The sequence below is a fragment of the Peromyscus maniculatus genome, chromosome 11, assembly GCF_049852395.1.
Source record: "Peromyscus maniculatus bairdii isolate BWxNUB_F1_BW_parent chromosome 11, HU_Pman_BW_mat_3.1, whole genome shotgun sequence".
NCBI lineage: Eukaryota > Metazoa > Chordata > Mammalia > Rodentia > Cricetidae > Peromyscus > Peromyscus maniculatus.
The window spans coordinates 86,925,190-87,069,368 of NC_134862.1; the positions used below are offsets into that span (position 1 = coordinate 86,925,190).

Sequence of the window (144,179 nt, forward strand, 5' to 3'; positions counted from 1 at the left end):
CTGTGGAGCCTTTCTTGTTTACACCACCAGGGAGCTGCAGTCAACAGAACAATCCCCAGGCAATCAGCAGTGTGATTTTACTTTCTTTCCACTTTCACGTTAGAGGGGAAATCTATTGTGTAGGCAGCCAGCCATAGACATTTCTTCAATCTTTGGGTCCACCACCACCCTTCATTTTTAAGGTCTGCTAACTACAGAAGCCGAAAGTGGGCCTCTGATTACTTGGCGCTGGAGTTCTAGGTGGATGTAAGCTGCCTGATATGGCTATCGGGGATCAAACTTAGGTCCTCTGGAAGAGCCCTAAGGGCTCTTAACTGCTGAGCCATCTCTCCAGCCCAGAGGTGTTCTTATTCCGCCCCTTCTGCCTCTCTTACCTTTTCTTTCTTCTTTCCCTCTTCTTCTTCCTCCTCCTCTTCCTTTCATCCTTTGTTTTCTTCTCCCCATGCTGAGGATCAAACCCAAAGCGTCATAAAATGCTAGGCAAGTCCTCTACCACTGAGTCACACCCCCAGACTTATTGTTACTATTTAAAATAACTGTACTTTTTATTGTATGTGGGGGATGGCGTGTGTGCATGTGCCCCACAGTGTCCTCCTGTGAAGGTCAGAGAGCTATTTGCAGCAATTTTTCCTTCCACTACCTAAATTATAAATATCGAACTCAGGCCATCAGGCGCGGGAGGGAACTCCTCTACCTCCTGACCCATCTCGCCAGCCCCATTGTTACTATTTTAGAGTGTCCTGGTGTTTGTATGGAAGGAAGTGGGAAGCCATGGGGAGTTTGGGAAAGGATCAGCAGAGTCCCATGGATGTTGAACTCCTTGGGCGCATCCACCTCCGCCCGCTTCTGTCTGAGCTTCGCCTGCTTGAGCCGGGCCAGCAGAGCAGCGGGCTCTCAGGTCAGACGGTCTCATTGTCAGCGCATAAAGGGCAGAGACTTAGCTAAGAGTCCTCGAAAGTTGTTGCTTAGTGACTGGAGCCGTGGGAGCCGTGACTTAAACAGCCATTTTCTGCGGCGTCAACATGTGTTTTAAAGAAGCAGAAGGAGCCTTGCTTTGGGAGAAAGGCTAGGGGTGTGGCTGCTCCTGTAGACTGCGCTTCCTACAAGGCTGGCTTTCAAGCTGCCCACAGCCTGGCTTCCTGTGTCCACCGTCTCCAAACACTGAAGCTACTTCTGGCTCTGAAAATATTCTTGTCCAGGGCTACAACTTTCAGTCCTCCTTCGTGACAGAGGCCTGAAATCTCAGTCAGCAGCAAGGTGGGGCGTGGCGGGGAGCCAGCGTCTGGCCAGGCCTTTCGTTTAAATCGTCATCTGTCCAGGCAGGACAAGGAGCACACCCCTGTCTGCTTCCTTTAATGTCTCTAAGAGATTCTGCCAGATGCTTTGCTTCATGTTTTGAAGCACATTTAAAAAAAGAAGAAAAAAAAAAAAAAACCCACAAGGAGAGGTGACTAATTCTGTGGAGAATCTTTGCCTTTAACATTTTTCTCTAAGTATTCTGGCTACTAAGTAGGACCTCCCAATGGCACAGTTATAAAAGAGAAATAGAGCCCAGATGAGCTGTAATCTAGACTAGACACCTAACTACCTACAATATCACAAGCATACCATTTATATAAAGATATCTTTCACCTGTAAAACAGGAGTGTGAACAACCTCATAAAGATGAAAAGACATAGCGTATGCAAAGTATTTCACACAGCTTCATAACGAATCGTGACAGGGTCTCTTATAGCCCTTTCTGGCCTTCAATTTCAAGGCTGACTTTGGACTCCTGATCCCCCTGCCTCTACTTTCCTAGTGCCCATACACTACCATACCTGCTTTATAGGATGTTAGGGAATGAATTCAGAGCTTTGTCCATGCTAGGTAGGCATTCTGCCAGCTCTGGGACATCTCCAGCCGGAAAAGAACTATTTTTAACTTCTAGCTCTGTCACGGATCCAGCCCTTGGTGTGTTGATTTGAGTCTATGGTTCTGGGTGTACACCAGTGTTCCTACATGTTTAGCATTTGATATACTCCTGAGTGATGCACATAGCCTTTTCTGCTGTCGTCTGGTAAGACTTTTCTTCTGAGATCCCAGGGTCAGACTACTGACCTATTGGTAGGGGTGACATGGACATTCTTGATGTTAATCATCGAGGGAAGGGACGTGCCCACACTTTGGAAGCTGGAATTAGACCAGAGTAGTAGTAGGTGCCTCTTTCTCACTGTCCTGTGTTTGGAGCTCCAGCGATCTGTGAAGGTCGCATCTGCTTAGCAAGGCTTAATAATGGCAAGGTGGGAAGCCAAGAAGGGCGAGCTGAAAGATGGTCAGCTGCATCAAGTGAAACAGGCTGCTAAACCGCGCACGCAGCAGGTTGTAGCAGTGATGAGCCCTGTGGCGTTAGCACTGTGTGCACACGAAACACTGGAAAAGCAGACTCTCTGAGTAGAAGATGAATCTCAGGACAGAGATGGGGTTTATCTTGCTGTGTTTCTTCGTATATGAAATCCACTTACAACAGTGGATTTCCTGTACCCGGGCAGTGGTGGTACATGCCCTTAATCCCAGCACTCGGGAGGCAGAGGCAGGCCGATCTGTGTGAGTTTAAGGCCAGCCAGGTCTACAGAGTGAGTTCCAGGACAGCTAGGGCTACACAGAGAAACCCTGTCTTGAAAAAACAAGAAACAGCAAACAAACAAACAAACAAACAACAACAACAACAAAAGCAGTGGACCTCCTTGCAAGCTCTTTAAAACTTTTCAAAGGTTCCTGCTTTTGTCAATGTTCTACTCCAGTGAAGAGACAGTATGACAACTCTTATAAAGGGAAATATTTAATTGGGGCTGGTTTAGAGGTTTAGTCCATTATCATTATGGCAGGAAGCATGGTGGCATGCAGGCAGACATGGTGCTGGAGAGGTAGCTGAGAGTGGTACATCTGGATTGGCAGGCAGCAAGAGAGAGACACTGAGCCTGGCTTGAGCATTTGAAACCCCCAAGGCCACCCCCAGTGACACACTTCCTCCAAAAGGCCACAGCTACTCCAAAAAGGCCACAGGGCCTGTTTTTGTTTGTTTGTTTGTTTGTTTTCGAGACAGGGTTTCTCTGTGTAGTTTTGGTGCCTGTTCTAGATCTCGCTCTGTAGACCAGGCTGGCCTCAAACTCACAGAGATCCACCTGGCTCTGCCTCCTGAGTGCTGGGATTAAGGGTGTGTGCCACCGCCGCCCGGCTCACAGCTCCTGTCTTAGTTAGGGGTTTCTATTACTGGGGAGAGACACCATGCCCAGGGCAACTCTCATAAAAGAAAGCATTTAACTGGGGGCTTGCTTACAGTGCATTATCACCACGGCAGGAAGCAAGGCAACACACAGGCAGACACGGTACTGGAGAGGGAACCGAGAGTTCTACATCTTGATCCCCAGGCAACAGAAACTGAACTGTCACACTGGGCATGGCTTGAGCATCTATGAGACCTCAAAGCCTGCCTCCACAGTGACACATTTCCTCCAACAAGGCCACACCCCCTAATAGTGGCATTCCCTATGGGCCAAGCATCCAAACACAGGAGTCGATGAGGGCCAGTACCTATAGAAAACACCACACCTCCTAATCCTGTCTAGCAGCGCTGTTCCCTAATGACTAAGCATCTGAATATACGAGCCTGCGGGGCCATTCCTATTCAAACCACCCCAGTTCTCCAGGACCATGACTTCACTAGCTCTGGGTGGTTGGCTCGGATTCCAGGACCAAGCATGATTTCCTTCTTGTTCAGTGGGTCCTTACTTAAGTCTAACTAGAGAGCAGTTGATTGCCACCACGGTGTGCATGCCACCCTTTACTCTTAGGGTTACTATGCCATGCTGGGTGTTATGGCTCATAGACATCATAGCTGGAGTAGGACTGTCGGCTGCCCCCCTCCTTTGGAAGCTTGTACTGCCCCTTCTGGTACCAAGAAAGCTAGTCCTCAGGGAACAAACCTGTATTTTTATGGAAAATAATCACTGTGGGACGTTTTCCAGAATAATTTGACATTATGTCAAGTCTTTAATTAGTCAGTTGAAAAATTATACTAAGTATCTAAAATATGCTCCAACGAGGCTAGGTACTGTGGATATGGATAAGATCTGTCTTTTGTCTTTAAACTCCGAGGCTATCATACTTTTTTTTTTTTTTTTTGGTTTTTCGAGACAGGGTTTCTCTGTGTAGTTTTGCGCCTTTCCTGGAACTCCCTCTGTAGTCCAGGCTGGTCTCGAACTCACAGAGATCCGCCTGCCTCGGCCTCCCGAGTGCTGGGATTAAAGGTGTGTGCCACCACTGCCTAGCCACTTTTTTTTTTTTAATTTGGCTTTTTGATATAGGGTCTTAGTATATAGCTCACGCTGACCTTAAACTGGCAGGAGTCTTCTTGTCTCAGCTTCCCACGTGCTGTGGCTATAGGTGTGAACTGCCAAACCTACCTCACCAGTTTTTTAGTTCATCATTTAAGGGTTTTTGACAGGGTCTCATGTAGCTCATTCAAGCATTTTTTCATTGTGGTCTCTTTTTACTGGTGTTGGGGATTGAACCCAGGGCCTTATGAATGGTAAGTATGTGCCTTTTACTGCTGAGTAAACTTTCCAAGCATATTTTGGCCTTGAACTCACTGCTAGATGAGGATGACCTTGAACTCTTGCTTCTGTCTCCCGAGACTACAAATGTGATCTTCCACAGCTGATTTGATGGTATTACTTTAAATAGTTGAGAGGAATTCAAAGAAGTACAGATTGATATTATTTCAAATAACTGAAATGAAATACTTTATTGAGTAGTTTAGTAGACTGTACAAAATATTGGGAGGGGGTTTGTAGAGAAGTCTGCTCAATTTTTGCTTGTGAGCCTAGCCTTTAAGGGATGAGCGGTAGCCCACTGTTCAACTTTTAAAATGTTAACTGGGTATATGTACAAATGCTTATATAAGGGTTCCTTTTTTTTTTTTTTTTTTTTTTTTTTTTTTTTTTTTTACCATGTGCTGCTAATACTTTTACTGTTATAAAAATATGTAAAAGGAAAACCCGTCTTACAGTGATTTTACTGAATTTGAGCCTCTTGGAAAAGTCATTGAGAACAATAACTTGTCTTCATTTTTTTTTTTTTTTTTTTTTGGTTTTTCGAGACAGGGTTTCTCTGTGTAGCTTTGCGCCTTTCCTGGAACTCACTTGGTAGCCCAGGCTGGCCTCGAACTCACAAAGATCTGCCTGGCTCTGCCTCCCGAGTGCTGGGATTAAAGGTGTGCGCCACCACCGCCGCACTTGTCTTCATTTTTAAGACCTGTATTATTTCAAATTAGATGTGGGCATGTGTGCATCTGGAGTTCTAAGTATTCATCAAACCTGAAACAGGAGTATCACTGGAGTCCAGGAATTTAAGACCAGCCTGGGCACCTAGAATCTTTCTATTACAAAACACTAAATCAAAGACACAAACTTCTCTCTCTCTCTCTCTCTCTCTCTCTCTCTCTCTCTCTCTCTCTCTCTCTCTCACACACACACACACACATACACACACACACACACACATTTCCAGACAGAATGTCCAGTGTAGTACAACTTTACTAGCTGGAAACGTATGTGGTAGAAACAAGTAAGTCGAAGCACTATAGACCATTTTGAGAACCTCTGGGACTATGGGACCACCGAGGAAGAGGTAGAGACAGACTAGGGAACAGGTGACATTTAGGATCCTCTGCAATCAGGAATGGTCAGTTCTCTTCCTCCTCACACTTGCTTATCTCCAGGGAGAGAAAGGGGAACACATGAAATGTAAATATTAATATAAGTACTAATTACTCTTCTATATTTTGGGGTGTTAAATTTATTGTAGTTCCTAAAAACCATTTCGTGATTATTCAAGTTTGTAATTATTTTAGGTGTAATGCCAGACACTGCATCAAATAGCTATCTTGTATAGAAAAAATATTTTAATGAAGAATACAGTCGGCCTGCTTTGAAGGTTCATTCACTGTGATTGCAGAAATTCAGTTAAGAAAAACCAGTATTAAAAATTTAAATATTAATACCTTGCATTTTAAAGGCCTCAACATTTGTTTTGTTTTGAGACAGGGTTTCTGTGTAGTTTTGGTGCTTGTCCTGGAACTCACTCTGTAGCCCAGGCTGGCCTCGAACTCACAGAGAGCCGCCTGCCTCTGCCTTCTGAGAGCTGGGACTAAAGGCGTGCGCCATCACCGCCCGGCAAAGGCCTCAGCATTTAGTTGTTACTTTTATAATAAACTTTTAAATGAATATACACATGCCCTGATATATCATTAAGGATTAAAACTAGATATTCAGTCGGGCCACATTGTTAGGCGTTTTAAAAGTGTTTGTAGCCGGGCGGTGGTGGCGCACGCCTTTAATCCCAGCACTTGGGAGGCAGAGGCAGGCAGATCTCTGTGAGTTCGAGGCCAGCCTGGGCTACCAAGTGAGCTCCAGGAAAGGCGCAAAGCTACACAGAGAAACCCTGTCTCGAAAAACCAAAAAAAAAAAAAAGTGTTTGTAGAAAAGAAAACATCCAAGTTTGTGGACCTTATCCATGTAACAACAAAACATTATAGCCAAGTTTCTCAGGAACCTAGGATTCAAAATTCTCATCGGGAGGTCACGCCAAATTGCTCTATCAAGCTATCAACGTGTGTCATACCGGGACCAGACCGGCAATGTATTAGTTGCTAGGAGAACACTATTTTGTATCAGAAATTGCAGCCTTGACGACGCCGTGTTTGGTGCCTATTTTGCACATGTTTTTCTACAGCGAGTCCTCTCCGGCGATCGCGGGGAGAGGCTTCCTTCTGCCCTCGTCCGTTTTCGCTCCAGTTCCCGGGGCTGCGCAGTGGCTCCGCTTAGAGGGCGACCCAGGGGACCCCCAGGACCTGCCGGGCGGGCGAGCGGGCGGACGGGCGCTCGGCCTTTCGGTTGCGAATGGGACGTGGGGGGAAGCTGCGCGCTCTGCACCCGAGCTCTGCGCAACAACAACAGAATCTTAAAAGCAAACAAACAAACAAACAAACAAACAAAAACGAGGCAGGTCGGCCTCCGAGGGAGAGCGCGGTGTCACCGCTTTAGCTCTCGGGACAGTCACACTCAGGCCAGGGCGGGCTCCGGAACCTTAGTTCATCCATGACTCCCCTAGGCCTTTAAAAGCACTCCGGCCTCGGTTCCGGGGGGAACGCGGAGCGGGCCGCGGGCGGAAGAGGGAGCCCCGCCGCGCGTCGAGGGGCTTCCTCCTCCTGCGGCGCCCGCTCGCGCGGCCCGCGGGGTTTGGCGTGGGCATCTCCCGGGCGACGGGCTCCGCACCAAGATGGCGGAGGAGAAGGACCGGGAAGGCACAGGTAGGGACGCGGAGGGGGCGGCCGCCACGACTGGGGGGCAGCGCGGCGACGCCTCCATCCCGAGCCCCTCGGCGGGCGGGCGGGCGGGCGGACGGTGGGTCGTGGCGCGGCGCCAGCCCGCGTCCCCGCCGCCGGCTCCGCCCCGCCGCCGGCTCCGCCCTCGGCCGCCCCGCCCGCCGCCTCCTCCTCCTCCCTCCTTTTCCCCGCCGAGCTCCGCGTGGGCCGCGGCTGTGGCCCCCGGGGGCAGGGGAGGATCGTAATGGCGTCCTTGTTCCCGGTCCCTCCAGGCCCTCCGGGGCGCCGGCCGCGGTCCAGGCTCCTCCGGGCTCCGGGCTCCGGGCTCCGGGAGGGCGGCCTGCCGGTGGACGCGAGCTGGCGCTGGAGCCGGGCGGGATCCACCTGCGGTCGGTCGCGCCGTAGCCCCGCCCGGCCCCAGGCGCTGGCCGCCTCCATCTTGCCTCCTCCTCCCGGCGGCGGCGGCGGAGCCTGGCCTCGAGGTCACGCTGGGCCGTGCTCGCCCGCCCGGCTCCCGCTAGAAATGCCCAGATAACCGCTTTCATCAGGGCGGCAAGAAAACCCAGCCCGGGACCCGTCGGGGCCGCCCAGATCGGCCCGGTTCCCCCGCGGGTGCCGGGGAACCGAGGCTGCAGTGACCCGCGAGAGGCCTCAGGGGACCCTCAAAACCGATGATCCGCGTTGAACCGCAAGTCCTTTGGAGCTGTTTCTAACCCAGCAGAAGGACTTAAAATCGGATCCCTGGTTAGCATCGAGTGACCCGACAGCAGTTACAAGATAATTGACAAATCCACCGCTAAACAAACAAACAAACAAATAAATAAATAAAGCAAGCCCTAAAATAGTAAAGGGCAAACACAAAAGTGAAAGCAATACTCCATCTTTGTTGGAGTTGTTGAGTTTTCACAACACACCCTGTCGACCCCTAGCCCCTCCTCTCTCAGTTTGGAACAAAGTAGTTCACTAATATTTACAGGCGATGTTTAACCCATCGTCATGGTGATCACAGAAAATCAGCAGGGAAACATAAGACTGTGCCAGAGATGTGTTGATTGATAACTGGAAATTGAGATTTATACATGGCAAAATTAATCTCAGAAGCCGGGATTGTAGTATAGATTTTACCTCTACTAAGGTATTGAGGTTTTGTGGTGCTGCTTTAGGAGTGAAAGGTACGTTCTAAGGAAAGTATCCACCTTTGTTTTTTTTTTAAGAAAAAAAGAATATGAAGTTGGTGAGTAGGAAGGTGGGGGAGGATCTGGGATGCTTGTGGGGAGGGGAAAGAATATGATCAAAATAATACCGTAAGAAAAAAAATGTTTCAGATAAAAAGCTCCACCAGAAAGCTTATTTTGGTTTAATTAGATTCTCATTACTCTTACACCCCCGAAAAGAAAGAAAAATAATAGGAAAAAACTATTAGGAGATAAATTTACAGGTTAGTTGTTTTTTTTTTTTTTTTCAAGACTTGTTTAGGGTAGCACTGCACTATACTGCTGGTTTTTACAATTAAAAAGAAAAATTCATTTATTTTGAGACAGGGCCTCACTTTGTAGGTCTGATTGGTCCTGGAATTCACAGAGATCCATGTGACTCTGCATCTGAGACAGTGTTGTGATTAAAGGAGTATGCCACCATGACAAGCAAGCATGACTTTTACAATTTTTATCCCTACACAGAGAGAGATTGAGAGAGAGAAAGAGGAAGGGAGGGAGGGAGGGAGGGAAGAGAGAATTCCTGGTTCTTAACAAAACATTTTTCTGTTTAAAAGAAGTTTAGAGGAAGAAACAATTCTGTCTGTAACTGTACAAGTAATGGCTGTTGAAAGCTGGATTTCATATTTCATATGTTCAAGTTGTTGTTTATTTAAAGCTTGTTTGATGGAAAGTGGTCTGGTGAGTGTGGAACCTGAGAAAGGTGAGAAGAAAGACCTAATCCACGATGGTCCAACTGAAGCAAGCTTTATTAACTACTGACCAGGAAGGTGAACAGTAGCCAGATCCATATCCAGGATTCCCAGAGAAATGGTGCTGAATTAGGTCAGTCAGGTGCTTATAAAGGCCAAACCCACAAGGCTACTGTACTTTCCACCTTTGTCCAATGGGGGCAAGCATACATCCTGGTATACTTCCTACCTACGTATCTCCAGCCTACGTCTGCTCAAGCACGTCCTGTGCAGTTGGGGCAACTAACCTTGTTTATCGAAGTGAAAACATGGGACTTGTTGTCTTGCAAGAACAACAGCCCCCAGCATTCCAGGAAGTTTTCTGTTTTGGGGCAAGTGGGGCTTTCGCCCTTACATGAAGTCAGAATGTTAGTGAATAGGAAGATGAGGCAGGCATAGGCTTTGCCCTCCCAAAAGGTGACATTGGTAAGGGGGGAAAGAAACCCACATGGAAAACAAGAAGCAAAGAGGGGCAATAGGAAGAGCCAGGGCCAACACAAGGCCCCGAGGCACACATGACACCCCCTAGCATCCTACTTCATCCGTGAGCCCTCACCCTTTACAGTTCTGTTCACAGTTTTGAACCTATCCCTGGATTAAAATGGATTAGGTCAGTGCCCTTAAGATCCAGTTGTCCCTGGAAAAGCTGACACATCCAGAGGTGTGCAGTATCTGCCCAGTCGAGTGGGTAATTAAGAATTGCCTTAAGTCATTAGTCTTTTTTTTTTTTTTTTTTGTACTGAAAGAATGAAATGTGATGTGGAAAAATTCTCTTTGAAGTTTTATCATTTTTTGAAGTTTCCTGATCGGTTTTATTTGAAAATCTCTTCCTTCTGGTTTGTTCTGTTTGTTTGAATGGGTAATTGATGCAGTTGTTAATTCGCTGGGCCCTTTAATCCCATTGCTCCTGTCTCCTGGAGAATTGTACACAGCACCAGCAGGATCTTCTGTCTGTAATTAGAACCACGTCCAGGAAACCAACTGCTTAGGTGTAGGAGTCTGACTTTTGGCAGACCTGTGAGCTTTGGAAGGAGTATCAGTTTTTCTAACACATTCCCTTTAAAATAAATTGTTTTTGTCTGTACTAAATTATTATTTTGGGGAGGGGGGGGGTTTCAAAACAGGGTTTCTCTGTGTAGCCCTGGCTGTCCTGGGACTCTGTAGACCAGGCTGGGCTCCAACTCAGAGATCCTCCTGCTTCTGCCTCCCAAGTGCTGGGATTAAAGGTGTGTGCCACCACCTCCTGGCTGTACTAAATTATTACTTGATATTTTGTACCCTTTGATAACATTACTCGGAAAAATGACTCTAATTTAATTATGGAGGAGGTTTTACGGTTTTTTTTTTTAATTGTTTGTATGGTACCACTCTGAAACCAAAACATTCATAAATCTAGGTGGAGATGCTGGAGAGGTGACTGCATGGGTAAGAGTTCTTGCTGAACAAGCGAGAGGCCCTGGGTTTGCACCCCAGGGCCCATGTGAACAGCAGGCCACTGCTGCATCTGCTTGTGCAACTGGGGGACAGAAACAGGCAGGGGGACCTGGGTTTGCACCCCAGGGCCCATGTGAACAGCAGGTCACTGCTGCATGTATGTGTACAACTGGGAGGCAGAGACGGGAGGATCCGGGGGCCTTACTACCTGCCAGCCTAGTTCCAGGTTCAATGAGAGACCCTGAGTTGTCTAAAGAGATTAAGGCAGGATGTGATACAGGACACCAGTGTCCTCTTCTGGTCTCCACACATGCACATACTTGCATAGATATAATACACACACACACACACACTGAAAAAGAAAAAGAAATTGAAATAGAGGAAATGGAGAAATTAAAAGTGAACTTATGTGTGCATATTTTTTCCTTAGGAACTGTTGATTATATGCTAAAGGCTGTGGGCTAGTACAGTTAACAAAGGTGAGACGTGGAGGGAGACCTGGATTTGTATGTTATCTTTCTCAAGCTATAACCATCTCATCTTAGTCTAGGTGTGAAACCTAAGGAGCCTCGGATTCCTCAAATATAAAGCAGAGAGAATTACACCTGTTTATGTGGTGATGAGGATGGTGAATCCTCCTCCTCCTCCTGTCTTCTTGTGGAGACTGGGTCTCTCTGTGTAGTCCCGCCTGTGCTAGAGCTCACTGTGTAGACCAAGCTAGCCTTGAGAACTTTACAGAACAGTGCCTGCCCCCCCCACCCCCCCCAGCGAGGGAATAAAGGTATGCACCATCACTCCTAGTGGATAGGGGTGTCGTCTTTGTGGTGATATTGTGTTCCCTAATATATTGTGAACACTAATAAACTTATCTGGGGTCAGATAACAGAACAGTTACTAGACAGACATAGAGGCCAGAAAATGGTGGCACTCACACCTTTATCCTTTACTTTATCACACCTTAATCCTAGCCTTTTGGAGGCAGAGATCCGGATCTCTGTGAGTTCAAAGCCACACTGGAAACAGTCTGGCATGGTGACTCACGCCTTTAATCCTAGGAAGAGATGGCAGAAAGCAGAAAGGTATATAAGGCATGAAAACCAGGAACTAGGGCTGGTTAAGCTTTTAGGCTTCTAGCAACAGTTCAGCTGAGATTCATTCTGGATAAGGATTCAGAGGCTTCCGGTCAGAGGAAACAGGATCAGCTAAGGAATTGGCAAGGTGAGGTGGCTGTGGCTTGTTCTGCTTCTCTGATCTTCCAGTGTTCACCCCAATACCTGGCTCCAGGTTTGTTTTTATTAATAAGACCTTCTAAGATTTGTGCTACTCTTCTTAGTCCTCAAGTCTCCAGCACCCACAATGCCTAGCATGGGAATGCTGAGAAAGTGGCTTGAAGTACCTTGCATTTTATAGGGCCTGGTGATTACTAGTATGTGCTTGACATGAAATCTGAGGGTAGGAAAAACAAACCTAAGTCCTGTTGTTGATCAAAGCAGTTGTTGATCATACATAAAGCATTTGTACATACTTCTGAGGCCATTCAATACCTGCTCTTCCTGTTTTAGGTCACTAAACAAAGAGAAAATTTACCCTTCAAATCTATTTAGAGACAGAACTAGGAGATTGCTGCTGGCATAGCTGATGGAGGGGATGGTGTGTCGGAGGATGATTATCATCTTTCATACAGCAGATGGCACATTTCTGTCTTCAGTTTTGTCAGTTGTCCATAATGCCTGTTACTTCGTTTCTCCCAGTAGAGGTGTCAGCCTGGAATCCCACATCTCATATAGTTGACTGACCTCTGGTTTCGTTTGAGCTGAGTAATACCTTTGGGTTTCTTTGTTATATTGTCAACATCGATTGGTTCAGACAGGGTTCCCATCACTAGAAATTTATGGCTTCCTTATATCTCTGTGGTTCTCACCTCTCCTTGGAGCCAGCTTTTTTTTAGACAGATCCGCCTACCTTTGCCTCCCGAGTGCTGGGACACCTGGCTGGAGCCAGTTTCTTACATGGCCGAGGAATGATAAGACATAAAGTGCAGCATGCAGACTTTCTTGGTTAGTCAGTCAGTCTGTCTGTCTCTCTTTCTCTTCAACAGGGTCTTACATAGCCTGGGCTGGCCTTGAATTCGATATATAGCCAGGGATGACCTTGACATTCTCATCCTCCTGCCTCTATCCTCCAAGGGCTGATATTTCAGGCACATTCCACTTCCCATAGTTTTCGTTTATGCAGTGCTGGGGAAGTCAACCAGGACTCCGTGGGCTCAAGGCAAGTACTCTCCCGAGTCACATCCTTAGCCCTCCAGGGTCTCTTGACACATGTTCCTCTTCATCTGTATCTTTAACTAATGTACTTGTTTCATTTATCATGCCTTACCTAAAACCCTTACTTGATTGTTTTAAAATAGTCAGAACTCTCTAGCAAAGCAAACTAGGCACTCTTTTTTCTTCCAGGGTTTGTTTGTTTTTTCCTCTTGGGTACATGTTTACGTATGCTTTGTTTTGGGGAGTGAATTATTTGTTAGGTTATTATTATTTTTTTAAAGACAGGGTTTCTCTGTGTAGCCCTGGCTGCCCTGGAACTCACTCTGTAAACCAGGCTGGCCTTGAACCCAAGAAACCCACCTGCCTCTGCCTCCCAAGTGCTGGGATTAAAGGCATGAGGCACCACTGCCTGGTTTATTTGTTAGTTTATAAGCAACATTCTAGCCTGGGCATGTATTTATTTTTTCATCCTACACTTGTAAATAATACTTGTTGGTAGCTCAGAACATGAACTCTGTGGTATAATTTATGAGCTGGGAACCCCGGTGTTCTGATTTTGCACGTGTCAAATGAGTGTCACAGAGCTGCTTCATGCAGTGAGCGACAGAACATGTAACAGGAACTTCCTGTGTAGTGAGCACTCTATAAATGTGCTTACTGTATGAGCACTGCTCGTGAGGAATAAAAGATGTGGGCCTTATCCACTTTGAGATTACTTACTGTTGAGAGAACCATTACAGAGTTATGTAATTATTTAATTACATATGGGATAAATTGTTCAAAAACGTCAGGCTGCAGCAGAGGAACACGGATGTAACGTCTTACTTCAGGGGCTTTCAGTGTGGCATTCCTTCTGCTGAAAAGCAGTTGGCTGAAATTCAAAAGCTTGAAGCAAAACAAAAAACCAAAACTCATAAAAGCCCAAAGCCAGAAAGGAAAATGGCTCCTTAGGGGAGCTAAGCAGGCGGGCGAGTGGGCCGCACTGGGAAGGTGAGGTGAGAGGCTGTCCAGTGAGGTGCACGGCACAGGCAGAGGCAGCTCTCCTTGAAACCAGGCCACGCCTGGGGCAGCGGCTGCCTCCATCCAGAGGAAGCCATTGGAGCGTTTAAAACGGGGACAGCGCAGTGCGGCTCCTGCCCAGATCAGTTACGTCGGTCTCCTGGTCCAGTTACTGCCGGGACCTCAGGCTCCTTCCCTCAGCTGTAGTCCCTGCCCTGTGTGGTGGCATGCCAGAGCTTGAACGGTGTGATGGTCACCTAGTGTCCATCGGTCATCCTCCTCAGATTTTCCCCATTCTCTCTGAGGAAATTTTATTATTTCACACAGTCTAATTTAAATGTGAGTTTGATGAGAAACACAAAGTATGGGATGAGTTTTAGGAATCTGAGGTTCAAATATTATTAGTAAATAACCCATCTGTATGTTTCATGCCAATTATCTTAACCCTTGAACTTCTTATTATATAAATTTTTGGAAAAGACCAAGGTCTTTCCTAAATACCTTTAAGTATGTTATGACTGGCAAGTTTTTATGTCAACTTGACATAGGCTAGCATCATTTGGGAAGAGGGAATATCAATTGAGAAAATGCTCCCAGCAGACTGGCCTGTGGTTCCTTTTCTTCATTGATGATTGATGTGGGAGGGCCCAGGTCATTGTGGGCGGAGCGCTCCTTGCCACGTGGTCCTGGATGCTGTAAGCAAGCGGACTGAGCAAGCCATGGGGACTAAGCCAGTAAGCAGTGGTCCTCCACGGCTTGTACTTCATCCATTTCCTGCCTCCACAGTCCTGCCCTGCTTGGCTTCTCTCGATGGACTGTGACCCCAGATCTGTAATCCAAATAAACCCTCCCCTCTCTGAGTTGCTTTTGGTCATGGTCTCTATCACAACAACAGAAACCAAACTAGGACAGGGGACAGCAGTGACAGAGAAGATTTTAGTCTGGGAAGTCTAGAGGTCTTGGGATTGCTGTTGAGTACTTGGAGGAGAGCTAGGGGTTAACACCTCTCTAGTGTGAGTCAGACTGACTAGGTCCAAGGACCTATCCTCAGGGCAGAAGTGGAGGCTGCTGGGTGTTTCTACAGAATCATTTACTCCCTGCTGAGTTTTAGCTTTGATCCCTAACGATTTATTGTAGCCAATCTTTTAAATTAGATGGCTGTATTGTAAGTGGATGATTGATACTCTGGACTGAACTCAGGGCCTCATGCATGCTAGGCTAGTGCCCCACCACTGAACTATATCCAGCCCTCAATAAACATTTCATAGAAAAGCACAATGTATAAAACTAGCTGATGATTGACTTATGATATTTTTGGCTGAGTGTTTGCTGATATATTCTCTTTGGATAAAGTTATTCATAAAATATGAATCACTAAGAACTTCCTCCTCCACACAGGCAAGAATTGGTTCCTTGGCTGTTTTTAAACAGTGCGTGTCTAGAATAGATGCTGGCATTACTTGAGTCAAGCAGGACAGTAACACACTTTCCAGTTAATTAACCTTGAGGGCATTTCTTTACCTTCTCTGTTGTATACTTTAAACAGTTCTCATGGCAAATGCTTCTCTTGGGACTTATTATCTTGTCTTCATTTCTGCAGGCTAGGGTTTTGAACACCTGGTTAGGTGTTTGAATATGTACACAGATACGTCAGTATCAGAAAATCCTCAGCTGCATTCTTATTTGAATCTTTCCTATACCTTTCGGTGATTGGACTTCTATTTGGTTATGGCTGCTCTCTGTGTAGACTGCCATTACTTTCTGTCTTGGAAATTAAACTTAACATATACCCCCTCTGGTTGGATTTTAACCTATTACCACACACACTTTCATCTTCTTAGCATTCCGATTTCCCTAGCCCCCCAGATTTCTATTCCCTAGTACTATTGAGGCCAAGTGTGTGGGTTTTCGATATCACACAGCCTTCTAGTTCTCTGTGGATACCAGTGGTTGTTTACAATATCCTCACTTCTGACACTACTGGACATAGTGTAGACTGTACCAGTTGAGCGATAGCTCCACAAAACTGTTACCATGAAAACATGCCGGTTGCAGCTAGTGGCTAACTTGGCTACAAGTTGGGTGGTCCTACCACCCCCTTCTCAGTTTGATAATTTGCTATAATCAGTCTCAGACCTGATGGGAGCACTGATTACTAGACTAGTACAAAAGGTGTTGTAAGGGACACAAAGAGGAGGCCTCTAAGGCTCTTACCCAGGACCTGGAGTCCCTGTAGAATTGTGGTGCACCATCTTCTTGATATGTGGATGTGCCTGTCAGTCTAGAAGCTTTCCAAAACCCTTTAGCATTTTATGGTGGCTCCATTGGTTCTCTTTTACGGTGGTTGATTATATCATTGCTCATTTGTGATTGGCTCTCTTCCCTAGCTCTTCATCTCTTGTTGGAGATCAGGGGATGGAGCTGAATTTTCTTTTTAGCAGTTTTTTTTTGGTTTGGGTGTTAGTCTTTCTGGTAATTACTTTGGTTACATTCACCAAGGACTTGTTTACTATTAGCAAATCTTATGTTAATTATTTTATGTACTTTATTTAATCTTGACTGCAGGTGTATGAGATGCTATTTTATTTTACAGGTGAAGAAGTAGCCTAGTTAAAGGACTCGGTTGATTAAATATATAGTTAGTACTGCGGGAGTACCTCAGTGGACAGCTTGCCTATCAAGGCATGGTGGTTCACATTTGTATTCCTAGTACTCGGGAAACCAAGGCAGAAGGATCTTAAGTTTGAGGCAAGCCTGGACTATACAGAGTTCTCAGAGAGTTCTAGGTCAGCCTGACCTACATAGCAAGACCTTGTTTCAAGGAGAGAGATGGCTCAGTGGTTAGGAGCACTGACTGATGTTCCAGAGGAACTGGGTTCAGTTCCTTGGCTTTCCAGTGTCTGACCACACCAGGATAAATTTAAAAAAAAAAAAGACCTTGTTTCAATGTCCAATTTGTGTGTGTGTGAATATTAGTTAATTGGGGAAGGGCTTGTTTGGCAGCATTTTACTATTTCCTGTTTATTCAGTTCTATTTTTATTGTTTGGGGAACAAGTTCTCCCTAAATAGGTTGGCCTGGACTGAAATTTAAGGCCTGGGTTGCCCTCAAACTCATGATCCTCCTGTCTCAACCCTCCCAAATGCTGACTACAGGCATGTGCCACTATGCCTGGGTTTGTTTGCTATTTCAAATTTTAATTATTGATACAGAATTTTTGGAAACTCATAAAGATCTTGACATTTATTCAATCAGTAAACAAATATCCATGATGAAACTATGCCTTTCCTCTTTCTTTCTTTTTTTTTCCAGACGGGGTTTCTCTGGTAGCCTTGGTTGTCCTGGAGCTCATTCTGTAGACCAGGCTGGCCTTGAGCTCCAGAGATCCACCTGCCTCTGCCTCCCAAGTGCTGGGATCAAAGGTGTGCTCCACCACTGCCCGGCTCTATGCCTTTTCTTGACATTCAATACCTTTCCAATTATTACCATATAGTTTCGCCTTTCAAGGAAGGTTTTCCTGTATTCTATAGTATAGAATGTAAAGAAAGCTGTTAAACCGACTTTTTGCAATGATTGAAGAATCATTGAAGAAATCAGTTGGTTTATAGAAGACCTTTAACATTTCATGACTGGGTTTTTACACCACACTAAAAAAAAAAAAAAAAAAAAAAAAAAAAAAAAATCCCCCTGGAAATAGCTGCCAGTGAGCTGAAAACTGCAAGATGCTCTCCTCTAAAGTAGAAGACACAGTTGACAGACATCTTTTTATAGACATGTCTGTGGCTGTGCACTGTTTTTAGGCTTGATAAATTTTTTCAGAAATGAAAATTTGTCTTTCAAAATTATAAAAGCTGTTTACAGTAAAATAGTCCACTATGACAAGATGGAAACCAGCCCTGTTTATCTTAAGGCTCATTTGGACCATGTTTCTCTTCAGGTGGGAACAACAGCAACAGTAGAACACAGTGTGGTTTTTAGTGAGGACACACTTTTTAATACTACCTACAAAATCATTTTTAAACTTCAAATTAGATAAAAAGTTAAAAACATGAAGGAGGCAGAAAGGTATGTAAGGCATGAGGACCAGGAACTAGAGCCTGGTTAAGCTTTTAGGCTTTTAGCAGCAGTTCAGCTGAGATCCATTTGGATGAGGACACAGAGGCTTCCAGTCTGAGGAAACAGCATCAGCTGAGGAATTGGCGAGGTGAGGTGGCTATAGCTTGCTCTGTTTCTCTGATCTTTCAGCATTCACCCCAATACCTGGCTCTGGGTTTGTTTTTATTATTAAGACCTTCTAACAGTTCGTGGTACACATGAAAAATTCAGATGAAAATGGTAATGGAAAGGAAAGCTAATCAAATTTAGTAAAACTTTAAGCAATAAATATTTCAGAAGCAAATAAATTAGACACAGCCCTTGTATTAGTTACCTATTAATGTGCAACTGGTTACGCCACATCAACAGGCAGTCTACAACCATTTTCCTCACACAGCTTCTAGACATGCTTTTGCTGAGTCTTTCTGGCTGAGGCTCTGACAGAACTCTGGAGCTCTCTTGTATGGCTGTTGGCAGGAGGCCTTAGGCCTCCCCTCTTTGTTTTTTTTTCTTTGAAGGAGATAGACACATGATGAAAGCGGAGATGCCAGGCTTTGGTTGTCCTTCCAGTTACCTGGTGAGCCCAAATGAGGTGTTAGCACTGCATAAACACAGCTTCCCAGTACCTGTTTCATGGCCTATAGTCCATTGAGCATCTGCTCAGACGTCAAGATATCATATCCAGATCAAGTCAGGAGTGAGGGTTCTTGCAGTGGTTACTTACAGCCCCTTGAGAACAGCTCTTCTTAAGTCTGCAGTCCTATAATCTTAAGACACCAGCTATTTATTCCTTACCACCCGGTATTTGATGGCAAAGATGAACACCCCTAGAGACATTGCACCAACTAAAGGGGGAAGGGAAGAGACACCCACCAGCCCATAGTTGTAAAAGGGGGCTGGGCAAACGTTGGGAATTTTGAAAGCCTAGGCTTAAAGGGAAAGAACAAGCTGCTTAACTTCCATTTTATTTTCGCTATCTCTGGTCAACTGTCTTTTCTTATATTCCACTCTTTACATAGCTAGCCTTTTATCACTCTGTTTTCTCATCCACCCTGAACACTTTTCATGGGAGCTTTGGAGCCTCAGATTTTTTTCTAACCCCAATAAGCGTCTTTACAAACACTTGTTTTACTTATTTTATGCACATTGGCATGTCACCTGCATGTATGTCTGTGTGAGGGTGTAGGATCCCCTGGAACTGTTACAGACAGTTGTGAGCTGCCAGATGTGTGCTGGGAATTGAACCCGGTTCCTCTGGAAGAGCATCCAGTGCTCTTAACCATTGAGCTATCTCTCCAGCCCCACATTTTTTTTTTGTTTTGTTTTTACTCTAGCATTCTCTTCTGGGCTAACACTGTTGGGTATCTTGAAGAAAGGTATTCATCCTCCTCTGTCTCCTTTAATTCAAGACCATAAGTTAGTTATTTAATTTCCAATTAAAACATTTTAGATGTTTTTGAGCCAGGCTTTTTATTTTATTTTATTTATTTATTTATTTTTGGTTTTTCGAGACAGGGTTTCTCAGTGTAGCTTTGGAGCCTGTCCTGGAACTTGCTCTGTAGTCCAGGCTGGCCTCGAACTCACAGAGAGCCTCCTGGCTCTGCCTCCTGAGTGCTGGGATTAAAGGCCTGCACCACCACCGCCCGGTTTGAGCCAGGCTTTTACTGGGTAGTACAGGCTAATGTGGAACTTGTAATCCTCCTGCCTCAGCCTCCCCAGTTCAGTTCTTGGATTACATTTATGTACTACCATGGTACAATTCATTTCAAAATTATTGCTCTTCATTCTCATAGAAATTTTTCTTTTGTACCTTCATTTAAAATTTTTAATTTTCAGCTAGTTTACAAAATCGTGGGTTTCCTATGACCTTTTATATGTATATCATTGACTCTTGCTCATATTGCTCTTCTCTACTCTCGGCCATTTGCCTTACCCAAATCGTCCTTCTGTTTTCCTATGGCGTGTTTGTATATGTAAATGCATGTTCAAATCTAGATTCTGCATATGATAGAAAACATGGATAATTACCCCACCCCCACCATTTTCTGTCACTCTGCGCTGTCACTTTCTTCAGTGTCTCCCTAGGTTGGTTACTCCTGTTGATAAGAGATGTTGTCATTTCTTTGTTAATTTTCCTGTTCACACTAAGTCCCACCATCCTTTTGGGTGACATCAGTAGTCATTTCAGTGACCATGTAAACTTTGCCCAGCACACTCATCTCATAGACGCTTAACTCTGGTTATTTTCACTTCCACTCTCCTCCTTTTCAGCAATTTTTTTTTTTTTTTTTTTTTTTGAGATAGGGTCTCTCTAGGTGGACCAGGCTGTCTTAGAACTCTCTGTAGATCAGGCTGGCCTTGAACTCACAGATATCCTCTTGCCTCTGCCTAGTGAGAACTGAGATTAAAGGCATGCACCACCATGCCTAACTTCCTTTTCAGCATTTTGTAGAAACTTTTTTTGGTTTTTGTATTCGGTTTCCTGGGAGGTAGTGGAGGTAAAACAAGAGCAAACCAGTGTGCTGAGTTTATGTTCATCCTTGTGATGGGTTGAAAGAAAACGGCCCCCATAGGGAGTGGCACTATTAGGAGGTGTGGCTTTGTTGGAGTAAGTGTGGCCTTGTTGGAGGAAGCGTGTCACTATGGGGATGGGCTTTGAGGTCGCCTTTGCTCAAGCTATGCCCAGTAACACAGTTCACTTCCTGTTGCTTGTGGATCAAGATGTAGAACTCTCAGCTCCTCCTCCAGCACCATGTCTGCCTGCATCCAACCTTGTCTCACTGTGATGATAGTGGACTTCACCTTCTAGAATGTAAACTGTAAGAGTTGCCGTGGTCATGGTGTCGCTTTGCAGCAATAGAAACCCCAAGTCAAGCCTTTTCAGCATTGTTCCTTTGTGTTAAACTCGGTGAGCCACTTTGAAATCTTGACTCCCTCATTGTACTGACTAACTCAGTCTCCCAGATTTCCAGTGGTGCTCTGCTCCCCTACCTACACACTTAAGCGTGTGTGGGCTCTATCAAGAGTTCGAGCTTCCTTGAGCCCACAGTTGATCAGTCAAACAAGACTGATTGTGGTTAACGTGGAAGAAAGGAGTTTCTGAAAAGGTAGCAAGGAGCTCACAAAGCCAACAGAAAGCCCTAGAACCAGATTGGCTGAGAACAGAGGAGGCCCAACCTGTACCTCAGCTGATGGCACTGCCAGGACAGGCTCTGCTGCTTCATCACATCATTCCCACGGATAATCTTGTCTCTATATCGCAATAGTATCTTTTTTTTTTTTTTTTTGGAAGGCAAGATTTCACTCTAGCCCTGGCTGGCCTGGAACTCATTATGTAGACAAGATTGGTCCTAAACTCAGAGATCCTCCTGCTTCTGCTTTCCAAGTTCTGGGATAAAAGATCTAGGCCACCACACCCGGCTAAAATTATTATTATTATTATTATTATTTTTTTGTCTGAGACAGGGTTTCTCTATGTAGCTTTGCGCCTTTCCTGGAACTCACTCTGTAGACCAGGCTGGCCTCGAACTCACAGAGATCCGCCTGCCTCTGCCTCCCGAGTGCTGGGATTAAAGGCGTGCCCCAACCCTCCCCCTAAAATTATCTTCTTAAGATTCAGAATCCTGAACAAAAACACCTGGCCCCCCAGCCTAGATCACATGCCTACTCTGTTGCCACCAGAAATCTGGGAGAAGGCATGTCTACCTTTTTTGTCCTATATGGTGAGAGGGTGTTACCATCTTCTGTCAGAGTTTTACACAATAGGGACTCCTTCCAAACAGAAGGAGTATTCAGATCCTGGATGTCCAAAAAGAATGAAGAAGAAAAGAAAAAGGAGGAGAAGGAGGAAAAACAAGAGGAAGGAGAGCGGAGAGAGGTGTAGAGCGGGGAGAGGTGTAGAGCGGGGAGAGGTGTAGAGCGGGGAGAGGTGTAGAGCGGAGAGAGGTGTAGAGCGGAGAGAGGTGTCCACGGCCCTGGAAGGCATCCATTCTAGCCCTCTTTTGGTTTGGGAATGGGAGAAAAATCTGCCTTTGAGCCTTCTGCTCCAACTTCAGCTTTCTAAGTCTCCATGGATGGTGTTGCTTTATGGTAGCTATTAGGCCTGAAAACTCCATTGTTGCCTTAAAACCTACCTTATGAATGCTTTTCTTTCCTGCATTCCTTAAGGTAGGAAGGCCATTTATTTTTGTTTTTGTTGTCACAAGGATGGAGCCCAGAATCTTGAATGTGCTAGGCCAGTGCTGTAGCACAGAGCCAGCCATACCTCTACCCATGTCCTCCTATGGCCATCTTGGTAGAAGATCTGTTCCTTCTGTTGTTCAAAGCTAACTTCCCCATTCAGATTTGGGAATTCATCCACCTTGTCTTTTCCAGGACCTTCCTTCATTCAATAAGCATTCTTCCTTAGATGACTTATTAATTCTCCCTCTTATGTTGGATACTACAAAATACAGGAGATATAAAGATGAACTTTTATTTGAGGGGCCTAGTGTATAAGGGAGGTAAAATGCAAATAATTGGTTGCAGTGTAAGGATTTGATCACATTCAGTTCTTTGTGTAATTTGTTTAGTGTCTTTTTTCCCATTAGAATGGCAACACAAGTCTGTCTGCTCTGTTCGTGTTTAGTGCCCAGCAAGTACTCACTTGAATTAATGAATTCCAGAGGACGGTGGTTAGCACAGCCTGGAGACTGAGGGAAGGGAGAAGGGGAGTGTGGTGAAGTGGAGGTTTGCTGGGAGAGAGTGCACTCAGTGCATTAGGAGCCCCCAGGTGGGGAGAATGAGAGAGATCAATGCAGACTTCTGTGAGTGAGGAGTAGTTTGCATTTTAGGAAAAAACTTTTAGGATGAGATCAAATGTTAGTGGTAGAGCATTCACCTAGCATGCACAAGGCCCTGACTCTGACTCCCAACGTGGGGGAGAAGGCAAAATGTCTGCAGTCCTTAGGGAAAATAACTTGCCCAAGTCCCCTTAGCCAGTGTTAGCTCACTGATTGACTGTGGGGTCCTACTGGTCGCTGTCTAGAGTTCTTTGTAAATGCGATGTTATACTAATGGAGTGGTTGCCAAACTTGGCCACTCAGCAGATTCTTCTGAGGAAGGCCGTGGAAAGAGATTCCTGGACCTCCCTCACACCACCGAACCAGACTTCTGTTCCAGGAGCAGAGCTGCTAGATATCTGAAATTAGCTCCTGGGTTGCTCACATGACTGGCCAAGTAGTGGTTCCCCTGTCCTTGAGAATCTTCGGAGATGGTGGCATGGCAAAGTGCGCATGCTCACTAGGCAGAGCACGTCTCTAGCCTGTAGCCATTGGGAGTTTCTGAAGGCTGGAGAGTGGTGTAATCAGACGGACATTTTATGCACAGCTCCTTAGCAGCAAACAATGGAGGCGAAAGGATGGGATTGTACATGTTCAATTGCTGTATTAACTGATTTCTTCTTGCCTCAAACATTCTTAAATCATCTGGCTTTTCTTCTCTTGTTAACTTTTGACTGTGTGAGTTCTTTTTCTAGCTAATCTGTAGAGAAACACTTGCACTCAAATTCCAGGTTTCAGTCATCTCAAGAAATACTACTCTTCATTTTCATCCTTGCTGCCTTACCCTTACAATTCAGAATTCTGGTCCATTGTTGTTAGAATTCCCTGCCATCCCCCAGCTACATGACTGCACATGTGTTTCCAGTAGCCAGGCAAGATGCTTAGTAATCCTAGGGCCTTACGTCCTACATGTGATCCGTGTGCTGCATGATCACGTAATCTGTGCACATGCGTGGTGTAGCTACATAAACCCATATTCACATGTGTGTGGGGGACCTATAAAAGTGGGTTCCATCTATCCCTTTTCTCTCTTCCTGCATGGTCATTCCATAGGCCTATGCACATCCCTTCTTTCCCTTCCCTTAATAAACTCTTACCAGGTCGTGGTGTCGCAGGCCTTTAATCCCAGCACTTGGGAGGTGGAGCCAGGCAGATCTCTGTGAGTTCGAGGCCAGCCTGGTCTACAGAGCGAGATCCAGGGCAGGCACCAAAACTACACAGAGAAACCCTGTCTCGAAAACCAAAAAAAAAAAAACCAAACAAAACAAAACAAAAAAAATTCTTCCAGTATTTTGTTGTGCCTCATGGTTTCTCTTGTATGTACAGTACGCACAGTAAATAGCACCGCTTAATAAGTAACAGTTATCTTATGTCTTCGTTAAGGCTAGCTTTCACACAATGAATATTTTTTTAGAAGTTATTTGCAAGCAGAGTCCTTTCTCAGATTTTGATTTAAGATGAAGATACCTGGGATCTTTGAGTTTTTCATTGCCTAATCATTGATACTGTCAACTTTATGGAGCTCCAAGTAGCCCTCATGTATGTGCTTTGTGCTGGGGCCGGGAACCAGCAGTGAGGTGAGCTGGTGAGGCTTCCAGTTGAACTGACTTTGCAGCTAATGGGAGCAGGGAGTGGGAGGCAGGCAGGCAGTTCCAGTGTGACCTGGGGACACCGGGCACAGTAGGGATGCGTTGATCACCTCTTCCCTCCCTGCCTCCAGCTTTGCCCCTTCCAGTTTAGTTACTTCGTAGAAGCAGGGCTTATCTTGAGCAGTTAGGTGCTCAATAAATATTGTTTGGTTTTTTTTTTTTTGCTTTTGTTTGTTTGTTTGCTTGTTTTTCCCGAGATAGGGTTTCTTTTTGTGTAGCCTTAGCTGTCCTGGAACTCGCTCTGTAGACCAAGCTGGCTTGGAACTCACAGAGATCCACCTGCCTCTGCCTCCCAAGTGCTGGGACTAATGGTGTGTGCCATCACTGCCCAGCATAAATATTGTTTTTATTTTTTATGTGTATTGGTTTTGTCTGTGAGAGTGTTGGATCGCCTGGAACTGGAGTTACAACAGTTGTGAGCTGCCATGTGGATGCTGGGAATTGAACATGGGTCCTTTGGAAGAGCAACCAGTGCTCTTAACCACTGAGCCATCTCTCCAGCCCCAGCTCAAAAAAATTTTTTTTTAAAATTATATCTATATTGATCTGGAGAGATGGCTCAGTGGTTAAAAGTGCATACTGCTCTTGCAGAGGACAGGAGTTTAATTCCCAGCACCCAAGTTGGGCAGCTCACAACTGTTTACAACTCCAACTCCAGGGAATTATAACTCCCCTGGCTCCCACAGACACACATACATACATAAATAAAAATAATAAAACAAACATTTAAATATGCATGCCAGGCCTGTTGGCACACATCTTTAATCCTAGCCTTTGGGAGGCAGAGGCAGGCAGGTCTCTGTGAGTTCAAGTCGAGCTTGGTCTACCTAGTGAAATCCAGGCCAGCCAGAGCTACATAGTAAGACTCTGTCTCAAAAAGCAAGTAAGCAAACAAACACCCCCCCCAAAACAATATGTATATTCACATTAAAATTGATGATGATGAGTGTGTGTGTGTGTGTGTGTGTGTGTGTGTGTGATGTTATACATGTTCAGGTGTCCTTAGGGACAGAAGAAGGTGTCAGATCCCTTGGAGCTGGAGTGACAGGCAGTTGTGCACTCTTGTTGTGGGCTGGGAACTGAACTTGGGTCCCATGCACTTGACTGCTGAACCGTCTCTCCAGCCCTCAGTGCATCTTTGTATTTAGTGCCGTGTATGGGATCCACAGGTACTCACAAACTCTGCAGCCGTCTTGTTGCTCTTAGATAAACTCAGCCTCCTTTACTGTGGCTCACTAAAATCTCAAGCCTGCCCGAATGTTGCTGGATTCTCTCTTCCAGCTCCATCTCATTATAGGGACATTAAGGGGCAAAACACCGAAGTATTCCTCATGCTTTTGGTTCTTTTCTGAGGCTGTGTTGTATTATCATACCTTTTAATTCTTCTCTTGCTTTTTCATTCCTTTTCTCTCTCCCTTTCTTTTTCCTTTCTTGGTAGTGTTGGTGAATAAATCCAAAGCTGTGCTATACTAGACAAGCACTACCACTGAGCTACCTCCCTAGCCTGTCATCCTTTTAAAACATATTTGGAATTGTTTTGGGAAGAGAAAAAGATGCTTAAGTTAATACAAAGGATGATCTTCCTAACATGTACATGTAAGAGTTATTTATAGTAAATACCCAGAAGAATGCATAGGGAATGGGGAGAAGCAGGAACTGAACAGTGTTCCTGTCTGCTAACACTGAAAAGTACTGAGATTCTTATTTTATCAAAATAGACAAGCCTTCTGGCAATAAACAGTATGTTCAGATGTATAAAACAGCCTGAAATGGACTACGTGCTGCTGCAGTGGTGTGTTAGCTGGCGGTTCTGGTATTTCTTTAGCATCTGACCATCAGTGTTCACATGTGCGCTCTCTCTCTCTCTCTCTCTCTCTCTCTCTCTCTCTCTGTTTTTATTTTGGAAATGGATACTCTACACAAAGTAACATTTACTAGAACATTTGCTGAACATACCATTTGTCCAAAAATAAATAAGTAATTGTTAATATTGTCCTTCAAGCTCAGCAAAACTGCATAGAGTTTATTAAAAACTTAAGCACTATGGTTTTAACTTTATTTAATTTTATTTAATTAATGTCCCTGGCTTAATTAAACTAGATATAATTGTGATTAAATAGATGTATTTCCATTATCAACCAATCATGTTCTCATATATGGTAAAGTTACACTTTAAACATTTTCTGTAGCAAGAAGTTGGTTATTTCTAGAGCAAACTTATGAATTATGGCATTGTTTATTGACATGACTAATGAATCAAGTTAAAATAAGACTTTGTGGGCTGGGGAGATAGCTGTCAGTAACATGCTTGAAGGGACCAGAGTGTGATTCCCAGGATCCACATTTTAAAAAAGCCAGGCATCTCAGCACAGACTCAGCTTTAATCTTAGCACTGTGGGGGAGGCGAAGAGAGGCGGGTCCCTGGGGCTCACTGACCAGCCAGCCTGGCCTGCTTCTTGAGTCCCAGGACAGTCAGAGACTGTTCCAGAAAAAAAAGAGTGTGTCTGAGGAATGACAGCTGAGGTTGCCCTCTGGACTCCGTGTGTGTGTGTGTGTGTGTGTGTGTGTGTGTGTGTGTGTGTGTGTGTGTGTGTGTATACACAGGGAGAGAGAGAGAGAAGCAATAACACAAAGACTGCCTTGTAAAGGGGACTTAAACATAGCTCTGTTTTTTTGTTTTTGTTTTTAAACATGTTTTACTTAGTGGTAGTTATAGTCAAAGCTCCTTCCCTCTCTTTCTGTGGTCCAAACTGGCTTCAAAATCAGTGATCCACTTGCCTTAGCCTCCTGAGTGCTGGGATTACAGAAGAGAATATCACCATGCCTGGCCTGGGCAGTACCAATTTACTGTGCTGCATTTACACAAATATGAAGAGAGAAGTACTTAAAATGTTTATTTTTGTGTGTCTGTATGTATGAGTATATGTAGTGTATGTGCACAAAGGTTTGAGGGTGTTCACACCTGTGTACAGGCATGTGGAGGCCTAAGGAGGATATGGGTGTCCTGTTTTATCACCTTCTGCCTTACTCTCTTAGGGTTTTTCACTGAACTTGGAGCTAGTCTGGCAACCAGCAAACCCCAGTGATCCTCCTATCTCAGTCCCTTACAGTGCTGGGATTACAGCTCTGAGCATAGCCATCCTTGACTTTTGATGTAGGTGTTGAGATTTGAACTTAGGTGTTCACACTTTTTGTTTTTGTTTTTCCAGATAGGGTTTCTCTGTGTAGTTTTGGTGCCTGTTCTGGTTCTCAGTCTGTAGACCAGGCTGCCCTCGAACTCACACTGGCTCTGCCTCCCAAATGCTGGGATTACAGGCGTGTGCCACCACCGCCCGGTTTTCAAGCTTTTTAAAACAAGTGTTTTTACCCACTGAGACACCCTGTTAGCCTGAAAGGACTGTTTCATCTGTGTGTGTGTGTGTGTGTGTGTGTGTGTGTGTGTGTGTGTTCCTCCTTCTCTGGTAGGTACTAGGGACCAAATCCAGGGTCTGGTACACATGAGACAAGCATTTAACCAATGATTTGCATCGTTAGCCAAAGAGAAACATGATGATTACCCATTTTTACAATTGGTGATAACACATTGAGTTATATTCTTTTATAAGGCTAAGTCGTTACAATTTTTGTTTTGTTTTTTTGAGACAGGGTTTCTTTGTGTTGCTCTGGCTGACCTGGAACTACCTTGGCCTCAAACTTACAGAGATCCTCCTGCCTCTATCTCCCAAGTGCTGGGATTAAAGCATGCACCACCACTGCCCAGCTTACAATTCTTACTCCTAAATCTTTCCCAGAACATCACTAGCTAGGTATACAGAAAAAAAAAAAAAAAAAAAAAAAAAAGCCGGCAAATTATGAAACAAAAAGAATGTCAACAAGAGGGCACTGGCCCAGAACGTCAGTAATAAGTTTGGGCACTGGAGAAGCACTATGCTCTCGGTTGCCTATGAGGCTCAGCCACTCAGGCTGAGGCAAGAGGTCATCACTGAGCTGGGAGCTAGTTGATGGCAGCCTGCAGCATATAGTGAGAAAAGAAAACAAAAAGTGAAAGACACCCTGACCTCGGGCTGTCTCCTTGGTGTCCCCAGGCTGCTTGCTTTGGGCTTCTGTGCTGTGGAAGTGGAAGCTCGCCTACAGCTGTGTGCCAGCTCAATACACGGCAGAGAGTTCTGGCCATGCTAGTCTCGGGAGTGCACGATACCTTCCACCGGAAAGTCTGATTTCAGTCCCAGGTTTCTCATAAGGGCCCGACTGCTGGACACTGCTAAGAAATTCCTAGTTCTCAGAATTTTTGTTTTCAATCATGAAGAGATGTTGAATATTGTTAGGTAGTTTTTGATGCATTTGAGATGATCATGTGTCTTATTATTTTTTCAAATAATTTTAGGAGCTGGTGAGATTGGCTCTGCAATTAGGAACCCTGGCTGCTCTTACCGAGTCCTGTGTTCAATTCCCAGCACCCACATGGCAGCTTACAACCGTCTGTAACTCCAGTTCCAGGGGATCCAACATACTTACACAGATATACATGCAAGCAAAACACCAATGCACATAAAATAATTAATTCATTAAAAATAATTTTTAAGAGATTTATTTATTTCCTTAATGTGAATGGAATTTTACCTGCATGTATGTTGGTGTACCTACCATGTGTGTCCTGATGTCTGCAGAGGCCAGACAGGGAGATAGATTCCCTGGAATTGGAGTTTCAAATGGTTGTGAGCACTGTGACGGTGCTTGGAACCAAACCTAGTTCTTCTTCAAGAGCAACAAGTGCTCTTAATTACTGAGCCATTGTTCCAGTCCCTTGTTAGTGGTTTTGAAGGATTTTGTGACTCTAAGAAATACTGGTCTGTAGCATTCCTTTTTCTGATTTCTTTCTGTTTCTTTGATCATGTTTAGGCTAGATGTGGTGGTGTGGCTTGTATGCTCATGTGCTTGGAGGATGAGATGGGAGCATCAGTTGAGTCTAGGTGTTTGTGACCAACCTGGACCATATAGGGTATTCACACTTAAGAAAAGAGAAAGAATTAAAAAGAAAAATGCTGAAGTTTATTTAACACTCAGTGAAAGAGGGGAGGAGTTGCCTTCCGTTCCGATTTTGGAAGAGTTTGTGAAGGTTTGGCATTGATTTCTTCTTGACTCCATTCACTTTGGATATTGCATCATATATGCGTGCATTTTCCCCCTGAAATAGGTCTTGCCATGTTGCCTAGGCTAGCTTCTAACACGTGGGCCCGAGCAATTCTTCTGTCTCCACTTCCTTTATAGACTAGCTGGGATACGTCCATGCACCATTATGTGTGGATATGTTTGTATTTTAAACTAGAGGTTTTGGATATACGACAAAAGCATATTCATATGGTAAGTATACAGTGGGGACGTGGCTGCAGTGTGGTATGTGGCTTCCCTCTGTGTTAGAAAGATCATTTCTTTCAGTCTACTACTTAATTATGGAGTAGATAAGAACCCATTCTTAGGCTGTTGAATTATATGCTCACTGACTTATTTTTAAGTGATTTATTTTTGTTTTTGTGTATATGTCTTCTCAAGCATGTGCCATACTTGTGTGGGTGCTTTTGGAAGCCAGCTGGAGTTACAGGAAGTTGTGAGCTTCCTGACATGGGTACTGAGAACTGAACTCAGGTCCTCTGGTAGAACAGCAAGCATTCTGAACTCCTTGGCTATCTCTCCAGCCCCTACTTACTTATTTTTAATTAATTAACACACACACACACACACACACACACACACACACACACACACGTGCCAGAGGAGCTGAAGTTATAGGTGGTTGTGAGCCATCTGACATGAGTGCTAGAAATTGAACTCAGGTCTGCCGGAAGAGCAGTATGTGACCTTAACCACTGAGCCATCTCTCCAGCCCACTTGTTAGGCTGTTCTATAGAAGATTTTTTTACCCATAGTTAATATTCTTAGCTTCATGGAAATTGCTAACATAAGATAGAAGGGCATGAAATAATGGCAGCATGTTTAGGCTAGTAATTAGAGCATTTAGTGCTATCCTATGCTAATGCTTTTTGCATTTATTTATTTTGGGGGGAGTGGGGCACAGAGAGGTTAGAGGACAGCTTGCTGGAGTTCGTTCTTTCATGAGGGTTCAGGGAACAGGTTGTCAAGCTTGACCACAAGTACCTTTACCTGATGAACAAACACTCTGGCACTATACTAATGCTTTTGAAAATGAATTCTACCATTAAATTAGTCATGCATACAGATTTTCTGATCAATCCTTAAATAACCATGGAGAAAGGAACTTATCCTAGAGTTGGGAAGCTTTGGGCTAGTACTAATATGTTAAAGTAAACATTTCACTTTAGGATTTTAAGCAAACAATTTTATATTGGAAACACTTAGAGGGAAAATAAATGTCTGGAAATTTACCTTTGGGCTGTTATAATTTTGCCAAAGAAAATGTTTTTTTCCGAGGCTACATGAATTTAATGCTTGCCAGTATGTATATTGCCACAATAAAATGGATTGCTTTCATTAAAATGTGAATGTATTGCTGGGATTTTTCTAGAAGAAAATTTGCATTAAGTACTTGGTGTTTTTATTTTTAATCATTCAATTTTTTGTCTGTAAAAACATACTCTATTTATTAGAATAATAGAAATGCTTTTCTATATATTTGTATTCTCGGTGAATCAAAGAATTGTAAGGTATCTTCTGTCTGTCTCTCTCTCTCTCTCTCTCTCTCTCTCTCTCTCTCTCTCTCTCTCTCTCTCTCTCTTTTTGGTTTTTCGAGACAGGGTTTCTCAGTGTAGTTTTGGTGCCTGTTCTGGATCTCGCTTTGTAGACCAGGGTTGGCATCGAACTCACAGAGATCTGCCTGCCTCTGCCTCCCGAGCGCTGGGATTAAAAGCGTGCGCCACCACTGCCGGGTCATCTTCCTCTCTTTTAAATGACAGTTTAACTAAGGTATAGTGTATCTGTCATTCAGTTCACCTCTTGAAGTGCTTAATTCAGGGTTTTTTGTTTTTTCTTTTGTATATTTTCAAGTATATACAGCTGTAGGACTTTTGGAAAACCACAAAGGTTAATTCTTTATAAATTTTATTTAAATTAGGCCCTTTTCAAGCTGCCTCACCTATTTCTAAGTGTACAGTTCAGTGATTTTAAATGCATTCATAATACTGTGCGTCATTCCCACTATCCATTCCAGAACTGTTTCCTCATCCCACACTGAATCCCCATTTCTTCCTCTTCCAGCTCATGGCAATCATTGCTATGGCCTCTGTCTTTGGGAGTCTGATAGACCTCATATAAGACAAGTCATACAGTATCTGTCCTTTTGTGTCTAACTTACATCATCACTAAGTGTAATGGTCTTCAAGGTTCAAAGTCCCCTTCTTTTTAAGACTGAGTAATACTTCATTGTGTGTGTATACCACAGTTTGCTATCCATTTGCTTATGAGTACTTAGATTGTGTCTGCCTTTTGACTGCTGGAAATTCTAATCCCTAATTTTGAGTCAGAATTGTTGGAGCAATAGAAGTGAAATATTTAAATTTTTGAGGAGTTGCCATATTTTTTTTTAATATCATCTGTACCATTTTATCTTCCCAGAAGCAATTCACAAGGGTTTCTTAATTTTCTACATTCACATAGTCTACATTATTTGTCTGTGCTTCTATAACAAAATATTGGCTATATTATAGAGAACTGGAGTTTATTTCCTGAAAGTTCTAGGAACTGGGAAGTTTAAGATCAAATCAGCAAGAGCCTTCTTGCTGTGCAGTCCATGATAGACAACAGGAGGGAAGGAGGAGGGAAGAGAGAAGAGAGAAAGAGGAGAGAAGAGAAGTTAAGAGAAGGAGGTGGTCTTCGGGTCACTGCTTCTGCGATTAAAGACCGTGATCAAAAGCAGCTTGGGGAGGAAAGGATTTATTTCACCTTACATATCCCAGTTACAGTCCATTACAAAGGGAAATCAGGGCAGGAACTCAAACAGGGCAGGAACCTGGAGGCAGGAGATGATGCAGACGCCATGGAAGGGTGCTGCTTACTGGCTTGCTCAACATGGCTTGCTCAGCCAGCTTTCTTATAGAATTCAGGACCACCAGCCCAGGGATGGCCCCACCTACAATAGTCTGAACCCCCTTTCTTCAATTATCAATCAAGAAAATGTCCCACAAGTTTGCCCACAGGCTAGTCTGGTGGGCAGCATTTTCTCAGTTGAAGTTCCTGCTTCACAAATGACTTAGTTTGTGTCAAGTTGACATAAAACTAGCTAACACAACTGACCCCTTGGTAACCTGACACAAAAACCCTGTCACCATTCAATCTTTCCTCCCTATTTGTCCATAAGATGGCATATTAATATTAATATCACAACATAAAACACTCCAACTTTTAAAAGTGCCATAGTCTTTAAAAACATCAAATACTGTAAAAAATAAGTTTTTAAAAACATGCAGAAATCTCTGCACTGCTCCTGAGGCTGCACCTTCACCAATGGCCTCTCCTGGCCTCTCACAGTGCCAAGCCTCAGCTGCTCTCCATGACTCACTCCATAGACCAGGCTGGCCTCGAACTCACAGATCCTCCTGCCTCTGCCTCCTAAATACTGAGATTAAAGGCTACCATCGCCTGACAACTCCTTCGTGCCTGTAAAAACCAGAAACCATTTGGGAGACTCTTACACATCGGTAAGTTTGACCAACAGCACGGAGTAGAGCCTTGGCCTGCCCTGGACCACAGTTTCTGTGTGCTGGCCCTGTAGAAACATTTCTCAGAAGACTCAGTGATGATAGTCTCTTTGTATCACTGCTAATTTCCATCCCTAGCTAACCAGCATCAGTTGTCCTAGAAAAGCAAAGGTTTCACTTTACTGGTTTTTAATTCAAAATATAGAATGGCTCAAACATGGGTTTTGTTTTGTTTTTCAAGACAGGCTCTCTGTAGACCATGCTGGCCTCAAACTCACAGAGATCTGCTTGCCTCTGTCTCCTGAGTGCTAGGATTATAGGTGTGCACCATCACTGTCTTTTTTTTTTTCCCCCAAAAGCATTTTTAAGGGACTCTTAAAACTTCCCACTGAGCTGTGTGTGGTGGCACATGCCTTTCATCCGAGCACTCAGGAGGCAGAGGCTAGCCTGGCCCAGTTCCAGGAAAGTCAGGGCTACACAGAGAAACCATGTCTCAAAAAACAAAACAAAATAAACTTAAAAAAACGCAAGCAAAGAACAACAGCAGCAGCACTTCCCTCTGGAACTTCACAAGGCAGGCCTCCATTATCTGCACTGCTCACAGCATTATCTTCTAAATTCCCGCAGAATAGCCTGCCGAGTTCTGAAGACTCAATGGCTTTCCAGTCTAAAGTCCAACACCTCCACAGTCCTCTCCAGAACACCAGGTGGTCAGGCCTTCCACAGCAGTTCCACATGACTGTGCCCCGGTACTAATTTCTGTCTTGGGTTTCTAGTGCTGTGATCAAACACTATCACTAAAAGCAGCTTGGGGAGGAAAGGGTTAATTTCAGCTTACATGACTTGATCACAGTCCATCATGAAGGGAAGTCAGGGAAAGAACACAAGGCAAGAACTTGGAGGAAGGAACTGAAGCAGAAGCCAAAGAGAAATTCGGTGTGTTCCTCATGGCTTGCTCAGCTTGCTTCCTTGTAGCATCTAGGACCACCAGCCCAGGGGTGGTACTGCCCACAGGTCAGTGCCCACAGGTGGCAGCATTTTCTCTACTGAAGTTCCCTCCTCCCAAATGACTGCTTGAGTCAAGTTGACACAAATGTGGCTGGTCTGGAGGCTGAATTCACTCAGTTTCTATAGCAAGTACCTTAACTCAGTCGAGAGCACAGGCCACATGGCTTGGTCCCCTCTGAAAGGTCCTGACTCTTAGACCCAGTAGCAGTTAAATTCCAATGTGAGTTTTAGAGGAGACAGTCACTCAAACATAGTGACCTGGTAGTTTCCGTTTTTCTGATAATCGGCATCCTAGTGTGTGAAGTACTATCTCATTATGCCTCTGATTAGCATTTCCCTAATGACAAACAGTATAGAGCACTCATGTGCTGAGTAGTTCTTCTTCTTCTTCTTCTTCTTCTTCTTCTTCTTCTTCTTCTTCTTCTTCTTCTTCTTCTTCTTCTTCTTCTTCTTCTTCTTCTTCTTTTTAGGAATATTTATTCAAGTCCATTGTCCACTTTAAAATCAGGCTGTTTTCATGTTTAATTGTAAGAGTTTAAAAAAAATGTGTTGGGAAATTTAGGCATGGTGGCACATGCCTGTAATCCCAGCATGTGGGAAGCTGAAGTAGGAGGCTGTCCTGGGCTACATGATGAGTTTGAGGGCAACCTGGGCTTCATAGAGACTCTGTCTCAAAATTAAATAAAAAAAAATGAAAAGTAAAAATAAACATATCTGCTGGAGACGGGTTGGGGCCTACCTAGTTCATAAAGGTCTTCATGTGTCCAGCTAAGCAGGCTTGCTGTTACTTGGAATGGCCTATGGGGGGCCACTGAAGGATTAGAGAGCACAAGGTCACAGGATTAAACTCCATTTTAGGAAGATCACCCTAGCCTTGGGGCTATAGCTCCGTGGTAGAATGCTTGCCTAGCTTGCATAAGGCTCTGGATTCTAGTTCCCTCACCAGAAAAACATACAAAGAAAAAAAATTTAAATAGGAAAAAAAAATCACCCAAGCCTAATGTGACTGTTGTTTGAGGAGTGGAATGGGAAAGGATGTGCTTTAATCCACTCAGAGGTGATGAGTCTTTACACCTAAATGGTGCGGTACAGATGGAGGGAGAAGGGGAAGTATTTCAGAAGTGTTTAGTAACTAGAACTTGGGACATGTCTTGCAAACCGAGTGACTCTGAATGATAAATTTGGAGAGAGGAGAGGAGGAGAGGAGGGGAGGGGAAGAGAGGGGAGGGAGATCTTCATCAGGAATCACTTGAGGGCAGTGAGAATTGGTAGGAGGTGTTCCCTGAAGGGATGGACTTTAATGGATCAGTGATTGAAAGGGAAGCTATCAGTCAAGTCCAGATTATAGGGAACATTACGGAAGTTAGTGTGTAGCACCGTCTCAGCAACAAACTGATTTCCCAAGTGTGGAGGGGAGGGGGAACAGTAGGGACTGTTGGAAATACACACGTGCACGTTAAACGGTGTACACAAACGTTTATAAAATTTTAGGTTGAAGGAAGTAGCGAAGACATTTGGGGACAGATGGAGACATTTGGATATGGAATAGAGACTAGATGATTGTAGTGAATTTGGTTATTTTTTAAGGATATTAAAATAGTGTTGAGATTATATAGGAGATTGTCCTTATTTGTAGGAGATGCATGTGGAAGTGTTCAGGGTAAAGTATCCCTGTGCCTGCAGTTACTTAGGGATGGAGGGAGGGCAGGGAAAAATGGCAGTCTTCACAATACTTCAATCTGGCTGGTGGGCACAGGGCTGCTACTAAGCTTTCAACTTTTCCATATGTTTGACAGTTTCTTAATTAAAGAAATTGGAAAAGATAAGCTCTGAGTAGGAGGTTCCGAGTAGCATTGGGGAGCAGAATATAGCTACTGATGATCTGAGTAGGATGGGAAAGGTGACCATAAGCAAAAAGGCAGGAGTGAGTCTCGAGTCCCTGAGATAGTCGAGCCATAGGAGAGTGACAGAGTTTAAGGTGGCCTTTGGGCCATGAATGGCTTATCACTCAAAGCAATGGCATGGAAAACAGTATTGTATAATGGGCTGGGATAATAGCTAGAAGAGCTTTTGGACGTTAATAAGCGGCTTGATAACCTTTTGTTGTGCAGTGCTGGAGATAAGCTTTTGTTTATCTTGCCTTGCATATGCTAGGCAAGCCTGTTACCTGAGCCACATCTCCTTGTTTTGAATTTAATCTATTATTATTGTTATCGTCATCATTGGGGGGAGGTGTGTGCTGTGGGGAGGTGTGTGCTGTGGGGTGTGTGTAGAGGCTAGAGGACAACTCTAGGGAGTCACTTCTCTCCTTCCACCGTTAACAGGGTTCCAGGGCTTGAACTCAGGTGGTCAGGCTTGCATGGGAAATGCCCTTGCTCCCTTGCCAGCCCGCCTTAGTTTTTGAAGCGGCCTCACAACGTAGCTGAGACTGGCCTTGAATTCAAAGTCCTCCTCACTGGCTACAACATCTAAAATATTACATCCTTTTTATACATTTATTTATTTTCAATTTACTTTCTGGGCTGGAAAGATGGCTCGGGGATTAGAGCATGTGCTGCTCTTTCAGAGGACCCAAGTTTGCCTCTCAGCACCCCTCAGGGAGTTCACAGCTGCCTGTGAATCCATCCAGGGCACTGGAGACGCTCTTCTGGATCTGTGGTCACCTGCACTCAGAAAGACACATGCCCACACACTTAATAAAAAGGTAATCATTATTATTATTTTTTAAAGCTAAGGCCTCACTGTATAGCTGAGGAGGACTTTGAGGGCTTGATCCTTCTGCCTCTACCTCCTGAGTGCTGGGATACAAATGTGTGCCACTAACCGTGATTGAAGTTCAATATGTTTCCCTTGAGACAGGGTCTTACTGTGTAGCCCTGGCAGTCTTGGAACTCACTCTGTAGACCAGGATGGCCTCGAACTCACAGAGATCTGCTAAAGGGGTGGGCCACAATGCCTAGCCCAAGATTCAATTTTTTTTTTTTTTTTTGGGTTTTTCAAGATAGGGTTTCCTCTGTGTAGTTTTAGAGCCTGTCCTGGATCTTGTTTTGTCGTGGGCCACCACCGCCCAGCCCAAGATTCCATACTTGATATAAATTTTTGTATAAGTCTCTCAAGTTTTGATAGTATTCCACCAATGAAAAACTTCACTCAAAAAATGTGAAAACAACTGGGCAGTGGTGGCGCACGCCTTTAATCCCAGCACTCAGGAGGCAGAGGCAGGCGGATCTCTGTGAGTTCGAGGCCAGCGTGGGCTACAGAGTGAGATCCAGGACAGGCACCAAAACTACACAGAGAAACCCTGTCTCAAAAAACAAAAAACAAACAAAAAATGTGAAAACATTTTGAAACTAGTAAAAAAAATTGCAATTATTAAAATTATAAGTTTGTAACTGACAAATATAACTTAAACATTTCTGCTAATATAAAAATGGCTTATTAATTCAGCTTAGCTTTCTTTTCTTTTTGGGGGGTAGGGTTTTGAGACAACTCACAGAGATCTGCCTGCCTCAGTCACCCGAGGACCCCCCCACTCCTGCTGAGCTTTCTTATATTAATTACTTCATAATAATTCCAAGAGTGGTGTGGTAATTTATGCCTGTAATCCCAGCAGTCAGAGGGTTGGTGCAGGAGGAGTTTGAGTTACAGACCTACTTGGTACATAATGAGGGCTTGTCTCCCAACAAACAGAAAAAACAATGCCTATTAGAATAATGATAAAGGTTTTGTCTATGCACAGTGCCTGTTGTCAGAGCCATGCAAAGAGCTTGGCTGCTGCTAAAAGGCTAAAAGCTGCACAGGAGCAGAAGTGGCTGACGTGTGATCATGAGCGTTACAGTCTTTAGAGCCACCAGCCCCTCGGTCCCAACTGGTTGCACTTGAAAATGAATGCCAGCTCTTTGGGTTTCTGGACTATCAATCCATTTCTCCAGTAGCCCCCTGAATTCCTTTCCGGAGTGGGTAACAGTGGACTCTCTAGCTGATATCTGATGATTATGACTAATGTGGACTTTCCTGGGGCTAGGGATGTAGGTCGGTTGGTAGAGTACTTTCCTGGCATGTGTGAAGTAGTGGGTAGGTCCCTGACACCTACACTGTATAGATCAGGTGTGGTGCCACTTGCATGAACTCCCAGTACTCAGGAGGTGGTGGAAAGAAGATCAGAAGTTCAAGGTCATCCTCTGCTGTATAGTCAGTTTGAGGTCAGCCTGGGGGATGTGAAACCTCTCAACAACAACATTTTCTTTCTTTCTTTCTTTCTTTCTTTCTTTCTTTCTTTCTTTCTTTCTTTCTTTCTTTCTTTCTTTCTTTCTTTCTTTCTTTCTTTCTTTCTTTCTCTCTCTCTCTCTCTCTCTCTCTCTCTCTCTCTCTCTCTCTCTCTCTCTCTCTCTCTCTCTCTCTTTGTTTTTTGAGACAGGGTTTCTCTGTGTAGTTTTGGTGCCTGTCCTAGATCTCACTCTGTAGACCAGGCTGGCCTCGAATTTACAGAGATCTGCCTGGCTCTGCCTCCTGAGTGCTGGGATTAAAGGTGTGCGCCACCACTGCCTGGCCAGTCTTCCATCTTCTTTGTGTGCATGCGCTAGACATTTGTCTGTATGTGTATGCTGGAATGTGTGTGCGCGTGAATTCATGATCGTGTGTGTGTGTGTGTGTGTGTGTGTGTGTGTGTGTGTGTGTGTGAGAGAGAGAGAGAGAGAGAGAGAGAGAGAGAGAGAGAGAGAGAGAAGGCCAGAAATGTGTGTGCGCGTGAATTCATGATCGTGTGTGTGTGTGTGTGTGTGTGTGTGTGTGTGTGTGTGTGTGTGTGAGAGAGAGAGAGAGAGAGAGAGAGAGAGAGAGAGAGAGAGAGAGAAGGCCAGAAGCCAACATCTGGCCGGCATCTTCCTCAGTTGCTGCTGTCCACTTGTAGCTCACTGATATGGCTAGAGTGCTGGTGAGCAAGCCCTGGGGACCTCTTGTGTCTGCTGCCTCTGAGCACTGAGATTACAAGCATTGTTGCCGTGGTGAGTTTTTATGTGGGTGCTGGGGATTGAACTCAGGTCCTCATGCTTCTCAGGGAGCACTTTGCTGACTCAGCCATCTCCCCAGCCTCCTCCACATTGAATTCCAGTGAGGCAGATGATGAATGCACAAGAGTGAATTGGACGGAATTGCTCACTATTGAAAATATTCTGAATATCCACAATGACAGAGTTGATAAAGACCTCCAACTGATTGTCAAGCAATCACAGAGATGTACCGTGCAGTATCTTCTGAGAAGAAAGACTGCTTACAAGTTATCTTTGAGTGAAAGATTACAGAACAATGCTGAGTAACTTACAGTGCAGTATCTTCTGAGAAGAAAGACTACTTACAAGTTATCCTTGAGTGAAAGATTACAGAACAATGCCCAGTAACTAATTCTGGGGGGAGAAGGTAAAGATTTTTAGATGATTTTAGCTAATTTAAACTCTCCCGTATCCTTTGCCCTGCCGCTGGTATTGGATAGTTAGCAGGAGCATCTGTTCTCATTTTACAAAACCAAGTTCAACAAGTGACCTTGAAACTTGTTGGCAGTGCTTTTGCTGGGCTCAGTCTTGCTTTCCGGGAGCTCACACGAATGGTTAAGAAGTAAGAGAAGATCCTGGTCGGGACTGAGTGCGTAGAGAACATGAGCTGACAATTAATAACTGAGAACAGCTGGCAAACAAACACATGGACTATTATCGAGATTCATGTGTAATCAGAGAAGTGTAAATTGAAGTAATGGAGCAACATTCCTGTTTTGTTTATAAAATTAGCAAGCTTTTCATTGCCATGTTATAGTAAAATTTAATTATGTCAGTAAATCCTGTTGTATTCCTGTGGTGCTGCTAAAGATGGGAGATTATGCTGCAGTCTGGAAAAGAGCATTTAAAGGAAGGAACTACAGGTTATAGTCCTTATGTTAGGAATACTAATAATCAGGTGGAGTGAGATTTAGTGGGGAACAGGGTTCAGTGGGAAAGATCTGGGTTCCATCCTGCTCTGCCCCTTAATAAACTCTGACCTTGGGTGAGTTGCTGAACCGCAATGAGCCTTGGTTTCTTCAGTTCTAAGAAGGAAGTATTTGGCTCTATGTGTTTATAAAGCACCCGGCCTGGAACCAGATACCTCGTACTTACCCAGTAACTACTTCCTGAGTGAATGAATGTCGAGAATGAAAGACCATGTATCAGGGTCCATAGAAAGAAGGATTGGAGGAGACAGGACATAATGATTGGTGGTTACATTAGAGTAAAGAGAATGAGGGTTAGAAAAACTTCCCATTTTTTCTTTGGACTTTTAGATTATTATTCCTTCCTGTGGCCTCTACCTAAGGTGGGACACGTATGAGGTCTCACTCCATATTTGGTGGTTTTATATTTGTGATAAACTGTGCTCACACTTTATCTTTCTCTTCCTTTCTGGATATCCTGTTGTGTGTATTGCTTCATAAACTTTGAGACTTGAATACATGGCTGTGCCAGTGTAAAAATTTGAGACTTGATAATGCGCCCCACTTTTATGGGGGGGCCTGTAGCCTCCCACCTGTGTTCCATCACTAAGCTGTATCTCTAGTTTCTCCTTCTTTTACTCATTGAAACACTTTGAAGTCGGTCTTGCCCCTTATTCCCATCAAATCTGTCAGCACGCCTTAGTGATCTCAACCAGAATTTCTTTTTATGTCCATGGTTCCCCTTCTAGTCTCAGCCCGTGTGGTGGTTTGAATAGGCATGACCCTCATAGACTCATTTTTTGAAGGCTTGGCCCATAGGGAAGCACCAAGCAATGGCACTATTAAGAGGTGTGGCCTTGTTGGAGTAGGCGTGTCATTGTGGAGGTGGGCTTTGAGGTTTTATATGCTCAAGCTAGGCATAATGTGACAGACTCCTTCTGCTGCCGGTGGATCAGATGTAGGATTCTCAGCTCCTTCTCCAGCACCATGTCTGCCTACATGTTGCCATGCTTCTCATATGGACTGAAACTGTGAGCCAGCCCCAAATAAATGTTTTCCTTCACAAGAGTTGCTGTTGTCATGGTGTCTCCTCACAGCACTAGAGACCTTAGCTAAGACACCACTGACCATGTCTGAAAGAGATACTGAAGCAGCCTCCGCACTGGTCTCTGTGACCACCTTTCTCCTTCCAGTGTCTTCTCAACACAGTGACAGGCAACAAGAAGATCAGGTCACCATAGTGCCTAGAACCTTCCAGTGGTTTCTCATTGCATTCAGAGGAAGTTCAAAATTCTTAAAGGATTCAGCTCCCACCCAACAGCTCACAGCCGTCTGATCATTAGTTAGCCTGCTCTTCTGCACTCTTTTCTCTCTGTCTGAAACCTTTCCAGAGATATTGCATATGGGTTCTTCCTGTCTGGCAGCTGTGCCCTGTCACCTTGTCACTAAGGTGGGCATTCTCACCGGGACTCTTCATATCTCTTACTTTTTTTTTTTTTTTTTTTTGGTTTTTCGAGACAGGGTTTCTCTGTGTAGCTTTGCGCCTTTCCTGGAGCTCACTTGGTAGCCCAGGCTGGCCTCGAACTCACAGAGATCCGCCTGGCTCTGCCTCCCAAGTGCTGGGATTAAAGGCGTGCGCCACCACCGCCCGGCTTATATCTCTTACTTTTTACTTTTTTTCTGTGTTTAAGGTCATGCAACCTACTGTATATGTCAGCAAAATTGTAGACATTTATATATCTTTCCAGTAAAAATAGCTGTGAGGCAAGAACTTTTGTCTGTTTTTACTTCTTACTGTGACCTTGTTGGTGTCTGGAATGTAGTACGTTCTCAATAATGTTTATTAACTACTTCACTGTTTCATGTAAGTGAGTTTTAATCACACTCTTGTTTAAAGGTGTGTGAAGGATGCACAGGAGGGTTTATATGCCTCTCATCCACCTTCAACCCTCCTCAGGAACAGAACAAAGGCGATGAGCAGCCTAATAACTAGATGGTGTTTGTTGTCTTGGGTTTACTCTTCTTCTTCTTGTTGAGCTAGAATGGCACCTAAACCACGTTAGCTAGAGGGGGTAGGCTGGCAGGTCTCCAGGTGAGATCTGGGTGGTGGCTTTTAGTGTACGTACATTGTATTTACAACCAAAATTAGGGCCTGCAGGGATTGCTCAGTGGGGAGATGTCTCAGTGACTGAGCAGCAAGAGGTGGTACAAACAAGAGGACCTGGATTTGAATCCCTAGCAAACATAGAAAAGCCAGGGGCAGCAGGGCACATCTGTAACTCCAGCAGTGGAGGGCAGAGACAGGCAGGTTCTGGGGTATAGCCAGCCAGCCTATCTGAAGCTGTAAGCGCCACATTTGGTGTGGGCATGAGTGCACATGCACACACACATGTACACATAAGTGCACACACACACACACACACACAAGATGAACATTCAAATAAGTTTACTGTTATACCTCAGAAGAAAATGTTTGGCGCCATGACTTCCCCAGTGTGAGGGACTCTACCAGAATAGCCCATTCCTTCTTTAACTCGCTTCTGTAAGATCTGTTCTTGGACATTTCCAGAGGGAGTTAGCATGCATATGATTTATACAGGGACCAAGAATGGCTCTTTAGGTTCTTCCTTATTTAGCTCTCTATGTTAGTCAGACATAATGGCATGTGCCCGGAGTCTCAGCATTGAGGAAATGGAAAGACAGCTTGGTCTACGTATCTCGACAGTGAGACCCTGTCTCAAAACAGACAGACGGACAGATGGATGGTCAGACAAAACAAACAAAAACCCAAAATGATTTCTAGTTAGGTTGCTGGGATTTTTGTTTTGAACTAATAATTAAGGTAATTTTGTTGACTTTGTGTTTTGCAGAGGTAATAGTGGCAGAATTCCATAAGAAGATCAAAGAGGCCTTTGAAGTGTTTGACCATGAAACAAATAATACAGTGGATGTGAGGTTTGGAAATACTTATTGTTGTTACAATTCTAAATTATAGATATAGTTCATAAATAGAAGGAGTCCATTTTCTCCTTTTTTAAAAAACTGTACTTTGAGTGTATTTTGTTATTTCAAGTATTTATTTTCTTGTGGTCTGTGTTTTTGCTAACTACCACTTTAAGGTAAATTCTGTTTCATATTTTTTGTAGTCTAGTGGGTAGACTATATTATCATTGTTTATTCCAACATATAGACTGTGAGCCGAGTAAGATGAATGTGGTGATATTTTGTTTGTGCTCTAATAAATAAAGCTTGCCTGGAGATCAGAGTGCAGAGCTAAGCCACTAGTTAGCCATAGAGGCCAGGCAGTGGTGGCACACACTTTTAATCCCAGCACTTGTGATCTCATGCCTTTGATCCTAGTACTTGGGAGGCACATGCCTTTAATCCCAGCACTAGGGAGGAGGAAACAGGAAGTGATGTGGCTGGGTGGAGAGAGGAGCATAAGGCTGCTGAGTCAGGAGCTCAGCCCCTTTCAGGCTGAGGAGTTGGAGAGGTAAGAGGTGGCTGTGGCTTGCTCCTTTGTCTTTCTGATCTTTCAGCTTCACCCCGATATCTGACTCTGGGTTTTTATTATTAAGACTAATTAGAATTTGTGCTACAGATGAACTTCGTTATAGTTTTAGTGATGGCACATATTTGGTGCTCAGTACATCTCTGTTTAGTGAACAGATGGAGTTTGCATTTTAAAATGTACAAATATGGACTGGGGAGATGGCTTAGTTTGTCAGGGTGCTTCCTGTGCAAGTATGAGAACCCAAGTTTGGATCCATAGTGCTGATGTAAAAGCCAGGTGTGGCCGGCCACACACACCTTTGACCCCAGCGTTGGAGGGCAGAGCCCAGCAGATCCCAGGAGTTCAGTGGTCAGTCAGTCTAGCTGAACAGCAAGCTTCAGGTTCAGGGAGAGACTCTGTCTCAAGGGAATAAAGAAATCAATAGAAGAAGACACCTGATGTCCCCTCCTGGCCTCTGAATGTGCATGCACACATTATAGCAGTGGTTCTCCACCTTCCTAATGCTGCGACCATTTAATACAGTTCCTCATGGTGTGCTGACCTCCAACCAGAAAATTCTTTTCGTTGCTACTTCATAACCATAATTTTGCTACTGTTATGTATCATAATGTAAATACCTCTGTTTTCTGATTGTTTTAGACGACCCCTGTGAAGAGTCATTTGACCCCATTGGGGTCATGACTCACAGACAGGTTGAGAAACTGCTGTTTTATATATATATATATATATATATATATATATATATATATATATATATATATATAATTTTATACATATACATATACATGTTTTTATATATTTTATATAATATTAATATATTTATAGAATATTAATATATACATGTATAATATTATACATAATATAATATAATACATGTTTTTATATATTAATACATAACATTATATTTTATATAATATTAACATATTATATTAATATAATATTAATATAATATTTTAATAATAAATATAAATATATACTTATATAATATATATGTATATGTATAATTTTTTTAAAAGATTATAAAAATACATAGATATGTATTACCAAGCCATCATTACAAAGAATAATAATGTTTACAGAATGATATGTTCCCCAAGTAAAAATAATAAATGGACTAAACAGAGCATGAAAACAATGGAAAGACATGAATATGGGAAGATTTAGAGTAGAATACAGGTGTGGTGGTGCACACCTGTAATTGCAGCATTTAGGAGCTGAGTCAGGAAGACTATGAGTTTGAAGCCAGCCTTAGCTATCTAGAGGGTGAAGGTGAAGAAAACCGCATGAGTCTAATAGAAGCTGTAGGCTCTGTACCTCCTACAGCAAGGGGAAGCCACGAATCCACTCTTCCGGGAGGCCAGGCGAAGTGAGGATTATTTGATGAGTTCATAGTCTAAGAGCTTCCGTTACTGAAGGCAGCAAAGCAGTGGGGATCGAAAGCGGTACAACAAGGAACTGCTTATAAACCAGGGCCACCCATCACTTCCTGTACTAGCCAGGGCCCCACATGCTTCAGCCTTGAGCCAACTCAATGAACAGTGTGAGACTTGATTCGTAAATTGAAACTGCATGCATTATTTAGTTCCTCATACCCGAGAGTCCGAGATTAACAAGTGTGAGCAGCTTCATGTCTTCACATTAACACTTCAGAAGTTTTGTTTGTACTCTAGTTTTGTGTGTAAGTCTGTTGTGATAGACAAAGTGGAAGACAGTTAAATTTGTCCCCACAGCTCTACTAGTTACTTGTCTTGCTGAAACAAAGGATCTGACCGAAGCAGCTGAAGGCAGGAAGAAGGCAGGAAGGCAGGCAGGAAGGCAGGAAGGAAGGCAGGAAGGAAGGCAGGAAGGAAGGAAGGAAGGCAGGAAGGAAGGAAGGCAGGAAGGAAGGAAGGAAGGCAGGAAGAAAGGAAGGAAGGAAGGAAGGCAGGAAGGAAGGCAGGAAGGAAGGAAGGAAGGAAGGAAGGAAGGAAGGAAGGCAGGAAGGCAGGCAGGAAGGCAGGAAGGAAGGCAGGCAGGCAGGAAGGAAGGAAGGCAGGCAGGAAGGCAGGAAGGAAGGCAGGAAGGAAGGCAGGAAGGAAGGCAGGAAGGAAGGAAGGAAGGAAGGCAGGAAGGAAGGAAGGCAGGAAGGAAGGCAGGAAGAAAGGAAGGAAGGAAGGAAGGAAGGAAGGAAGGAAGGCAGGCAGGAAGGAAGGAAGGAAGGAAGGAAGGAAGGAAGGAAGGAAGGAAGGAAGGAAGGCAGGCAGGCAGGCAGGCAGGCAGGAAGGCAGGCAGGCAGGAAGGCAGGCAGGCAGGAAGGCAGGCAGGCAGGAAGGCAGGCAGGCAGGAAGGCAGGCAGGCAGGCAGGCAGGCAGGCAGGAAGGCAGGCAGGCAGGAAGGCAGGCAGGCAGGCAGCAGGCAGGCAGGCAGGAAGGCAGGCAGGCAGGAAGGCAGGAAGGAAGGCAGGCAGGCAGGCAGGCAGGCTCCTTTGGCTGCCAGTTTGAGAGGATAGGCTGTCATGGCAGTGAGAGCTTGAGATACGTGCTCACCTATGGCCATAGGCAGAAGCAGAGAGAAGGTTGAAGTTCAGCTCACTTTCTGTTTTGTTTAGTTCTGGAACCTAGCCTATAGAAGGGTGCTGCCCACAGTTAAGGGGATCGTTTCACCTCCATTAACCTTTCACAGGCATGCCCAGAAGCTGACCCAGTCTTATCCCACAGGCATGCTCAGAGACTTGTCTCCTAGTTGAGTCTAGGTCCTGTCAAGATGATAATCTAGGTTAACCATCATGGGCAGTGTGAGTCTAAGTTCAGCCATTGTAGTGGAAGTGTGACGGGAACTTCAGGGTAGCATGGCAGCATTGTGCAGCTCCCAGAAGCTCTGGTCATTCTATGGGAACGGCTCTTCAAAGAGTACTGAGCCTTGTCTGTGTGTCCTTGCAGGAAAATGAGCGGAGAGGGATGGTGCTAGTTATAGGTTTGCTGAGTAGAATGGAGCATGTAACATGTACCTTGCAATTAGATGGACTAGATATATGATGGACAAGTTCTTATCCCCTAACCTCTCCTTGAACCTGAATGGTTCTCCTCCTGGGCCAGGGGAGAAGTACTGTTAGAAAAGTCAGGGAAAGTAAAGCTTCAGATGTGTCTGTTGTGATCTCTGGGGATGGATTCTAAGGCCTTGTACATGCTAGGCCAACATTCTACTGCTGGGCTACATCCCAGCCCTATCATAGCTTTGTGAGAGAAACAGGTAAAGAAGATCAAGGATTTACAGTCTAGCTGACAGTGTAGCTATCGTATAGTTGATATCTAGGAGCTTTGTGTCTATCACCTCATCGTAATGTTTTTATTAGTGTGGAAGGGGTGGTACCTCCAGTTTTGGAGACAAGTGGCAAGTATGCTTTGCTTAGTGTCACACCATGGCTCTTCCACTCCAAGTCCCCATCTGAGCTCGGGAGCATGTCCTCCTGCCGGCATTCTCCCAGGCCAGCCCTTCACGGATTCCTGGCCTTGTCTCTCCCTTAGTTTTCTTGACAGTCACAGTGAAAGGGAATTTCCCATATCCCATAGGGCAGAGATGCCAGCCAGGCCTTTTTTGGTAAAAGGGCCAATTCAGGAAAAAGAGATGTGCTTATGGGCTGCAACTTTTCCCCATACCAAAATAAAACAATTTTACTGAGGCCCCAAGGGAAAATGTATGCTCTTATAATTTAGTCTACTTTATTAAATAAAGATGGTTACTGAGAGAAATGACATTGTTCTTAGCACTAAAATATTAATGCTAAGCATACTTGAAGAAGAGCATCGTGGATGACAGCAGCTTTCTCATCTTGATTACTTAGGCTATTTTTTTTGTTTGTTTGTTTTCATTTTGAGACAGAGTCTTACTCTGTAGCCCAGGCTGGCCTCAAACTTGTGACAGTCCCCTTGCCTCAGCGTCCAAGTGCTGAACTTCAGGTGGAGGCTCCTGTGCCAGACTCCTTGTGCCGAATTATACGGAACTTTATGCTCATGTTTTTGGTGTTATTTTGAATCACTCGCCCTTTATAAACTAGATGTGAAGGACAGAGACACCAAAACTCTTGCCCAGGGTTGCACAATAGTGAGCAGCAGGGTTGGAAGTCAAGTTAGTTTGTTTTCTGTTCGGCAGCATTTTCCAAGTTGGCTGTACACCAGCCTCAAGGGAGGCCCTGGGAATCTGTGATGAACAGGGTCAACTCTCTCCATTTATAAAAGCAGTTGATCTGTTTGGAATTTATTACGGGTTTATGATTAAAAGTGAAAGTTGAAATAGACATTTATTTTTAGCTTACTAAACAGTTTATATTTGCTGTGTGAAGTGTTAGACCCACTGTATAACTTACTACCTTTTGTACAATTGGATCCAGTTTCAACTGGCTTCGGATCTATCGCATTATCTTCAGTAAGTTCAGTACTCATTAAGAGGTATCAATTTATAAAACGTTTAACATCTGATAAGGAATTTATTACTCTTGGAACATTTAAGGACTGAAGGCAGCATTCTATGTAGACTGAATAGTGCCGAGAAGTGTCTTCTAGTCAGATATGTTGGCTCATGCTTATAATCCCAGCATTTGGTAGGCTGAGGCAGGAGGATAACCACAAGTTCAAGGCCAGCCTGGGTAACAAAGTAAGAACTTGTTTTTTTTGTTTTTTGTTTTTTTGTTTTTTAAAATGCCCCTCAAAACCCAAAAAAATGTTTTTGTGTGTAGTAAGAGCACCAGAGGGATGGACATTCAATGGCAGGATGAGAGCTAGCTGATCTCTAAGAGGAGGCCAGGGCATTGATGGCCTCAGGGAAGTATGGAGTTGCTTTCCTCAGTACAGACCCAGGCTGCCTGTGAGCCTCTCCCTCTATGTGGGTGCTTGGATCTGAACCCAGGCCCTCGGTAAGAGCAGCCAATGCTCTCAACTGTGGAGCCATCTTTCCAGCCTCCAGGATTCAATATTTTAACTCTTAGTTTTGTCAGGAGGTTTACAAAAGCTGCATGATGTGCAACATTATTTTCCATAATTTTTATTTATATAAACATACAATAGATTTATTTCTAAATGAATTAATAGGGCTGGTGAGATGTGTTTACCTGATGACCCAAGTTTGATCCCTAGGATCCACCAAATGGAAAGAGAAGCAACTGCCACAAGTTGTCCCTTGACCTGCTCATCTATCTCTCTCTCTCTCTCTCTCTCTCTCTCTCTCTCTCTCTCACACACACACACACACACACACACACACACACACACACACACACACCAGTCATCGGTGGACACTTTTATAGCTCTTAGAAAATTATTAACCAGAAGCAATTAGCTCCAAATAATACTAGCTGTTACTGTTGTTCCACTTTATATCTCTAAGTAAATAGTGTAAAAACTTTTTCTCCTGTTTAATATGGCATAAGCAATGTTGTGTTATATGTAATAATATCTTAACTGAAAATTTAACTTATTTCTGTGTTGTTTTGTGCTTTGAGTTATAAAGCATTTTATTTTCCTTTCAAAACCTTTCAAAAACATTTTAAAATTAGGTTTTGAAACCTAGATCCTTGAAGAATACTGGGCAGGTTTTTAATATCATTAACCAGAGGCATTTTCATATAAAACATAGAGCATAATACATTTTCATTATCACTCATATGTAGTTTCTTTGTGTTTAGAAATTAATAAGATTGAAAGTTACATATTTGAATAGATGAAATATGCACATGGAGAGAACTCTAAAGGTACAGAGACTATTTCATAAGTCTGTCTCTTTACCTCTAACTCTTGAGTGTACAGTGTCCCTGAGTGTTCGTGTGTGTATGTGTGTGTGTGTGTGTGTGTGTGTGTGTGTGTGTGTGTGTGTTTGTAATTTGTGTGTGAAGGTGTAGGTGTGTGTGTGAAGGTACAGGTGTGTGTGTGTGTAATTTGTGTGTGAAGGTGTAGGTGTGTGTGTGAAGGTACAGGTGTGTGTGTGTGTGTGTGTGTGTGAAGGTGTAGGGGTGTGTGTGTGTGAAGGTGTAGGGGTGTGTGTGTGTGTGTGTGTGTGTGAAGGTACAGGTGTGTATTTGTGTGTGAAGGGTGTAGGGGGTATTTGTATGAAGGTGTAGGTGTGTGTGAAGGTGTAGGTGTGTGTGTGTGTGTGTGTGTGTGTGTGTGTGTGTGTGTGAAGGTACAGGTGTGTGAGGGTGTGTGTGTGTGTGTGTAATTTGTGTGTGGAGGTACTGGTGTGTGTGACCCACCACATGTTCCTGTGGAGAGCAGAGGACAGCTTTGGAGAGTTGGTTCTTCCTCCTTCCTTGTTGGAGGCAGGGTCCCTCACTATGTCTACGGTGCTGCGTCCTGTGCCAGCTGCCCTTGCATTGCCTGGTTCTCTGTCTCCATCCTCCTGGCCTGTAGGAGCGATAGGAATACAGACGGGCATCAGCTCATCTGCCTGCTCATATGGGCTCCAAGGATTGAATTTAGCCTGGTCAGGCTTTGGTAGCAACACCTTCACCTGCTCAGCCGTCTCACTGGCCCTCTTCCGACCTTTGAACGAGGTGGTTTGGTGGCTTGGTGGTTTGCATGATGGGTATTTTTTCCCGGTTTTTCAAGACAAGGTTTCTCTGTGTAGCCCAGGGTGTCCTGGAACTCTCTGTAGACCAGGCTGGCCTTGAACTCACAGAGATCTGCCTGCATCTGCCTCCCAAGTGCTGGAATTAAAGGTATGTGCCACCACCGACTGGCAATGTGCATGCATTTTCAACACAGGTGAATAAGGTATTATATAAACAATCTGTATCCAGCTTTTTTGCTTATCAGTTATCAATGTCTTTTATTATTTTTTTAATTAAAAATTTTTTTTGAGACAGGGTCTCACTATTTGGCCTTCTAGGCAGGAACTCACTACATAGACTGGGCTGGTCTCAAATTCATAGAACTCTCTGCCTGACTCTACTGGAATTAATAGGCCCTGCCCTACTTATCAATATATTTTGATGATTACTCTTTTGTATTGTCTACAGCTCTTCATTTCATTGTGCCCATGTATCATAATATACTGAGGTAAACTTCCATTAATTGATGATTTAAATTGCTTGTAAGATTTTTTGCTTTAATAATCCACGCTGCAGAGACTCTTGGTGTATATGATATTTTTCAACTGTGAGAATTTTTCTGTAGAATAAATTCTTAGAAATAGGTCAAAATGCATGGATATTTTTGGTACATATTGTTACCCTGAGAAGATGGTTTTTCATCTGGCCATGTGATGTTGCCTGTTTTTTCTCTCTCTGAAACAGTTTGTCAAACTGTTACTTTTTATTTTCTGAATTGTGAACAGCTTTTTGTTTTGATTTTTGCATTTATTTGTGTGTGTGTGTGTGTGTGTGTCTGTCTGTCTGTCTGTCTGTCTGTGGTGGTGGTTGGGGTTGCATTTGCCATGGCATTCATTTGGAGGGCAGGACAACTTTTGGGAGTCACTTCTTCTTCCACTGTGGGTTCCAGGGATCCAGCTTAGGCCTCCAGCCTTGATGGCAGTCATCTTTACCTACTGACTCATCTTGCCAGACCATGAATGCCTTTTCTAGCGCTAAAAATTATTTTTATCTCCTTTTATTTGCAAGGGTAGTTTATGACCTTTGCTTATTTTTCTTATTCAATTATTCCTGGTTCTATAAATTAAGATCTTAATGTGTGATTAATACCATCTGCCTTCTTCCTTTGATTTTATTTGCTGGCATTCAGAAATTTAAAAAATATCCAGATTACCAACCTTTTGAGTATGAATTTAACTTTTGGAGAAAAAAAATCATTGCTGGCTTGGGTGTGGTGGCAAATGCCTTTAATATCAGCACTCTGGAGGCATAGACATGTAGATGGCTGAGTTTGAGTCTAGCCTGCTCTACATAGTAAGACCTTGTCTTAAAAAAAAAAAAATCATTCCATTAGGTTGTTTGCTGTTGTTGTTTTTTTCTGCCAGGCCCAGGGCCCTCCACCATGTTTTACCATGTTAAACAGGTACCTTATTTACCATTGAGCTGTGGTGATATACTGTGTACCCTAGTAAACTTGCTGAGGATCAGAGGACAGAGCCAGCCACTAGATTAGACATAGAGGTCAGGCAGTGGTGGCACACACCTTTAATCCCAGCACTTGAGATCTCATGCCTTGGGAAGCACATAAGCCTTTAATCCCAGGAAGTAATGTGGCAGGGCAGAGAAAGGTATGTAAGGTGTGAGGAACCAGGAACTCACTCTCTTTAGGCTGAGGATTTCTTAGAGGTAACAAGTTTCTGGTGACTGGCTGTTCTGTTTCTCTGATTTTTCAGCTTTCACCCTGATATCTGCCTCTGGGTATTTTTTTTTTTTTTTTTTTTTTTAATTAAAAGACCATCTAAGGGCTGGAGAGATGGCTTAGAGGTTAAGAGCACTGGCTGTTCTTCCAGAGTTCCTGAGTTCAATTCCTAGCAACCACATGGTGGCTCACAACCATCTGTAATGAGATCTGGTGCCCTCTTTTGACCTGCAAGCATACATTCAGGCAGAACATTCTATAAATAATAAATAAAAATCTTAAAAAAAAATAAATAAAAGACCATCTAAGATTCAAACAACATTGAGCCATCCAGCAATCTGGAGAGCTGTCACAGTAGAATTAATTTGGTTACCCTGAACAGAATTAATTTATTAAAAATAAATAATAAAATACCTGAAACATATTCTTTAAGGAATGCTTGAAAGGTCAAGAAAGTATTTTTTTCTATATGGCTATATTTTTCAAATTCAATTTGAAAGAAACTGTAATCTTACCAAGAAATCTAATTTTTTGTAATTTGTTCTTTTTGAATTTAATAGGGTAAAAGTCAGTAGAGTCAGCTTCAGGCTCTGCCATTGCTTTTCAGAATTGCACCCTTTTCGATTGATCTGTTTTCCTTATCTATTAAGTTGAAATAATGATTTCTGCCATACTTAAACAACAAGACCATTACTGTCTAGTAAAAAAACAGGAGTGAATTTTGGTAGGAATTATAAGATTGTATCAGATTGCAACACTTTAGACATACTTGGTTAAACCAATTTCAGAAGAGCTGATACTCAGGCTCTGAGAGCTAGGCTAGACCAGGCTCCCGCCCTGGGAGAAGGGACTGTTCTCTCCTGTCATGGGGCCACAGCCGCTGTCCTGGTCCTGTGCTTCAGTGTGTGGCAGCAGCCTGGCTGCACTTCCAGGTGTTACAGCTGACCCACGTCAGCTCTTACAGAAGAGGTATGACCTTTCGTGGAAGGAGGGAGCAGGTCATGAGACCCCTCCCAGCCAGTTGTACGTGGTTCTGCCCTAATTGCACATGACCTCAGGGTCTCTGGGTATTAGGGGAGGGGACTCTATCTACACAGCCCTGTGGGAGTCATCATCATGCTGGGTGTAGACCTTCCAGTGTGGCTGTTTTAAGGTCACCCATGTTCCTGCCTGTCTGTCTGTCACCCCTCACCTATTGCTCTGTACGTAAGTCTGGTAAACTCATTTGTCCCCAAAGTGAACTTGGATAGAATTGCACCTTAGTCTGTCACTGGGACTCAGGATGAGGAGTGGGCTAGAGATACATGATCATAATTGCATGCTTTTTAAAAATAAAAACAGTTTGCTTGAGTATGACATGGTGGCTCATATCTTTGATCATAGCACTTGGAAGGTAAAGACAGGAGGGTCAGGAATTCAAAGTCATCCTCAGCTCATAAATTCTAGGCTAGCCTGGCTGCATAAGACCCTGTCCCAAAACAATGAATTAACAAAAGAAAAAATTAATTTCCATTGAGGAAATTGTGGAGTCCCAATCGCTTGTCATATAAAACATCATTTAAGTTCAGAAAAGATCTTAGGAGACTGTAGGCACATGGATGTGTATGCATGGGTGAGAGTGTGTTTTCAAATAATCTACTTCAAATGTAGAAGGTACCATTTAGCTTTTTGCTATAAAAGGAAATCAATACTTTAAAATTTTTCTTGTATTCCTCCAAGTTATCTTATGAATTATTTTACTTACACAATTGCCTATTTACACTGTCTGTCTGTCTGTCTCTTACACACACACACACACACACACACACACACACACACACACACACCCCACAGGAAAAAGGGAAATCCACTGTGGTGCCCTTGAGCTTCCCAGGCCCTGGGTTGGCGTTTGTTGCCTTTGAGGAGCTGCAGGGGCTCTCTCTATTTCCTGTCACTGTGGTAGCCGAACATCAGCTCTGCTCAGCTACCATGCTGGTGCCAGTCCTGCTCTTCCAGGTTCTTCCTGGTGACTGACTGCTCTCTCCTGCCTGCCTCTTCGTCCTGTGTCCACTCCCTCAGGCGTCTGCGGCCTTCGGGTGCTGCTTCACTGCCTTCTCTGCTGCTCCCCTCCCAGGGTACCGCTCTGGATGTGTCGCTTCAGAACTCCCAGGGAAGCAAAGGGAAGGTCTACTTTGATCACTTATTAATATTCAGCAGAGGGTGCCCTTGTGGAGCGTAGCTCATGCTAGACTTCAGAGGCCTCTCCTGAAGGCTGGAAGAGAGATGTGACTTTGGGGTTAAGTAGCCACCTCTGGTTGAAGCAGTTGTGCCCGGGGAGACGGATCAAACAGCACAAAACATGGCAATCTGTTTAGGAAGAAGCCCTTGAATAGGGGCCTCTGGATTTGGCAGGGACCTTGCTGCCTTGTGATATAATGACCTCCAAAAATCCCAGTGAGGTAGTTAGCCTAATGGGAATTCCGACCGCATCTCTAGGGCAGCAGTTGGAACTCTGTGGTGAACTGCCTGGTTTCTTACTGACCCTTCTCTGGTTGCGTGGTGACTAGTGGGCACTGTGGTGGAACGTGGTCATCTTCTGTTTTCTCTCCTTCTGGAAGTTAGCCCCACTCTAACTTTCAGACTTCAGCAGAGATAGGAGGGGACGTGGGATCGTGGTCTAGTGGGCCATATAGTTGAGTCTTTGTCGGTGGCATGTGGGGCAGGGTGACGTGCCACTTCAGGCACACATCAGGATGGGTGGAGTTATTAGCAAATCTTTCTTTTCCTCTCCATCCCCTCCCCTGCATTCTCTCTCTCTCCCCCTCCCCCCTCCCCCTTCTCCCCGCATCTCTTCCATAGACTAGGGTTTGTGAAAGGCCTTGTGAATGGCAGGTAGACACTCTACCGTTGAGTTACAGCCCCAGTCCTTAGCACCCTTGCCCCTAGCTGACAAATTGTTTCTGAAACTGATGCTTATCTGTAAGGGAGCCACTGTAACCTAAACAGTCTTGGAAAGGAAAAAGAAGCCTGGATGCTTACTTCCTGTTTTCAAAGTTTACTTCAGAGCTACATTTACTGACTGAGACTCTTCTTTATTTGATCTCCAGCAAAGTTGGAGACCTATCTCCAACTAAATATGCATTTGTTGATATGTTAGGAGACAACTAAATATGCATTTGTTGATATGATGTTGGATCCCTCCCACATACCATGTATGAAAATGAACTCAAAAGAAAAAAATCACATGTAAGACCTAAAGTTATAAAACTCTTAGAAAAAAACATTGGTATAAAGTTTGTGACTTTGGATTGGATAGTTCCTTAGTGGGTGGGAGGCCCCCAGGGGCAATAGCAATAACCTATAATGTTTGGGAGTCCTTGGACCACCCTGACCTACAGCTCAAAGGGGGGCCCTCATGTGTGGTGTTGGGGGTTTTGTTAAATAGTCTATGGCTCTTTGGGGGAGTATTATCAGGCCAGATGGGAAAATTTCATTTAAGCTATATATTTATATTTGTACACTAACTTACATGTGTTGTAGCCATTTCCTACATGAGGGCACTTGTACCCTGCTGTTCCATTCTGTATTGCCCCCCTGCCCACCTGCAGCAATGGTCGGTCGCTTTTTACTTTCCTAGTTTGGGGGCCATCATAGAAAACCATTGATCCAATGCAAGAGTGGTGGAGCCCAGTCCCAACTGCTCCGTCTACAGCTCAACTCCTGCCCCTGAGGCTCAGGGTCACCGTGGAAGGGGCAGAAGGAGTGTAAGAGCCAGAAGAGCAGCGTGTGTCACGAGATTGTGTCTCCTAGAAATGTCAGAGAGCTATGCCCATGCTGTCTCACCAACATGGCCGCCTAAACATGACCTGAACAAGGACAACACCATAGACGTGCTAACACGGGAAGGGCCATGCTCACGAGGCCTCGGCCCTAGACAGCCACAACCAAGGACTGCCGAGAGTGGGAGAGAGAGTCTTTCCCAGGGACGAGCCCAGCCCTGAAGACTACATACAACAACATTGTATGGACTGAGCAGGTCGTATTGTTATAGATTAGGAGTGTGTGTGTGTGTGTGTGTGTGTGTGTGTGTGTGTGTGTGTGTGACAAGAATTAAAGAAAAAGAGGACAGGAATTTGAAAGAGGACAAGGGGTCATATGGGAGGGTTTGAAGGGAGGACACAGAAGGGAGAAATTATATTGTCTCAAAAATGTAACAACTGGCCGGGCGGTGGTGGCGCACGCCTTTAATCCCAGCACTCGGGAGGCAGAGGCAGGCGGATCTCTGTGAGTTCGAGGCCAGCCTGGTCTCCAAAGCGAGTTCCAGGAAAGGCACAAAGCTACACAGAGAAACCCTGTCTCGAAAAAAAAAAAAGAAAAAAAAAAAAAAAAAAAAAAAAGATAGATTTTGGCCGGGCGTTGGTGGCGCACGCCTTTAATCCCAGCACTCGGGAGGCAGAGCCAGGCGGATCTCTGTGAGTTCGAGGCCAGCCTGGGCTACCAAGTGAGCTCCAGGAAAGGCGCAAAGCTACACAGAGAAACCCTGTCTCGAAAAACCAAAAAAAAAAAAAATGTAACAACTGAGAAGGGCTGGAGAATTGGCTCAGTGGTTAAGAGCTTGTACTGTCCTTGCAGAGGACCCAAGTTTAGTTCCTGCATCCACCTCAGATGGCTTACAACCACCTGTAACTCTAGCTCCATGGGGTCCAACATCCTGTCCTGACCTCCTCAGGCACCCACTCACATAGACATGTACACATAAAAGAATAAAATAATATTTAAGAAAATCAACTGAAGAAAAAAGCAAGCCAGACAGATCCTAGAAAATATATCCATAGAAAATATAGACACACTTATTTCTTTAGCACCAGTAGCCAGGTTTTCAAAGGATTCACCACTAAAAGACTTTAGTCCAGATAGCTGCATATTAAAATTTAAAATGTAGTCCTTATGGAATTTAATCTCTTTCAGGAGATGGGACAAGAAGGAAAACTTCTGAATTATTTTCTGAAGTGTGTATAATCCAGACACCAAAAACCTAATAAAGCTCAAAACTGTAAATAAACTAGTAGCAAAAAGCTAGGCAGTGGTGGTGCATGCCTTTAATCCCGGACAGAGTCAGGTGGTTCTCTGAGTTGGAGGCCAGCCTGGGGAGTGAGTTCCAGGACAGCCAGGGCTACACAGAGAATCCCTGTCTTGAAAAACAAAGATAAGAGCAGTAGCAACAAAATCTAGTAGCACATTAATGTGAACTGTGTTTTTTCTAGGAATATAAAAGTATTACTATATTAGACATTTATTAGTGTAGCACATCATATTAGTACACCTGAGAAGAAAAACCATGGATCATCCCTGTAGGTAGTTAGGAGGATTCAGCACATGTTCATAATTTTAAAGCCTTCATAAAGTAGGCATTAGGGAATGCTTCCTGAGCCCCAGACCGAGGCTCTTACTTAATGAGGAGGTGTGTGCAGCATTTTGGTCAAAATTAGGAACAGGATAAGTGATGGTTATGATAAATGGTACTGGTAGTGGTGCTGGTTACTGGCGGAAAAGTCACGGGCCACGGCCACGACTACCAGAGGTACAAAGAGCTTTATTAGAAAGGAAGGGATAGGAGAGAGGAGAGCCAGGCCTGGAGGGAAAGAAAGATGGCGGGAGCAGAGCGGGAACAGAGAGAGCAGGGAAAGAGTGTGGGTGTCGGTGTCCGGCTTTTTAAGGCGGGTACGGAGTCTCCTACGCCCATTGATGACGTAAGACACAAGACCCCAAGCTGCGCATGTGCCGGAGTGAGGGCGGGATCCTAACAATAAGGATATCTACATTTGCCATTGTAAATTAGTACTAATCCGAGGCATGAGCCAACACAATTGGGCAAGTGGTAGCATGGATATGAATACTGGACATGAAATGGTAGGAGGTAGAAAGATAGGAGAAAGAAAAATTATTTGCAGATATATGACCAAATAGCTAGAGAACCTAGGAGAATTGCAAAGATAAATAAAATTGAGTTAAGTAGTGAGAAATAAGCTTAATATACAGAAAGCTGCTAACATGCTTAAGCAGGGAGAAGCTCTGTGTGCAGTCCTGACAACCTGAGAGAAATCCCTGCATCTCACAGAGTGGCAGGAAAGCCCAGCTTCCTGAAAGTTGTCCTCTGATCTCCACCTTCCCTCAGTACTCACCACCACACCCATCACAAAGAGAAATAAGTAAATATTTCAAAATAGTTTAATATATAGAAATCAGGAGCCTTAATAGTCTATAACTAGTGCCTAGTTAGATGATATAATGGAAGATAAGACCCACTTATAATAGCAGCAAAGATATAGAGTTTATAGACAAAAATGCAACAAGAAATATATAAATCATACCACAGGAAAACCCACATGATGTAAAAATTGAACAAATGGAAAGAAACCATGTTTGAGGGATAGAAAAATTGAAATAATAAAGGTGTCAAATCATCCTAAATTGACATAAATTTAGCACAAATGGAAATGAACATTTCCTGTGACTTGACAAGCAAATTTTTTTTTTTTTTTTTTTTTTTTTTGGTTTTTCGAGACAGGGTTTCTCTGCGTAGCTTTGCGCCTTTCCTGGAGCTCACTTGGTAGCCCAGGCTGGCCTCGAACTCACAGAGATCCGCCTGGCTCTGCCTCCCGAGTGCTGGGATTAAAGGCGTGCGCCACCACCGCCCGGCTTGACAAGCAAATTTTAAGGACATATGAAAAAGTAAGTCAGAAGGGTCAAGGGGACTCATAAAGAAGAGCAAGGAGGTGGGAGTCGCTTTATTTGATATCAAAACATATTACAGGAGCTGGAGAGATGGCTCAGTGGTTAAGTCCTGGATGCTCTCACGGAGGATCCTTGGAGAGAAGGGCACACAACCACCTTTTGTGCCCCAGGCCACTCATTCTCATATACACTCATACACAGAAAGTGGGGGGAGGGGAGAAGAGGAGGGGAAGGAGGAAGAAAAGACTAGCAATCGTTATATGAAGAATTAGTGGGAAGCAGATACAGAGGTGAAGGGAAACGGCCTTAGCATGTTGGGGGAAAGCGGAGGAGAGTGCAGTACAAATGCGAAGGTCCATAGGCCCACGGAGAACATTCTGGTAAAGGGAGCGACCCCAGCGTGGAGGGTGTTAAGTAAGCGGGGAGTGACACAGTGGGATTTCAGTTTGGTGTCGTGGCCCAGGCAGGAGGATGGCAGCCAGCAGTGCGGTGGCAGCAGGCTGTGAGAAACATGTCATTGCTGTCCCCAAAGTTCATGGTTTGAAATGTTCTTTTCTTTTAATCAACACGTGATAATTTGTGTGTTCATGGGGCACACGTGATATATGAGTGTAAACATGTACACACTGTGTGTTGATCAACTTGGGTAATTCACATTTCCATCTTACACATTTATCTTTGAGTTTTTACAGTTCCTTTCCTCTAGATCTTCGCACAGTCTGTGCAGGTCTCGTACGCTGGAGTCGCTGTTCTGTGCTGTAGGCTCAGAACTCCCTCCTCCCGTCTCCTGTGTGTGCGATTCCCAGGTCTCCTGCCATCACCTCCTCCCCCTCCCCTCCTACAGCAGTTACTGTTCTCAGCTCCCTATTTGTTTGTCTTTGCCTGGTTTGTTTTGTTTAATGTCCCTCAGTTACATCTACTTTTTTTTTTTTTTTTTTTAAGATTTATTTATTATGTATACTGTGTTCTGTTTGTATATATGTCTGCACGCCAGAAGAGGGCACCAGATCTCATTACAGATGGTTGTGAGCCACCATGTGGGTGCTGGGAATTGAACTCAGGTCCTCTGGAAGAGCAGTCAGTGCTCTTAACCTCTGAGCCATCTCTCCAGCCCCACTTCTACTTTGTTGTAAAGATAAATTTAATTTCTTTTTTTTTTTTAAATGTTTGTGTGTGTGTGTGTGTGTGTGTGTGTGTGTGTGTGTGTGTGTGTGGTCCGTCCCCGTGTTCGTCCTTTATCCATTTGCTCACTGACATGCCTCAGTTGGTTCCCTAGCTTGGCTGTTGTGTATCATGCTGGAGTAAACAGGAGTGTGCAGGTGTCTCTTTGACATGCTTACTTAATTTCTTGGCTGTGAGGAGTGTTCATAGTGCTCTCTATATGGTCACACGAATCATATGCCGTCAGTGTCTTTCAGAGTGTCCCCACCCTCCCCAGCATTTGATACTTTTCATGTTTTGGTAATTGCCGTCCTGAGGGGTGAGATGACATCTCATTGTGGTTCCCTGGTGGGTAGTGACATCAGACATAGTGTCATGTTTGTGGGCTATTTGTGTATCTCCTCTTGAAAAATGTCCGTTCAGATCATTACCTTTTTTAAAAATTCAGAGACTTAGTCTGGAGAGATGGCTCAGTGGTTAAGAGCAATGGCTGTTCTCTGGAGGTCCTGAGTTCAATTCCCAGCAACCACATGGAGGTTCACAACCATCTATAGTGAGATCTGGTGCCCTCTTCTGGCGTGCAGGTAAACATGCAGAAAATTCATGTATAAAATAAAAAATAGGTAAATAAATAAATAAATAAATAAATAAATAAAATTAAAAACAATTCAGAGACTTTTTAGTTGTTCAAATTCATCATATTTTTCTAGATATTAATCCTTTTTCAGATACATAGTTTACAAATATTTCCCCTATTCTGTAGTTGTCTCTTTTTCTGTTGTCTTGAAATAACACAATTTGCCTATCACTGCTTTGTTGGCTGTACTTTTGAGATCCTAACAACCACCTCCACCACCACCACCACCTCTACCACCACCACCATCACCACCATCACCACCACCACCACCACCACCACCACCACCACCACCACCATCACCACCACCACCACCACCACCACCACCTCCACCACCACCACCACCACCACCACCTCCACCACCACCTCCACCACCACCTCCACCACCACCAAATCATTGCCTATAGACCCGTCTTAAAGTGTTTCTGCTTGTGTTTTGAAATGGTAATCTCTGGTAGCTCAAAATGTGAGCTTATGTGCACAAGGTGTTCAAAGAGGTGATCGGATTGAAAATGAGGCCTAATCAGGCTCACTGGTTCTTTCACCTTGTGCATGCCAGGCAGGTGGCTGCCACTGGCACATACCGGGACAGACACCAGGGAGCCTGTGTTCAGAAGGATACCCCTGTGAGAACACAAGTTAAGCAGGGAGGCTTTAAGTGAAACCACAGCCCAGATCTCCCCTTGAGAGAGGTGAGGAAAGTTGCTTGACATTGTGTGTGGGGTGGGGGGTGGGGGTGGGGCTCCCCCACACCGTGTGATACTTCATCACGGTGGTAGCTTCAGCAAGCTAACACAGGGACAAAACAACCGTGATGGTGCGATTTCCCCATAGCGCTTATCACGGGCTAAAATTAGCTCCTACTTATTTATGGTGATGCTCTGCCCCTCCTGGTGGAAAGCTCCAAAGGCCGGAACCGGGACTCTTTCTCAGTCCCCACAGTAGTCACAGTCCTGAGCAAAAGCAGCAGTGCCATGAAGTTACTGATTCTGTCTCTGCGATGTCTGCTTTTTACAGAGCTTAGCGTTCTCGTGGGGCCATGACCTCTAGCACAGGGACTAAGAAGAAAGAACACTGCAGTACTTAAGACCAGAAACATTCTGTTCTGTTCTTCCAAAGGCTCTTTGGGTGATAAGAGAGACCCTGAGGGCCACCTTTTTAGAACAGAGTAGTTCTGGGCCCTAGAGAGTTTACCCTTGTTTTTAGCTTTATTTTATTGTTTAGCTTCAAAATAACGTGGATCTATGAAAAATGCCCTCCTAGGGGAAGAAGGCAGGGTCCTTGTTTTGTTCCCCTCTCTCCTGTAAATAGTTCCCAGCATAGCCGTCTACAGTAAATGTTTGTGGAATGAATGGAACCCATTTTCCAAAATTCTGCTATGTTCTTAGAGATTCCCAAATTGTTAGGGTTTCTTATCCTTAGTGCAATACCATCTGTATTATAGAGGGGCAGGTGGGTTTGCCGCCTTTTGCCCCTTAGAATTGCATCAGATGTCCTCAATCTGTCTTCACTGGGGTGTTTTTTGACCTTGACTGCCCTTAATGGACGATTCCTAGTCTAGCTCAATGGCACTGGTGCCACCTTGTGTCCACAATATGATACTACACCCATTGAATGTTAGTGTGTCCAGAACCAATCTGATGCCTCTGTTGGGGTGTTTATTATGCCTTGTTTATCTAAATGATATTGCTCTCTGTATGGTATAAATGCAGAAACAAATTCTTCTATTTAGAAGGATTTGGAGCTGATTTGTATTTATCAATATAAGACAATCGCTGTACTTTGATAAAATAAATGGAAGTTTCTATATTTTAAAATGTTTATATAAAATACATTTTCATTTTGTCAGCTTATTAAAAATCCCATAAAAGCTGGGTGGTGGTGGCATACACCTTTAATCCCAGCACTTGGGAGGCAGAGCCAGGTGGATCTCTGTGAGTTCAAGGCCAGCCTGGTCTACAGAGTGAGATCCAGGACAGGCAACAAAACTACACAGAGAAATCCTGCCTCGAAAAAAAAAAATCCCATTAAATGTATTTATAAAGAATAAAATAATATTTCAAAAGAAAATTAAAAATTTAAACAAGAGTCGTATTGATTTCTGCTTCATATGCATGGTAGACTACTGAGTGAGTGTAGTGATTGTCCTAATCACTACAGTCATGGAGAAGATGAATTTGTGCACAGACAGGCCTGTGTCAGCTGTCTGAAATGGCAGTGGCCCACAGTATCAGTGACTGATGTACTGAAGCCAGTTCAAAAGAGCTATTAGGTTTTCAAGTGTTCTGAAACCATTGTTAAAAACTAGTTCATATTAAAAAGTACTTAAACTCAGTTTAGTTACATATTTTTTTTTAAGGTGCAGGCTGTAGAGATGGCTCAGCAGTTAAGAGCACTCTTGCTGAGGACCTGGGTTTGGTTCCCAGCTCTCATGTTGGACAGCTCACAGCCACCTGGAACTCCAGCTCTAGGGGATCTGATCCTCTCTTCTGGTCTCCTTGTGTGCCCAGATGCATGTGGTACACATAAAAAGACACATAGTCATACACAGATACACCCCCAAACAAACAACAAACAAACAAATGTGATGAAAATTAAAATAAAAAACAAAATAGTTTTCAGTCAGTTCACTTGATCTAAAAATCTCACTTACTAGAAATAGGTTAACCAAGTTTAACATTTTATATCATTCTAGCTATTGCTTTCTTCTTGTAATTGCTATTTATCCTTTACAGTATATTTTTAATCATATTATTTCCCACTCCCCACCTCCTTCCAGATTCTTCTCTGCTCCCTACCCACCCATCTTTGTATTCTCGCTCTTAAAAGAAAGAGAAAAAAATAATAAAAAGCCATAGTCTCATTGTACTAGCCATCTATCTGCTCCTGAGCATGGGGCCTGCCCTGCAGTGTGGCTGATATGCCCAGTAGCACTCCATGGAAGAAAACTGATTTTCCTTCGCCCAGAAGCTATCAATTTTGAAAAGCTTCTTTGCTGGAAGCAGGACCTTGCGCTCACTTCCCCTCTTTTGTATGGGATTTTGTCAGGCTTGAGCTTCTGCAAGTCTTGCATGCTGTCGTAGTCTCTGTGAGTTCATATGTGCCCTTTCCCTGTTGTCTGGAAAATGCTAGTTCCTTAAAATTGTCCACCACCTGTGGCTCTCTGAATTTTTCTTCTGCCTTTTCCACATAGATTCTTGAACCTTTTCAGGGGGGTGTGACAAAGACACCCCATTTAGGGCTGAGCATTTCAGAGTCTATCTCTCTCTGCATGTTGTACAGCTGTGTCTCTGCTAGTTACCATCTGCTGCAGGAGGCTTCTTTGCTGCAGGTTGACCAGTGCACTGTCCTGTGGGGTAGTGGTTTAAATGAAAATGCCTCCCTCAGGCTCATAGGGAGTGGCACTATTAGGAGGTGTGACCTTATTGGAGTAGGTGTGGCCTTGTTAGAGGAAGCCTGTCACTGGAGGTGGGCTTTGGGGTTTCAGAAGCCCAAGCCAGGCACTTTTTTCCAGCTGCCTGCTGATCTGGATGTAGAACTCTCGGCTACCTGTCCAGCACCATGTCTGCCTGCATGCTGCCATGCTGATAATGGACTAAACCCCTGAACTGTAGCCAGCCCCAATTAAATGTTTTCCCTTATAAGAGTTGCCATGGTCATGATGTCTCCTCACAGCAATAAAACCCTAACTAAGATATATGGGTATAGCAATATGTCATTAGGAATAATTTTAGTTCTATGATCATTTAGCAAAATAATGATAGTAGGTTTTCCCCAGGGTCCATGACCTATTTAGTCTTAGATGTGGGTTCTATCTCATGTAGTGGACCTTATAACTAATTGGAAAAAAAAAGATTGGTTGCTGTGGGGTGGTCTGTATGTCAAATTGCTCTGATTGGTCAATAAATAAAACACTGATTGGGCATTGGCCAGGCAGGAAGTATAGGCGGGACTAACAGAGAAGAGAATTGAGAGATCAGGAAGGCAGAGGGAGTCACTGCCAGCCGCCACCATGACAAGGAGCATGTGAAGATGCCGGTAAGCCATGAGCCACATGGCAAGGTATAGATTTATGGAAATGGATTAATTTAAGCTGTAAGAACAGTTAGCAAGAAGCCTGCCATGGCCAAATACAGTTTGTAAGCAATATAAATCTCTGTGTTTACTTGGTTGGGTCTGAGCGGCTGTGGGACTGGCGGGTGACAAAGATTTGTCCTGACTGTGGGCAGGGCAGGAAAACTCTAGCTACAATTGGTTACTTTCCTAACATTCATGCCACTATTACATGGGTGAGCATATCTTTCAGGTAGATCATTACTAACACTCACAGGGTTTGTAACTGGGTAAGACTTGATTATTTTTCTCTTCAGGTAGTGTGTATAGAATCTTCTAGCAGGATGAACACTAGCTAGTAGGGTGAATCTGAGTACCACTTAGATTTCTCCATGTTCTGTGCCCTAAGTATGTGGTATCTTCAGCAATAGGGTCTTACATCAAGTTGGCAATAGCTTTCAGTGTTTGGGGGAGCTTATGGGATCCCCTTTGGCCAATGACTCAAAAGATTCTTGTTACTGGGGGTTTATTTGACCCCGTATAATGTCTGCTTAGGGTATTGTCTCCCGCATTGTGTAGTGACTCATTTAAATTCCTTTATACATGTACATATTTTAGGAATGTCCTACAATAGTAGATTTTCCTATGGCTTTTCAAAAGGCATTTAGTGTTAGTTGTTCACTTCATATTTCCTCCTCTACTCTGCCCTCCCCTCCACCATCCCATGTAATCCTTGTAATTTCCTCTTTATCTCTTTAGAGCACTATATTCCATTTCTCCTTCCTTGGAAGACACTCCCACTATGGCACTATGGCTTTCTTATTTCATATTTTTGTTTTATTTCTAGTTCCTGACTCATACATTTTTTTCTTATCACTTCTGAATTTTTTCCTTTGTTGTTGGCATTTCTGTTTTGTATATCCTGAAATTATATTTTCATCTTTTTTTGTTGTTCTGTTTTTGAGATAGGGTCTCATGTAGCTGAGGCTGGCTTTGAACTTGCTATGTAGGAGAGGGTCTGAGCTCCTGATTCTCTTGCCTTCATTTCCCAAATGCTGGGATTACAAATGTGTACTGCCATGCCTGACATTTTTCTTCTCTTTTGGTGTTTTCCTATGTTTCTGTTTCATTTTTCTCCCTTGCTGAGGCTCCCTCTCTCTCAGAACAAAGGCCTAGCCTTTTTCTTGCCTGTGTTCTCTTTTCTCTGTCTCCCGCCCCCGGAGCATCACTGCTCCTGAGGCTGCAGCATCAGCAGCCTGATTCCCTCACAGCGGCCAGCGGCCCAGCTCATCTCGAAGCCATCTGGAGCTCTGCAGTGCCCACCTGGCCCCTTCTGCTGTGTTCCCATGTTGTTGGCACCAATGCTTCGTGAGAAGGGCTTAGAGGATTGTTTAGTCTTCTGTGTCTCCAGCCTTGGGTTTTATTCAGGCCACGGAAAACCAGGGAAGCTCTGAGTCATCCAGGCGTCTGCTGTGATTGCCCTTTCCTCCCACCTCACAGGCCTGGGGGACTCTGCATCCCTGCTGCTGTTCAGGATTGAACCCAGGGCCTCACACATGGAGACCTGTTGGAATCGCTTCATCTCACTTCATTACCATCTAAAGAGATATTTAGAAACACTGGCATTTAAATGCCACCTTCCTGTCCCTTCCTCATTTTCCCTTCTCTCGTCTCCTCAGCCACCCTCTGTATTGTCTTCCCTGGATTGCCACAGCTCCTCATGAGCTGCTTTCTCAGGCCATATGTCCATCTGCCATGTAGCAGGGAAGTGCTACTCTTCTTCAGAGAACCAGACCCTCCTGCTTCTCATGATACAAGCCCAGTGCTCCACCCAGCTCTCACCATAGTAGAGGCAGGAGTTCACATTGTTGCCTTCATTGGTTTGTCTAGAGGAAGAAAGACAAATGACTCCATCCTTCCCATATACTTTTTCTCCTCTCTTCAAGGAATGACAAACAGCCTCGTGTCCAGCCTCATGTTCACTTTCACTTGATGAAACACTATTGTAAATCCATCCAGCACTTTCAAGTTTTCACATCTGAGGTACAGTGTAGGAATGTTTTAATTAACATATTCATTATATATTAAGTAGATAATTGGAGTGAATAAGTGAATGAATTGAAACATCTTCAACAATCACATTTTCAAGCCAAAGTAATACAGTTTATATAACACAAAAGAGAAAACTGTTTTATGTGTGAGGTGAGAGTTCTGCTTTTATTTGTTGTTAATTTGGTTTCTATGAATCAAGTGTGCTTTTTAAAAATTAAAGTCTTTTAATTAAAAAAGTTCAAACATAAATTACGCAGGTGCCGGGTGGTGGTGGCACATGCCTTTAATCCCAGCACTCGGGAGGCAGAGGCAGGTGGATCTCTGTGAGTTTGAGGCCAGCCTGGGCTACCAAGTGAGTTCCAGGACAGGCTCCAAAGCTACACAGAGAAACCCTGTCATGAAAAATCAAAATAAAAAAAAAAAAAAAAAAGCAAAAGAAAAAGAAGACCAAAAAAGCTATGCAGGTATGTGAACTATGTGCTTTCACTTGGATGTGCCATTTACGTATCCCGTTATGCTCATCCTTTTGCTGATTGTTGGAGAACTGGTTGTAGATGTTGTAATTTTTGCCTGAAAGTGCAGATTGTCTTAGTATTGTCTTAGATAATCATAGAGTTGTTGGTTTTTTATTTTATTTTATTTATTTATTTTGTTGTTGTTGTTTTTGACACGAAGACTTTCTGCATAGTCTCTGGCTGTCCTGGTGGAACTCATGATGTGAACCAGGCTGGTCTCGAACTCAGAGAGATCCTCCTGCCTCTGCCACCATGCTTGGCTTTATGTACATGTATGTGTGTTTTTTAGTCTATTTTTTACCACTGTAACAAGACATGTGAGTTAACCAAATAAAAAAGAGGGAATGATTATTTAAATTTTTAAAAAATATTGATTATTAGTCCGTGTTTACATGTACATGGAGGTGAGGGGTCACACTTTGGGAGTTGCTTTTCCTCCTTCCAATGTGGGTTTGGGGGAATGAGCTCAGTCTGTCAGCTTGTTCAGCAAGCGCTTTTACCCACTGAGTGTGCCCTTCATTGGCCTGAAGGGCATCTTTTGTGTCATGGTTTCTGAGGTTTTAGCCCATAGTTGTCCCATTGCTCTTCAACTGTGGCAAGGCAGTGCCAGGCAGAACATCTTGGCAGGAAAGGGAGATGAAGACGGTCTGTCATGTCATGGAGACAGGAGTGAGGGGAGGGGCAAGGCTCTCAACAGTCTCTTCAAAGGCACACCTCCAGTGACTGGTGTTTATGTAAGCCAGGATACATGTGTGGGCCAAAGGACAACTTTTAAAAAAATTTTTATTTATTTTTATTTAATGTGCATTTGGTATTTTGCCATGGGTGTCAGGTCCCCTGAAACGAGTTACAGACAGTTGTAAGCTGCCATGTGGGTGCGGGGAATTAAACCTGGGTCGTCTGGAAGAGCAGTCAGTGCTCTTAACTGCTAAGCCATCTCTCCAGCCCAAAGAACAACTTTGTGGAGTCCTCCCTTTATCTATAATGTGTAATGGCACACAGGTAAAGCCATAGAACACATGGTGACATATAGATTAATAGAAATGGACTGAATTTAGTTATAAGAGCTAGCTAGCAAGAAAATTGAGCCATAGGCCATGGTCATACAGTTTGTAATTAATATAAGCCTGTGTGTGTTTATTTGGGTCTAAGCGGCTGCAGGACTGGGTGGGACACAGGAAAGCTTCCAACTACAATGTGGGGCTCGAACCCATGACCCTTGGATTAAGAGTCCCATGCTCTACAGGCTGAGCTAGCCAGGCCTCAGAAACAAACCATAAACTAACATGTTTCTGAGAGAAATATTAGGAGGTATTGTAAACAACAGTCACCAGCCATCCAGATTGTACAAGAACAGGGCACAACAGCTGCTGATCTTTCAAAGACACCAACAGCTCTACCTTTAAAAAATGGTTAACAGACAAGCCTGTATAGGTTCAGCAATGGCTTTTAATAACAGAGAAACTGCAAGCTTTAGAAGAGCTGGTAAAAGAACAGTTAAATGCTCAGCATATTGAAGAATCAGCCAGCCCTTGGAATTCTCCTGTATTTGTTATTAAAAAGAAATCTGGCAAATGGAGAATGGTAACAGACCTTAGAGCAATTAGCAAAGTAATTTAGCCAGTGGACGCTCTACAGTCTGGAATTCCTTTGCCTATCCTGTTACCTAAAGGATGGCCTATTATAGTTATCAATTTAAAAGACTTTATTCTCAATACCCTTACAAGAAAAAGACAGAGAAATATTTGCCTTCACGGTGCCTACTTATTATAATTCTCATTCGATTAAGAGACATCAATGTAGCATTCTCCCACAAGCAATGTTAAATAGTGCAACCCTGTGTCAATATTTTGTATGACAGCATTGGAAGTAATATGTAAACAATTTCCTGAATCTATAATTTATCATTACATGGACGATATTTCACTAACTGATTCAAATGCAGATACTTTAGAAGGATGTTTGAAGAAGTAAAGAAAAATTTGCCTTGTTGGGAATTACAAATTGCGCCTGAAAAGATACAAAGAGGAGATTCTATTAATTATTTAGGATATAAAATAGGTCTACAAAAAAATTAGACCCCAAAAGGTACAAATTAGGAGAGATTGATTATGGATTCTTAATGACTTTCAAAGATTATTTGGAGACATTTTCCATCTATGAACTGTATGGCCATGGCCTATGGCTCAATTTTTTTTTTGTTATCTAGCTCTTATAACTAAACTCAGCCCATTTCTGTTTATCTATATGTCACCACACATTCCATGGCTTTACCTGTGTGCCATTACATGCGAAGAGAGGTGGAGGAGACGCCAGCCCGCCATCCAGAGAGGAGCAATAGTTCCAAAGGCTGATGGGCTCTTATCCAGATAGATCGTTGCAGTGTTCTTCAAAATAACAGGAAAATCAGAGTACATTAAGAGGTCATTTGTTTCTTGTATGTAAGTTTCTAAATAACACAAAGCTGGCATTTTTTTTTTCTGGAGCTGAGGACTGAACCCGGGGCCTTGTGCTTGCTAGGCAAGTGCTCTACCACTAAAGCTAAATCCCCAACCCCAAAGCTGGCATTTTTAAGGAGGGATAAACACAGATTCATATGGGGATCATCCTGTAATGACAGTGTGGGACATAACAGTACTTGGGATTTGCATATATGTCCCATCTAAACAGACAGGGGCGGGTGGAGATCAGAAGTAGGGTATCTTTAGCATACACAGGCCCTGGCTTCCCTGTGTGCCCTCCCTCCCAAATATAAGTAAGCGCTGTGCTTCTCCGATGCATCTTCTCTGGAGCCCTCTTTCCCTGCATCAGTCTTGGAAGCTTCTTCCTCTTCACTTCTTAGGTCTGTTGCCCTCCACCCTTTGCCATCTAACTTCTCTCTACTTTCAGCAGACACCCCCATTGTCAGAGTCATCGCTTGTCTCCTGCTTTCCCAGCTCCGGGAGAGTTCCCCAGTCTCTGAGAACTGTCTGCGGAACTCTCCACCCCTTCCTTCCGCTAGCACCTTGACACCAAAGAGGGCTGGGCGCACACTTTCCCTTTGTTTTCCTTAGGTCCTCCCTACCACCCTCCTCTGGATGTCTGTTCACCCCAGGTCCTCTCTCTTCCCATAAAGGTTTCTGTGCCTCAGATCATTTCTTGAGGTGAGAACTTCTCCGTCAGTGGGTGTCCTGCTTAGCCAGTGTATTTTTTTTTTTAAGATTTATTTATTTTTTGTTATTTTTCACTATAATGTGTGGATGTTTGTGTCTGCATGTGGGTGTGTACACATGACTGCCGATGCTCTCAGAGGAGGCCACGGGTCTCATATATCCTGGATCTGCAGTTATAGATGGTTGTGAGCTGCCTGGTATGGGTTCTGAGAACTGAACTTAGGTCCTCTGGAAGAACAGCAGATGCTCTAACCACTGCTCCATCTCTTCGGCCCCTGGGGCACTCTTCTTAGAGGAGGAGCCCTTTGGCTCCCATACCTGATGTCCGTCTTCAGCTCAGATCTTCTGACTTAATGCTCGGAAAGTTTCATCTCTCTGGTTGACTTTCCCCTAGTTGTAAGCTCAGGGGTTAGCCTGTTCTTGTCTCATAGACGGTGGCATGAGATTCCTTGGTCAGTGACAAAGGCCTTCATTACATCCCAGACAGCGTGGGCAGTGACTTGTGGTGTCAGTCACTCCTACCCTATTGGGTTCTATAGCACCCAATCTAGTGACTGCCTTACAGCAGCCATGGCCATCAGAAAAACAGAATTGCCTTGGGGAGCGGTCTGCTCTTATGGCCAGCAGTGGACAAGCCTGCTGTTTGTTCTGAAGGAAGGACCACCTCATCCCCCGAGGTTGCTCACTGTAAATGCATTTTTTTAAATTTAATTTTATTTTATTTTACAATACCATTCAGTTCTACATAACAGCCACAGATTCCCTTGTTCTCCCCCTTCCTGACCCCCTCCCCTTCCCCCCAGCCCACCCCCCCATTCCCACCTCTTCCAGGGCAAAGCCTCCCCCAAGGACTGAGATCGACCTGGTAGACCCAGTCCAGGCAGGTCCAGACCCCTCCTCCCAGATTGAGCCAAGTGTCCCTGCATAAGTCCCAGGTTTCAAACAGCCAACTCATGCAATGAGCCCAGGATCTGGTACCACTGCCTAGATGCCTCCCAAACAGATCAAGCCAATCAACTGTCTCACCTATTCAGAGGGCCTGATCCAGTTGGGGGCCCCTCAGCCTTTGGTTCATAGTTCATGTGTTTCCATTCGTTTGGCTATTTGTCCCTGTGCTTTATCCAACCTTGGTTTCAACAATTCTCGCTCATATAAACCCTCCTCTTTCTCACTAATTAGACTTCCGGTGCTCCACTCGGGGCCTAGCCGTGGATGTCTGCATCCAGATTCCTCAGTCCTTGGATGGGGTTTATGGCACAACCATTAGGGTATTTGGCCATCCCATCACCAGAGTAGGTCAGTCCCGGCTGTCTCTCGACCATTGCCAGCAGTCTTTTGTGGGGGTATCTTTGTGGATTTCTGTGGGCCTCTTTAGCACTTTGTTTCTTCCTTTTCTCATGTGGTCTTCATTTACCATGGTCTCCTATTCCTTGTTCTCCCTCTCTGTTCTTGATCCAGCTGGGATCTCCCGCTCTCTTTCCCTCAACCCTCACCCTTCATTGCTCCCACTCATGTCCAGGTAAATGCATTTCTAAGAAATGGCCAGAATCTTGCATTCTTGACATAACCAGCAAGAATATTCATGCTGGAAATTCAATATGAGCTCTTTGTTTCTGTATGTCCTAGACTTGTTTCTTTGTTATTCCCTTCCCTCCCCTTCCCCTCCCCTCCCTTCCCCTCCCCTCCCCTCCCCTCTCTCCTTTCCCGCCTTCCTTCCTCCCTTCCTCCTCCTTCTACTTCTTCATCATTCTTGTTATCTTCCTTATTCTTTCTTCTTCGAGACAGAGTCTTAGGAATCTGAGACCAGCCTGAGCAATACTGTCGTGAGACTTGTCTCAAAAATAAAAACAAAAGCAGTTTTTAAAATGCACAGATGTACTCATTTACGGGACCCAGTGTGGTATTTTAATACATAAATACAGTGTGTAACTGGCCGCATTGAAGTAAGTAAAACCAGTTTTAAAGATCTGCTGTATATAATGTGTGTTATTTGCATGTCTTTGTGTGTAGGGAGTTGTATACATGTAAGGATAAGGGCCCTGTGTTAGATCCCTGGAGTGGGAGGTCTTGTGATCCATGAAGTGGGTGTGCTGGGAACTGAGCTCAGATCCTCTGTAAGAGCCGTGCGAGTCCTTAACCACTGAGCCATGTCTCCAGCCCCCTAAAGTTAATTTCAGTAATATACTATACATATATGTCTAAACTATTTCAATATTTAACATATCTTAAACTTATAGTTAATATTAAATACAAGTGAGATATTTTATATTCTCTTTACACTGATTTTGAAATCTGTGTGTATTTATTCTCTGCTACATTTCAAATATTTAAGAGCCAGATACAGACAATAGGAGCTTCAAATTTCTTCACATTGCCTATTCAAGAGCCGTCAGGCTTTTGTCTCCTTACTTCCTGCTGTCCTTTTGTTGTGTGAGTTAGCATGGCTTTAACTGTTTAAGCAGTTCTCATTGACTGGAAACCCCAGTAGGGTTGTGGAGAGCACAGTCTGAACACTCATCAAGACTTAAGTGTTATCCTTGCCTTATGAAATATTTGTTCTTGTGTACTCAGTTAGTAGCTAATCTGTAGTTTCAGTGGCATGTTTATTATATTGATGTTACTTGATTTCATGATATACTGCTGGAGGCTTCATAAGAGAAAGTATAATCTTATAAAGTATTTCTAGTGGCCGTCATGTTCAGATCTGCCTAGATAACCCTATGGCAAAAACAAACAAACAAAACAAAAAAACAACACAGTACAGAGGGTTGAAATGAGAGAGAACAAAGGAAGGGTAAATGTACTCACAGGAAGAATCTGTATTAGTTTTATTTCAGTTGATGTAGTAGAGACCGTGACTAAAACCAGTGTGGGGAGGGAGGGTTATTTGGTTTGTACATGGGTGTCAAGTCCATCATGGAGGGAAGCCAGGGCAGGAACTCAAGTCGGAATCTGGAGGCAGGAACTGAAGCAGAACTGTGGAGGAACACTGCTTACTGGCTTGCTCTCCAAAGTCTACTCTGCTTGTTTGCTTGTATGAATGACCCAGGACCACCTGTCCAGGGTTGGCACCAGTCACAGTGGCCTGGGCCCTCCCACACCAGTTGTTAGTCAAGAAAATGACCCATAGACATGCCCACAGATGTTGTGTGATATTTTTATCGCATTCTGAAAATAAAGTTTGCTTTGAGTCAGAGGATGGTTTCTTTGCCCAAATGGCTAGCTTTTGCCATAAAGAAAGCAAACTCTATATGGAGGTTCTTCGATGCCCATTGTCTTCTTTTGAAGTAAATTGGTGCTGTCAGGAACAGGTGTGTCTCACTGTCATGAAAAGCCTTAGGTTATTAAACATGCCATATTCTGTAGGTCTTTGAAGTGTTTGAAGACCATCTATCTGTCTAAATATATCTGTGTGTGGCCTTGAAACATAGCTAACATGACTATAAGTTTGACTACTATAGATGACTATTAATCTGTATTTCTTAATTATGCATTACATTTTTAAATGAGCTGCATAAACATGATACCCCAAACAAGAGTAGAAACATACATACAGTTTAAGAAAATTAACTTTAGATTTGTATCAATATACAAAAATCCATACCAATGTAAAATATTTAAGACTCATAGTTGCTTTTTTTAGTTGAAAAGTAGATTAAATAATCTACTCTTTATCCTATCATTTCTATATCCCCACTTTTCTTTTCAGAATGAGATCCCTAATGTAATCTCCTTTGTTGAGCTTTTTTTTTTTTTTTGACCATTACCAATACCACACAACTCCCAGACTCTGAAGGAGGCAGCTCCTCAGTTGAGGCTCCCTCTCTCTGGATAACTCCAGTTTGGGTCAAGAGCCAAGCAGCACACCTTGAGTGGTGTGGTGGTGATCACTTGTCATGAGGAAGTGTGAGCAACACACTCTGCCTGTCTCCCTGCTGCTGGTCAGCACTCACTGCAGCCTCTAAGCAAAGAATTGAATCATTCTTACTTAAAGTGATAGTGGTTTTCCTCAGTAAAATTCACAGCAAATAAAATTCTTCTAAAATTATCCAGAATGGTAAGGAAATTAAAGTGTTGAGTGAATGTATGTGAAATTTAATTAACATTCAAATATGACTTAAATTTTAATGGAAATGTATAATAATCTACTACAAATCCCATCATTATTTGCAGAGAATATTGAGTTGGATGTATTCTTTTCTTAGATTATTTGTTGGATTGAATTTCATTGTTATGGGGAAGGAGGGAGAGAGTAACTAATACTGAGTAGCTATATTGTCCTCAGCTGAGTTTTAGATTACACTAGTATTTGACTCTCTCCATGTCCCCAGATCCGTTTATGTGCTTGGAGGAAGGTACTGGCTGTTTTGCCTTTAGATGTATTTAGGGAGGGAACTTGTCCAGTCTATCCAGTTATGGAGTTGTGATTTGACCCTATGTAGTTTTGTGCTGAAGACCATGCTTTTAAATTCTTTGTCAGTAATGGAGCCTCTATGGCAAACCTCTGGGACAGATAACAGCATCCTCATTATACAGATGTGGAACCCGAGGCTCTAGTGTTATGGAAATCCAGCTCTCAAACCAAGCAGCACGCACAGAGATGGAGAACAAAGCTTTATTCAAGTCCAGTAGGCATGGACCGAGGCTAGTGTTTTGCAAATTCTGGTCCCATCCTGCAGTTTTTTACAACTTCTGTACTTTGAGCAACAGTGTGAGGATTCCTATCTGCACTGACCATATGAGGTGGTCTCTGGGGCTCATGACCACCGAAGGGATGTTTCTGTTGCAGTTTAAGTGTGTTTAGAGAAGCAGATATTGCGGGTAGCCATTGGGACATTCTTACTTTAGCAAATATGGCCAACTATTTCTACAGATAGCTTTGCAAGCGTTTGCTTTTTCAAGATAAGAAGGTGGGATTCAACCGAAACAGGCAGGAGTACAAGCAGAGTGGAGTAAACTTCAACCCAGCCTGTCTCTGTTTAGTCCTATCGCCAGCCCCCGGGCAGAACTTCTGAGGTAGAGTTCGATTGTGCTAGGCGCATAGTCACATACTGAAGGTTTAACATATATTCTCTTTCCTTCTCTACTAGTTAAGGACAGTTGAAATCAGCCATCAGGGGGCTGACGTCCTTTCTTCCTCCTGCCATCTTGTCCTGACCCCTTCTCTGGAGCTTTGAGATTTTTGAACTGGTCAGGGCTTGCATTTGCTAGTCAGTGAAAACGTTGGTCTGTTCCGGTTCACTTGTGTGCATGTTACTTTTCCCAGAAAGCTTCTCATACAATTGTGAGCCAATACTTGAGCAAGGTGACATGCTATATTACTTGTGATCTGAAATAATTTAGATAATTATTTGATAATTTATACTACACTTGCTTTTCCAGAACTTATATTATAAAACTGTTCACAACTTTTTTTCTTTTTTCTTCTAGAGAGATTGGGACAATTATCAGGTCACTGGGATGCTGCCCTACTGAAGGAGAGCTACATGATTTCATTGCAGAGGTAAGCAAGTGGCGGAGGAAATGTCACTCAGCTGAGTCTAGAACTCCTTGTAATTAAAAAAAAAATCTTCCACAAAACTCAGAATTCCCTAAATTGCTGAGGGTGCTGTTTGAGAGTGTTAGGACAGCCGTGCAGGTAAGTCAGCCAGTGGGACTTGAAAGCATTGTGAATGAATCTTGAAGAAATGGCAACTGTTGACATATTCAGTTTTTAAATTAGTTGAAGATAGGCCAGTGAAGACAAGGAAGTCTGCCCACATGGAGAGAGACCAGTAACAGACATATTTAGTAATAATGTTGGTTCACAGGGGATGCAGAGAGACTGCAATTTTATTTATTTAAGGAAATTAAACTAAGTTTCAGAACACATACAGTAATAAATAGATTAAAATAGAGAACCTTAACCAGTCTAGAATTCTAAAAATTACTATTCATAATAATAACAAAAAGTTAACCATTATTAGTTAAAAGACCTTGATTGGCTTTCTTCTGTGGTAATAGATTCCTTGAAATGAGTAAACGTTGCTGACCAGAAGAGACTGGTGTTCCTGCTTTCCTCACCCCCTAGGGAACAAGGGACAAAGATCTGATTGGCTGTTTTGGAGTTACTTGACTTATAAGGCAGGGAGACAGAACAATGGGAGACTCATTAGTTAACATCAAATTACTCCAGGCAACTTTTTTCCCCCCAAAGAGTAAAACAGAAGGACTTTATTATCATGCCCATTGAAACTGGCTTTCCTGGGGGAATTCTGCTTGGCAGTGTTTGGCTTTATCATGGGTGACTCCATTTTGGTTTTAAGTCTATTCTTTGGGACTTAGTGTAGGAGCTGAATCCAAAACAAAAGTCACTTGTACACTGCTTGCAGTGTAAGCTGAGGTTGAGAGAAAGAAAACAGCCAATGCCCAGGGAGCCTCACACTCCATTTTGCTTTCCAGAAAGATCTCTGATTGAATGTTAAGTGAAGGTTTTAGTTCTACAAAGAGAGACTTTAAGGGGAAAAAGCTGCCTGGGCTGCACCATAGAGTTGCTTTTCTTTGCCTTGGGGGTTTGGTTGGAGAATTAACAAGGGATGAGAGAAAAGCAGAGGGATTTGACCCATCTCCTTACTCCTTGTACTAGTGGAGTCCTTGTTTATTCTACTGTAGACAGAGTTTTCTTTGGGCTGCCAGCTCACAAAAAATGACATGGATTATAATTAATTATGAAAGGTTGGCCTATAGCTTAGGCTTGTTCCACCGGCTCTTATCACTGAAGTTAGTCCATTTATTTTAATCTGTTTTGCCTCGTGGCTTTTTACCTCTCTTCCATCTTGTACCTCCTGTTTCCTCTCTGTGTCCTCTGGCATCTCTGCCATGCCTAGATTTATCTCCTCTTCTTTCTCTCTGCCAGGAAGTTCTGCCTGCCTTCTTCCTGCCTAGCTATTGACCATTCAGGTCTTTATTAAGCCAATCAGAAGGTGCATTGACAAAGACACATCTTCACAGTGTACAAAAGGATTAGTCCACAATAGTCTATCACATGTTAAAAAGAAGGCATTTGGGATTTCAGGCTGATGTAGGGGAAACTTGAAGTCGTAAAACTGATGCTACAAAGGACTTACTGATAATCAAGATTAAGAAATAGTAAGTTACACCAAGTGGAATTTAGCCAAAGGAGTGCTGCTTCCCATATGACTGGGAGATAAGGAATGCGCTCACCAGACTTGTCAGAAACTTTAGGAAGGAAAAATTTGTACCACAATTGAAATTTAGGGATGCTAAGAAAGTTTCTGCCAATGTTTATTTACTAAGATCGACCTCCAATTAGGAAACTTACAAGCAGCCATTAGGCTCATCCCGTATCAAAGAACATGCCTCTGAGGGGCGGTTCAAGGAGGTAGAGCACGGTTATAACCACCCTGCCTTGAAGTCTCTGTGCTCTCATCAGGAATAGCACAGTTCTGCTGGGTGGACTAAATGGACCTGGGTGGCAACTTTGTAAAGAACAACACTGGTGTACTTAGGAAATACTAAGACAAAATTCTGGCAATATCTTTCCTGTGTAAATCCCCATCTGTCCAAGTGGCTGGACTTGCAGTCTGTTTAAATTGTTCAAAGTGGAACCTGGGGCTGGGACCTGAAAGAGGTTTAAGGGTGACAGCATCTGTGAGATGCATAAGCCTGTGGTGTGTATAAGTTCCAAAATCTTCTCTTCAAGGCCAGCTCCTCTTTGCGCATTAGCTAGAGCTGGATGCGTGCTACATTAAAGAGCTTTTTCCTTTATCAGTCTCTAAGTGTGTGAAGTGATTTCTCACTAGGAAGACATAGCAATTCTAGAACAGGGCAAGCTAGTTAATTTCTGTTGAGTATCAATTTCTCCATAATAATGGCTATGTCAGAGTTTTCCTCCAAGATACATTCAGTAATATATTACAAGCCAGTTTTCAACAGAAAAACGCTGTGTAAGTCAAGCAGTTTCAAGTCAGATGGATAACTATTGCTGCAGTATCAACACCTTGGCAGCTCTCGGTTGTTTTCACATTGCTGTGATCACAATACCCGACAAAGACAACTTGAGGGAGCAAAGCCTTGTTTGGGGGTGTGGTTTTAGAGCAGTGGTTCTCAGACTTCCTAATGCTGTGACCCTTCAATACAGTTCCTCATGTTGTGGTGACCCCCAACCATAAAGTTATTTTCATTGCTACTTCATAACTAATTTTGCTACTGTTATGAGTCACAAAGTAAATATTTATGGAGACAGAGGTTTGCCCAAAGGGTCATGACCCACAGGTTGAGAACCAGTGTTTTATAGGGCTTCAGTCCATCGTGGCTGGGAAGGCATAGTGGAGCCTCTCAGTTCATGGGGTACCAGGGAAGCTGGAAGCAGGGGTGCGTGTAACCTTCAAAGGCCCACTCCGGCTACCTGCGGCTACTAGACTTCATATCTAAAGGTTCCAGGTGCCCCAGGATGCTGCCAGTGAGGGAACACGTGTTAAAAACACGAGTCCATAGGGATATTCAGACACAAGCCATAGCGGCAGCAGCGTTTTTTTCATTGCTATTTTGAAATGTTTAGCAAGCTATTCTAAGTTGTAAGAATACATTGTTTTTCTACTTTGGAATCTCAAAAGTTATTTTGAATGAAAATTAGGAAAAGGGCTTGTTTTTCCTGTGAACCCATCTGTTAGAGCCCACCTAAGTTTCCCAGTGGCTTTACCCAGCAGGACTGCATAAGAGGATGACTGGGCCACAGGCCTGGGTACCAGGTGTTTGGAAGGGCCTACACTTGGCTGTATCTAGCAAGGGAGAGGTCTTTTGCCCCTCCTCTTGGCATTGTTATAAAAAGCCCTTTTGAATAAAGTTCTAGGTCAGTGGATAAGGATCCAGGCCCACCCAAGGCTATACTGTGTTTCTGTCTGTTACTCTCCCCTCTACATTTCTAACTAAATCTCTTATCCCTCACTCCTCAAGAGACCCTGGGGCAAATAAATGTGGGAGCTGGTCCCCACCCACACACTCCCTCCTCCCCCAAAGATGTTCTTGGTGCCTGCTTCAAAACGTTGATTCACAAAGCTGGAGCTGGTACAGGGAGAGGCAAAGAGGCGCTGTGGGGAAGGTAGGGATGGGGAAATGAATTTGTGGTGAAATAAGAATCAGCGTGTAGCAGGCATGCTGGCACACGCCTTTAATACCTGCACTTGGAGACAGAGGCAGACAGGTCTCTGAGTTCGAGGCCAGCCTGGTCTACAGAGTTAAGTTTCAGGACAGCCACGGCTACACAGAAACCCTGCCTCTAGAAAAACAAAACCAAAACAAAAGAGAATCAGTGTGTGTTCAGTAAACAGAACAGGACTAAGAACTGAAGATTAGGAGGGAAAATGGTTTTTAGGTGTTTAAATATATATTAGGAATCTGAAAAAACCCTGCCTGCATCATCCAAACACCACAAAATCCCACTTATTTATAGCTGCTCGCTTGCTTTCCTTCTTTTTTGGAAACAGTTTCACTGTGTAGCCCTGGATGGCCTGAACTCACAGAAATCAGTTTGCCTCTGCCTCCTTAGTGCTGGCTGGCATTAGAGACATGCACCACATGCCCAATGACCCCAATCAGACCACAACCATTGTAAATATGATTGAAAAAATTATATATAATAGTTATGGTTCAGTTGGGTCACCAACCTATGTAGGTTCTGTAAAAGTTTATTGGTGTGCCAGCACAATTTATTCCAGCTAAGTTCTAGCAATCGAGTTACAACAGCTGTGACTTCCCTTCTTGAATTTTACCAGATAAATGAGAAGAAAACACACATATTTATACTTATCAAATACATTTAAGACATTGAAAATCCACAACAGTTAGTGCCTAATGGTAAATATCATATTGTTAAATGTTTTATAATAACTTCTGAGAGCAAACAGTTGAAATGTACTTATATGTATGTGTGCTTTAAAATCATTCTGGGCTGGCAGATGGCTGAACAGGTAAAGGACCTTGCTGCTGTGCTGGATGACCTCAGTTTCCTTCCTGGAACCCACAAGATGGAAGACGCAAACTGACATCCACAGCTGTTCTCTGACCTCTACATATCTTACACACACACACACACACACACACACACACACACACACACACACACTATGTACACACACACACACACACAATTATTCTGTAAAGATTGGGAAACTTTTATCTGGAAATTGAATTCTCTAGCTATCATGTGCTTGAATTTTAGGACAGAGACATCTCTAACAGAACTTTAAATTCTCAGCTCTTTGCTTCCTGAAGATCAGAAATCTCTTGAAATAGATCAGTTTTTAAATTCCTCAACATTGATTCATCTGTTTAATATTCTAAAAGTAGCAACTTGCTCCAAGTGATCCTGTCTGTACAGGGTGTTATAAAAGCCAGCAGCTGTGAGAAGGAAAGGCTAGTGCAAATCTTCCTGCTCGCAGGTTACCCAGCAGCCCTGCCTTTGATACTAAGTCAGAGCTATCTAGGAGCTTCAGTGCGTGGGAGCTGGGAGGAGAGAAAGACTATTTAAAGGTCTATGTCCTTTGAAATTCAAACCTTCTTAGAATTAGAATTATATTACACAGGAAAGCTAAAAGATGTCTCAAAAAATAAAAAAAGACCCATGTTGATAGGGTTATTGATTTAGGTTTCAGAACTAAGCTAGAATTGTGCCTTTTTATTGGGGGGACATCTTCAGCCCCCTGCTCCCGCACACTTGCCTGCTGTGGATGGTAAGCGGCATCCCTGTTGACTCCTTTGCTTGCTATTAATGTATTGTGCTCCTGAGAACACATCTTGGGATCTCCTTGTGTATTAGCCAGGGCTCTCTAGAGTAACAGAATTTGTAGAATGAATCCCTCTCTCTGTGTATAGAAAGGGGATTTATTAGAATGACTGACAGGTCTAGCTAATCCAACCACGTCTGCTTATGAACGGAAGGTCCAAGAATCCAGTAGTTGTGAGGCCATGAGTCTGGATGGCTCAGCTGGTCTTCAGTATAAGCCAGAATCCTGAAGAAGTGGGTTCTAATGCCAGTGAGGGAATGGACTTGCTGTTGAGGTCGAGAGCAAGCAGGCTGGCAGAGAGAGAGAGAGAGAGAGAGAGAGAGAGAGAGAGAGAGAGAGAGAGAGAGAGCGAGCGAGCTAGCTTCCTTCTTCCTTGTCCTTTATATAGGCTGCTCATAGAACATGTGGTCCAGATTAAAGGTGGATTTTCCCAACTCAAAAGATCTGGACTCAAGTGTTATCTTCCTACTGCAAAGATTGGATTAGAAGTGTATCTGCCCACTTCAAATGATTTAATGAAGAAAAAATCCTTCACACAGGTGTGTCGGCCATTTGGGTTTGAGTTAATTCCAGATGTAGTCAAGTTGATGGCCAGAATCGCTAGCACACCTTGGTTCTCTGTTTAGCCTTAGCAGCCAGTGTTGTGAGGCCTCATAGCTTCTGTGGTTCAACGGCTTTACATGATTGCCATTCCTCGGGCTAGAGGGACTGCAGATTCCCCACCAGATGTTAACCAGCCCAGGTTTGTGGACCCAGTGACCCCAGGTCTGGCAAGGCGACCATCTTGGGCCCTGTGCTGCTTAGGCTGTGTTCAGCAGCATGTCCCCATGCCCTCAGTGAGCTGCGAATTGTTCCTTCCGCCACCTTCCATGGAACATCATCCTCCGGTGGGTTGTCTGGCTCATGAACGCTGTATCTGCTCCAGTTAGTCCATGAGAAGGCGAAAACTAGTTATTTATTTATTCCAGGCCCCCAAGAGCCACCCTGCAGCAAGTCTTCCTTACCTCCTGGGGGCCGGGGGTGGGGTGGAGGGGAAGGATGGGGGTAGGGGATGGGGTGTGGGCCCTGTGTCATGGGAAGTGCCCGAGCAGTCCTTGCTTTCCTGTCTTGTTTTAGTCCTCTGATCGCCACAAGGCTCGGCTCCTAGTCACGCTAGTCCTTCAGGATGCACTTTCTTTCCTCTCCTGATAGGCCCAAGGCCTCCCCAGCTAGGTTATGCAGGGATTTGCCTCATTTACCAGTCTACCCTGTAGGAGTGATTGGCCGGCAGTTCCTGAGGGGTGCCTGTGGCCTGAGGTGAGAGTCTGCGCAGCACAACACTGCCACCTCCTGTTAGAAAGGGGTGACTGCAAGCCTAGCGCCTCCAGGGCATTTGCCTAGCCAGTGTCCTTAGAGGAACCTGCGGTTTGATTTCTCCATCCAGCACGCCAGGCCTTTGCAACCAGGACCCTGGCCTTAAGTATGTCAACACCTTCTGATGTCTTTAACTGTTGCATTTCTATTTCAGGGATGTCACACTAGAGTGTATGTACCCCCCCCCCAACAGCCTGTTATCTGAAGCCTGATCTAAGGATGGCATATATGTTACTTCTTACTGGTGTGACAAATACCTGCAAAAACAACCCGGGGAGGGACAGAGGTGTGCACTTTGGCACAGTTTGAGTCCGTCCTGGTAGGGATTGGATGAGGCAGGGACACGAGACAGTCGTTACACTGCATCTGCTGTTAGGAAACAGATGAACTCTGGTGCTCAGCTCCCGCTCTCCCTTTGATTCAGCCCAGGACTCCAACCTATGGGAGGATGCTGCCCACACTTAAGGTGGTCTTCCTTCTTCAGTTAACCTTTTCTGGACACACTCTGACAGATACACCCACAGCTGGATTTCCATGATGATTCTTGATATTTGGTTATGAGCTGTTATCGGCCGAGATAGCTCCTTAGTCTTCAAAGGCAATCTTAACACAGTCAAATAAACAATGAAGATTGAACATCAGTGATGGTTTAAAAATTTTTAAATATTATAAAATGTAAAGAAAAATCTGCATCAAAAATCTTATGTATCCAGCAGTACCTAAAATATTCATTACTCTCTTTCATGGAATTGTACCACTCCTGTTTAATTGACGTGTAACTGAGCCTGCCTTTCACTGTGGGAGACAAGTACTTCTTTATAGGCTGCCAGAGAGCCATGTGGCCTTGAGATCTAGCAACGGCTTAACAGAGCTCTCATTTCTTGTTTTCCCACAGGCCTCAGTACAGCCTACAGCTACTGCTCTGCTTTATTGGCATTGTTCTTCTCTTGCTGTTGTTAGGGTTGCTCTGGTTCTCTTCTCTGGCATCTTCTCAGTTACCTTTCATAACACCTTTATCACTAGACTTCCAGAAACAGATAGTCTGTGTCCATAGCACTCAGTTACCATGTCACCATTTTGTTCTGCAAAGCAATGAGCCAGCCTGACTGAGAAGTCCATCTCACTGCCTGTGTTCCTGTGTCACTTTGAGGACACATGTGGTCCCGTGGACACTCGAAGAAGCTAACACTGAGCCATAGACATTGAAGAGACTTAGTGGGGCCTGTCAGAGCCAGAGGAGGTGGGAGAGTGTCAGAATACAGTGCAGGGTTGACACGTGAGGAGGAGAGATAGAAAAAAGGAACATTATGAAAGAGGACCTTTGCCATCTGGCTGATGACAAGCCCTCTGTCCTAACTTGCTCATTTGAGGAGGCTCCCCTTGCTGGCATGGGACTTATTTTGATAACTGTGCTACACTCTTAGTGGCTGGAGAAGCCATGGAAAATGTGACTGTGGCTCAGACGTGATGGGTGGGAATATCGTTGGGTTATTTCTTAGAATCAGATGTGAGGAGAGTGGGACACAGAAAAACTCCAGCTACAAACAGAGCTTGAATAGAAGGACATTTCCATAGGAGCAGTTGTGGTGGGTTGAGTGAGTATGGCCCCAGAGGCTCATTTATTCGAATGTCTGGTTTGAAGTTGATTGACTATTTGGGAAGGATTAGGAGGTGTGGCCTTGTTAGAGGCGGAGGCTTGTTATGGCATGTGGAGGTGAGCTTTCTCTCTCTGCCTGGAACTTGGGGATCAGATGTGAGCACTTAGCTAGTGCTTCAGCTGCACACCTGCCTGCCACTGTGCTCCCCACCATGATGATCATGGACTAATGCTCTGAAACTCTAAACAATCCCCAATTAAATGCTTCCTTCTGATTTCACCTTGGTCAAGGTGTCTCCTCACAGCAATGGTGCAGTAGCTATGACACCGTTTCTGTCACCCAGAAGAACTATGATGGGAGCTGGGTGTTGAGTGTACAGAACAACATGATCAGGAATTAGCCATGTTCAGTTTTTATTCCTAAGCTCAGATGGCCACTCTCTAGATTTTGGGATTAGGTTAAAGTACAACTACTTAGGGACCCACCGAAGGCTGTGACAGAAGCAAGGAGGAATGAGCAGAAGCTCCTCAGCACGTGGTAAGGATGGTCAGTGATGAACTAGGCCAGGCTTGTTCCAGAATCCTGCCCATGGATAAAACAATGGCATCATGGCAAGGCTTGGTAATATTGATGGTCCTCAGTAAGTCAGATCTTTAGGGAACACCTTCAGTGTGGTGGTTAGCCCTGCATCTGGTGTACAGTGTCCTTAGGATATTCCCAGGAATTGCTCTTTTTCCCCTTTATACCCCATATTCTCTTTTCTATCGCTTTTGGCCTATATTTGATAACCTCTTGAAGTAATATTTTTGTGACTTTTTTTTATGGCTGGGAATAGAAATCAACATTTAGGTTTTCATTAACAGTTTTAAGTTAGCCTTGGTGGTACAGGCCTGTAATCCTAGCTAATCAGGAGGCTGATGCAGAAGGATTTCAAGTTCAAGGTTGTATGGATCACAAAGTGAATTTAGGGTCTCAAAAAATATAAAAACTAAAACCAAAAAGGGCTGAGGGTGTAGTCCAGTGTAAATCACTTGCCTAGTATGTCTGATGCTTCAGGTTTTACCCTTAGTACTGCAAAAACAGACAAAAGTCAGTTTGGAAGCAAGAGTTCTTTGTTGTTACACCTTCTGGTGATGTTGTTCAGATAGTCTGGACCCATCCTTTTTATATAGTGACTTTGTTTCTTTGTTTTTTGTTTTGTTTTGGTTTGGATTTTTTGAAGACAGGGTTTCTCTGTGTAGTCTTGGCTGTCCTGGAACTTAACTTTGTAGATCAGGCTGGCCTCAAACTCACAGAGATCCTCCTGCCTCTACCTCCTGACTGTTGGGACCAACAGTGTGCACCACCACTGCCTGGCTTTGTATGTGACTTCTTATTTAAAATTTCTTTTCTGGAGGACTGCTTTTCTTTTGTCTCTAGAGTTTGAGATTCCATAATGGTTTGTCTGGATCTATTTTCATGTGTAGTAGGGACCCGGTGACCTTCAAACCAGTGAGTTGCAGCCTCTGCTGCAGAGAAAGTCCTTGCAGTCATTGTTGATTCTGTTTCCCCCCTTCCTGTCTTATTACCTCTTTCCAGACTGCTCCATCTCTGTCTTCTGCTCTCTGGAGACTTCTTGAACTTACTCTTGTATGTTTTTACTGAGCTTCCTGTTTCTGATGGCACTGGTTTCCAGTAGCCTGTTGTGTTCTGGAATGTTCCTTTGCAACTAGCATTCATGTTCTTCTTCCCTATCTCTTGAAGTTCTGTTTGATGTTGATCTCTGCATCTGTTCTGGTTGTTCATCTGCTAAGTAGATCTCCTCGAATGCTAATGAACTAGTGAGCCCCTAGCCATGCCCAGAGCTAGTCAATTTTTTTAAATTGAAAATAGATTTTTTTCATACAATATATTCTGATTATGGTGTCCCCTCTCCCAACTCCTCCTAGAACCCTCCCCAATTCCCCTCCCACCACAAATCCTCACTCTTTCTCTTTTTCCTTAGAAAACAGGAGACCTAAAAAACAGGCACCTAAAAAAAGGTAAATAAAGATAAAACAAACGAACCGGGATAGGATAAAACAAACAAAAAGAAGAAAAAGAGCCAAAGAAAAAGCACAAAAACACCTGTAGCACACTCAGGAATCCACAAAACACAAAACTGATGGTCATAATATATACACAAGGAATCCATAAGGTGAAAAAAGAAGCCAAGCAGTGGTGGTGCAAGCCTTTAATCCCAGCACTTGGGGGGTGGGGTGGAGGGGCAGAAGCAGGCGAACCTCTGAGTTTGAGGCCAGCCTGCTCTACAAAGTGAGTTCCAGGACAGCCAGAGCTACATAGACAAACCTTGTCTTTAAAAACAAAACAAAGAAGAAAGGAAGGAAGGAAGAAAAGAAAGAAAAGAGAAAGGAAGGAAGAAAGAAAAGAAGGAAGAAGGAAAGAAAAGGTCCTAACAAAGCATCGTGAGACAAAGAATGTCCAAAGATACCATTGAATTCGTTTTGTGTTTTACTGCTGGGCATGGGGCCTGGCCTTAAGAGTGGTTTGTTTCCCCAGACTCCCTTGGAGAAACTAATATTTTATTTGTGAGTGGTTATCAATTGGAGATAGTGTCCGGGTTAGGGACTGGGGATTGTGTCCACTTCCCCTCTCAGCACTGGACCCCACCTGCCCAGACCCACGCAGGCCCTGTGCGCGCTGCCCCTGTCTTTCTGCCACAGTTCGTATGTGCATTGGTCCTGCTGTGTTTAGAGGGCCTTGTCTTCTTGGTGTCCTCCATCCCTGTGGCTCTTACAATCTTTGTTTCCTTTCCAGCAGAGTTCTCTGAGTCCTGAGGGGAAGGATTGATGGAGACATCCTATTTAGGACTGAGTGTTCAGCGGTCTCTCAGTCTCTGCACACTGTCCAGTGTGGGTCTCTGTGTCACTTCCCATCTGCTGCAGGAGAAAGCCTCTCTGGTGATGGCTGAACAAGACATTGATCTATAAGTATAGCGGAATATCCTTAGGAGTTATTTTGTTACTTTAAGAACAGGAGCAGTTGGTTTTCTCCTGGGTCCTTGACCTATCTGCTCTCAGGTTCTTGGCCACCCAGGCACTGTCTGGAATGGACTCCATCTCACGGAGTGGCCTTCCATCCATCAGAGAGGGGTTGGTTACCCCACACACTTGTGCCACTAGCGCACTAGCAGGGCTACTCAACTTTAAATCTCATCCTAGGTCATTTTGGAGTCCCCAGCACCAAGGTCTGTGAGAATTTCCTCTTTGCAGAAGTCCTCTGGTCTTCTGCCTAGGAGCTAAAAGCACCTAGCTGCCAGTTAAATATAAAACAATTCCATTAGGGCCAGGAGGGGCAGTTACCCCTAGGTGGGAAGGAGCCAAGGAGCATGGACATTTAGTGCAGTTGCTGTACTTGAACCTGCCCTAAGAAGGACCAGTGGGGAAACCAGTGGCTTCTCAGGCACCTGTTCAACCTTTGCTCTACGGCTTCAAATTGCAGACATCCAGAGTTGGAAGGTTCCTTGCTCACTGGCGTGATTTAGCTACTACTTGCTTTAAAAAATTAAGTTATTCAACAAAATGGTAGTTCAGTCTATTTTTTAAATTCTTTCAGTAATAGAAAAAGAACTTACTGCCTCGAATATCCTAATTTTTGTCAAACGGCCTATAGAATCTTTAGAATAAATAAAAAGAATAAATAAAGTTGTAAAATCATTACATTGTGTGTGTGTGCGCGCACATGTGCGTGCATGGCTCTTATATGGAGGTCAGAGGACAACTTGCAGGGGTTGGTTCTCTCTTTCATTTCCCAGGGATTGTCTCAGGTTGAGGCTTGACAAGCATCTTTACCCATGGGGCCATTTTCCCACTTAGAGTTAATAATTTTTTAAAGGCAGAGGCTTAAAGTTTGTTATTTATGGGGTAGGAATGTAGCTTAGTGGTAGAACACTTATATTATATGCAGGGTCTGGCATTTGATAAGTAAATATTTAAAAGTCAAATGCAAAGGGAACACTTCTGGTAAATATTGGTCAATTTTTGTTATTATTTTATTCAATCCAAGGTTAAAATATTTTCTATATTTCTGTTGTGAAGAATGGTTTATATAAAATGTATATGTTAGGTGGTATTTAGAGTCTAACTTGAAATATCTTACTTTTTGCTATAAAAAGTTTGAAAAATCCATATGTATTTCTTGTTTGTTGACACGAAGCTGTGCTTTATAAGCCATTTTAACTACTGATATTGTCCTGCGTTTTTTGTGAAGCATGAAATGGTTCATCTTTTTGGCTCATTGTTATGCCACTAGGTAAAGATGAATTTTCACTTTGTATTTTGTGGTTCTAGTTCAGTGAGTTTGGCATGAAAATAAATAATGCTGTAATGGGAAGATATGGCCTTATGATTTCACAGTGCAGATGTGAGTAAAGAAGTCTAGACTTGTTCCCATCAAGACACCTGACACATTGAGGCCCTCTGATAGGCACCTAACCTCCCAATGCCCATGTGTGTCCTCAGATGCAAAAATAGGTCAAGAAAATGGACTCATCTCTAAAGTAGGAGGAAAAAATGATGTTTTCTGCACGCATTGATACTTAAGCATTGGCATTTTAGAAAACACTATAGTGCTTCTATATCTGTCGAGTCAGCTCCATGTTACAGGGCCCCTGGAGCATCTGAGAACCCCATGACAGCTAGAGAAGGGGACCTTTGGTGGCAGAAGGCTACTTCTATCATATCAGCCAGCACACTATTCAGATAAATAGTACTTGCTAGTGGGCTTGAGACTTTTCATAAGAGATTTTGTTACTTTTACTATAAATGCTGTTTGGGTTACAGCATGTGGACCCTCCTCATAGATGAAACCAACTAGATTATCACATTTACAATAATAGGACAGCTGTGTTTTATTTATCTGTTTATTTTTGTTGTTGTTTTGCTTTGGATTCAGGGTCTCATATATTCCAGATTGGCCTCAAACTTCTATACAACTGAGGATGACCTTGCCTCCTGTTCTCACACCTCTGCCTCCCCGTGCTGGGATTACAGACGTGAACCAGCTTGTCTGCTCTATGCTGTGCTGGAGATCTATCCCCGGGCTTCATGCATTGCAGGCAAATGCTGACAGCTGAGCTAGTACTGCCCGCTCCTAGGCTTTTTGTTAGCCTGTCTCTTCATGCAGTCCAAAGACACTTATGGGGAATTAATGTGTGTGTGTGTGTGTGTGTGTGTGTGTGTGTGTGTGTGTGGCAGTGGGGTCAGGTCACTTTAGTACATATACCCTGTCCTCTAGGGCAAGCGACAAGGTAGTCAATATACTTAGCATCTTTTTTTTTTTTTTTTTTCTTTTTTTCTCAAGATAGGGTTTCTCCGTGTAACAGTCCTGGCTGTTGTGGAATTTGCTTTGTAGACCAGGCTGGCCTCAAACTCACAGAGATTTGCCTGCCTCTTCCTTCCAAGTGCTGGAATTAAAGGCATGCTCTACTACTGCCTGGCTTATACCTAGCATCTTAGTGCCTTATATTACTAGTTGCTACATTTCACATGGTATTTTATAGACAGGAGGCAGGGTACTGAATATACAGTCCGATAGCAGAGTGCTTGCCTAGCTAATTTGTGAGGCCCTAGGTTCAATATCCAGCACCATAAAAACAAAACAACAGCCAACAGATAAGAGGCAAGGCCAGATTTCTGAAGAAACACGTCCACGTGGTTAGTGAGGTGAGCCTGTGCCTGGAGTGTCTGCATGGAGTCTTTTAAGAAACAGTCTCACGGTATCATATAGAAGCAGAGGGTCTCCACTGTGGGTGATGTCACTGTTGTCAACTCTTGGGGTTCCCAAGGCAGCCATATCCTACCTCCTAAAACTGTCACACAACCCCATCAGGTAGACACTAGTGTTCTCCTTGTCATACATGACACACCGAATCTAGAAGGGCTTGTTTTCTTTTGCAGTGCTAGGAGCTGGACCCATGGCCTTGCAACATGCCAGGCAAGCACTTTGTCACTGGACTACATCCCTTGATTAGAGGATTGATGTTTGGTTTGTGTATTTTTTTTTGAGACAGAGTTTCTCTGTTAGCCCTGGCTGGCCTGGAACTCACTTTGTAGACTAGGCTGGCCTTGAAATCAGAACTCTGCCTGCCTCTGCCTCCCAAGTGCTGGATTAAAGGTCTGTGCCACCACATCCTGCTTTGAGGATATACTTTTCATGAGACTATGTTCATCCTTGGTCAAACATGGTAAATATATTGTTTGTTTATTTATTTGAATGTGCTAAAAGTTGAACCCAGAGCTCATGCTAGACAAACACTCTATCATTGAGCCACATCTATAGCCCTGGTTATGATTTAATGAAAAAGGCAGTGTCTGTTTTTTAAAAAGACCCTAACTAGTATAGGAAGAAGCCAGGGGACATTCCCAGTATGAGGCTCTTGAACTGATTTCATTCTATCTTGGTAACAGTTGAGCTTTTTCCTGGAAAGTATAATACATCTCAATTGTCCTTTTTTTTTTTTTTTTTTTTTTTAAATAGAAGTTGCATTTTCTTTTTTATTAAATGAATTTAAGAAATGTATGTGTAGGCCTGTTTTGCCTGTAATATATGTGTATTATATGCATGCAGTGTCCTTAGGGTCAGAAGGTTTAAGTTACAATTACAAATGGTCGTGAGCTGCTGTGTGGGAGCTGGGAACTGAGCCGAGTCCTCTGCAAGAGAAGCCAGTGCTGTTACCCATGGAGCCATCTCTCCAGCCCTGTCCTGGTTTTTCTATATTAACTCTGTAAAGTAACTCTTCTGAATTGTGAATATGTCTCGCAAATTGCCAGTTGGTACATATTACATATTGACATTTGTGCTTGAGTAGTAACTCAACTCCTTTGGATAAGAATTTAACATATGTAAACAAGCCTTCCGTGTGTCTACTAGAGGTTCTGAACCGCTAGCCTCAAGACCTTCAACTTTAGCAGTTCATTGTTCGGAGGGCTGGTAGCAGAGCTCTGTTTGAAGCTTATGTCCCTTCCCAAGGCTGAGGGGTGAAGGCAGGGTAGGCCTTGAGAACACCAGGGAAGTGCTCTACCAGTGAGTTCTGCTCCCTCCCCCTATTCTGTCTTTGTTTAAATCTCGGTAGCCATCTTCACATTCAGTGTCATGCTCCCAAGTAACATGATTGCATCCAAATTTCCTGTTTTCACGTGTTGGTTGTCCACATGTGTGAGGACCCGTGTGTGTGCAGGTGCATGCATGTGGAAGCCAGAGGCTAGCCCTGGTGTCGTCCTTGATTGCTTTCCTCCTTATATGTTGAGGTCAGTCTCTCACTTGAACACAGAACTCGCCTGTTGCCTAGTCTAGCTATTATGTGGGCTCTGGGGATCTGAACTCTGGTCCTCATGCTTGCTGGTCCAGTGCTTTATCCATTGAGCCATCTGCTCAGCTTCCCAAGTGTTGGGATTGCAAATATGAACCACCATTCCTGGCAGTTTCTCCCCTTTTGTGGGGACATCATGGCTTATTTATCTTTGTTTACCAGACCATAATAGTGAGTACCAGTTATATATACTGTGAAAAACCATTAGCATTATTTCTGAAAATGAAAACTTAAAGCAAAAATTCTGAATCATCTGCCCCCATAGAAACAATCCCCAATGCAGTTAAGGTTCAGTGTTCCTATTATGTACAAACAGGAAATTAATGAGGTGACAGATGTGTTAATTACCTTAGTTGTAATAAGTTCACTATGTATGTATATCAAAGCATCTTGCTCTATTCTTTAAATATATACAATTTTAATATGTCGATCTTGCCTCAGTAAAACATCTAAAGAATTTAAAACGATAGAAATGTAGGTGAGAATTCTTTTATTATCTTTGCAGCTTTCTGTTAAAATATATCCTAAAAAGAAACTAATTTCAGGGCAGTGGTGGCGCACGCCTTTAATCTCAGCACTTGGGAGGCAGAGGCAGGTGGATCTCTGTGAGTTGGAGGCCAACCTGGCCTACAGAGTGAGATCCAGGACAGGCACCAAAACTACAAGGAGAAACCTTGTCTCGAAAAACCAAAGGAAAAAAAGAGAAACTAATTGTTTGAATATAAAACATTTATAATAAAATAGTGCTTGTCACCTATAAATATTCCACAAATGTCATATTTAGAGTAGTCATGTTTTAAAAGCCATTGCTTATACATGTTTAGAGACCATACTAGATGTGGCCTCTAGAGGGCAGTGTTGAGTCATGGAAAGAATTTTACAATTTCAAAATGGACTCTAAAACCGTTTAAAATGGACTTAAAAATTGTGCGTGTGTATGTGTGATGTGTGTGTGTGTGTGTGTGTGGTGTGTGTGGCCACAGTGGACTTGTGCAGGTCAGAGGACAGCTTTGTGGAATCTGTTTTCTCTTTCTACCTTTCTTGGGTTCTGGACTGAAGGCAGGTCACCAGGTTTGTGCAGCAAGGCCCTCACCCGTGGAGCGATCTCACCATCTGTTTCCTCCTTTTAAATCATAAGGCTCCTGTTTATGTTCATGATCCTTTCTCTGTTTTTAAACTGAAGAAAATGAATGTTAGGCATGAAGACAAGCACTTGTAATGCCAACACTGGGGATGCTGGGGCAGGGAGGTTAAGAGTTTAAGGCCAACCCAGATAACATAGCAAGACCCCGTCTCAAAAACAACAACAACAAGCATAAAAGAAAAACTTCAGACCTTTTCTTTATACCTTTTTTGTTTCTTTGTTTGGTTGGAGCTCTTCTTTAACATACGTTACTGTGGTGTTTGAGTAAGGATGGCCCCGTAGGTTCGTATATGTGATTGCTTCGTCACTGGGGAATGGGACTGTTTGAAAGGATTAGAAGAATTAGGAGGTCCAAGGTCTTGTTGGAGGAAATGTGACACTGGGGTGGACTTTGAGATTTCAAAAGCTTTTTTATTTATTCTCTCATACATTACATCCCAACCACAGTTTCTCCTCCCTCTTCTCCTCCCAGCTCCAGCACCTCCGTCCACACCTCCCTTCTCCCCCAGATCCATTGCTCCCTCATTTCCCTTCAGAAAAGAGCCAGCCTCCCAGGAATATCAACCAAACATGGCATATCAAGTTACAGTAAGACTAGGCACCTCATAGTATGTCTGGATGAGGCAACCTAGTAGGAGGAAGAGGATCCCTAAAACATGAAAAAGAGTCAGAGACAGCCCCACCCTCACTGTTAGGAGTCCCACAAGAACACCAAGCTACACAACCATAACAGACGCAGAGGATTTAGGTCAGACTTATGCAGGCTTCCTAATCATTGGTTCAGTCTCCGTGTGCCCCTAGGAGCCCTGATTAGTGATTCTGTGGGCTGTGTTCTTAGGATGTCTTGGAGTCCTCCAGCTCCCAATCCTTCCTTCCCCTCTTCTGCTGGATTCCCTGAGCTCTGCCTAATGTTTGACTGTGGGTTTCTGCATCAGTTGCCGAATGAAGTCTCTGATGATGATTATGCTAAGGCTCTGTTCTATGAGTATAGCAGAATGTCATTAAGAGTCATTTTATTGACTTTTTTTTCGTCAGTCATGTTTGGTTGTATCCTAGGTCTCTTGGCTATCCAGTCTCTGCTTCTTAGCCCTCCAGGCGGTGACAGGTGTGGGCTCCCTCTTGTGGTGTGGGTCTCAAGTTGGATCAATCATTGGTTGGCTGCTCCCACAAGTTCTGCTCCACCTTTACCCCAAGAAATCTTGTAGACAGGACAAATTGTAGGTTGAAGGTTTTGTGGCTAGGTTTGGGTTGATGTCCCCATCCCTCCACTGGAAGCCTGGTTACAGAAGATGGCCGGTTCAGGCACTGTATCCTCCATTACAAAGAGTCTTTGCTAGGGTCACCCTTGTAGGATTCCAGGGAGTTTCCATTGCATTAGGTTTCTACCTCACCCCTGAAAGGTCCCCCAATTCCAGTCATCTCTCCCAGTACTTCCCCAACCTGGTCCCTCCTCTTCTCATTGCTACCTGCCCCCAGTCCACACACAAAATCTATTCTATTTTTCCTTCCCAGGGAGATTTATACCCCTCCACCCCCATTCCCTCGAGCCCTCATTACTTAGCCTTTCAAGGTCTGTGGACTGTAGTGTGATTATCTTTTACTTTACAGCTAATATCCACTTATGAGTGAGTACATACCATGTTTGTCTTCTGGGTCTGGGTTACCTCTGTTGGGGTGATTTTTTTTTCTAGTTCTATCCATTTGCCTGTGAATTTCATGATGTCTTTTTGTTTGTTTGAGACAGGGTTTCCCTGTGTAGCTTTGCGCCTTTCCTGGAACTCACTTGGTAGCCCAGGCTGGCCTCAAACTCACAGAGATCCACCTGCCTCTGCCTCCTGAGTGCTGGGATTAAAGGCGTGTGCCACCACCGCCCAGCTGTCTTTTTTTTTTTTTAAACAACTAAAACTCCATTATGTAAATGTACCACATTTTCTCTATCCATTCTTCAGTTTAGGGACATCTCATTGTTTCCAGTTTTGGGCTATTATGAATAAAGCTGCAATGAACATAGTTGAGCATGTGTCCTTGTGGTAGGATGGACTGTCTTTGGGTATATGCCCAAGAGTGGTATAGCTGGGTCTTGAGGTAGATTGATTCCCAATTTTCTGAAAAACCACCACATTGTTTTCCAAAGTGGCTGTACTAGTTTGCACTCCTATCAGCAGGGGAGGAGTGTTCCCCTTGCTCCACATCCTCACCAGCATGAACTGTCAGTTGTGTTTTTGATCTTAGCCATTCTGACATATGTAAGATGGAATCTCAGAGTCATTTTGATTTGCATTTCCCTGATGGCTAAGGATGTTGAACAGTTCTTTAAGTGTTTCTCAGCTATTTGAGATTCCCCTGTTGAGAATTCTGTTTAGATCTGTACCCCATTTTTTGATTAGATTCTTTGGTTTGTTGATGTCTAGTTTCTTTTTTTTCTTTTTTTTTTTTTTTGGTTTTTCGAGACAGGGTTTCTCTGTGTAGCTTTATGCCTTTCCTGGAACTCACTTGGTAGCTCAGGCTGGCGATGCCTAGTTTCTTGAGTTCTTTATATATTTTAGATATTATTATATTATTTTAGATATTAACCCCTGTCACATTTAGAGTTGGTTAAACTCTTTTCCCATTCTGTAGGCTGCTGTTTTGTCCTGTTGACAGTGTCTTTTGCCTTACAGAAGCTTTTTAGTTTTATGAGGTCCCGTTTATTAATTGTTGATCTTACTGCCTGCACCATTGTTATTCTGTTCAGGAAGTTGTCTCCTGTGCCAGTGTGTTCAAGGCTGTTCCCCACTTTGTCTCCTGTCAGGTTCAGTGTATCTGATTTTATATTGAGGTCTTTGATCCAGTTGAACTTGAGGATTGTGCAGGCTGTTAGACATGGATCTATTTGCAGTCTTCTACATTTATTCATACATTCAGTTAGACCAGCACCATTTTTGGAGATGCTTTCTTTTTTCTATTGTATAATTTTGGCATTTAAAATAAAAGGTGTCCATAGGCATGTGGATTTATGTTTGGGTCTTTGATTCGATTTGATTCCATTAATTGACTTCTCTGTTTTTATGCCAGTGCCATGTTTTTTTCTTTTCTTTTTTTTTTTTTTAAATTACTATTGCTCTGTAGTACAGCTTAAAATCAGGGATGGTGATAACTCCAGAAGTTCTTTTATTATACAGGATTGTTTTAGCTCCTGTTTTTTTTTCCATATGAAGTTGAATATTGTTCTTTCAAGGTCTGTAAATAATTGTGTTGGAATTTTGATGGGAATTTCGTTGAGTTTGTAGGTTTTGGTAAGATGGCTATTTTTACTATGTTAATCCTAACAATCCATGAGCATGGGAGATCTTTCCATCTTCTGATACCTTCTTCAATTTCTTTCTTCAAAGGCTTGAAGTTCTTGTCATACAGGTCTTCACTTGCTTAGCTCGAGTTGCCTTAAGCTACATTATATTATTTATGGTTATTGTGAAGGGTGTTGTTCCCCTGATTTCTTTCTCAGCCTGTTTGTCATTTGTATATATGAGGGCTTCTGATTTTTTGAGTTAATCTTGTGTCCAGCCACTTGACTAAAAGTGTTTATCAGCTGTAGGAGTTCCCTGGTAGAATTTTTGGGATCAATTATGTATACTGTCTTGTCATCTGGGAATAGAGGTACTTTGACTTCTTCTTTCCAATTTGTATCCCTTTGATGTCCTTTAGTTGTCTTATTGCTCTAGCTAGAACTTTGAGTACTATATTGAATAGATATGGAGAGAGTGGACAGCCTTGTCTTGTTCCTGATTTTAGTGGAATTGCTTTGAGTTTCTCTCCATTTAATTTGATGGTGGCTATAGGCTTGCCTTTATTCTGTTTAGGTATGTCCTTTGTATCCCTGATCTCTCTAAGACTTTTATTATTTCAGTGTCTAATGAGATGATCATGAAGTTTTTTTTCTTTCAGTTTGTTTATATGGATTATGTTGACAGATTTTTTTTTGTATGATGCACCATCCCTGCATTTCTGGGATGAAGCCTACTTGATCATGGTGAGTGATCTTTTTGATGTGTTCTTGGATTGAGTTTGCAAGTATTTTATCAAGTATTTTTGCGTCAATGTTCAGAAGGGAAGTTGGTCTGTAATTACTTTTCTTTGTTGGATCTTTGTGTGGTTTGGGTATCAGGTGACTGTGGCCTCACAAAATGAATTGGGTAATGTTCCTTCTGTTTGTATTTTGTGGAATGATTTGAGGAGTATTAGTAGAATTTTGTGCTAAAAACATCTGACCCTGGGCTTTTTTTGTGGAGGGGTTGGGAGGCCTTTAATGACAGCGTCTATTTCCTTAGGGGTTATAGGTCTGTTTAAATTGTTTATCTGGTCTTCATTTAACTTTGGTAAGAGGTATTATCAAGAAAATTGTCCATTTCTTTTAGGTTTTCCAATTTTATGGAGTACAGGTTTTTGAAGTATGACCTAATGATTCTTTGGCTTTCCTCACTGTCTATTGTTTTGTCCCCTTTTCATTTCTGATTTTGTTAGTTTGGATATTCTCTTTTTGCCTTTTAGTTAGTTTGGATAAGTTTCTCTATCTTTTTGATTTTCTCAAAGAATCAACTCTTTGATTCATTGATTCTTTGTATTGATCTCTTTGTTTCTATTTTATTGATTTCAGCCCTCAGTTTCATTATTTTCTGCCTTCTACTCCCCTTGGGTGTTTGCTTCTTTTTGTTCTAGAGCTTTCAAGTGTGCTGTTAGTTGCTAGTATGAGATCTCCACAAATTCTTTATGTAGGCACTTAGTGCTATGAACTTTCTTCTTAGCTCCACTTTCATTGTGTCCCATAGGTTTGGGTATGTTGTTCATTCATTTCACTGAATTCTAGGAGGTCTTTAGTTTCTTTCTTTAGTTCTGTCTTGACCCAGTTTTCATGAGTTTGTAGGCTTTTTGCATTTCTGTTGTTGAAATACAGCTTTAATCCATGGGTGGTCTGATAGGACATAGGGGGTTAACTCAGTTTTATCCTATCTGTTGACTTGCTTTGTGACCTAGTATATGATCAAGTTTGGAGAAAGTTCCATGAGGTGCTGAGAAGAAGGTATATTCTTTTCTGTTTGGGTGAAATGTTCTATAGATATTTGTTATTCTATAGGTATTTGGTTTATAATAATGTTAACTCCATTATTTCTCTATTTAGCTTTTGTCTGGATGACCTGTCCATTGGTGAGAGTGGGGTATTAAAGTCTCCTATTATTAATGTGTGAGGCTTGGTATATGATTTATGTTTTAGTAATGTTTCTTTTACAAATGTGGGTACCCTAGCATTTGGGGCATAGATGTTAAGAATTGAAACATCATCTTGGTGAATTTTTCCTTTGATGAGTATGAAATGTCCTTCCCTATCTCTTTTGATTAATTTTGGATTGGTGTCTATTCTGTAAGATATTAAAAAAGATACACCAGCTTGCTTCTTGGGTCCATTTGCATGGAAAACCTTCTTCCATCCCTTTAATCTGAGGTAATGTCTATCTTTGATGTTGAAGTATGTTTCTTGTATGCAGCAGAGGGATGAATCCTGTTTTTGCATCCATTCTGTTAGCATATGTCTTTTGTTTTTGTTTTTTGTTTTTTGTTTTTTTTCAAGACAGGGTTTTTCTGTAGTTTTGGTGCCTGTCCTGGATCTCGCTCTGTAGACCAGGCTGGCCTCGAACAGAGATCTGCCTGGCTCTGCCTCCCGAGTGCTGGGATTAAAGGTGTGTGCCATCACCACCTAGTTTACCCTATGTCTTTTTGTTGGGGAATTGAGTCCAGTGATATTGGGAGATATTAATGACTGTTAATGATTGTTAATTCCTGTTATTTTGTTGTTGATGATGATGGTTTCGTGTGTGGGTTGTGCTTCCCTTCTTTTGGTTTTGCTGATGTGAGGTTATTTCCTGTGTTTTCATGGGTGTAGTTAACTTTCTTGGGTTGTAATTTTCCTTCAAGTACCTTCTGTAGGGCTGGATTTGCGGATAGATATTGTTTAAATTTGATTTTGTCATGGAATATCTTGTTTTCTCCATCTTGTGGTGTTTGAAAGTTTTGCTGGGTATAGTAATCTGGGCTATCATCTGTGGTCTCTTAGAGTCTGCAAGACACCAGTCCAGGCCTCTCTGGCTTTTAGAGTCTCCATTGAGAAGTCAGGTGTAATTCTAATAGGTCTGCCTTTATATGTTCTTGGACTTTTCCCCTTGCAGCTTTTAGTATTCTTTCTTGATTCTTTATTTTAGTATTTTGATTATTGTGTGGTGTGGGGACTTTCTTTTCTGGTCTAATCTATTTAGTGTTCTGTAAGCTTCTTGTATCTTTATAGGCATGTCCTTCTTTAGTTCAGGAAAATTTTCTTCTATGATTTTGTTAAAAATCTTTTCTGGACCTTTGAGCTGGGAGTCTTTTTCTTCTTCTCTTCCTATTATTCTTAGGTTTGGTCTTTTTATAGTGTCCCAGATTTCCTGGATGTTTTTTGTCCAGATTTTTTTTTTTAAGATGTAACATTGTCTTTGACTGTTGTATATATTTCTTCTATTTTATCTTCAATGTCTGAGATTCTTTCTTCCATCTCTTGCATTCTGTTGGTGATGCTTGCGTCTGTAGTTCCCATTCGCTTACCTAGATTTTTCATTTCCAGAATTTCCTCAGTTTGTGTTTTCTTTTTTGTTTTTATTTTCATTTTCAGATCTTGAACAGTTTTGTTTTCTTCACCCGTTTGTCTGTTTTTTTTTTTCTTGGTTTTAAGGGATTTATTCATTTCCTTCAGTTGTTTGTGTTTTTCTGGATTTCTTTAAGGGATTTATTCGTTTCCTCTTTAAGGACCTCTATCATCTGCATAAAGTTGGTTTTAAGATTGTTTTCTTGTGCTGCAGCTGTGTTGGGATGTTCAAGGCCTGCTGTTGTAGGATAGCAGGGTTCTGGAGTAGTATAGTGGGGTTCTGGAGTGGGATAGCGGGGTTCTGGAGTGGGATAGTGGGGTTCTGGAGTGGGATAGCGGGGTTCTGGAGTGGGATAGCAGGGTTCTGGAGTGGGATAACAGGGTTCTGGAGTGGGATAACGGGGTTCTGGAGTGGGATAGCAGGGTTCTGGAGTGGGATAGCAGGGTTCTGGAGTGGGATAGCAGGGTTCTGGAGTGGGATAGCGGGGTTCTGGAGTGGGATAGCAGGGTTCTGGAGTGGGACAACAGGGTTCTGGAGTGGGATAGCAGGGTTCTGGAGTGGGATAGTGGGGTTCTGGAGTGGGATAGCAGGGTTCTGGTGGGGCCGTATTGCCCTGCTGTTGTTGATTGTGTTCTTACACTTGTTTAGGCATTTGGGTTAGGCATGATTATAGGTCCAGGTGCTGATTTCTGAGGTTGTCTTTGTTTGATGGGTGTTTTGTTCCTTCATTTCTGTTTCCCTTTTGGTCTTCTGGTCTTTGTGGTCTGGATTTCTGGCTGCCCGTGTGACCTCTGGTCCGGCAGGGAGTCTCTGTCCAAGTTGGGGGCTGGACTTCTGGTGGCTAGCTTGGCCTTTGGTCCAGCAGGGGATCAAAGTTGGGGATGGGACATGATGATGAAGACGGGAGTGGGGATTGGGGATGGTGTTGGGGGGTTGGGCACCAAAAGAGAGGTCTGTGGATGGGCTGCCTATGGCTGCTATGGTTCAGCAGTGTCTGCCTGGGTTGCCTATCTATTTTTCTGACTGGCATGACCTGCACCAGTTCTTCTAACTGGTGTGGCCTGTACCTGAGCAGTAGGTATCCTGAGGTGGGGAAGGGGCCTGGCAGAAAGGGTGGGTAGTGGGGTGGGAAGGGGTGGCGGCAATGGTGGGTGGTGGGCTGGGGAGGGGTGGTGGCACGTTGGATCTTTGGGATCCAAGCTGAGGGTGTAGGAGGGTTCCCAGGGCGGGTGGGCCTCTTAGCTATTCTTTTGATTGGTGTGGCCTGTACCTGAGTAGCGGATACCCCTAGATTTTTTTCAAATATTTTGACTATGGTTTCCCTTTCCCCAATTCCTCCCAGATCCTCCCCACCTCCTCTCTCACTTAAATCCACACTCTTTCTTTTTCTCCTTAGAAAACAAATTGGTATCTGAAATAATAATAAAAACACTAAATTGGAAACCATAATATATATGTAAAAGGCCTGTAAGGTTAAAAAAAAGAGCCTCCAAAAATGCCATTGAGTTTGCTTTGTGTTGGCCTTCTACTGCTTGGCTTGGTGACTGCCCTTAAGAGTGGTTTGTATCTCTAGTGAGACTCTACTGGAGACAACTAATTGTTCATTTGGAGTGGTGATCAGTTGCAGATAGTGTCAGGGTTAGGGATGGGGGCTTGTGTCCACTTCCCCTCTCAGCACAAGACCCCATCTGGCCCAGACCCACGCAGGCCCTGTGTGTACTGCCACGGTCTTTGTGAGTTCATATTTGTGTTAATCCTTCTGCATTTAGAGGGTCTTATTTTCTTGGTGTCATGAATCCCTTGTGGCTCTTAAAGTCTTTCTGTCTCCTCTTCAGTAGGGCTCCCTGAGCCCTGAGGGGAGGGATTGGATGGAGACATCCCATTTAGGACTATATATTCCAAGGTCTCTCACTTTCTGCACATTGTCTAGTTGTGGTTCTCCATGTTCGTTCCCATCTACTACAGGAGGGCGCTTCTCTGGTGATGGTGGAGCAAGGCACTGATCTATGAGTATAGCTGAATGTCATTAGATGCCTATTGTTGTTGGTCTAGGATTGAGGCTTCCTGAGACTTGCCCATTCTGTATTAGCATGTCTATTGGTATTGTCCTTATTCAGGTCATATTTAGGCAGCCATGTTGGTGAGACTTCATGGGCATAGATTCTCTGAAGTGTCCAGGAGACACAAGAGATTGACTTTTAAAAAGTCTGCCCTGGGCTTTAAACCCCAGAGTCCATAAACACTCTACCACTGAGCTGCCCCTGCGTCCACATATTTAACTTCTAAGTCTTGTGTCTGGGAGTTTCAGACTGCTGCCCATGTACTACAGAGCTATAGTAACAAGAATTGTCAAAATGCTCAGCTCAGAACTTAGAGGAGGCTGAAGAACTTGTTCACTTGCTGATGGGTTCGGAAACTCTGGAACGTGTGTCCCTAGATGGGTTTGAGTTTCTCTGATAATGGAGTCTGAAGACTACTCACACTAGGTATGAATCTCCTATGAACATTAAGAATAGCTGTCATTTGGATGACAGTGCATTCTACTTAATAGCCACCTATAGATTTATTTTTTGTTAAAGCAATAAATCTCTTAAAAACTCATCTGTTGAATTGGGATCTATGAGCCTTTTAATAGGGTTTTTGAAAGAGGGTGCAAAATTTATAGCTCCGTATAAATTGCCTGACAGGGAAGTTAGGGTTAGTGGAGCTTTGTTCAGTCAGTCTGTCATAGTTGAACCCAGAAGCCAAAAGACCTGTTTCTTCCTCCTCCTGCAGTGCTAGGTGCCAGAAGACTCGTTTTTAGAATAGTGTTCTCTTAGCTTAGGTGGCAGAGAGGACGGAGTTCTATTACTCAGGAAGGTATTTCCCAAGTACAAGACTGATTTGAGATGTTGACTGGCCATAACCTGATCTCATTTAGTATTCTTCATGTCAGGGAAAGACAGTGCATTTATGCAAGTCAGAATCTGGGAGTCATCTTAGACCCTGTTCCTTATCTGTCACAGGTGAGTTCAGTCACTCTGTCAAGTCTCCAAGGTCTCCCGGTCACACACCCGCTCTCCTCATGGCCACCACTCCAGTCTGCACCAGCACCTTTGTCTGAAGAAGCCACCTCCCCCACAACAGAGTGACCTTTCAAAACCCACACTGTGAGAGCCTCATTGGCTTCACGCTGTTCTCAGGACAGCACAGGGAATGGCTAGCCTGTGGATGATAAGGTCTCTCTCCAGCCTCACCTTGAAGAACTGCCCTTGCTGGGATCTGTGCTCCAGCCTCACAGCCTCTTCTTGCCCTTGAGAAACGAGCCCAGACACCACTGTTTGCCAGGGACTCCCTGACCCCGATCAGAGCTGTTTCTTGTCTCTGCTGTCTGGACCCACACTCCTTTACTCATGGTGTCTGCATAGATCTAGAATTAGACATTGGAGCCAGGCATGGTGGTTCATGTCTGACATGCCACCGTATGGGAGGCTGAGGCAGGGGGATCATTGCACAATTGAGGTTACCCTATATAGTGAAAACAAATTGGATACTTGGTACTACGTTGGACGCGTGTGTGAGTGCACATGCCAGAGGTTAACTTTGAGTGCCAGTCCTCTGTCATGCACTTACACACCTTGCTTCCGGTGTAAGTGCTGGGATTGAATTCAGGTCCTCATGGCTGCATGACAAGCATTTTATGGACAGACATTCCTCAGCTGCTGGTGCTGGGGTAGTTTGATTATATGAGTCTCTCCTGCAGAAAACAGGCTCCACAGCTGCACTGATGCCCATGTTCTCATCAAGTTCCAACACTTGCTTCAGTGTTGGAAGAAAGTAGTTGCTCCATATGCGTTGAATGAATAAATGACTGTTTTTAATTGTTTAGGTAGAGGAAGAGGAACCCACTGGATACATTCGATATGAAAAATTCCTTCCGGTGATGACCAGAGTACTTTTGGAAAGAAAGTAAGGAAGTAAACCCAATTTTAATGCAGGATAGCTAGAATTACATTAATTTCAAAACATTTGCCTTGGCCAGGTGTGATGCCTTATGCCTGTGATTCCAGCATTTGAGGGGGCTGAGGCAGGAGGATTGTCACAAATTTGAAGCTAACCTTAGTTACATAGTTTCAGGCCATCCTGAGCTACACAGTTTTGCTTCAAAACAAAACCAAACCGCTTGGCTTTTTATATTTTATTTACCCGGTATATGTCTTAGGGTAGTTTCCTCTAGCCTTTCAGGGTTCTTCAGGCTGGTTTAGGGAAGTGCTTATAAATATCAACCATGCTAGTATTTATTAATCTAAGCAAGGTAAATGAAAAGGTGAAGGAGCTACAGAAAAGAACAATGTTGTAGTTATGTTTAATTGTGAATTATCATTTTAAAAGAAAAATAAACACTAGTTACTTTCCTAGCATACATACAGCATTAGCATTCTGCATTTGAGTGATTGTAGAGGTTTTGGTCCTGGATAAATTTATTTTCATATCAACAAGAGATGCTAGTAGGTAATAATAAACATTCCTGAGGGGTAGGTACTGTTGGTTTTCAGATCCAGAAATCCAAAGAAATTTCATCAAGGGAAATGCCATTAGCTTCGTATATTAGTGGCTTTTATTTTGTTTAATGCAGTCATTTATCATGTAGAGACTGAGATAAATATGCTGGCATTAATTCACTTTATTATAAAATTACAGATACAGACCAATTGCTGAAGATGTCCTTCTTAGAGCTTTTGAGGTAGGTGAGCTCCAGGTTATTCATGTATATGTGAAAAATTAATTCATCATATAGAATTTATTCAACAAAGAAAATAAATCTACTTTCCCCAGGTTTTGGATCCAGCTAGACGAGGGTTTCTGACTAAAGAAGAACTGGTCAAGTACATGACTGAGGAAGGTCAGAGTGCTTTATTTCTTATAAGACTTATAAGAGTAGTTTATGCAAAGATTAATAGGTTTAAAGATGTTTATTTTTTTAAATTATGTGTGTGTGTTTGTGAGTGTGTGTGTGAGTGTGTGTGTGTGTGTGTGTGTGTGTGTGTGTGTGAGTGTGTGTATGTGTGTGTGTGTGTATGCGGTACCCAGAGAGGCCAGAAGCATTGTGTCCCCCGGAGCTGGAGTTACAGTAGGCGGTTGCCACCTGACGTGGATGCTGGGAACTGAGCTCAGGCTCCGGCGAGAACAGCGAGACGGTCTTACCTGCTGAGCCGTCCCGCAGCCCCAGGGAGTATGTTTTCAACAGTTCTGCAGAAGTTATGGGAGGTGATACTTTAAAAGCAATTATTTGGTTAATAATTTTGGCTTGGTTTGGTATTGGACTTTGTGTAATAGAAGTGTAATGATTGCTTGTATAAACTGTGTTTACCTCTTTCACTTAAAATACTTCCTGAATAAAAGACATGCCACTTAAAGAACACAAACTGTCATAAACCAATGTATTTAAAGACAGAAGACTTGAATTAGAGTATATAAAAATATCCTTTAAAAGACCTTCTTAGGTGGTAAAGTTGCAAACAATATAGCCTAAATTGAATGTGAGTTCACATAAAACTATATTTTCTTATGATAATGGGACCTCCTCCCACAAATACCTATATATTCTCTTCAAACGTTCTCTTTTTACATTCATATATACATGTGTTTTCCCTGACTGTAAGCAGCTGGATGGACAGTTGTTAATGCTGCTCACACACACACACACACACACACATACACACACACACACACACACACACACACACACACACACACTATACTAATATACTAAAGGAGGCACTCTGCTTCCTCAGCTCAGCTCCCAGATGCACAGACCAAGTCCTGAGTGATGCAGCAGTCACACACCAGTTGAGAGCATGGATATGGGTATCATTTTGAGCAAGGAGACTAGTATTGGAAGCTCTGTGAATACCTGGTTTGGCCTTTTTAACTCAGGTCACCATTAGGAAACAGGAAGTGAGAGAAGGAATCGTGTGAAAGTCATAGCTGCCACCCAGGACCACCCACCATGTTAAAATCATCTGAGTGGTTAACTTTGTTAATTGACCAAAGATGAAAGGAAGTAAACCCTAAAGAATATTGGGCCACAGGAAATGACTGAAAACAGCCACAGAGGTCCAGTGACTCCTACTGTGTGCCTCTTGTATGTTTGTTGGTAAAGCACAGTGGGAGGTCATGATACTGGAGTCTGATCCCTTTCTTGAGCATATTATAATCTTACTGGGGAAGCAAAGCTAACCTGTGAGATAGATCAATAGGAGACATTAGAAAAATAACTATCAGAAGATCAATGCAAGCTCAAACTAGCCTGGAAAGCTTAGCCCGGGGAGGCTGACAGAGAAAATAGCTTCCTTGAGAAGGTAGATTTATTTGTTTGCTTTTGTTTTGAGACAGGGTTGCGTTCAGTAACCCAGGTGAATCCATGGTGAATGTGTATCCCAGGCTGGCATTAAACTCAAGGCAGTTCTGCTGCGGCCTCTTAGATGGGATTACAGATGGGAACCATCATGCTTTGCTTCAGAAGATAGGGTGAGCCATTGAGGGCAGGCATAAGAAGATCCTATATGTTATAGTCCCTCACATATCATAGGTATCAACATATGAATTCCAACAAATGAGCTATGAATGAACAAGCAAGTAGCAGAATGAAGACAGGTAAGTTGGTTTGTGGGAAATGGATAAAGCAATAGGAACAAAATCTGGAAGAAAGGAAGCCAGGCACATGGAGGAAGGTGAGCTCAGCCAGCCTACAAGTCCTGTTGGCCAACAATAGGGAAGGGATGGAGGTGGATTGGGGCTAAATTGTAGAGGCCTGCTCTTGAGTTTGGGTCATCCCCTGGGCGGTGGAGAGTTGAACTGAGTCACCCAGTTCAGCCCTGCTGTGGGAAAGAGATTCTGGTGCTGGTCAGTTTGTAGGTAAGTAAGAAAGGATCAGCTAGAGAGATGAGCTGGGAGTCCCTGCAGCATTCCCAGATTCCCTGTGTGGGCCTGGCCTGGCGTAGGGACTAGAGAAAGGGAATTGCTGCAGCGGGACTCTATCACAGGACCCTGGGCCGTGGTGACTAACAGAGAGCAGGAACAAAGTGGGAGAGGAGTATAACGTAACACCAAGACTTTGTCCTGGACCACGGATGCCAATGGTAGTAATGCTGCCGACTGAAACAGTGAAGTCAGGCACTGGCTGCACCGTGTGTCATGAGGGTCACAGGAAGGTGCTCTATGAGAATTTCCAGGAAGGCGTACTTAGAGAGTTCTTGTACTTCCAGGACAACTGTTGGATATCCTAATAGACAGGGCCTGCCTTGGTTCTTTTCAGAGAAGAATATAAATGGTTTTAGTTATTTATTCCATGTTGTATGAGCCAGTATAGGTACATATAAGATGCACCATGTCGTCTTAGTGTGTCATTATTATTGGATGTAGTATATCCTCCTTCTAAGTGCAGTTGCACCTGCCTAGTTCAGTACAATGGTTGCTTAAGAGGTGATTCTTTTAGAGACAGGGTTTCTCTGTGCAGCCCTGGCTGTCCTGGAACTCACTCTGTAGACCAGGATGGCCTCGAACTCACACATGCACTTGCCTCTGCTTTCTGAGTGCCTGGATTCAAGACCTGCACCACCAGGCCTGGTTAAGAAGTGATATTTTGGTTCTGAAAACTCCAAATTGTTTTGAAGTATATCCAAGTTTGGGAACTATAAAGTTACTTCCACAATCTTTTCATGGTATCCACAGAGCAGCCAACACATCTTTAAGTTTAAGAATGTACATTCTACATACCCAGGAGATTGTAAGATAAACACTGTAAACAATACTGAATCAAGTACCTACAAGACAGAGTCCATGTGTGTCCAGGATGGATATTGCATCAGACGGTATTTAGCATCAGGGAAGATCTCAAGTCTTTTTTAAAACAAATACATGTTGCTATGTGTCAGATGTTCGTGCAAGCACTATTTGAATAATAACACATTTAATCCTTATCCCAAGCCCATGGGTGGAGAGTATTACCATCATCTGTATTGTGTAGAGTGGGAAGAGAGGTTAAGCAACCTGCCCAAGGTCATAAAGCTAGTCAGAGGGCAAGAGTTTGAATCTGTGAAGCTTGTCCTTCAAGCTTGTGCTTTTCCTGCTGTCTTAAATTAAGGACTGTACAGCTCTTTCCTTGCCCAGTGTGGCGGTGACTGCTGTGAGCAAGGCTTAGTCTACGCAGTACAGTGGAGTGCTGCGGCCGAGGTTGGTACTCTGGCCTTCCGGCCTCAGACTCAGTCCCCACTCACCTGCAGAGCGTGCTGCAGTGCTTGTGTGCTGTGAATGGAGATGGTGGTTCTCCCCTCTTGGGAGGTGTTGGGAGGTTAACTTAGTCAGTATGTGTGAAACACTTAAATCAGTGCCAGTCTCACAGCAGTGCTCAGTCTCACAGCAGTGCTCAGTGAGTGCTGGCTGCTGGGTGTTTCTCTCCTTCCTTCCTTCCTTCCTTCCTTCCTTCCTTCCTTCCTTCCTTCCTTCCTTCCTTCCTTCCTTCCTTCCTTCCCTCCCTCCCTCCCTCCCTCCCTCCCTCCCTCCCTCCCTCCTCCCTCCCTCCCTCCCTCCCTCCCTCCCTTCCTCCCTCCCTCTGTTTCTTCCATGCTGGGAATCCCCAAGACCTTGCACATGGTAGATAATCATTCTGTCACTAATCTGTTTCTCAGACCTTGGTTATTTTTTGTTTGGATTTTTTGTTTGCTTTTTGTTTTTTGAGACAGGGTTTCTCTGTGTAGCCCTAGCTGCCCTGGAACTCACTCTGTAGACCAGTCTGGCTTTGACCTGCCCTCTGCCTCCCAAGCACTGGGATTAAAAGAGTACAACATCACTACCTAGTTGTCTGTCTTTTTTTTTTTTTTAAGTCAAAGCTAAGTCTAGCCTCAAGTTCACTTCTACAGCCTGAGTGCTGGGATTGTAGGTATGCACCACTATACCTGCCACCCATTATCAGTGTCCGTTTGAGACTTACATCCAAGTTTACTTGGCAGCAGATTTAGATAACAAAAATACGGAATTTGTCACTTCAGCATTCCAGGAATTCTTTCTTAGGAAGTGGGTGTGATGATGCGTATGTATGAACCTAGCACTCAGAAGGCCAAGGTAAGAAAAACGTGAGTTTGAAGTCAGACCCCTGGACTTCATAGGACATTGTCTCAAACAACAACAAAACAAAACAAAAGTTAAAAATGAAAATCACAAAGCCCTTACCTATCTGCAAAAGTTCTGTACTGGTAATTAAATCCCAACATAGAAAGCACTGTGGACAATGAGAAGTGTCTTAGGCTAATAAAGTAGGTAACTATGGTAATTTGAATGTAATTGGCCCCCATAAGCTCATGGGGAGTGGCACCATTAGGGGGTGTGGCTTGTTGGAGGAAGTATGTCACTATGGGGGTGGGCTTTGAGGTCTCATATATGCTCAAGCCACACCCAGTGTCTCAGTTCACTTCCTGTTGCCTGTGGATCAAAGGTGTAGAATTCTCAGCTCCTCCTCTAGCACCACATCTGCCTGCATGCTGCCATGTCCCACCATGATGATAATGGACTGAACCTCTGAACTGTAAGTGAGCCACCTCAATTAAATGTTTTCCTTTAAAAGAGTTGTGGTCACGGTGTCTCTTCACAGCAATAGAAACCCTAATTGAAGACAGAAGTTGGTACCAGGGACTGGGGTATTGTTGTGATAGGCATGACTGTAGTCAGAAATTTCTCTAGTCCTGCCTTGCCCAGTCCAGATGCATCTCTCCCACCCATGGTCCCACAGCCGCTTATAAAATAATTACTTAGAGGCTTATATTAATTAAAAACTGTGTGGCCTATAGCTTCAGCTTCTTGCTAGCTAGCTCTTTCATCTTAAATCAACCCATTTCTATTAACTTATGCATTGCCACATGGCTTCGTGGCTTACTGTTACTTTCACGTCTTGCTTCTCCTGGCAGCGGCTTGCAGCGTCTTCCCCTGCCTCTGCCTATCCTCTTCCTGTCTGTCCAGTTCAAATGTACTGCTTAACCTTATTCTGCCTCAGCCATTGGCCAAAAAGCTTTATTTATCAACCAGTCACAGCAACACATATTCACAATGTACAGAAAGACATCCCACAGCACCTGACCATACTTTTGTTTGAAGGAACTTGGAACTGTGGATTATAGAAGCAGTTGAATGCTTTAAGTGCTGCTTAATGGGCCATACTAATAGGAACATTGAAGACAATGGTGCTGAGTGTGATTTGATGATTTGTGAGGGCCTGGCTCAAGAGGTTTCAGAGGAGAAAATATTAATATGTGGCCTACAGAACGTTCTTGTGATACTTTGGTAAAGAACGTAGCTGCTTTTTCCTCTTGTTCAAAGAGTCTGCCTGAGGGTAAAGTGAAGAGTTTTGGATTAATTCCGGTGGCAGAAAAAAAAATCTATAAACAGCGTAGTATAGACTCTGTTGTGTGGTTACTAGTGTTCATGCTTATAAAGATTTATAGTGAAAAGGAGCGAGCTGAGAAAGGAAAAATACAAAATGTACGACTTGAGGAGAAAAGGAGCACCAGAAAGTGGAATGGAGCTAAATCTTGTGTTCAAGGAGATAAACAGATTAAGAAATGGAATAAAGGGCGTGGTAACCTCAGGGCAAGATCCCATCCAGCTAAGTTTCCAATTTATGAAAAGGAATAAAAGCAAAGCTCAAAGCAGGGTGTGCTGGTACACGTCTTTAATTGCAGCACTGGGAAGGCAGAGGAAGGCAGATCTCTGAGTTTGAGACCAGCCTGGTCCACAGATCCAGTTCTAGGACAGCCAAGCTTGGGCCATGAAGGAAACCATGGAAAACAGAAAATTGGTAAAGATGTAATTGAATGAGGGGGCCATGTTCCAGCCCCAGAAAGCAACAGAACTTGGTAGCTTCGGTCACTTGGTTCTGGTGTTAAGGATAGAAGAAGAGAACTCTGGACTTTGCCTCTGCAACTAAGGAAAGCCACTGAGGCCAGGCATGTGTCAGGGGAGTCCCTGATTGGAAGCCTAGAGAGGCCATTGACTGAAATTGTGAGGTTGAAGCCTGGATTACCTTGGAGAACCCAAGATGCTGGTGCTACCAGAGCCATGGGCTACCTGCCGAGGAAAGCTGCTAACAGGGACTGTAACCAGCCCAAGAGAGAGAAGTGTGTTGCAGTCAACAAAGCTGAAAGGAATTGGAGAGCTGAAGAGCATTTTGACATCAGATATGGGGATGCAGAGTTTGGAGTTTGCCCAGCTGCTTTTCAGACTTGCTTTGGTCCAGTCTTTCCTCACTATGCTCCATTCCCTATGTTTTGGAATGGTAATGTATCCTGTGCCATTATATGTTGGAAGTATGTGATTTTTTTCACTTTGATTTTATAGGGGATTACAATTAAGAGACTTTGAACTTTGAAACATGGTTGAGACTGTGATAGACTATGGGGATTTTTGAAGTTGGACTAAATGTATTTTGCATTATGATATTGTTACAAGCTTATGGAGTTCAGGGGGTGGAATATGGTAGTATGGTATTTTGAATGTAATTGGCCCCCAGAAGCTCATAGGGAGTGGTACTATTAGGAGGTGTGGCTTGTTGGAGGAAGTGTGTCACTGTGGAGGTGGGCTTTGAGGTCTCATATATGCTCAAGCCACACCCAGTGTCTCAGTTCACTTCATGTTGCCTGTGGATCAAGGGTATGGAATTCTCAGCTCCTTCTCCAGCACCATGTCTGTCTGCATGACATCATGTCCCACCATAATGATAATGGACTGAACCTCTGAATTGTAAGCCACCCAATGAAATGTTATTTTCTTTATAAGAGTTGCTGTGGTCATGATGTCTCTTCACAGCGACAGAAACTTTAACTAAGACAGTAACCCTCCTCAAGCCTTGGTTTGCATAAGACTTTCCCCTAAAGGTCTAGCATGATGGCCTGGATGCCCTGTATTTAAGTTAACATTGGGACATAGTTGTCTTAAATAGTCTGCAGCTTTTTCTGCATTCTTTTGGAGTTTCTGTCCTGCCCTGGTGAAGCCAGTTTCTAAGATTGCTCTTAGTTGTTACCTGAGTGTAATTAAAGCCCAGATTTTTCTCTCCAACTTTTGATCTCATCTGACATCAACACCAGCCCAGACTGAAACACGGGGGAGTTTTAGGCTGATGATGAGTGGCGTCTCTGGTGGGGTTAACCCAGTGTGATTGAGACAGACCTGATGAAGTAGTGGGCAAGTGTCTGGTCCCTCTCTTCAGCAATAGCTAACATTTAATCATCTCTCCATAGTTTCACTAAACACAATAAGTAGATTCACTTATAAGTTAGCTGCAAGCAAATACTTTTGCAATTTCAATAATTTTAATTTAAGTGAATAAACAACTTTGTTCGTGGTGTTTTATGTACTCCTGCTGTTTTGACTGAAATAAGGTATCCTATAGGTACCAGCAGGGTAGGAAATCTGCAGCCTTGCAGGGTGTATGGCAGCATGCCTTTTGAACCTCTGGATTCTCCTGTGTTGGCTGTACCGCTCCAGTGGAGAAAAAGCTACAACAGCTGGGGCCTGTGGGCTCCATGGTGATGAAGCTGGCTCTTCTCTAGTGGAGAGAGAAAACCTCCTGACTGTAAATGATGATCTCTCTTCTTGTCTCTCCAGGTGAGCCTTTTTCTCAAGAGGAAATGGAAGAAATGTTGTCTGCTGCAATTGATCCTGACTCAAATTCCATCAATTACAGGGACTACATCACAATGATGGTGATAGATGAAAATTAAACGCTCCAAAGACTTAATTTCTTTGTTCTTCTTTTAAGACAACTGTAAAGACTTAATTTCTAATTGAAAGGATAGTTTGAAAATTGCTTGTCCTAATTAATTTCACACTTGAGCTTATTATTTCAATATTTAGTGCCTTATGCCATAATTATTTCAAGGTAGTTTGTTTTCTAGAGATGACCAATTTAAAACATAAATTTGTTTAGTGTGACTAGATGTATGGAATGACAAGTTGATTATTTAAAAGGAACTGTAAAATACTTTAACGCTAAGTGTATTATTGCTTATTTTCCACAACTAGGCCAATGTTACCTTGAAATTAATTAAACAGAAAATGAAGATTGATCATAACACCCTAAGATTTGGCATAGAAAGCTCGTGTGGGGCAGAACAGCCCCAGCCTAGACACGGACAACAGTGTGGTGCTGGCTGCTTTTCTGAGCAGCATAGACTGCTGAACGCGGAGCAGAGCAACTGGAATAACCACTAATAATTGATTTCTCCTGACTGCCAATTACAAATCTCATTTGAGAGTCTAATAGCTCCGTGTAAAATTGAAATGTGCTCATCCAGCATGTTGCCGTTTATGGAACAGCTAAAGGAGGTGAGATAATTGAATCTAGAGAAAGGGAGACTGAATGAAAACTGGAAATGGCAATTCCTTTTGTGCTCTTTAGAATCCTCACCTATTCAGAGTATCTGTCATGGGAATATTGTCCTGAGTACTGAGTGTATTCAGTCTGTTGTTACCAGAATGGAGTACCTGAAATGGACTGACTCCCTAAGAAAGAGGTTCATTTAGCTCACAGTTAGAGATGTCAGGGTCCAGGCAACACTGTGTGCGCTGAGCGAGGGCCGCTCTTGCATGCACCTTGCCAAGGTGCAGCTAGCCAGACAGGAGCACATGGTGGAGCAGTCGCAGAGAGGCCGGGAGGGAGTCAGGCTTGCTCCTTTTACAGTGGTCCTCTCACAGGAATTTCTTTCTAGGCTGGGGAGGTGGCTCAGTGGGTAAGAGCATTTGCTGAGTATGAAGATGGATTGGATTCTAATGAATCAAAGTCACAGTTCAGTGAGGGAGACTTGCAAGTCAATCAGCAAGCACACATTCAGGGACTAAACGTCGCACAAGGGAAGCAGTTGACTCAGCCTGGTGGGGTGAGGGTGTTTCCAGGGGACAGTCTAAAACAGGTAACCCGAGACTTACCGACTTAATAGTTCCTAAGTTCTGAAAAAGTCATTCTCTGAGTAGTTTACTTCAGAGGCAGAGCGTGTCAGCAGGAGAACATCAGATCAAAACCCCAGAGGTGTCATGAAACCCAAGGATCTGGGAATTGAAAGTCTGGTTTATAGATATTTGGGACCCGATGAGAGATGAAAAGGTCGGAGTGGGAGACAGGAATTATGTCCTAAGAGATAATGGGCTAATTGAGGTCAAGGTTTCAGTGTTTGAACGTGAATTTGATTCTGAACATCACAGAGAAAGTAGCTGGAGTTGTAAATAGCCTGAGAAACAACTTGAAATGTGGTGAGGAGAGCAGCTGGCAGGCCGGTTGGCAGGCTTGAGGGACTTGGGAAAGTCAAGCACAAAGCCCGGCTTCTGGCTTGAATACTTTGTTAATAATGATAGCAGCCATTCAGATAAGACACCCAAGGAGCCGGTAATGAGCTTGACTGTGGTCCTCTCTGGCTTAAGGAGCTTGTAGAACATAGAAAAATCAGTGGGGTAAATAAGGGAACATCTGCTAGAGACATGGGCTTGGGAGTTGTCAGCACATAGTGTCCAGGAAAGACAAGAGGATCAAGGACAGAACTGGGGGAGATAGAGAGTTGGGGGAGGGCAGAAGAGGAGCCTGTAGAGCATGGGAAGAAGCCTGAGAGGAGGGGAAGCCATGGCAGGAGAGACTCTTGAGGAGACCGGAACCAAGCCAGATGTGGTGGAGATATGAAGTAACTGATGATGGAGAAACATCCCTCAGTTTCAGTACCGGCACATTCACTGAGAACCTCTCTGGGGCAGACTTGCCAAGTGGCAGGTAGTGAAGTCCAGTGGCTCCAGGAATAAACGGATGTGAGAAGGAGCCTGGAGGACAGGCTCCTGAGCAGTGGAGAGGAGGGAGAGGGCAGAGGGAGGGAGTTTGGAGGATGTAAACTGTGCAGGTGTGCTGTGTGTTTGCATTTAAGGTTGAGACAAGGCAGAGAGCACAGGACACTCAGGGTCCAGGGTCCAGGGCTACAAAGGTCTTGGCCTTGGCCATGGACATGAACTAATGTATGCGGTCTCTGTCCAGTGGCCTCTAGCTCTCCTTCCTTTTGTTGTTGTTAAGATGGGGTCTTGCTGTGCTTACCACTGGTGACGCTTCTGCTTCTGCCTCCCTAGTGCCGGGACTCCAGGCCTGGGCCTCTACACTTGGCTGTACTGTCTCTGTGAGTGAGAAGGAAGAGAGTAGGTCACAGAGCTAGAGAGATGGTACAGATTTGAAGTGTTCTGTGGGAAATGAGAGAGTTGGGGGGTAGTCTACAAAAGAGCTTTCAAGAAATCCTGGGGGTTTTGTCTAGTAACCTAGGCCCAGGAGCAAATACGGAAAGTGTTGTTGAGCCAAGGTGGGTGAAATGCAAGGCCAGAAGGTCAAGACTGACGAGGAGTCAGCAGAAATGAGTGACAGTGACGGTCTGTAGGCTAAGGTGGGAGGGCAGTGCAGCCGGGATTCGGAGGTGTGGAGGGCGGTAAGACTCGGAAGGGCAGCGCTGCTGTGGTCAGATGGCATGCCCTTCCTGGAAACAGTGTCCTGCTTGCGCTTTGACTTGCCATATTGCTGCCGTAGAGCATGGCTTTCTTCCACGCTGGTATAATTAGTGATAGTACACAGTACTTGGCCATCTCTGACTGGGTGCCAGGCACTGTTCTAAGTGCTGTACTTAGTTCACTCACTTAACCTTGGTGATGACCCAGTGAAGTAGGTACTGTGACTCCAGGAAGTGACAGAGGTCACGTAGCTGTAAGGGACTGTATTAACCAGCCTTTATAGGTCGTGCTGTGGTGTCAAATCTTCACAACAAAAGTCATTTTTTGTTCATGTTTCATGTTAGCTGGGACTCTGCTTTATGTGTCTTATTTTTCTTTACTTCTTTCATAAGTAGAATGACTGTATGTCCCCATTTGCCCTGGGTGGCCCCAGCCTGCATGTGCTGTCCCAGCACAATCATTGACATTTCTCCTTTTTACTCTTAGAATGCCTACATGAGGGAGGTGGGAGGAGGGAGGACAGGGAAATCTGTGGTTGCCAAGTAGAATGAATAGAGAATCTCTTAATTAAAAAAAAAGAAAAGAATGCCTTCATGAAAATGATGATGACAGCCGGGCGTGGTGGTGCACGCCTTTAATCTCAGCACTGGGGAGGCAGAGCCAGGCGGATCTCTGTGAGTTCGAGGCCAGCCTGGTCTACAGAGTGAGTTCCAGGAAAGGCGCAAAGCTACACAGAGAAACCCTGTCTCGAAAAAACAAAAACAAAAAAAACAAAACAAAAGAAAAAGATGATGACAATCACGCTTGGGGGCTGGGCAGATGGCTCAGTGGTAAAGGTGGTTGCTCCATAAGCCTGGGGACCTGGTTTCAATACCCACTCCCACATAAAAAGCTGGGCACTTATCTTGGCAATGGGGAGGCATACAGAGGAAGATCCTATTGGTGAGCTCCAGATCCCCAAAGAGGCATTGTCTCAAAAATGAGTGAGTCCTGAGGAACACTTGAAGTTGACCCCTGGCCTACACATTCATGCACACACACATGCCTGCACAGCCATACAATGTGACTGTGTACACTAGTACATATGAGTCAGGTCTGGAAAGTTACATGAACGCAACAATGGTTGTGATGGAAACCACCACCTTCCTTCAAAAGTTTCACAAGACAGACTTTTCTAGAATCAAACAAAAAAGGTTTGTTTAAGGTAAAATCCAAGTGGAAAATTGACGCACCACTCACTTAACCATGCATGTTGGGATCCCCAGCTGCAGATGAAATGAGCCTCAAGCCTTTAGGTAAGGACAGGGCACTCAAGGAGGGGTGTGGTAACCCCAGGAGCATTCACAGCCGGGCTTTGTGATGGCAACAACACATGACAGACATGAGACGTACTCATCAAAGTGAAAGTCAAATCATGGTGCAGGCTGGTGTACCATGCAGTCACCAAGCTGGTGCAGGCTGGTGTACCATGCAGTCACCAAGCTGGTGCAGGCTGGTGTACCATGCAGTCACAAAGCTGTGCAGGCTGGTGCACCATGCAGTCACAAAGCTGTGCAGGCTGGTGCACCATGCAGTCACAAAGCTGTGCAGGCTGGTGCACCATGCAGTCACAAACTTGCACCAGTGCCTAACACATGAGGTATGGACTTGTCTGGAGTACCCAAGATGGCTCTGAGTGTGTAACCCTGGCTACATCAAGTAAATAGGGTGAGTGCTTCCCAGGATCTTGATAGCCAAGAGACCCCTCATTCTCTTGGCTCAGGGAAAGGCTTATACACAGAAGGTAGTGAAGAAGATGCCTTAGCGCCACGTCCCTGTCTCACTAGAGTGTTAGGAGTTCAGACGAATATTGCACTCTGTACCCTGTCTCCAGGGCACCCTCTGGTTAGTAGTCTGGTTGGTTTTAGTTCCAGCACCATTTCCCCCCAGGGTCAACAAAGAATGCAACATAGACCCCAAAGGAAGTTGTGCTTTAGTCCTCTATTTGCCAAAGGCTCAGGGTTGCCGCTGTGCCACGGGCCACGCCATGGGCCACGCCAGGGGCCACGCCAGGGGCCACGTACCTTTGAGCTACACCACACTGAATACTTTCCTTTATACTGTGGGTGGGCATTTTCCATCTTAACTCACCTCCTTGCCCAACCTCCGATTTAAACCACAGTGTTATTTTTCAGGCAAGAAGAGCACCGGACTCTGTGCAGAAAGTTTGCTTTTCTTAGGACTTGTGGGTCCTCTGGCTTCTTCAGGGTGCACCATCCCCTGGGACCCTGCCTGTGGAGAGCTAGCCATGTTCTCCCACTCGTAGGCAGAGGGTCTGTGAACCTGGGGATCACACTCTGGTCCCGCTTCACCTGTGACTCATTCGGGGCTCTGCACCGCGGGTACCAATGTTCACGTGCCATGCCAGGTGCCTAAGAGACGAAAGGACTGTCTGGGATGGCAGGGTATTTGAATGTGACTGGTTGTCAAGGACAGGCCTATTTCCTGTTGACCAGAATGTTTTTAGCTCCTTCCTTTCTGCCTTTCTCCTTTCCTTTCTTTTTTCTAATTCTTCCACATAAGAAGCCACCTTTTATACAGACATTTCCTTGGAGATGATTATCATGCTACAGTGTAGATAAAACAGCCTCCTGGTTCTGTCCACTCAGACTTGGGCTCTCTCTAGTATTTCTAAAACTGCTGCTGCCTGTCACTTGCTTCCGAAGGCCCCTGGGGGATGGGTGTTTTTTAGAAAGTAATTATGTAGCCAAGGATGATCATATAGATTCTCAGAACAATCTCTGGAGGTGTGGCCCCCAAATGTTCTTGTGTAATGGATATGGGAGTCTGGGGGAGAGGATTAGGTACACTTAAATGGCAGAACCTCTACCCTGGGAAGTATTACATGGTGCAGAGATGGGATTTGGGGCTGGACGTTGCCCTTACAGAACATGTAACTGGCACAGACACTGATACTGCTGAGCTTCGGCATCTTCACGTGGGAAGTGGAAAGAATTACTATATAGGGCTGTGTGATGATGGATAGCACAAAGCTATAATGGATGGAGGCAGTTATTTATAGAAAACCAGCTAGGCAGGCAGGCAGGGGGTAGGGTGGAGATGGAGACCTGCCGCCTGGGTACGGGCAGCCAGAGTGTGGGAAAGTAGGGAGCTGACAAAATTCATCTGTGGGATGAGGGTGGTGCTGATGGAGAGATACTGAGAGGTTTGCTCTCACCACGCTATGAGTGATCAGCTGCTATGTTAATGTTAAGGACTTAGGAGGCTCACCCCTTCCCCCTTTCTCCTTCCATCCTCCCTCACTCCCCGCTTCTCCTTCCCTCCATTTATGAATTGCTATCAATCATAGCCCATTTCTAGCAGCATAAGTCATTCACCTGGTCCAGTGAGAAAAGACATGCATTTGGGGCTGGGGCTGGGGCTGGGGGTTGCTCAGTTGGTGGAGTACTTACCTAACATGCAAAGTCCTGGATTCCAACCCTGGCACTGCGTAAGCCAGGCATGGTGGATCATGCTTCCAATCCCAGTACTTGGGGTTGGGGGTGCTGGAAGATCAGGAGTTCATGGACATCTTTGGCTATGTAGTGAGTTCTAGTCCAGCCTGGGATGCATGAGACACCCTCCTAACTCAAGAGAAGAAAAGCACATAAAATCAGGACATTATATGATTGTCTGGTCCAAATATCAGATCTATCATGTTGTTTATTAGGTTTTCAACTAGTCAGTAAGAAATCTTGAAAAGATTTATTGCTATTTGTGAAATTTAAGTATGGGTTAATATCATGTCACTATTATGTAGCTTTAAAGCATGCTGAAGTTTGTTCTTGTGCTAGCTGTTGTAGCTGCATTCCAGCTCTGGTTATACCTGCTCAGGGCATGATGCTCACTTAGGCAAAGTTGTCCATGATCGTAGAGGCCAATCTGTTTCTGATAGTCTTCTTGGTCCAAGACTTAAATTTCTTTATCTGCTTACCAAATCTGACTATGCTGTTATTGTTTAACCCTGTGTCATACATGATTGGCAAAGAGCTGGCAGGAGGAGATGTCTTAGCTTTGGCCTCCTGGGCCACACTTGCAGCACACAGCACCACTCTCCTGAAGCTTGCTGGTGTGACAGTATCAGTTTTGCCTTCCATTTACTTTGTGGGAGCCTTAAGCGGATTACAAATTTATGCAGGTTCTTCTCACTAAAGCTAGGCAACACCTGTAAATTCTCCACCTACCTGGACACCCACAAATTTAGTGGTTACATGTCAGTAAGCAAAGTAAAGGATGAATAGGCATGTAGCCCTGACATATCTCCAGTAGAACATCTGCCTGTCTTCTCTAAATGTGCATCTCTCACCCAGAGACCCGGTGAAAATGTCAGTGAGACCCGATTCTGGCATATAAGGTCTATAAATGGAAACAGAGTCCAGTTCGCTCTTGTGTTCTTCTGCAGGTTGGCACATGTCACTATTTTAGACTTCCCGGGGGAATAGGTCTTTGGGAGAAGCAATGTAAAGTTTGAACTGCTCTATAAATGTCCACAGTATTAACACTTGGCTTTATCTCTTCTGAAGCTTTCTCCCAAACATGTGTATGTCTCTAACATCTTCAGAATATCACTGTGGACCTGTCAGGGTTTTTGACAGACATTCAGAAAGCAAGGTGGCCTTGCAGAAGCCAGGAGCAGAGAAAAGGCTGTGCACCGAGCTTCAGGCTTGCAGTAGACTAGGTGGGGCAGGCTGGGGGCAGATTGGAGCCACAAGGCTTTGGGGGGCAAAGCAACAGGGAGCAAGAGCCGAAGAGCCATCGTCTGAGTGGACCTGCCTGTGCAGACTGCTGCTGTGTCCTGTGCACCTGCTAAGGACAACCTTGCTCCTTAGCATCCATCACAGATGATGGACCTCACCTGAGGATATCGCCACCAACCAACCACACTCAACTGAGGGAGGAAATACTCTGGGAAGAAATCAGAGTCTTTGTGGGGAAGAGAAATACTAAACACACTGTTTACTGCAGACTAAAATCACAATGTTATTATGTAATCTGCTAGAAATTAATATACCGTGAACAGTCTTTCCATGTGAATGTATACATGCCTAAAATGTACTTTTTTCTTCTCCTTTGAGACAGGATCTCCATGTGTAGCCCAGGCTAGCCTGGAACTTATGATTCTCCTTCTGAGAGTGTAGATTATAAGTGTGCACACCACACCTCTCTACCTCGCCCCCCACGCCTTTAAAGTTTAACCCTACCATCACTGGAGCTTTTGAAGACCCATGGCATTGTACTGAAGCATCAAGTTGGATTGCTCCAGGAGGCACCAAATTTCCACCTCAGTGACTGTTTCCTCAGATGAGGACCTCTCTGATCACTGGGAAATAGGATCTCACAAGGCATAACATTTTCAGCAAAATCTGAATTTAAGAGAGAGAGAGGGAGAGGGAGGAGAGGGAGAGGGAGAGGGAGAGGGAGAGGGAGAGGGAGAGGGAGAGGGAGAGGGAGAGATTGATTTTCTTTCAGAAGTTACTACCAGAAGGAGTACAAATGAGCCCCTGTGGCACAGAAATGTCTCATGCAGGGAAATAGGAAGTGTAGAAACGTGCATGCAAATAGGAAGGGAAGAAGGGTCCTGAAAGGTTGAGCAGAGCAAGGGGCCAGCTGGCCATCTGCTCCATCAACAGCTCGCAGCATGGAAAGTCTCCTCATGGAATCCGTTTGCTCACTACAGAACATTCGCTGAATTCCCACTGCATGGCAGATGCCGTGTTAGGCTCCAGGGACACCCGGCCTTGTCGTTGAGGGATTGCGGACGTTGCGGACTTAGGGCGAGGCGGCAGCACAAATGCACCAGGCAGCAGTTAGTTGTTCAGCAACGTTAACAGAGGGCTCTGGGGTTGGAGCAGCCAGCAGCCAGCTTTGCCTGTGGCACAAGGGCTTCAAGTGGAGTGACAGATGAGCCACAGCGTTTCCTGCGTTCACGTTGGCAGTCCTGGTGCCAATTCTGGGTGGGAGGGAATGTTCCCGAATGAGATGGCTTGAGGCTAAGGCTAAAAGAGACTTCTAGTGTGGCTTAGGGTAAAGAATCCATCTGCCTTTGAATCCCAGCTGTTCCAGATATAGGTCGAATGCCTTGGAAGGTCACTTGGCATTAGGAGTTACCTTCACATGGGACTCAGTAAGAGGTATCAGCCATCAGTACAAATCTGCTGAATGAATGTAAACATTTTCTATATTTGTTGTTACCTTTCAGTTATTTGAGGTTGGGTACAGGTATAGTATTTCTGGGAATGAATGAGGTTGTTTTCCTAAACTTCATGAACTTGGAACTCCATGAAAAAGGCATTCGTGTCATTTTTCACTTCATTCATTCATTAATTCATAATACTTACTGAATAATACTTTGTGCTAACAACTGTTCTGGTAAACAATGTCCTTGCTCTTAAGGAGCTTAAATTCTGGTCAGGAGTCAGATAATACGTAAATCAGTATGTCATATGAGAACAAATAATATGAAAAAATAAAGCGAGATGGGTGAGAAAGTGAAAAGGTATTGTTACCGCTAGAACGAGGTCAGAAATCCATCTGAGGAGTTGAGCAGTGACCCTAAGGGAATGCAGGTGCATTGGGAAAGAACATTCCCTGTGGAGATGCCATCCAGAGCCTGACAGACCAGCACAGAGGCCACCCTGGCCACCCCAGCAGAGAGAAAAACAAGAGGTTAAGGTGGGGAGATGGGCAGAGCCTAGAGCACAAAGGGACAGGTATGTATGTGTGATATGTGAAGGGTCAAAACTTTGTATGTGCGACATGTGAAGAGAAACCCCTGGATAGTACTGAGCCAGCTCTTGAGCCAATGCAAGCAAGATGGTGTTGTGATATAGGTGGGTGTGATGAGAAGAGATAGGATTTGGAATTCACTTGGAAGGTAAATGAAGGAATTTCCTGATGCGTTAGACCTTAGCGGAGAAAAAGGAGATAAGGATGCCTGCAGTATGGGCAGAGCAACTAAGGTTTGGGGGAAATCAAGAATGTGGTTTGGGTGAGTTAATGTGGAGAGGCTAACTGAATACCCAGGCTGGTGAAAGGTCAGTGTGCGGATGACACCCTGGGCCAAGGGCCAGGACACGGTGGCCTGGGAAGAACTGGGAGGCAGCTTACAGTTAGAGACAGAGAAGGAGATCTCAGTACGAGAGATACACAGTTAACACATTGACAAGGTAATCCCTAGGCCTGCTGTGTCCCGCTCCCTGGGCCCTACTGGGTCCCACCTTCAGGCCCACCCAGCGCCTCCATCACCTACTCCATCATCATCTTTCTTTTCAGCAGTCTTAATTTCCCAGGATGAACTGGGCTCACCTGGAGGAGAAAACACTGCAGTTATGTTCTTAAGCGTATGGTAGGAGCAGTTGAGAAAGGTGTGGAAGCCAATCCACGGAGAAGAGGAATGCTCCCCTTCCCACCCCCAGTCCCTTGTCTTGCAACCAACCGCAGCTTCTGGCTTTCTTCTGGGTTCTGGGTTAGAGTGGCAGCCCCTCCAAGATGAGACATAAGTCTCCTTCCAAGGCTGTCTCACCTCCAGCCCAGGGACCCCACCTGTCTCCGCAGACACACTTCAGCTTCTGTTTGTAGGAACAGAGGTGGTTGAAAACTGTGCATTCTTCTGTGTTTGCCAGGGAAGCCTCAGTTTTTTAGGATTCCAGTTTACCTTCAAGAATGGGCAATGAGGGGAGGCAAAGGAGAGAATTACTCCCCCTATCAACAGAGTAAGAACACAACACTAAAAATAACTATAAACTATCCTGTCTCAGAAGATCTCCTCTTTTAAAGCTAAAATGCATAGGATTTTATAAAATGTTTTATTATGCTGACGGTAGACAGCAGTGCAGTGGACCCCCATGAAACATCACCTTTCAAATGACCGTCAACTCAAGGCCAACCCTGTCTCCATTTTAATAATGTCACCCCTTAATTATTTTGAAACAAATATCAGACATTTGATTTTGCCCATACTTTTTTTTTTAACTAGGTATATTTAAAAGCCCAACACATTTTAAAGATAGTAAATCTTTAAAAATTATCAAACAGGCTAGAGAGATGGCTCAGAGGTTAAGAGCACTGGCTGCTCTTCCAGAGGTCCTGAGTTCAATTCCCAGCAGCCACATGGTGGCTCACAACCATCTATAATGAGATCTGGTGCCCTCTTCTGGCACCTAAACATACATGCAGACAGAACACTGTAATTTTAAAAAAATTACCATAACCATTGTAACCAGTTACATTTCTCATTGACAACATACTGGACAAAAAGTAATTTAAGGGAGGTAAGATTTATGCTGGCTCATTGTTTGAGATGACACCGTCCATCATGACTGGGAAGGCATGGCTCCAGGCAGCTCGGTGGCAGTGAGAGAGTGAGGTACCGCGTCTCTGTGGAGCAGGAAGCAGACAGACTGCGGCAGGGATGGGGCGCTCTCTAACCCGCAAGCCCCACTATCAGCAACCTACTTCCTCCAGCAAGATTTCACAATCTCCCAAACCAATGCCACCAGCAGGGAGCCAAGTGTTCACACACATTAGCCTGTGGAGAACATTTCACATTCAAGCCATAGTGACCACAATACTGTGATCACTCTTAATAATTGTTTACTGTTATCAGAAACCCCCCCAGAGTTGACATGATCATTTTCCCCATTAAGGTAGAGAATATATGTGTGTGTGTGTGTGTGTGTGTGTGTGTGTGTGTGTGTGTGTGTATGTAGAGAATATATACATATATATGTATATAATGTTTGGTTAACATGTTTTTTAAGTCTCCTTTAATGCATAGTTTTCATTTCCAATTTCTTTTTCTCCTTTGCAATTTTTTGAAGACCCTAAGACCTTTGTCTTGACCATTTTCTCACAGCCTGGGTTTTGCAGGCATATTGAATGTCTTCCTCTGTTCTGTCCAGCAGTAAGTTGGCAGTTGGCTGAGGCTTGATCTAACTTAAGGTGGACTTTTCGTGGGTACAGGATTACCTTATAATCTTTCAGTAACCCCTGAAATCACTCCCAGTGGTGGTGGGGGAGTTATAATTTTGTTTTAAATCCCAACTTGTTGGTCAAGCAACAACAACAAAACCACACACTATAAAGTAAGCCAAGTATGGACTTTAAAAAGGGAGCATGGTGTGGCTTTTTCTGGGGAGACCTGAGCAAACCCAGATAGGACGCTGGCGGCAGGCCAAAGCGAGGAATCCACCCAAGTCTAATTGTGAGCCAGTGAACTTACCAGGGTTGCTTAGAGGAGCACAGACAGCTCCAGGGCAGTGGCTTCACTGGATAGCCTCCTGCAGCCTGGCTGAGGACTCCTGACAGCCACACCCCTGGATCTCCCTGCCGGAGTCGAGGGCAGTTTCTGCTGGTTAGGTAGGGGAATCTGTTTGCCGTTTCTATGACATTGAGGAGGGAGCCTTATGAATCCTGTAAGTTTCAGTTTTTCCAGTTGTGAGGTGATTGATTTCCTGGCCTTACCCTCTTCCCTCCAGGAGGGAATGTTTAGTTCCAGGAAACAGCTACACAGGAAGTAGGGAAGGTAAACATGACCCATGGCTGACCAACCAGATTAGTCTCCCCATAAGGGAAGCAGCAGGCGACAAGGCTTGTTTGAGCTGTCCCCGTGCCACAGAGAGCATCATAAGAGCTCTGCAGTTAGGGAGGCCAGGGTGAGGAGTCTGAATCTGCGGGGCTTGGAATTGCCTGGAACCAGAATGGACCCCTTGAGGAGAGGGGGAGAGAGTGAAGAGTGGCCGCTAAGCTGCTGATTAGAAAGTATGTTAGCTTCCATCACAATGATTAAAATCTGAGACAAATCAGCCTATCATGAAAAACATTTACTTTGGCTTATAGGTCTGGAGGGTCCAGACTATGACTAGCTGGTGCCATTGCCCTGGGGCCCGTGGTGCAACAGCGTGTCACAGCAGGAGCATGTGCAGAGCATGGCTGATGGAAGGCAGAAGCAGAGGCTGGGTCCATCCCACAATCCTATTCAAAGCAAGACCCCAGTGCCCTAGAGTGCTCGCACCGGCTTCCCAAAGGCTCCATCACCCCTCAGCTGTGCCAAGCTAGGAACGGAGTGTTTAACAGCCCACAGCTCCTAGGGGATACTTAAGCTTTAAGTTAAAACAAAATCCTTATAAAAGAAGGCAAATTCTTGCTCTAGATTCTGTAAGAGTGGGCCCTTGGGCCGGGTGGCAGTGGCACACGCCTTTAATCCCAGTGCTCAGGAGGCAGAGGCAGGCAGATTTCTGTGAGTTCCAGGCCAGCCTGGTCTACAGAGCAAGATGCAGGACAGGCACCAAAACAACACAGAGAAACCTTGTCTTGAAAAAAGAGTGCACCCTTGGAGGGACGGTGCACTCAGGGACGAGTCAAAAGAGAAGAAGAGTCTTAGGCTGAACATACACTGTACAGTAACCAGTGGGCTCAGAGTTTCTTTTCTGGACAAATGGATGCTTCCCTGATGGGTAAGGTGGGGTCGCAGGTGGAAGGCTTTGCCTGGAGTACAAACACGCTTAAGTTACTATGGAATTACCTTTGTAGGGCAGTGATCACCAGTTTAGGTGATGAAAACCAGGCTCTTTGCTAAGCTTCAATCCAGAAAGGATAAGGAGCAGGAGCTGAATGCCTCCATCAGCGTTAACCTGTGGCTAAGTACCCTTCATCTAGTCTCTCTTCACCTTGAGTCTCACCTTGCAGGTTATTTTAAAACCAGTTCTAGACATTACATCATTTGTCTGTAAGAGCTTAGATATGTCTTGGCTACGTAAGGAGTTCCTTCCCTTTCCCTAACAGACTAGAAGCTGCCAGACCCAAGAGAGTTCTCCAGTGTCCCCAGTACACATTGTTCCAGGGCCCACCACAGTCTTCCCAGTGTTCCCATTCTGCTGCTTTATTCCAATCAGGTCCACACGAGGCATCTGTGTGTCTTCACTCCAGGACACGTCCTCCTCCTGTGTTGTACCGTTTTTCTCCTCGCCTTTGATCCAGAAGCATTTTCTGTGTCTTGGGAATCGTTTGGTTGCACTTTTGTGGTACTAAGATACTGCCTGTTCCCTGCATATATATAGATTTACTTTTATAACTTGGAGTTTGAGCAGCTCAGAGTCAGTTCCAGTCTTTTCTTTACTAAATCAGCACCAATGATGAATTTCGATTATTTTCCTCCAGAAGGCTCAGTGTGTCTGGACCATTTCTTTGTCCTCTTCAGCCCCAGGTGTGGCAAGCTTGATCTAATCAACATGAAGTCTCCATCAGCTGTCACCTTATGCTTTCCAGAACAGAGGTGTCCAATCTTTTGACATCAAGACACGATGTTGGGATCTACAAATGCATTCGTGTCTAGTGAGCCACAGGTTGGGCACGTCAGCTGGCACAGACATTTTATTAGGAGCTTCACTGATAGTTTGAAGAAGAGCTCATCACACCCAATGAAATTCTTCAAGTAAGAATAATTTCCCAGTCTCAACTATTTGATTTTGTTTGTTTGAGACAAGGCTTCACTGTGTACCTCTGGATGGCCTGGAACTCTCTAAGTAGACCAGGCTGGCCCGTGAGCTACCACACCCAATTTTAACTTAAAATAAACAAATGTTTCTTGATTTCTTTTAAAAACTATGCATTTTAGTTTGGCAGTTGTATGCTGATGTTGTCTGTATGCATTGGCAGTGACAGCACCGATGGCCCTTATAAATTCCTAACTGGTCATATGCTACCAAAGCCACTCTTGGTAACCCTATCACTGTGTTATGAATCGCAGTGTTTGAATTAACAGTTACACAGCTATTTCTGTCAAAACACTTCTGTATTCTTAAAGTGTGGAAGCCAAGTGTTTGCATTTGATTTACTGAGACGTTTGGAAATTGATAAAAACAGGTTTCAAACCCCATGAGGATATAAGAAAACAAGGACTTAGGATAACCTGACAAGACACAGTACACCAAGAGTTTATAATTTGGAATTATTCTTCTCTAAACAAGTCAAATAATCACTAATGCATATATATTCTGTTATTACATTTATTTTAATTATATGTAACATGCCTATAATGCATAATATTTTGATATTACATATTTTACTTGTATGTTAAAATATGCATTTAAAAATAAAACTGCTCAGCTGGGGGGTGGTGATGCACACCTTTAGTTCCAGCACTTGGGAGGCAGAGGCAGGCAGATTTCTGTGAGTACAAGGCTAGCCTAGTCTACAAAGTGAGTTCCAGGACAGCCAGGGCTATTACACAGAGAAATCCTGTCTCAAAACAACCCCCCTACCCATGTAAAAAAAAACAAAACTTCTCAGCTGGGTGTGGTGGTACATGCCTTTAGTCCTAGCACTCATGAAACAGAAGCATGTAAATTTGGGTTCCAGGCCAGTCTGGTCTATAGAGTGAGTACCAGGGCAGTCAGGGCTACACAGAGAAACCTTGTCTGCAAAACCCCAAAACTAAAACTGAAAACAAGCAAACAAACATGCAAACAAATAAAACTGCCCACACAAATGAGATGTGCTAAACCTGTAATTTCTGTGTCCTTTTACGTATGTGCAAAACTTGCCATTGGTTTACACTGAATTTGGACTTGTAATCCAGACAGAAATCTGAGTTTGATTCCCACATAACCAGAGCGAATCAGGCAATTTATTTTTGGTCTTTGTCCTCATTACTGTTCTGTTGTGATAAAACACCCTGACCAAGGGAGCTTTAAAAAAAACAAACAAACAAACAAAAAAAAACAATCTGCTTGATGGTTTCAGAGGGTTGGACGGTTATGGCTGAGAGCTCACTGCTAGATCCACACCATGAGGCAGAAAGCAAGCAATGGGAATGGCATGGGTCTTCTGAAACCTCAAAGCCTTCTCCTAGTTATCCACGGCCTCCAACAAAGCCACACCCCTAGCCCCACCCTAACAGTTCCACTAACTGGGGAAGGAGTATTCGACTATATGAACCCATGGAGGCCATTCTCATTCAAACAACTAGTCTCTTTGTTTCCTTATTTTGAGACAATTTCGCTAGATTGGCCTCCGAGGGCTGGGATTGCAATTGTGTGTCACTGGCTCAGAATTCTCTTAATCTGGCAATACAATTCATCTGATACATGGAGTAGAAGTATTTCCAAACAGCTGCACTCCAATGCCCAAGAAAGGCTAGTAGTGTCTCTATGTGGCCATCATCCAGGGCTCCCTGTCCTGCATGCACCAGGCAGTGGTGGGTCGGGGCTGGGCACCATTGCAGACATATGTGTTGTCTTAGGGTTTTTATTGCTGTGAGGAGACACCATGACCATGGCAGCTCCTATAAAGAAAATATTTAATTGGGGTGGCTCTCTTACAGTTTCAGAGGTTCAGTCCATTAACATCATGGTAGGGAGCTTGGCGGCATGCAGGCAGTCAGTCATGCTGGAGAGGTAGCTGAGAGTCCTACATCTTGCAGGCAACAGGAAGTCGACTAAAAGTCACACTGAGGAAACTTGAGCAAAAGAGACCTCAAAGCCCACCCCCACAGTGACACACTTCCTCCAACAAGGCCACACCTCCCATTAGTGCCACTCCCTTTGGGGGCCATTTTCTTTCAAACCACCATAGGTGAAGACCATGGACTCAAAAAGAAGAGCTCAGTACAGCCAGTGACCACAGTACAGCTGTGCTGGTGAAGGTGATGCAGGCAGATCACAAGCCCTGAGGCCCCTAGACCTCCCAGTCACCCCTGAGGATGAGGACCGAGGGGGGCTCTTGTCTGCCCTTGACTGGCTCTCTCCTCAGTGTTCAGAATTGTGGGTGCACCACTCCAGGCTTCGCTTCTGACCCAGGTCCTCAGTGTGGCCTGTCCACCACCAGACCACAGACCCACATCCTCCCTCCTAGACCCCTCTCCCACCCGGGAGTTTCCCTCCCTCCCTCCCTCCAGAGCTGCCTTCCTCTGACGCTTCATCTCCTACTGCCTCCCTTGGACCTTCTGGCAGTCATTCCAGATGTGCTGTCTGTTTGTCCATGTGCACATCACTCATCATCATCTTAATGAGTCCTACCCCATCATCTACAATCATCCTCCCTTCTTACACGTCCCCCCCTTTATCTACTGTCCCTCCCTCCCCCCACTCCTAGTGTTTTCCAACAATGTTCCAATGTTCCATACTCCAGGGAGAGGGCATCTCTGAATCCCTTTCTATTTCATGTTCCATACTCCAGGGAGAGGGCATCTCTGAATCCCTTTCTATTTCACAGCCTCTTACCATCTAATTTTCATCTTGTTGCTCTACAGAGACTGCTTACAAGGTCACCTGTGAAGGACCTAGCTACCCTTCTGTGTTGAAAGCTCTTCTTAGGTTCAGATACCTGTTTCCTGGATTTTCTCCTATCTCATGGACTGTTGTTGCCTCAGGGTGCCTCTTAGCTCATCCATCCCCCCCAACATCTCTGTCCTCAGGATTCCTTCCTCTTCCAGTGACCCCGAGCATCCTATAAACTTATCCACATGTGTGCTCTAGGGGCCCAAAGATCTAAACTTTGGAGCCAACATTCTGCAGCCAAGGGTTCCACTGCTCTCTCCCAGACACTACAATCCTCTTCCTCAGCTTGATCTTGTATGACCCCAGTCAGGTGCACCAGTCTCCCCCAAGCTCCCTCAGCAGTTCTGGGTCCATCTTCTGCCCCATTCCCTCATTTCAAGATGATTTCGGGTTTCTTCATCTCCAGCCTTGGAAATTGCCATGACAGCAGGTGCCCAGCTTGTAGACAAGAGCCCCACTGGGTTCTCATCATCAGGGTCACTGGGAGGTCTAGGGGCCTCAGGGCTTGTCTTCCTCTCTGCTTTGCCATGTTCAATCCATTATTCATCCGCCTTTAGAAATATTCCCAAGCAGAGATGTGTATGCCATGCCTCTTAGTATGGATTTCACCCAAAGCAAATCATGTTGATGAGCTTTTCATCGTTGTGACGAAATGCCAGAAAGAAGCAGCTTGAGAAGAGAGGTTGTTGGTTTATTTGGGCTCATGGCTTCTGAGGTCAGTCCATGTTCCCTTGGCTCCATTGCTTCTGAGCCCACACGTGGTGCAGCGGACACATCATGGCAGGGAGCACATGATGGAGGAAAGTTGCTCACGTTATGGCAGCCAGAAGGCAGCGAGAGGGGAGGGCTCTTTCAAAGACACACCCCAAGTGACCCTGTTCCTCCAGCTGAGCCCTGTCCCTTAAGGATGCTTAAATCCCTTAGATCCCTTAAAGTTACTGCCTGGCAATAGTCCATTCAATAATGAACCCATCGACGAACAATTCCACCCATGAAGTCAGAGCCCTGTGACTCACCTCCCCAAAGCTGGACCTGTGGACAGTGCCTCCTTGGGAATCACCCTTCATAAGCCATTGCGGGGAAGTTCAGACCCAAACTACAACACAGGTTCCAGGACAAGGGTTTCGGTGTAGATGGTTTATTTGGGGGTGAACCCAGGAAATAAGTATGTGAGCAGGGAAGTGAGACAAGGAAGGGTGCCCTCCAGGAAGGGAGAGGAGTCTCCTGGGAACCTCTCGTAGTTACAATGGGATGTTCTTCACTTCAGGTTTACAACTATGAGGCAGTTTGGTATCAGGCTCTGGGATGGGAGGGGTGTTAATTCTACAAAGATTCATTTCCCCTTCTGACAGATTTGGATGCTTATAACATCTTTAAGCAAGGCCAAGCCAAGGTACTCAACAGGTTAAAAAAAAGAGAGAAAAACATTTCGCTCCTCTATCTTTCCTGCCTCTCCATCATATATTCTTTCATTGTAGTGGCCTTGGGAGCTTTGGTGTGTAATGCAGTATAATCTTTTGTCCAAACAGCTTGACTTGGCAAATATTCATTGCAACGAGTTGTTGGTCTGATTCAAGGCTTCTGGCTTCTTGTACCCCATCACCACTGGACCCTCACTGAGACTCCTCTCAGATGTCCTGTTGTTGCCCCGAGTCATGGAGGTCCATGGCTTTGCTTCCACAGGACCGGTCCCTTCACAGGCTCCAGCAGGTCGTAGATGGGGTAGATGTTGGGGTGGGCCAACTCAAAGCCCTGTATGTGGGCCTGGGTTGTGGCTGAGTTGGTCAGCTTGGGCCTCCACCAGAACCTCACCCCTCAGGCGAAGGTCAGGACACACCATTGGGGCCCTCTCCTGTTGCAGTGGTCATCCAGTCTGGCCAGCTCTCCTGTGCCCAAGCCACTTGGGCCAGTTCTCCTGGGTTGGGGGCAGCTCTCCAACTAATGTGGCCAGAGAAGGGCAGGACCAGTTCTCCAGAGCTCTACCATGGCCCCTGGTGGTCACACGGGTCACGGACATCAACACAGACCCCAGCTGCAGCAGGACCACAGACCAGACATGGCCCAGACATGTGTGAACCCCTTTCTCGTACCCACAAACCTGGCCCATTGACTCACTTGGAGCAAAGCCTCCGTTAACATCTACAATTAGAATTCGGTTGAATGAATGTAAAATTTTGACTTTGTTTTCATATGATACACATAAACAGTGAAGGACCAAACTCTTAGGAAAGGCAGTTCCAGTTTTGATATTGCTGGGGATATTGGACCAGGTGGGAAAGACACAGGACACTACTCCATGGGAAATGAGAACACTGAAGAAGTCCTTGTTGTCTGGGAAAACAGACAGGAGGAGGACCACATCAGTCATTCACTGGGAGCTGCCTGCAGAAAATGAAGATCAGTAAATTCATACAGGAAAACAGTTTTTCAGGAAACACTGGAAATAGAGTGGTAGGAATAATATCTAACAGTCATTAAGCATTTATTGTGTGCCAAACAGCATACTGGGCCTTTCACTCATGTTATCTTGTTTAATCCCCACAAGCCCTCATAATTAGTCACTGTTATGATCCCCAGCTCACGGCAGAAAATGCTGACACCCACAAGACTAGAGCATGGGACTAGGAGGTGATGAAAAACAGATCCCAGCTCAGATCGCTCTACCTGACTCCAGGGTCCGAGCGTGCTGTTTGTCACTGTTGCCAGGACAACCATAGGTATACCACAATATCGTTCAGCGTGTTTTAGCATCATCCCAGAAGTGAGGTGAGTTTTGCATGGTTGTATTTTATTTTTCATTGACCATAGAGAGGGAGCAGTGTGTAAGCAGAGCCTGTTTTTCTGCTATCATTTGGTCTCTGCCCCAAGTCCTTCATGCTTCTGTGCATGTGAGTTCTGCTGTAAACCGAGGTTCCTTTCCCACGTGACTGCCCTGTGGAAATCACAGCCTACAGCTGAGTGGTGGTCCAGCTGCCTCTTCCTGTCATCACTGGGGACGGCTCCCTCATGAAAGTTGGTGGTGCTTGAACCGTCCTGTCTGCTTGCCCTGTGAAAAGAGCTGCGTTTATTTCTTCCAACTGTCGAAAGAGAGATACAGTCTAGCCACCCATCAATTCCAACGGTTCATGTGAGCAATGGTGGAGGAAAAGTGTTCCCGAGTCTTCCAGAGTGGCTGTCCACTTGGGACGTGGTTCTCGGGAGACACCAGAGGGTATGTACGAGTTGTGAGGTGCAGCTGGGGACCTACAGAGGTGGGCTCATGTTTCTCCACCTCAGCCCATTGCCGTGACCTGCGCACCTCCTCCAACCTCTCAGAAATCTCGTGCGTTTATTTGTCCCCTGGTAGGCTCCTTCCCTGAACATGGTGCACCAAACTGTGGAGTGGGATCAAGGACTAATCCATTGAGCTCTCCTCCCTCCCCAGGCCTGCTGTCTAGTGGGGAGAGAGAAGTACTGTGTGCCAGCACCCCACCTACGGCTGGTATCAGGGTGAGTGATGGCAGAGTGCTGTGGGCCAGCGTGCCAGTCACTCTCCACATTGCTGGAACAAAACGCCTGACAGAAACAAGGGAGGAAGGCCTATTTGACACAGTTTCAGAACATACAATCCATCATGGTGAGAAGGCAGGACAGAGCAGGTCGCGGCAGCTGAAGCGCATGCTAATGCCCTTGATGTAGCAGCTGGATCTTGAAGTAGGGGGCTAGACACCCCTCTAGTGATGCCATGTAAAGATTCTACTTCCAGTAGTACCATTATCTGGGATCAAAACGTGCAAACGTGGGCTTGGGGTGGAGGTGGGGGCCGTCCTAAGCCAAGGGAGCTGGCATGGGAGCTGGGCTGTAAAGGACCGGTGGAACTTTCCCGAAGAGCTGCCCTCTAGTATTCGGTGGCATGGTTGTAGCATGTTTTATTTACCCAGTCCCCTTTAAGGGACACTGAGGTTTTCAATCTTTCAGAAATTCTGAGGTGAATAGCAGTGGTGGGAGAGTCAGCATCTGTGTGTGTGGGGGGGCACAGCGCCTCAGGAAGGTGGCCGAGGCTTCCTCAGACAGACGCAGAGTTCAGAGTCATAAATCCTCCCTGGCAAGGGGAAAGTGCCCGTGTTTCTTGTTTCTGTTTTGTACCATAAATTTTAAAACCTTTATTTATATTTTCCTGGGGCTTTCAGTCACCTTGAGTATCTGGCTAAAATCTCTCTTTGTCTTGAACTATCTACATGGAGATTAATGCCGTGGAAGTGGCGGAAGAGCCGGTCTTGTGGAAATGTTTATCAGCTAAATGCCTGGGAAGAGCCGTGTAATAAAACCCTGGCTCTTCAGCCGTGGACGCTGTGAAGCACCTGCCGGGGTGGCTTTTTCCCTACCCCTCTTCTGGAGGCTAATAACTTACAAAGCCAGCAAAGATTTCCTATGACATTCAGAAATATCAATATAAAAGCCTTTAAGCCCTGTACAGAAAATTCTCTTCTTTATTTTTTTTCCACTGCTATTGAGACACTCCTAAAGACAGTCAGGGCTGGGCAGTTCTTGCAAAGACTGCCACTATGTCTGGCTTATATGGGAGGTGATAGAAAAATCAAAGTAGAACCACCTGGTTGGTTTTCCCTCCATGTTGGTGATGGACCCAGAGTTCTGTGCATGCTAAGCATGTGATGGACCACTGAGCTACACCCAACCCCTCAGTTTTAAATATGTCCCAAGTAGAGAATGATGACCACCAGGCTGGGCACAGCTATTCGAACCAAAGTCACAGTCCTGGTTCCTGAGAATTACCAATGTTTAAATACGTTTATCGGTGAGAGGGTCCTGCCCCAACTGTCACATTTTCTCCATATTGCCATTACACTGACGTCTGAAAGACCCTAAAGCAATGAGAGAAAAAGATGACGAGGAATTAGGATGGGCCATGGCACTTATAAAACTCGGCTGAGATCGAAACTGGAGGGCAGTTTCTTCAAGGAAGACACCAACAATAGTGTTTGTTTGCTGTTGTTTTTGTCTTTTGAGACAGGGTTTCTCTGTGTAGCCCTGGCTGTCCTGGAACTTGCTCTGTAGACCAGGCTGGCCTCGAACTCACAGAGATCAGCCTGCCTCTGCCTCCCGAGTGCTGGGATTAAAGAAAGGTGTGCGCCTCCACGCTCAGCTCTCAGTAATGCTTGTTTTGAGAACTGTTAGGGATTGATCCTGGGGCCTCATGCATGGGAAGCATGTGCTTTACCCTCTCTGCACCCACTTTATGAATGGACGGTCAATGTAGAAGGAGAGAGGGAGAGAGGGGGCCTATGTGAGGTGGTGAGGATACCTTAGGTCTTTGAAGTTCACCCCTGCAGTATCCTCTGGAGAGCAGTGAGAGCCCCAGATACAGCCTTCTAAGCCTTTAGCAGCCAATGAGAACTCTGGAAGCTCCCTCAAGCACCTGCAGCCTAGGGACAAAGACATGCAGGCAGACACCAACTCATGCCTCTGCCTATTACTGGGGGCTCAAGAATTCCAGACTGCAAGAATGATTGACAATAGAAGAAAATCATGGGTAGCTTTAAAATTTATTATAATAGGTATTTATGATTAATAAGCAGAAAGAAAAGTGTGTCCCTTTTGCCAAGGCATAGCCATGTTTCAGTAAAATAGTATCTTGCTTCTGATGATTGTAATAACGATAACAAATACAAATTTGAGTGTAACCTTCAAGGTTAGCTGAGCCCAGATTCCCTTTTCAGAAAGTAATAATAAGAAACCGGGGAGCTTATTTCTTTGCCGCGGTAGAAATGTCTGGGCGACAGATTCTCTGTGTTCAGCCCACAAACACACAGGTGACTTACCCATGCCAGCATCTGCACAGCTTTTCGTGTGTGCCCGTGTTTGCCATGCTGCAGGTGGTATTCGGGGCCTCCCATGTGCTAGACTATCGATCTGCCACTGAGCTGCCCTGGCCTTGCATATCCCTGTGCCATATTTCATTCTACCACTCACATTTAAAGGACTACTGGTATTTTCAACATTTCAGAAGTTCTGAATTAAATCACATGGGACATTCAGTTCAGATCTAAACAGAACTCAGCCTCCTTTCCCTTCTTTTGCCTGGTGCATTTTTGCTTGTCCTTGTTCCATTGTGTCTCAAACATCTGGTTTTGGGTGTGTCTCTTGTGTACCCAAGACTGAATGTGCACGTCTAGCAACCATTGTCATATCCACAATACACGTGAAAACACCCACCCGCTTGTGAGATGAGAAGTCTTTTTTTTTTTTTTTTTTGGTTTTTCGAGACAGGGTTTCTCTGTGTAGCTTTGGTGCCTGTCCTGGATCTCACTCTGTAGACCAGGCTGGCCTCGAACTCACAGAGATCCGCCTGCCTCTGCCTCCCGAGTGCTGGGATTAAAAGCGTGCGCCACCACCGCCTGGAGAGAAGTCTTTTGAGCTAACTTCCTAACTGGGATGGAGCCTGATGTTCTAACCTGAGTGGTGTGGACTGAAGGAGATTGCCCGGGAAGAGCAGGGTTAGGCTCCTCCCACTCTACCTGTCATTCAACTAGGCCCCTCCCCACCCAAACACTGCCTGTCTTAAAAACCACAGAGAGGGAGGTATTGGTAGGGCTGATGTTAATCCAGGCCAAACGCACGTTTGTCAAGCACAGACTGCTGCTTCGGAAATATTTAGAGCAGATATAATTCAGAACTAGTCTTGTCAATTACATTTTTCTTAAAGGTGCGTTTATTTATGTGTATGTGTGTTGTTTATGTGTGTACCATCTGCATTCAGTGCCAGAAAAGGGTGCTGAATCCCGTGAAGCTGGAGTTTCCGGTGGCTCTGAGCCGCCTGAACCAAACCTGTGACCCACGAAAGGGCAGCAAGTGCTCTCAACCATACAGCCATCTTCCAACTCCTACATTTTTCTTTAGTTGTGAAAAACTGCATACTTTATTAGTTCAGACATTTTTAGCATATTTCAGGAAGTCTCATATATCTTTTTATGACGTTCTACTAAGTAATACAATAGAGAAACAGCTGTATGTTGCACAGTCTTTATACATTTAGACTTTATGGGCACCAAGTGTAATCTTTATTCCTGTAAGTAAGAGGAAGTTCATCGTGAGAATGGGTTTCTATGTTCCTGAACAGTAGACATTGTTTCGGCTGCAGCAGTCTGAGCCAGGGTCAAAGTCTATCACTCTCCAGCTCTTGCTTCTGTTACTCTGGGGATGCCAACATTCTTCCCTCACATTATCAGCTTGGCTGGGGGTGTACCTTAGAGGAAGGGCGCTTGCCTAGCATACTGAGCCTTGGCTTTTATTCCGAGCATCACCCCCTCCCAAAACACACACACACACACACACACACACACACACACACACACACACACAATCATGTACACACACACTTTCACAATGCATGCTTGCACATATGCATACACATGTGCATCCACATTGTTTAGCCAGGCATGGTGACACATACCTGTAATCTTAGAACTGGGGAGGCAGAGGTTAGAGGATTCCCAAGCCTAAAGCCAGTCTACGGTACACAGCAAGACTCTCTCTCTCTCTCTCTCTCTCTCTCTCTCTCTCTCTCTATATATATATATATATATATATATATATATATATATATATATAAATTCAGGTGACTAAAATCAACTTTTCCCTGGCAGAGGTCCACTGTGAAGATAATGTTTTCATCTCTAGCCTTGGATCAGTGTTCTTGGACTGTATTGTCATTTGAAGGGCTAAGTGCATCTTGGACCATCCCCAAGGAGCTTAGGCCTGATGCTGTTCCCCACCCCGTAACCAAAGGCAGAGTTGGGCCTCCACAGGAATGCTCCAGAGTGGGGGAGAGATGCATGTCTCAACAAGTGCTGAGCAGAAATTAACAGATAGGCCTCTAAGGGGAGGGAACCCCCCCCCCCCACCTCCTTACCCTAACCCTGAGGAGCTTCATGGAAGCATCAGGTTCCCCTTTTTGATCTGATTTTCACTTCCTTAGTTCCTTTTTGTTTTTGTTTGTTTGAGACAGGGTCTCTTTATGCGGCTCTGGCTGGCCTGGAACTTGCGTTGTAGATCGAGCTGGGCTCACACTCACAGAGATCATCCACCTGCCTCTGATTCCCTGGCCCTGGGATTCGAGGCCTGCACCACCATGCCTGTCCACTTTCTTAATTCTTGATTCTTCTCTGCCCCTTGCCATGTCTGACTGATCTCTCCATATTTGCTCAAACAAAGTCACTCTTTGTACTTAATTTGCTTCAGAGTGCCCGAAGGGGAGGCCACAGATGTGGCAGGTCTTAGGTGAAGGTCAGAGTTATGAGGGAATTACTTAGTAACACATGACAATACACAGTTAAACTTTCAATACTGACCCATTAAAATGCTTCCCATATTGTAAGATTCAGCCTCTCAAACGCAGAGCTCAATGGCTTTTGGTAGTATATTTGAGGTTGGAGAGCTCTGACTCCCATATAACTATTTACTATTTCCTTCTTCCCACAGAGAAGCTCAAAACTCAGTGGTAGCTCTGCTTTATCCCCCACCCCTACCCCCCCAACCCTGGACAATGGAATCACAGAATGTGTGGCCTTTGTGTCTGGCTTCTTTCGTTTAGGATGAATTTTTCAAGGTTCATCCATGTTCCATGTTGTGAGATGCTCGAAAGACACCAGTTCCAAGTAGTCAAAACCCACCTGTTAGTGGTAGCGTTTTAAATGTGTAGATTTTGCTGGACTTTGGTCAGAAGAGGTTGTTCACATTGCGTTCTTCTTGTGTGTCTGCAGACAGCACACACATAGGCCAGAAGCAGGGTCCAGATCCCCTGGAGCTGGAGACAGGTGCTTGTGAACTGGCAGACATGGGTGCTGGGAACTGAACTCAGGTCCTCTGGAAGAACAGTAGGTGTTCTTAACTATTGAGCTACCTCTCCAGCCCTTCACTTTGTTTTTTGAGACAGGGTCCCTCACTGGAGCTCACTGAAGAGGCTAGGCTAGAGGGCTGCCAAGCCTCAGGAGTCTGCCTGCCCCTGCTCCCCAGCGCCGGGATCTAAGTTCGTGCTACCACATCTGGCTTTTTTTTTTTAAATGTGGGTTTTGGGGATCCACCTTGGGCCCTCATGTTTTTCTGGCAAGCACTTTAGACTGAGCCACTTCCTCAGCAATGTTGTAATATATTTTAATTAGTGTACATTAGTTGTGTAAACTGATGGATTTATTCTGACATTTCCACATATACATAATGTACTTTGGTCATATTCAATCTCTATGACCAACTTGCCTTCCCTCTTGGGCGGTTGATTCCCTTCTTCTTTTCAAAAGTTCCCTCTCAATTCTCATGTCCTTTTAAATGTAGATTCTGAAAAGGAGAGAAAAGCATGTGCTATTTGTCTTTTTGAACAAGGCTTGTTTCCCTTAACACACTCACCTCTATTTCCATCCATTTTCCTGCAATGACATAATTCTTTCTTCTTTAGAGCTGACTAAACTTCCAGTGTGCGCGCACGTGTGTGTGTGTGTGTGTGTGTGTGTGTGTGTGTGTGTGTGTGACAGTTTCTTTATCCATTCATCTACTGTCTGTTTGTCAGGCTGGTTTCATAGCTTGGCTATCGTGAGTAGTACAGCAGTACACCCAGATGTCCCTGTGCCTTTGTGATGTGCTGACTTAGATTCCTTTTAGTATGTACCCAGGAGTGCTATTCCCGAGTCATAGGGTGGTTAAAGGCTTGATCTCAGCCTTGTAGTGCTGTATGACCTTTACGAAGTGGAGCCTGTTGGGAGGAAGTTAGGTTATTCCGGGAAGTGCCGTAGAGGGGTATGGAGGCCCTGGCCTCTTTCATTGCCTCTCCTTGGCTTCCTGGGTGGCAGTGAGGGTCCAGTTGAGCTCCACCACATGCTCTCTGGCATCACCATGATGTACCCACAGTGGAGGCCTAAAAGGCTAAAGACAAGCCTTGAAAACTGAGCCAAGTAGACCTGACTTTATAAGCCGATTCTCTCAGGTACTTTTTACAACACGGGAAAGCTAAGAAACACAGCAACTTCCTTGAAGCTCGGGTTTAATAACGACAACTGAGCAAGTCATCAGTTGGGGGGTCTCAGCCATGCCATCCATGTCTGTAGAAGGGGAAGTCTGGACACGACACACATAGAAGAAGATGCTTCTAGGGGGTCGTCGGTCAGCTCCAGCTATTACAGTAACACCCCTGCCTCTGCTCACATGCAAAGGCAGTTTTGTCTTTGCAGATGTGTGCATTTTTTCAGATTTCTTAATAAAACATTAAACATTGAAAAAAAAAAAGATGCTTCGAAGTGACATAAAAGAGGATAGCCACCTACAAGGCAAGGAGTGAGACCCCAAACAGCTCCTTCTCTGCCCGACGTCATAAGGAACCGACCCTGCTGACCTACAGAAGGTGTCCATCTTGGATCTTGACCTTAGATGATCTTGAGCTTCCAACTTCTAGAAACACAACAGTAAATAGATGTTCCATAAACCACCTCACCCATGGTACTTTGTTGCCGCAGCCCAAGCAAATGGAGGCAGAGCCATTCCGAGAGGTGCTGAGGTCACTTGAGGTCGTCCATGCTGCGACACACCTGGAGTCTTAGCTGCTTGGAAAGACCGAGGCAAGACGCTCATGGGAACAGAGGTGCTGGAGACTAGCCTGGGAAACCGACGTAAGAAAGAGTGACTTACATTTCAGGAGGCTTTGCTTGGCCACTGAATGGGACCTGGACTGCATGAGAAGCGCAGATGGAGCCATAGAGATCCATCTCCAGCCACCGTGCTGGGAAGCGCTCAGACGGAGGGAATGATTTCAGAGTGGAACACGTGGGTGTCTCGCTGGGCTAGATGCAGTGAAGGGAAGAAAACGGAACCAAAGACGACCCCTGATGTTGGGACTGGAAAGACAGAAGCACCGTGGGCGGGGTTTGAAGACCGCAGGGATGGCTTTCAGGGTTGAACATCAGGAGCCGGGTGGGAGATGTGGTACGTTAAAGATGCCTATTTAGCAACCAGGTACAGATATCAAGGAGAAAGTCGGACATGGTGTGTGGGTGGGTGCTCAGGGCTGGAGATAGGAACCCAGGGCCACCAACAGATACCTGAAACCATGAGATAGGTAAAGCCACCAGGAGGTGGAGGACAGACAGGAAAGGCACAGACCGAGCCCTGGTGTCCTTCCTGGCACGGGGAGGAAGAGGGCCAGGCGGCAATAAAAAAAGAAAAAGTGGTGGGAGGGGCAGGAGAAGCTAGAAGAGGGGTCCTGGGAGTCCAGTGAGGAACAAGTGTCAGGGATGGAGGGATGCCGCGTCAGAGTACCAACCTCTGGTACCCAGTGCTGGCCCTACCTTCGACAGCCCGGTAAACCTGAGCCCATTCTTATTTTTATAAATGTCACCGCTGTGAGGGGGGAGTAAGGAGTGTGACAAATAAACGCTAAGCCTTCATGCTTCATCACACAGAGTAAAGAGCCGATTCTCAAACGGTAAATCATGAATCTGCTGGCTAAGCACACCCAGCTCAGAGCAGAATCTCCCGAGGAGCCGAGCCGCCGCCCGGAGGAGAGGCAGGGCAGAGCGCGCACAGCCAGGACAGGGGACTTCAGAAATGAGCCTTTGCTTTTATTTGGTCTTTAAACTATCATATACGTCCTTCTTTTGTAAAGAAAATTTAAAGGACACTGAGAGGACTTCTGTGCACAGGCGCTCAGCACGGTGGAGGGTGATTTACGTGGCGTTGCAGAGCCCTGCGTGGTTGGGGGGCGGGCAAACATTTGCTGGTCTCCCGTGGAAGGCCCCTGCTTTAGTGCAGGTTGTCTGGGGCTTCCCCCTGCTGCTGTCTGTCACGCTGGGGAACAAATCACAGGCTTTATTCCTCCCTCGCATCTTTTTACTTTTTAATTTTGAGACTGGGTGCCACTAGGATGCCCGGGCTGTCCTTGAACTTGTACATATCTCGCCTGAGCCTAGGGCATCTTGTTCTTACTCATTAGGCTCTTTGTTGGCTCAGTGACAGGAGCCCTGCCCTGGGAAGGCTAGGAATGACCCAGGCTGTGGGGGAAGAGAGAGGCTGTGGGGGGAGGAAGTAATTAGATCCGTTTCTTCCAGGCTGGCTCTTCCGCTTACCCCCTGCTGCTGGAATTGGGTAGCAAATGAGCTGCCATAGTCCTACCCACCCCCACCCCCTCATCATCTCCAAGTACGAGGTCTTCTGTACCACCCGGGCTCAGAAAAGACCAAGTGACCTTCCCGCATTAGAAAATGAGAATTCTCAGGAGACGAACAGAAATGCAGGCAGAAAATGACTGAAATTACTGGGTATCAGGAGAGATGATGACCTGGGCGAGAGAGAAGGTGTGGGGGGAGGACAGGGTAAAAGTGTCTGTGACTCGGTAATGACATGATGTGAAGCTGTTTGCCTATTTTGTTCTGGCTTTTACTCCAAATGAGCAGTTCTGGCTGTCACACGGTGCAGGGCCAAGTATAAATCCAGCATTCATAATGGAGGCCCCCTGGGTGATGGTGGCATGGGGGTCCAGAGAGTCCCTGGTGTGAGGAAGAGAGACTGGATAGGAAAGCTGAATGGGAGAAGACAGGAGGTGGGTGAGGGGAGAGAGGAGATCCAAACAGTGACAGAGAAGGGGACAGGCACGGTAGGTGTGGGGAAGAGGGGCTGGCCAGGTCAAATCTGGCCTTATTTTGTGAGGTGATGTCGTGGGCCAACATGTCGGCATCCCACAGCTTCCAGAGGAGATGCCCATGAGCTTGATGCTTAAGAGTAAAAGAACTTCCTGTCTCACAGTCTGGGTCCAGAAATTCAAGCCTCGGGTGTCAGCAGGGCCACGATGCCTCTGGAGTCTAGGGGGGAGTTCTTCGACCCCTTCCAGTTCCTATGGCTCCAGGCATTCCTTGGCGTGTGCCAGAGTGTGCTGGCACACTTGTGTGTTCCCTCATAGGTTTCCTCTCTGCTGTTTTCTGTTTCCCTTCCTCTGGAGGAGAGAGGATGAGCGCCCAAATTCCCTTTCCACTGGACAGTGGAGATATTGGTGTTTCACCAGTTCACTGATACCCGAGCCTCAGGGAGGGCCAAAGACTCCCAGCCCGTGAAGAGCTAGGGAGTGGTGGGGGTGTGGGAGGGTGTGGAAGTGGGGGCTGATGTACCAACTCAACTTTCCACTGCACAGTCAACCATCTGGCTCAGGCGCTGGATTTTGGGGGAAATCCTCACTTCCTTATTCCTCTCTCCCCACCTGGCCTGCCAAAGTCTACCTGCACGCGTCCGGCCACCGTGGTCGAACCACGAGGACACTATGTTATGTGAAATAAGCCAGTCACAGAGTGACAGATACCTTATGATTCCACTTCCCTGAAGTGACTATAGTAAAAAGCCTGCCTGGGATCTGTGGAGCAAGAAGAAAGGTAGGCAGAGAGAAGGGGGTTTTGTGATCTGGAATTTAGTCTGTCTTAGTTACTTTTCTGTTGCTGTGATAAAAAAAAATACCCTGACCAGAAGGAAGGGTTTATTTTGTCTCACAGCTCAAGATACCTCCTCCCATCATGGCGGGGAGGTGAAGCCAGTGGGAGCTTGAAGCGGTTGGTCAAATGACACCCGAGTCAGGAAGGAGCAATGAACGCGCGCTCAGCTGCGTCTCTCCAATTACACGCTCCAGGATTCTGCCTATGGATGGCTGCCACCCACAGTGGGCGGGCCTTCTTACTTCAACTAATGTGGTCAAGACAATCTCCCACAGAAACCTCTCCCCAGAGATCCTTCTCCCAGGCGAGTCTGAATTCTGTCCACTTGACAGTTAGCACTAACCACCCCAGGACCCCTTGCTCTCTTTGTGATGTTGGGCTCATTATCGAACCTTTTTGTGTTTTCTCTCATAGCTAAGTGGAACAACCCTGCTAAGTGTCCAGGAGAGATAGAGGCAGGGACCTTGCAATCCCTTAGCACCCATGCCCCCCGGAACTTGTGTGGAGGTCGGAGGACAAGTTGTAGCAGTCAGTTCTCTTCCACCTTGTGGGCCCTGGGATCAAATTCAGGTCGTCAGGCTTGGTGGCCAGGTGCCTTTACCCACTGAGCCATGTCCACGGTCCAGCCCTATTCTTGTTTCTCTTTTGGGAGAACCGCTTTCTAAACGTCTGCCGGCAGATGGGGAGTCCAAAGCCAGCTTTTTGATGTGGGAAGTGTGGCAGGCACTCTGGCCCACCTTCCTGCCTGTGGCTTTCTCATCCTTTGGCATTCTTTGCTTTCACACTTAAATTCCCATGGAGGGGGTGGGTGGCGGCGGCGACGCCTCTCAGCTTGCGGGTCTCTGCCTCTCAACCCTGTTTCTTTCTCCTTAAAGACCATTTCAAAAGATGACAACTAAAACACACCTCTGGTCCCAGCTGCTTAGAAGGCTGAGGCAGGAGGATTGCTTGAGCCAAGGCTTTCAACACGATGAGGACCCCATCACAAAAGGAAAAGGGGGAAAAAGGAGTAGAAAAATGTGCCACTGAGCCCGGCTGCCGGCTTCCTTCTGCTTCAGGCCTGTGTTAGAACCGAGGCTTGGGTGCCCTGGTTCTTCTCGGAATCCAGGCACCTGCATTCATCTCAACTGAGAGCCCCTAAAATCCGCCACAGAGACGCCTTACCAAAATAAGTCTCGCTAGCTTCCGGTGAAGTCTTGTAGCTGCCTAGAAGAGAGGCTATGGCAGGTACCCGAGACACCAGCCACGGGACACCAGCCACGGCTCCTTCGCTGCAGGACCCCGGTATCTATTGCTTCTCCTTTTTCTGAACACGTGGGGGCGCTGTTCTCTTCTCCCCCTTCTCCTCCACTCTCCTCCCTCTTCTGCTTCCTTCTCCTGTTTCTTCTCAGTTTATGTTCACTGTTCTGTGCAGGCAGTGAACTTGGACATGGGAGAGCACCAGTGAGTGGGGGCCACGGGGATGTCTTCCCATGCCCTCTTCAGCCGTTCTTGGGCTGGGCAGCAGGACCAGGAGGCATTTAGCACTGACTCCGTGACTCTTCACCCTGTTGCCTGTGGTTTCCTGGACTTAGTTGCCTGGCAAACCCAAAGCAGGACCGCGATTCTCCTGGGACTAGGATTCTTTATCCTCAATGTGGGAATGAGAATGTTTCCTCCCTCACAAGTGGCTGCAAGGAATTATAAACCAATAAAGTGATTGCTTAGCATATGGCTGAATGTCAAGGGTAATATAAATGCTTAATTTCATTTATTTAATAGTAGTTCAGTGGCCATATGATGTT

At 44.5% G+C, this 144,179-nt stretch overlaps 1 protein-coding gene across 5 annotated transcripts; it reads left to right on the forward strand.

Moving 5' to 3' along the window:
* The first annotated feature begins 7,044 nt into the window (after positions 1-7,044).
* On the forward strand, positions 7,045-111,900 carry Drc8 (dynein regulatory complex subunit 8). Of its 5 annotated transcripts, XM_076548047.1 has the most exons (8): positions 7,051-7,351; positions 43,078-43,162; positions 75,688-75,760; positions 103,003-103,082; positions 103,815-103,857; positions 103,950-104,016; positions 111,248-111,344; positions 111,768-111,900. In XM_076548047.1, exons 1-7 carry the CDS (start codon positions 7,321-7,323, stop codon positions 111,316-111,318), a joined length of 450 nt encoding a protein of 149 aa, XP_076404162.1. In that variant the 5' UTR covers positions 7,051-7,320; the 3' UTR covers positions 111,319-111,344; positions 111,768-111,900. The 5 variants fall into 5 exon arrangements, with proteins under 5 accessions (XP_076404163.1, XP_076404162.1, XP_076404164.1 ...); XM_076548049.1 differs by lacking the exon at positions 111,248-111,344 and having other exon boundaries at positions 7,066-7,351; positions 43,078-43,157; XM_076548046.1 differs by lacking the exon at positions 111,248-111,344 and having other exon boundaries at positions 7,072-7,351.
* The last annotated feature ends 32,279 nt before the right edge of the window (positions 111,901-144,179 follow it).

Excerpts from the sequence above, each read along its gene's own strand:
- Drc8 (XM_076548046.1), top strand. The coding sequence starts at position 7,321 with ATGGCGGAGGAGAAGGACCGGGAAGGCACAG. Across the intron at positions 7,352-43,077 it reads GAAGGACCGGGAAGGCACAG|AGGTAATAGTGGCAGAATTC; the intron begins GTAGGGACGCGG and ends TGTGTTTTGCAG. Across the intron at positions 103,858-103,949 it reads TCCTTCTTAGAGCTTTTGAG|GTTTTGGATCCAGCTAGACG; the intron begins GTAGGTGAGCTC and ends TACTTTCCCCAG.